Source organism: Macrotis lagotis, chromosome 3 (assembly GCF_037893015.1).
Source record: "Macrotis lagotis isolate mMagLag1 chromosome 3, bilby.v1.9.chrom.fasta, whole genome shotgun sequence".
Lineage (NCBI taxonomy): Eukaryota > Metazoa > Chordata > Mammalia > Peramelemorphia > Peramelidae > Macrotis > Macrotis lagotis.
In genome coordinates, this window is record NC_133660.1 from 61,342,283 (window position 1) to 61,486,461 (window position 144,179).

The following is a 144,179-nucleotide window of genomic DNA, read 5'->3' on the forward strand; positions in this document are numbered from 1 at the left end:
TGGAACATTTTTTTTGTTTGTTTTTGTTTTTGTTTTTTTTAGGTTTTAGCCAAGGCATATGGGATTAAAGTGGTTTGCCCAAGGCCACACAGCTATGTAATTATTAAGTGTCTGAGGCCAGATTTAAACTCAGGTACTCCTGACTCCAGGGCTGGTGCTCTATCCACTGTGCCACCTAGCCGCCCCCGATTTGGAACATTTTTATATGACTATAAACATCTTTTATTACTTCATCTGAAAGCTACCTATTCAAATCCTTTGATCATTTACCAACTAGGGAATGACTTGTAATCTTATAAATTTGATTTAGTTCTCTAGGTGTTTTAGAAATGGATCTTTTATCAGAAACACTTGCTGTGAAAATTGTTTCCTAGCTTTCTGCATTCCTTCTTTTTCTTTTTTGTAGTTGACTTTATTTATTTATTTATTTCCCAACTACATGCAAAGGTATTTTTTACAATCATTTTTTGCAAGGTTTAAAGTTTTACATTTTTTCTCCTTCCCTCCCTTAACTTCCCTCCCTGACAGAAAGTGATTCAATATAAGTTAAACATGAATGCCCATCTCCATTCCTTCTAATCTTGGCTTAAATTAGTTTTATTTTTGTAAAAACTTTCTAATATAATCAAAATCACCCATTTTGCAATTCATAATGTTTTCTACTTCTTGTTTGGTCATAAGCTTCTCTCCTTTTTCTCTTAATTAGTCTATGATATCATCCTTTTTGTCTAAATCCTGTATTTATTTCAAACTAATTTTGGTATAGGATGTGAGATATGGGTCTATGCCTAGTTTTTTCCCTACTATTCTCCAATTTTCCCATCAGTTTTTGTCAAATGATGAGTTCTCATTCCAGAAGCTTATGTTTTGGGGTTTATTAAACAGTAGTTTACTGTAGTTATTCACTATTGTTTCTTTTATATCTAATCTAGTCAACTGATCCATTACTCTATTTCTTAGTCTGTACCAGATAGTGTTGGTGACTGTTTCTTTATAATGTAGTTTTAGATCTGGTACACTTAGGCCACCTTCCTTGGTATTTTTTTCATCAATTCCTTTGATATTCTTGACTTTTTGTGCTCCAGGTCAATTTTCTTACTATTTTTTTCTAGCTCTGTAAAATATTTTCTGGTAGTTTTATTGGCATGGCACTGACTAAAGAATTTCATTTGGGTAAAATTGATATCTTTACCATACTAACCATGACCAATTGATATTTTTCCAATTGTTTAGATTAGACTTTATTTGTGTGAAAGGTATTTGGTTATTGTGTTCACATAATTTCTTGTCTTGGGAGGTAGATTCCCAATTATTTTATGTTGTCTACAAGTACTTTAAGTGGTATTTCTCTTTCTACCTCTAATTCTTGGGCTAGAGATTTATTAATTATGTATAGCTATGATTTATGTGGGTTTATTTTATATCTTGCTACCTTACTAAAGTTATTAATTGTTTCAAGTGGGTTTTTTTTAGTTGATTTTCTAGGGTTCTCTAAGTTTACCATCATATCATTTACAAAGAGTGAAAGTTTTGTTTACTCATTGCCTATTCTAATTCCTTCAATTTCTTTTTCCTTTCCTTTTCCTATTGCTAATGCTAACATTTCTGGGGTTTTTATTTTAGGGTTTTTCAAGGCAATGGGGTTAAGTGGCTGGCCCAAGGCCACACAGCTAGGTAATTATTAAGTGTCTGAGGCTGGATTTGAATTCATGTACTCCTGACTTCAGGACCAGTGCTCTATCTACTGCACCACCTAGCTGCCCCAATGCTAACATTTCTAATGCAATATTGAATAATAGTGGTGATAATGGATGTCATTGTTTCATGCCTCTTTTTACTGAAATACTGCTAGTTTATCCTCATTACATATAATGCATACTGATGTTTTAGTTAGATACCGCTTATCATTTAAAGACAAACTCCATTTACCCTTATGCTCTCTAGGGTTTTTAATAGGAATGGATATTGTATTGTGTTAAAGGTTTTTTCCAGTATCTAATTAGATAATCTTATGATTTATGTTAATTTTGTTATTGATATGGTCAGTTCTGTTGCTTATTTTCCTAATATTGAACTATGTCTGCCTACTTGATCATGGTGTAATATCCCACTAATAACTTCTTGTGATCTCTTTGCTAAAATTTTATTTAAAATTTTTGCCTCAATATTCATTTGGAGGATTGGTGTATAATTTTCTTTGTCTGTTTTGTCTCTTCCTTGTTTAGGAATCAGCCAATACTGGTATCATAAAAAGGATTTGTTAGAACTCCTTAACCCATTTTATTGAACAGTTTGCATAGAATTGGAATTCATTGTTTCTTAAATGTTTAATAGAATTCACTTATAAATCCATCTGGTCCTGGAGGTTTTTTGTAGGGATTTTATTGATGGCTTCTTCAATTTCTTTTTATGAAATGGGGTTATATAAATATTTAATTTGCTTTTCTGTTAAACTGAGTAGCTTATGTCTTTATAAATCATCCATTTCACTAAGATTGGCAAAATGTTTGGTAAATTGGTGGTGAGTCCACCCTTTTCAATTTTGATACTAGCAATTTGATTTTCTTCTTTCTTTGTTTAAAAAAATTAATTAGCTAAAGGTTTTTCCTATTTTTTTCATAAAACCAACAGTTTTATTTATTAGTTAAATGGTTTTCTTTCAGTTTTATTGATTTCTATTTTGAATTTCAGAATTTCTAATTTGGTTTTTATTTGGGAATGTATAATTTGTTTTTTTCAGTTTATTTAGTTGCATACACAATTCATTATCTCCTCTTTCTCTATTTTATTCCTGTAAACATTTAGAGATATAAAGTTTCCTCTAAAAACTGCTTTGGTAGCATCCCATAAACTATCTCAAGAGAAGTATTATTCTCAAGATTTGCAAGTATTGTCTCCCTGTGTAGGGATGTATCCAAGTTATTGTTATTGACTGGCACTTTTCTCATTTCTATTTACCTTTTCATGCCTCTTGAGTCTTGTATTTGAAGATTGAATATTCTGCTCAGTTCTGGTCTTTTTATCAGAAAATTTTGAAATTTCTCTATTTCATTGAAAGTTCTTCCCCCCCAAAAAAAGAATATGCTGAATTTTGCAGGGTGGTTAATTCTTGGTTGTAATCCAAGGTCCTTTAGCCTTTGCAATATAATATTCTAGGCCCTGCAATCCTTTAATGCTGAAGCTAATAAATCCTTTACAATCCTGACTATTTCCATGGAATTTACATTTCTTCTTTTTGGCTACTTGTGGTATTTTCTCCTTTAGCTAAAAGTCCTGAAATTTGACTATTACTATATTCCTTGGAATTTTTATTCTGGGATCTCTTTCTGGAGATGATAGGTGGATTCTTTCAAGGATTATTTTTGTCTTCTTCTTCCAAGAAGGTAATTGCCCATGATAATTTCCTGAAAGTTATTGTCCAGGCTCTTTTGTAAATTGAAGCTTTTAGATAGACCAATAATTTGCAAATTATCCCTCCTGGTTCTATTTTCCAGTCCTGTCATTTCCCCTAAGAGATACTTTAAATTTTTTTTTTTTAGGTTTTTGCAAGGCAAATGGGGTTAAGTGGCTTGCCCAAGGCCACACAGCTAGGTAATTATTAAATGTCTGAGACCGGATTTGAACCCAGTTACTCCTGACTCCAGGGCCCTTGCTTTACTCACGACACTACCTAGCCACCCCGATACTTTAAATTTTCTTCTATTTTTAAAAACATTTTGGTCTTGTTTGATGGAATCCTGGCATCTCTTAGAGTCTTTAGTTTCCATTTGTCCCATTTTAATTTTTAGGTTTTATTTTCTTCAGTTACTTTTATGTTTTCTTTTCCAGTTAACTAATTTAACTTTCAAATGAATTGAATACCTTTTCTATTTGGTTAATTCTATTTTTTCATGAGTTGCATTCCTTTTCTAGTTGGTTGATTTTACTTTTTAATGAATTACATCCTTTTTTCCAAGTTGATCTTTTTTCCTTTTTCACTTGGTCAATTTTAGTTTTAAAGGAGTTGATTTCTTCAATCAATTTTTCATAATTCTCCTGCATTGCTCTCATTTCTTTTCTCCATTTTTCTTCTTCCTCTTTTCTTTGTTTTTTTTTTAAATCCTTTTTGAGCTCTTCCATGAATTCTTTTTTGGATTTAAGACCAATTCATAAACTCCTTTGGGGCTTCATATGTAGGCATTTTGCCCCTGCTTTCCTCTTCTAAGATGACATTTTTATCATCCTTACCTATACAACAGTTTTTTATGGTTACCTCTTTTGTCTGGTTTTTTTTTTTTTTTTGCTCATTTTGATAGTTGATCTATGCTCTTGGGGTTCAGGAAGTATTATCTCAATCTTTCAATGCTGGGGCTAAAGCTGGTTCCTGGCTTAATGCTTGCCATAGTGTTGCCTAGACAGAGGTTTATTCCCTCCTTTATGCCAAGATGTTGCCTATGCAGGGATTTATTCCCTGTGTTGGGTATAATCCACCCCAGGCCCATCTTTTGCACCAGTGTTCCCAGGGTTCGAACTTCGCCTTCTAAGTTATGGTTAGGACTATCATTTTTGGCCATGCTGTTTTACTAAGCCTTGACCCTTAAATTGTGCAGTGGTTAAGAGCCACCCCTGACTTTCTAGCTCTCCCAGCCAAGTTGAGTTATTCTGGACTTTTACCCAGAAGAGATAGACCTTTCCTGAAGTTCCTTCATGATATCTTGAGTCGTGTACTTGTTTCATTCTTTCTTTTTGTAGGACCTGTACCTTTAAGGTCTGTGTAGAGGCTTCATTTAAAGTTGTGTTGAGAAAGGCTCCAGGAGAATGCTAGCTTCACATCTCCATCTTGACCCCACCCCTGGAAGCTCCTTTATCTTTTTTTTTTCTGATTCTCTGTCTCTCTGACTTTCTGTCTAGGCCTATTTTTATCTTTTTAATTTGCTTGGCTACCTATCTACCTATCTATTTGTCTATCTTCTCAATTATCTTTTTTTTAGAGTCCTTATTTTATAAGTTTGGAAATATCAGAGAGATAGAGCACCCGAGAGAGGATCTTCTCCTGTCCTCATCTTGGCTCTGCCCCCCCCCCCATTACCTTTTTACCTTGGGCATTCAGGAATATGCAGAAACGATTGGCTATTTATACTTCTGGCATAATAAGAACCTTAATTTTTTATAAGAACCATTTCCATTCTCCCAGAAAATAATACACAGTTTGAATCACACCTTGATCAAATTGTTTAGGTCACTTAAACTAGGATCATTTACCTGATTAAAAAATGGTTGTATTTCATAGGTTTCACACATAGGGGTGCTATGAAGTGAATAAGAAATTATTGGACCATGTGGTTGAATGAAAGTTTAAGAAATTAAACAGTTTGAATATTTTCTATATCCCCTTTAAAGACTGACTCCTTTTTCCTCCTCAGAGTACATAATAAGGCTGTCTTCTTGTGCAGGATTTCATACCCACCTTGGTTCCCTTCCACAAACATGTGACATGATTGCTACACTTTGGTAGATTCAGTTGTAATACCCTTTCATATTCCAAATGGAAAAGTCACTTAATGTCCTGCCATTAGTCATTAATATCAGAGATATGTTTACTTTGATACACAAGAAACAAGAAAGGAAGTTGCTTTACTAAATCTCCTGGGTTAGAAAAATATTTTCAAACCTAACACTAATGGAAAGAAATAAGTTGTCATGTTTCCTCAATGGTATTAACTCATTTATTTGTTTATGTTGTTGATGATTAGACAGATGTGTACTGGTGACTATTGTTATGTCTTTGCAGAAAATATGAATGAATTATCCAATGCTTGGCACAATTTAGGGAAAACCATGTGACTTGACTGGGGATAACCAGGAAATTATATCCAATAATTTCCTATAATTTCCAATAATTCCCCTTCAATAATCACCAGAGATGTATCATATACAACTTTCCTAATCAGGAATTTAACTTCTCAATCTTTTTGCTAGAATTATCTTGGTCCAAAAGGGGCACAATCAGGTAACTAACTACTGCATTTTTCCTTTCTTTTTCTCCACGTAAAGTGTTAACTTTTCTTCTCATCTAATGTGAATTCTCTGCTGCATTTTTTATAATGATAATATAGTTTTCTTCTTTTTTTAGTTAATAATTTGTCTATATTAGTAGTTTCAAAATAGATATATCCTAGCTTTTATTGATCAATTCAGTTTGTGTGTCTATGTGTTTGGAATTTTATCTGATTTTTCAGAATTTTGTGTTTGAATGGGACTTTTAAAGTTGTATCTTTCTGAGCTTTTAGAAGTTACATACTCGGGCGGCTAGGTGGTGCAGTGGATAGAGCACCGGCCCTGGAGTCAGGAGTACTTGGATTCAAATCCGGCCTCAGACACTTATTAATTATCCAGCTGTGTGGCCTTGGGCAAGCCATGTAACCCCATTGTCTTGCAAAAACCTAAAAACAAAATAAAAGTTACATACTCAAGTCAGGTATTTGTTTTTTTTTTTCTATTTTGTTAATAAAAGAGTTTAGAGATATACATTCCCCTAATGACTGATTTGGATGAATCATAAAAGTTCATTACTGTCATTCTTTTGATCCATTTATCTACTGTTTCAAATCAATTGACATTTATTTCTCTTTTATTCTTATTATTTAGCCTCCATTTAAATTCTGGATTGAGTCCTTTTAATATTTATTGATCATTATTTTAATTGCATTAGGTTCAGTAAGAGTTGCTTTTAAAATTTTACTTTTCTGCATTTGTTAATTAACTTTTTAATGCTTTACTCCATGTTCAATTTATACAAAGTTGCCATGTACAGCTGAGAAATATGCATACTACTTTTAATACTCTTCAATAATCACCAGAGATGTATCATATACAACTTTCCTAATCAGGAATTTAATTTCTCAATCTTTTTGCTAGAATTATGTTGGTCCAAAAGGAGCACAATCAGGTAACTAACTATTGCAATTTTCCTCTCTATTTCTCACATAATTTATTAACTTTTCCTTCAAACATTTAGATCCCATTATATTTTGTGCTTGTGACAAGTATTAAAATTATTGCATTATCTATGTTACCTTTCAGCATAATATAACTTCCTTGCTTATCTCTCTAAAACATGTCAATTTTTGCTTTTGGCTTATTTGAGATTATGATTATCAATCCTGCTTTTTGAATTTGTTAGAGGCATAAGAAATTCTCATCCAATCACTCTCATCTTAACTGTTTTAACGTTTACATTTTTGGTGTATATGTATTAAAAAATATTGTTTGATTTTGCTTTGTTCTGTTCTATTCTATCACTTTCTTCCATTTAATGGACATGTTGATCTCTTTCAAATTCACAGATGTAATTTTTTTGTTTGTTTTTTTAAATTTTTTGCAAGGCAAACGGGGTCAAGTGGCTTGCTCCCAAGGCCACACAGCTAGGTAATTATTAAGTGTCTGAGACTGGATTTGAACACAGGTACTCCTGACTCCAGGGCCAGTGCTTTATCCACCTAGCTGCCCCCAACAGATGTAATTGTTAACTGTGTTTTTCATCCATCATATTTTTGTCCTCTATTTGTTCTCTGTACACTTTCCCCCAGTCCCACTTTTAAAAAGAAAAAGAAAGTAGGGAAAAGAACAGTTATTGTGTTCTAAGCTGAAGATGAGAGGAGGCTCAGAAGAAAGGGATCAGTTAACTCCAGTTTATGAATTACTAGTGTTGATCATCTTCAGCTTAGAACACAATAAGTGATAGATATTTTTGTCCTGTTCCCTCTTTTTTAAAATTTATTTATTTTGAATTTTACAATTTTCCCCCTAATCTCACTTCCCTCCTTCCAACCCCACAGAAGGCAGTCTGTTAGTCTTTACATTGTTTCCATGGTATACATTGATCTAAGGTGAATGTGATGAGAGAGAAATTGTATCCTTAAGGAAAAAAAATAGAGTATAAGAGATAGCAAAATTACATAATAAGATAACATTTTTTAAAAATTAAAGGTAATAGTCTTTAGTCTTTGTTCAAATTCCATAATTCTTTGTCTGAATACAGATGGTATTCTCCATCACAGATACCCCCAAATTGTGCCTGATTGTTGTACTGATGAAATGAGCAAGTCCATTAAGGTTGATCATCACCCCCATGTTGCTGTTAGGGTGTACAATGTTCTTCTGGTTCTGCTCATCTCACTCGGCATCAGTTCATGCAAATCCCTCTAGGCTTCCCTGAATTCCCATCCCTCCTGGTTTCTAATAGAACAATAGTGTTCCATGACATACATATACCATAGTTTGTTAAGCCATTCCCCAAATGATGGACAATCGTTCAATTTCCAATTCTTTGCCACCACAAACAGAGCTGTTGTGAATATTTTTGTACAAGTGATGTTTTTACCCTTTTTCATAATTCTTTGAACCTGTCTTATGATCCTTTTAGTTCTTGAAAAATTGAAGTTTGTTTAACTTGACTTTTCCTTTTCAAATTCGGTCCTCTTTGCATATATATATGTATGTATATATATATATATATATATATATGTATATATTATACACACACACACACATACATTTCTTTGACTTGGTCTCTTTTTCCATTGGAGCTAATAATATATTTTTACATCTACAAGTTTTTGTATGTGTATTATTCAATCATTCTTTATCTGGTTAACATAACAATGAAGTATATGAGATAGCTATTTTCATCACTTTCTCCTCCATGTTTGTATACTCCTTCTTTCTATCTTCCATAATGTATTACTCTCTCCCCTATAAAATAAAAAAAAAATCATCCCCAAGCCATGCATTTGTCTTTCTTTACTCTTCTGTGAGCATGGAAGATTCTGAAGTGACATTTGTCTCTTTCTCCTATATTAGAATATAAGCAATTCATCATATTGATTTCCTTCCCAATGTCCAAGTGTGTTTTCCTGTCTATGGTTCTCATCTCCTATACTTTCATTTTAGAAAGTCTCCTTAATCTGGGTCTTTTTTTCATCAGGAAGGTTAGAAAACCTACTATTTTATTAATTTTTTTCCTTTTGAGGATTATATTCAGTGTTGAAAGAAAGTTATTTTTTGTTGTAAACATTTTATTTTTTCCTTTTTAACATGGTATACCAAAATTTCCTCTCTTTTATGGTATTTTTGTATGGTCCTGATTAATATTTTTATTCTTGAACACTTTCTGACCATTTTGAAACATTTATTTGTCTTTCACCTAGAAGTTCTAGGTTTTTGCCATGACATTCTTGAGTGTGTTTAATTTGTTTTTTCTTTCAGGAGGCAACTGGTCTATGTTCCACTTGCTCTCTGGTTCTCATACAGCTAGAAAAATTTCTTTGATTATTTCTTGATATATGTTATTTTTTTAAATTTTGTTTTGGTCTAATACTACACTTTAAGTTTTGATTGTTTATTTATTAGTATCAAATGGCAAGATTTAGGTGAATTATCTATAGTTAAAATGAATCTTAATGGTCTTTTACTTTTACCTCTTCATTTTACTGATAAGATAAATTAGGCTCAGAAATTTAGATGACTATCTCCAAGATGACTTGGAGCTGGGATTTGATATCAAATTCCATGATCCTTTAGGTACAACACTTATATTAATTATTCTTTTTTTTGTCTTCTATAAAAAATAGAAGGTGACCACACTATCTGATTTAAACCCAACCAATCTAGGAGTCTACTATTAACAGTAACTCTCAGGGAACTACTGTGGAATAGTCTTCCTCTTTATTTTATACCTAGATGAATGGTTCTTTCTTCTTAGCCATTTTTGACTATTTTCCAAATTCATCCAAAGTTTATTCCAAAATCTGGCTGTTTGCCCTAACTATGTTGCCTTTTGAGACTAACAAGTAGCTATATCCAGTTGTTTTTCTCTTCACTTGTCCTCAGCTGGCCTAGTTCAAATTTTCCCTGAACTTAGCATATAAGGATTGGGTGAAGAAGTTCACACCCACCCAATGCTCATCTGGTCTATGTTGCTCATTCTAATTATTTTCACTTTTTTTTTGCGTCTTGGAGATAAATTTCCATTAGTTGCAGACTCAAGAGTGCTAACCTCACATTGAAAAGCTCAATGTTTGGAAAGGTAAAAGATCATTTGGAAGCTCTCATTGGAAGCTGGTCCCAAATAAATGGATTATAAATTCTACTACCGGGTCAGTAATTTCCTTTCTGAAGTGGGAGGCATTTTTTTCAAAGTTCTTAAATAATTCCTACCTGACAATTAAAGTAATGCCACTGCCAAATTATGAGATTTTTATTATACAAAACAGCATCATTTTGGATTAAGATCTGCAGACAATCTTTTCCTTATGTCTAAATTGAATGAAATAGTAATAGTTATTAACCCATCTCAGGTTATGATTCCTTCCCTAGTTGAAAGATTGTTACTATAATTCCATTTTCTGATGCATTTGTGGCATTCCTAATCCTAGTATTTGTTTAGAATGCTTCATTTGCTCTGATAGTTTCACAGCTGAATCCATCTTTTGACTTCCTGTTTGCACAATTAGTCCACCAGTCTAGAGAAACCTGTGGTTTAAGAGCATGTGTCAACTGAACAGATCCCCAGACTAAAATCTATGTACATCCAGAAAGACCTCTGTCATAATCAGCAAGATTGCACAAGGCAAGCACCTTGGATTGTATTTTAACAGAAGAAAATTTCTCTATTCAATACAGTTTCTGGGCTTAATAAAGCAAATATTATCTTCTTTGGTCAGTGAACAGTTTCTAATTGGTCAGCTTCCAAGGTGAAATACAGTAAGGTAAATACGTTCAAGACCATCTATATTCATCAGCCAGATAGTCCTATCATACATCAACAACAGATGTTATCATGTCAACAGCAGGAAAAAAAATGTGACTCAGCCAAAGCAAAAAGGGAAGTCCCAGGTTTGGACTCTAATAAAAGGCTTTCCTATCATTAGGCTTTTCTATAACTTCCATTCACTTTTCAGAAGTGAAGCTTTCTCAGAATTTTCCTGTGTAACTTATAGAAAGAAATTTATTTATGTACTAGGGAGAAAAATGTCCAAGGATAGATAGATTTTAAAAAAAATTGAAAAGAAATACATTATGGTATTGAATAGAGCTGGCTTCAGAGTCAGTAAGACCTGGTTTCAAGTCCTCCCACTGAATATGATAGCTATGCTACCCTTGTCAAGGCAATGAACCTCTTACTGCTCTAAGCAACTGACTAATGTCAAAATTTATGAAGTCTTTCCTGGTTTTTCTTAGCTGCTAGTACCTTTTACCCAAAATCTTATATTTAATATTCATCTATTTTGCTTATTTTGTATAAGTACAATTTGTCTACCCTGATCCAATATCAGCTAATTGGTGCTGATCAGTTTTTGAAGCTAAGCATGGGACTTTCCATTTTTTCCTACTAGCTTTTAAACCTATTAAATTTCAGGACATCCTCTCCTAGGAGAAGATTCTAATCTTGTTTTTTGATACTCAAAATGATATTCTTTCTTCATATACCCACACATTTCCTCATAATTTGTCATTCAAAAATTTTATAAGCAGATTTGTCTTTGCCATTGATAAACACATTGAGTCAGTCAGTCAATTAGAATTTATTAAGCATTTATTATAGGTCAAGCACTGTGCTAAGTGCTGTACATCTAGGTCCCAATTAGCATGAATAATGAATCCCTGAAGTGGTCACATTTATTGAAATGTATGTTATTTGAAATTATAATTATACAAAATATGGTAATTGGTTCTAGTCCAGTGGAAATTGCAATATCTATTCAAATAATACAACTTCAGGGGATTCTTTATTTGCACTATTCAGAACCTAGCATAGTAGGACAGAGTTGTGTGGCATAATAGTAAATATCTTCAAGTTAAAAACAATAGTTTAATCAGCAAGGTGTGACAGAAGGAAATTAAATGAGGAGCCAGGAGATCTAGGTTCTGGATTTTGCTTTTTCCTTAACCTACGAAGTGAAAGTCAAAGTCACTTATCCTCTCTAACCCACAGTTTTCCCAACCGTAAAATGCAGAAAATGCATTGAGTTCTCTAAGATTTCTTCTCATTTCTATCGTTCTATTCTTCTCGTTTCTATCATCCAGCATAGCAGGATACTCATCGAACTCTGAATTGGACTCAAGTTCTCTTGTTTACCATATGACCCTTGTTATGCCATTTATTCTCCACATCTAAAAAGTGGGGATAATATCACTTGACTTCCTCACTTACAGAACTATTGTGAGGAAAGTACTTTGCAAACTGCAATAGAAATTTGAGTTATAATTGTGGTCAGCTTAGTGGCCCATGAAGGCAAGTTCAAATTGTGATTCTGATTTCCATTGGTTGTGTGGCCCTGAGCAGGCCTCTTCTGTGAAATATCTAACTCTCTTTAATTGCTGAGAAGGTACTAATCTGCATGGATGGTGTTCTCATCAGCAGCTCTCAAATCACAAAATTAGCAAAAAAAAAAAAATTGACTGGCTCCCATTTTTTCCTTTTGTTTTCTAGGTAGAGTATCATGAGATTCACCATTAATTGTTCAGGTATACCATGTGTGTTGTCTTTTACTTAATTACTAGTTTAGTAGCATGCCTTTGAAAAAGAAGAAATGCAGTAAGTTTAGCATGGTTTTGTTTACTGAATCCTTGATGACTCTTAGTAATTCACTGCTTCCAGGTATTCTATCACTTTAATCATTTGCACTAGAATATTGTCGAGATTGTTGACAAAGTAATTAATATCCCTTTGGAAAATTGAGAAATTCATTGGTCTATGGATGGTATCTCTCATGTTCTCAGGAAGTATATTTCAAGGACTTCATAGGAAAGACAAAAATTAGACAAAGAAAACAATTGATAGTTGAGTCATGTCTGTATTTCTTCAAGAACATCATAACAAATAGTCCTGTACTGATCCCAGAATGCATTAACAGGAAAAAATATATATTTTTCCTCTATTTGTTTGAAAGGAGCAGAAAAACTCCTTGACATACTTAAGACCATGTGTAGTCATGCCTCATTTATACAGCATTGCTAAGGAGTATCTAAAACTATACCATGGGTAAATTTCTGGGAAATATTTAAGTGTCAAAACCTTGAAAAAAGATTTAAAGGTGTTTTTTTGTTAGAAAGCTTTCAAAATACATGGACTTACTAATCTACGTGTATTAAAAGTATTTTTTCTATTATATAATTTGTATATTAAATGAATTTTAACTTTCTCTCAATGGAACAAGGTCATTATTTCAACTATATTTAAGAAGATAATGATGTAATATAGTAATGACGTATGTGACATTGTCGGACCCAAACTAAACAATGCCTACTGCTATGTTCTTTTTAACTTTTGAGTTAGCTTTTAAATTTTTTTGACTTCTTAACCATTAGCTGTTAGCTGATGGTTTAATTTCTTAGAAATGTGTGTAAGCTAAGAGTTAAGAGTTTCTACTGTTTAAAAGTCTTTTGCTCCTATTGAGTTATCACTTATATGGCTAGCTGAAGTTAGATAAATGCTTGTTGATTGGAGATTCAAACTGAAATATAGAGGTCATGGATAGAAAGTGACAACATGCAGTCTTTAGAATGTTTCAAGTGACAAGTCTAGATAAAACACTGAGTGTTTTTTAGCAGAAATGAAGCAGGCAAGTGATACTATCCTACACACACAGTTCTCAGAATCTACTGAGATTTCACTCTTAGTCCTGGTTACAAGGCTGTGAACTATATTCAGCTGACTTGGATTTTTCTCTGTTGTTTCTCTGTTGTTTTTTCTCCTTTTCCCTAACTCCTACCCCTTACCCCCCCCCCCCCACTTAATAATGTCATCTCTTCTCCTTTCTCTGTTCCTTTTTTTTTGCATTGCAGAAGTAACCAAATGACTCAATCTTAGTCACTGGGCTTTGGTGCAGGAGCAAGATAGAAATGTTATAGCAGCATAGCAAATTCAGCACATTTTTACTTTACTTTAGATACTGTAGACAACATGGTTTCAATCTTCTTCAAGTTATACAACTAGTTATCAGAGACAAATTGTCTGCTTCTTTATCTGATTTTTGTGGGTGCTGAAATAAGACCCCTATTTAGTACAGTTTTCAGCATAAAGATTATGACCATGTGAAGAGGAGGCTGGGTGAGGAATAAGGAAATCTGTGGTCTCAGTCCAACTCCACCACCGATAAACGTAGGAGGAGTTTGGTAACTCAGTTCTTTTCTCTGGATTTCAGTTTCTTCATCTGTAAAGTGAGGGATTTGAATAAGAAAATTTCTGATTCAAATTTAGAGCTTTCAGCTCTAAGATTCTCTGATTCCACTTACACAAATCTTGATGGCCAGCAATGAGGTGGGATGTCAAGAAGAGCATAGAAATATTAAATTTTTTATTTATTTAAGGCAATGGGGTTAAGTGACTTGACTAAGGTCCCAGCTAGGTCATTATTAAGTGTTTGAGGTCAAATTTGAACTCAGGTCCTGACTCCAAGGCCGGTGTTCTATTCACTGTACCACCTAACTGCCCCTGAAGCAGTTTTTTTTTTTGTTGTTGTTTGGAAGGGAGGCAGAGGTTATGTATAATAGTGGTTCTCAAACTTTTTATTTTTAGCGTCCTTTTACTTACTCTTAAAAATTATAGAAGCTTTTTAAAATTTTAGTTATACCATCAATATTATACTAGAAATCAAAACTGATAAATTTAAAAATATTTATTATAATTTAAAATAAAAATAAACAACATAAATAGCATAGCATTTTTAATGAAAAAATTCAATGTTTTATGAAACAAAACAAAAATTAGTGAGAATAATGGCATTTTAAATATATTTTTTGCCAATGTTTTATTTCTAGTTAATAGAAGACAGCTGGATCTTCATATCTGCTTCAGCATCCAATCTGTTGTGATATATTGTCTTGGTTAAAATACATAAGAAAATCCAACCCCCACAGATAATGGAGTTAGAAAAGAGAGAAGTAATTTTTACAGGCAATTAATGCATTAGTATTATTATAAAAAAAAAAAACTTTGGTTCAAGGGACGTCTGAAAGGGGGAGCCCTAGGGGTCTGAGGACTACATTTTGTGAACCTTTGGCAAAGGATCATGGAATTGGAATAAGAGAGACTTTTAGTCAAATGTTGCTCTAGGTGCTAAGTAGAAATGTTACCCTTGGCAAAGTACTGAATCCTTTGGGGCCTCAGTATCCCCACTGATAAAATAAGAATTAATAATAAATGTTATTTAATTCTTATGACAACCTCACAGTTGTATTAAATAGCAGATATCACATATAAGGTGTTTTGCAAAACTTAAAATGCCATTTTGATCAATTAGCAATCAACAAATACTTATTGAGCATTTCTTAGGTGCCAGGTACTATGGTGGATGTTGGGGACTTAGAAACAAAAATGAAATAATCTTTGTCTTCAAGTGAGCTATTATTACTTGCAGTCTAAAATTATTAAATAAAACTTTAAATGTTTCTAGGTCTTAATAGCAACTTTATCCATCTGTTTCCTCTTCTCAACTAAGAATTTCAGTGTCAGTCTAACCAGTTAGTTTTGACCTCTACCTATTTATAAATTTCATGTTGTTTCACTCTGGATTTTGATGTCAATCTACCAGTTGGTTTTGGCTTCTACTCATTTATAAATTTCCCATTATTTCACTCTGGGTTTTGATGCTTGAATACGATAGCTAATTAAATACCTCTTAAATTGGTATTGTGATCTTCACTATTAGGGTTTTAAAAACTTGATCCTTTTTTATTGGTATTAATAGTCATTTACATATATATATATGTGTGTATATATATATATATATATATATATATATATATATATATATATACACACACACACACACATAAACAGGAATGGATTGAACCGCCCCCATCCATGCTCTCAGTCTTCTCTTGAAATAAAGACAATTTAAATATTAACCTAAAAAACAGTCATGACTTTAGATCATTTTTTCTGCTGACAGTAAAAGTCTGTTAGGATTTTGGAGGGCATAGTAGCCTCTTTCTTAGAATAGTTCATTAAAGATTAAAATTTAAGGTTAGTTTCTCAATTGTGCTTTTATTTTCTTAAATCAACTTGGACCCAACTCTTGGATTAATTGCAAGCAGAGATGGGACATCAATATGGACCTCCAGTTGACCAATCTGATTCTCTATTAGATGTTTTTTTTTCCTAAAGATAAAGAATTCCTTTATCTACCCACCATGGTCAACTTTACTCAAATGAGTTAGAGTTTTGGGCCCTAAATCAGGATTGGGAGCTCTGACTGTGAATGACCTAGGAGAAGGAAAAGAATTTCATTCCCTCTACTTATTTTTTTCTCTTCTTCCTCATTTCTTCTTATGCTTCTTCCTTTCTTTTTCCCTCTGACTTTTGTTCCTACCCTTGCCCTTGTGTCTTGGTCTTGTGGGCTATGAATACATCGGAGGTGGAAAGAAGCATGTGCTGTGAAAACATTTCAAGATAGCAAAGAGGCCTGATAGATCCCGCAGAATATGGTAGTGATGAAGGAAGAAGAGGAACCAGAATAGGCCTCTTTTCTGTTGCTAGCTTTTGTCTCAAGGCCAAGCCTACAAGAGTCAGATCAATGTGTGGTATGACTGGGAGAATAAGCGAATGAACTTTCCTCACTTATGAATTCATATCTAGGAGGTTGATGCTTTTTCTCCAGTCCTAGGGGCCATTGCCATCCTTGCTTTTCTTCTTTTTTTTCTTCCTTTACTTCCTTCCTTCCTCCCTCTTCCACTCCAAGCCTATATGAACTCATTTTTATAGTGAACATCTGACTCAATCTTCTTTCTTAACAATAGCTTCCACCATCTCCAGTCCCAGCCCTGGCTTAAAAAAAAAAGCAAAACCCCAAACTGTAGTAAAATGACTGCTTTGCATTTTCTGGTTTTTTGTTCAACTTCTTTTTATCAGTACCTTGACTTATCTTTTCTGAATGAGAAGCATATGGCAGATGAGTCACTACTATAACCATTCTGACTTTCTCTGCCCACCCCCTCCTATTATCTCAGATTCCTAGCTTAGATGTTTCACTACTTCTGCTTCAGATGAGTCATCTGACTTCAGTCCTTGTATCATAATCACTATTTCTGTGCCCTAACGGATTTTAGGTGCCCTCTCTTAAATGTAGTGTAGTGTGCCTTTTGTAATGAGGAAGGGAAAGGGGGTGAGGAAATGAAGGGGGTGGGGAAGAAGGAGGAGGAGGGGAAAGAAAGGAGAGAGGAGGAGAGGAGGAAGAGGGAAAAGAAGATGGGACTTATGGAGGCAGAAAAGAGATGGTGGGAATTGGGTAGAAAGATAAAGGAGATGCACAAAGATTAGAAGGAAGGAGGAGGAAGATAAGAATAGGTAGAGATGTGACTAAGATGGGAGGGGAGAGGAGAAAGAAAGAAGATGAGAAAAAAGAGTAGTAGTAGGAGGAAAGGAGAGTGGGGTGAAATAGGCCAAAAGGAGAAAACCTATTTTTGTAACCAAACCATTTTTGGATGGACCAAATAAAACGTGCCAAAAAACATATTTTACCAGGGTATTGAATATTGAACTAAAGGTTTCAGGGATGAAAAGCATAATTATATCTTTGCTTCCCAGCTGCATTTCCTCTTAAGACCTGGGGATCTGAGAACACAGAATCTAGTCAGTATTTAACTTATTGTGTGACCATAAAAATGCTATAACTCAAGTAACCCTGAAAACTCTCTATATCTCAACTACTGTATGTGTTGAAAAGGGTGAAATTGCATTAATCACATTTGTATTTACTATATATATATATATATATATATATATATGTATATTGCTATAGGTATGATACCTCCCTCCATAAAATGTAATCTCCCCAAGGTCAGGGATTATTTTATTTTTATATCCTTAGTGCCTATCACAGTGGATGGAATGTTGTAGGCACTTTTGTTGATTAATTTATATTATGGTGATGAGTTAGAGAGTCCAATTCTCCTCTGAAGAGCAGAAGAGAATATGTCCTTCATTTGTCCACCATCTTTGTGCCTTCTGAATTCTCAGGAATTGGCTATAAAATGGGTTATATGCCCCCAAAATGGTACCTCCCCCTCAAGTTCTGCTGTATCACTGTCTTCTAATTGACTTGCAATGATAAAATGAAAAGGAACTCAAAAGAGCTGAGGTCAGATCCTGCTTCTAATATTCACTGCCTGCATGACCTTGGGGAGGTGTCTTGTTAAAATCTCTCTCTCTGTCTCTCTGTGTCTCTGTCTGTCTGTCTGTCTCTCTCTCATAGTGATTATAAATATTCAGTTATGTAAAATATGTTCATATTAGCCATTTTGTTCAAGAATAATTAAATAAAACAAAAAAGTGAAAAATAGCATGATTCAGTCTATATTCAAGCATGATTAGTTCTTTGCAGTAGAAAGTATGCTTCAAGATTAGTCCTTTAGGATTGCTTTGGATCATTGTTTTATTGAGAGTAGCTGTCTTCACGGTTCTTCCTTTATTGGGTCCCACATTCTCCTGGTTCTGTTCATTTCACTATATATCAGTTCATGTAAGTTTTTCCAGATTTTTCTGAAATCATCCTGCTTGTCATAATACATGATAATATTCCTTTCCAATCATATACCACAGCTTATTTAGCCAAACCTTAGTTGATAGGAATCCTTTTGATTTTTAATTCTTTGTCATCACAAAAAAAAGAGTTACTATAAATATTTTTGTATAAAATTAGGTCATTTTCCTTTATTTTTTTAAATGGATGCCTTTGGAATACAGATCTAGCAGTAAGCACTGTTTTATAACTTTTTGGTTATAGTTCAAATTGCCCTCCAAATTTCAGATTGTTCCACAACTTCATTGTTAATACCCCAGTTTTCCCACATCCCCTTCAGCATCTAAATGATTTTTTTATCATATTAGTCACTCTGATAGGTATAAAGTGGTAGCTCAGAATTGTTTTAATTTGAATTCCTCTTATCACTAGTGATTTAAGACATTTTTTCCATATGTCTATAGATAGCTTTGATTTCTTTGAAAACTTTCTGTTCATATTTGGCTATTTAGCAATTTTTTTGGTTTTAAAACTTTATATAATCAAAATTATGTTTCATATATTGTAATGCTCTGTATATTTTCATTGATCCTAAATTCTTCACTTATTCATAAATCTGACAGAAAAACAGTTAAAAGTTCTCTTAGTTTGCTTATGGTAATCACCCTTTATGTGTAACACATGTACCCATTTTGACCTTATCTTGGGATATGGTATGAGATGTTAATCTATACCTAGTTTCTACTGTAATGTTTTCTATTTTTCCCAGGATTTTTTGTCAAACAATGAATTTTTGTTCAAAAACTTAGATCTTTGAATTTAATGTAGATTACTATGGTCATTTATTCTAATATAATTTATACCTAATCTTTCCTATGATCCATCACTGTATTTCTACCAGTACCAGATGTTTTTGAGAATTACTTTATAATACAGTTTGAGATTTGGTATGGCTGGACCACTTTCTTTTGCATTTTTTTCATTGATTCCCTAGATATCCTTGTGCATATATTCTTCCAGGTGAATTTTGTTTTTTTCTGACTCTATGAGGGAATTCTTTGATAATTTGATTGGTATGGCACTGAATAGATTAATTTAGGCAGAATTCATATTTTTATTATATTGGCTCAGTTTGCCCATGAGCAATCAATATTTCAAATATTTATATCTGGATTTGTTTGTATAAGTAGTGTTTCATAGTTGTGTTCCTATAGTTCTGGGTTTGTCTTGGCATATAGCCTTTGAAGTATTGTATATCATCTACAATTATTTTAAATATAATTTAATATATAAATGCCAGTGATTTATATGGTCTTATTTTGCATTTTGCAACTTTGCTAAAGGTGTTAATAATTTTAAGTAATTTTTTAGTTGATACACTAGGATTTTCCCAAGACTCCTCCTCCCCTTATTTTCTCCAATTATGTTTTTTATGCTTTTCACTTTCCCCTCTCTTTCTTCCAGTGCAATTTTCTTTCTCATTCTCTTATTTTTGGGGGTATCATCTCAAAGTCATCTTATATTCACATCCTCTGCCTACATCCTAATTGCTCTTATAGTAATAAAGTTGAGTTATAAATATTTTGCTATGTAGAAATATAGACAGTTTAAAATTACTGAATTTCTTTCATTTTTTACTTTTATGTGTTTCCTCTGAGTCTTGTATTTGGAAGTCAATTTTTTAAAAATTTAATCTTTGTTCTTTCAAATATAAATGCCTGGAAATTCTCTATTTCTTCAAGTATTCATTTTTCTCCAAAAGATTTTATTCAGTTTTGCTGGGTAGGTGACTTTGGTTGAAATCTTAACTTCTTTGCCTTCTGGTATATCATACTACAAAACCTCCAGTTCTTTAATGTGCAAGCCACCATATCCTGTGTAATCACAGTTCCATTATATTTGAATTGCTTCTTTTTGGCTACTTGGAATGTCTTGAGCTCCCTAAGTCATGTTTATTTATCTTTGAAATGAAGAAATTGGACTAGATGGTGTCTGAGTTTCCTTCCAGTTCTAGATTTATAATGTTAAAACTTAGTCCACATTAAAAATATAAAGCAAACATAAAATCAAATATAAATTTATTCAAATTTTCTTCATTCTAATAACTCCTTTGCATAGAGGTAAGGGCATTCTTCATAGGATCATATGATAGGAAGTAAGAAAAGTGGCCTGCAAAACATTTACTAAACCTTTTTCATAATCCTCGAAGTTTTCCATCATCTCTGATTATTTAAATATACTAATCATTTACTCTGCCAAGACAGCAATAGGTGGGCCTTAAAATTCAATCAATCTAGGTACTTTGTAGAAATGAATTAATTAAATTAAAGCAGGTTAATTTTTAAGTTGATAATTTTGTTTGGTCCATGAATGATGTTATAAAGATCCAAATGACCCATGGCCAAAAAATGGTTCCCTACTACTAGATAATGCTAAGATGAAAGGGTGATGAAAGTCATTATTTGGCCTTAGATTGGCCATCCTCTGAAGAATGTAGTGGTCTTTGAAATGTCTATTGAACCTCTACAAAGTCACATTGGTAAGTATAGAAATCATGATACAATTAGAAGAGTGCAGATTTATTAGTCTATCTAGAAACATTTATTAAGCACACATTGCTTGGGACTGTTTTAGACATGGGGACACAAAGAATAAAATCTTACTGGAAGTGTTATAGAAGACAATGTGTACATATATAAATCCGCATAACATGAGCATTAATTAAATATCAACATATACCAAGTATTTCAAGGCAAGATAACATGGGAGGGAGGGCACAAGGAGTTAGGGGGATTGGGAAAGGCTTGAATTCATATGCCCCTTTTCATGCCACCTTCTAACCTCTCCAAACCAGTGCAACAAGGAATGCTTTTTCCTCATATGATGAAACTGTTTAGTCTCCACAGAGATACCAATTCAGCTATTTATTATAAGTTTAATTCCTTGGGAGGAGTTCAAACTCAAGATATTAGTTTAAAAATGGGAATGAGCTTCATTTCCAAAATGTTTTGCCAGAAAGGCAACACAAATAAAGATCCAGCACTTGGTGATTCTTTGAAACTGTCAGTCAGCTTACTTTCAGGTGACCTCTCCAGAGTAACCCATATCTCTTAGATGTGTTTTTGAATTTGGCATTTCATTTTGATTGACTCGTTTTTAATTCCTCTTCATCTATTTTTTTCAGTTCATTTATATCTCTATTAACTTGGAGAAACCATTCATCCTGTGAACAGAGCTTTAAATACATTTCATCTATCAGAATTAATATTGCTGAGCGTGCCACCGAATAAACACATTAAAAATAACTGTAACACTTCATTAATCAAAATATCGACTTTAGCAGATGTGACATGCATTCCCCTTTCCTCTTTCTTTTCAGTTGCTATTTCCTGGGGTGGGGGTGGGGGTTGGGGGAGGAGGGTTGTCTTTTCCTGATGGACTAAATTTTTTAAAAAGCATCATAAAAGCCTGCCATCTCTAATGGAAAATATGTGCAAAATGTGAAGGCACAATCCATTATAATTAATGCTAATTAATTATTATATGGTCAAATGAGCAAGAAATGCACATGCAAAATCTAAAAAGTTAATTATTTTAAAAAATGGTTAATCAATTGTGCATTCAAATACACATTTGTTTGAGTATGCAGGCACTTGGGACTTTTCTAAGAGATTGAACTATATCAAATCATGAAAACAAAATGTTTCTAAAATATCTACTGCATGAGGGAAAAATCAGATATATTAAAATCAAATGACCTGATGCTTAATGATTAATATTGAAAAGAAAAATTAAGCATCCTGAGAATCGAATATGAAATTCAAAATGATGTAAAAGATTTGGTGGTGATTATCATCTTTCCTTCCTGAAAGATATTCAACCTCAAAACAAGAGTGATTTTGTCATCATGGAGGAACTGGAATATTATTTCTCATTCCTGGAATGCTCTGTCAGCTAATCTCTGCCTTTTGGTTTAATTTTCATCAAAGCAAGTCGAGTGGTAAACAATACAACCTCTATATGAAGATCTCTTGTGTTGGATAATTTTCTCCTCTCAAAGTCAGTCTATTGACAACTCTAATTGCTAAGAAATGTTCCTTTAAATTAAATTTAAATATGCTCCTGTGGAACATAAATTTGGTCTAAATTCTGACTTCCATAGATCAAATAGAGCAGACCTAATGCCTTTATCTCATTATAACCTTTGAAATATGTGAAGACTGCAATCATATCACTTTTACATTTTTTCTCCAGGCTAAACATCACAATTTTATAGTGAACATGCAGAAAGCACCTTTGAGGGGAGGCAGCTAGGGAGCTTGCTTCAGTATGGGAGAATCATGATGATCTAAAATGGAAGGGAGACATGAGAGTATTCACAGACATTTAATAAATAATTTCAATTTAATAATTATTTTTAGCATTCTTTTATTTTTAAATTTTGAGTTTCAAATTCTTTCCATTCTTGCTGTCCCTCCCTCATGCACTAAGAAGGTAAATAATCGCAACATTGTTACCACTATGCAATGATCTCCTAGTTCTTCTAACTTCACTTTACATCAATTCATGTAGGTCTTACCATGTTCTTTCATTTCTTATAACTCAAAAATATTCCATGACAATCATTTATTGAAACTTGTTCAACAATTCCAAAATTGATGAATATCCCCTCAACTTCCAATTCTTTGCTACTACAAAAAATAGCTGCTATAAATATTTTTGTACATAAAGATATCATTCCTTTTCAAAAATCTTTTTGGGATTCGTACCTAGTATTGGCATTGCCCACCCAAAGGCTAGGCACAAGTTTTTGTATAGCCCTTTAAGTGTAGTTCAAAATTATTATTGAGTAGTTGGACCAATTCACTACTCCATCATTAGTTCATTAGTTATTAATTTTTCCCTCATACTTACTAGCCTTTGGAATTTCTTCTAGTTATGAGGTGATACCTCATTTGCCTTTCTGTAATCAATGCTAATTTAGAGCATTTTTTCATATGATTATATATAGCTTTGATTTTGGAATGGGAATTGGAATTGAGTCAAATTAATAGAAATAATACCCATTCCAAAATCAAAGCTATATATAGACTCAATTCTATATTCAGTGATTTAAAAAAATACTATTTTATTTCCCCCATTACACATAAAAATTTATAACATTCATCTTTTTAAAGTTTAGAGTTCCAAATTCTATTCTTCCCTCCTTTTCTTCTCCCCCCCCCCTTAATAAAAAAATTGCTACAGGTTATGCATGGGCAATTATATAAAACATTTCCATATTAGTCATTTGGTGTAAGAAGACTGGAATGAAGGAAAAATGAAGGAAAGAATGAAAGAAAAAAGAGAAAAAGAACAAAAGAAAAAGAAAGAAAGAAAGAAAGAAAGAAAGAAAAAGAAAGAGGAAAATACTATATAAAAATATATATTCTGTATTCAAGACAATATCAATTCTTGCTCTAGAGGCAGATAGCATTTTTCAACATGAGTCCTTTGGAATTGTCTTGAATCATTATCTTGCTAAAATAGTCATAGTTCATAAGACAATATTACTGTTACTGTGTGTAATGTACTCCTGGTTTTGCTCACTTCGTTTTATATCAGTTCATGTTCATCTTTTTAAGTTTTCCTGTAATCATTCTGTGCTTGTCATTTCTTACAGCACAATAATATTCCATTATAATTGTATACTACAATTTGTTCAGCCAATCCACAACTGATGAGCAGACCCTCATTTTTTAATTCTTAAGCTACCACAAAGCTATTAATATGTATGTATATGCATATATTGTATTTATATTTGTTTTTTATATATAGGCTCTTTTCCATTTGGGGGAATGGGAATCTCCTTAGGCATAGTTCCAAATTGTTTTCCAGAATGGTTAAATCAGTTCACAACTCTACCAACATTGCATGTGCCCTAGATTTCCCACATTCACTCCAACATTCATCAGATTCCTTTTTTGTCATATTATCAGCTCTGATAGATATGAGATTGTACCACAGAGTTGTTTTAATTGCATTTCTCTATTCAATAGTGATTTAGAGATTTTTTCATATGACCATAGATAGCTTTCTTCTGGGAAGTGTCTGTTTATATTCTTTGGCCATTTATCAGTTGGTGAATGACATGTATTCTTATAAATTTGATTCAGTTTTTTATATATTTGAGAAATGGTGTTTTTATCAGAGATACTAGTGGCACAATTCCCCAATCCCCAGTTTTCTGCTTTCCTTATGTTGGATGTATTAGTTTTATTGGTGACAAATCTTTTAAATTTTATATAATCAAAATGATTCATTACATTTTGTAATACAATCTCTTGTTTGGTCCTAAATTTTTCTCTTATCCGTATATATATATATATATATATATATATATATATATATGTGTGTGTGTGTGTGTATATATATATATATATATATATATACACACATATATATATATATATATATATATATATATATATATATATATATAAAACAGGCAAATGATTCCATGCTCTTTTAACTTGCTTATGGCATCACCCTTTTTTGCATAAATCATATACCCATTTTGACCTTATCTTGGGATATGGAGTGAGATGATGGTCTAGATCTTGTTTAGGCCATATTGTTTTTCCATTTTTCTTAGCAAATTTGTCCAAAAAAAAAGAATTTTTGTCCCAGTTTGGGTCTTTGGATTTATCAAATGTTAGATTATTTTTTAATTTCTCCATTTCTTAGCCCTAGTACCAGATTTTGCTGATAATGGCCAAGTTACAATATAGTTTGGGATCTGATACCATGATTAGGCCACCTCCCTTCACATTTTTTTAAAATTGGTTGCTTTGATATTCTTGACCTTTTGTTCTTTCATATGAAATTTGTTATTCTAGCTCTATAATTTTTGGTAGTTGATTGGTATGGCACTGAATAAACAGATTTAGGTAGAAATGCCATTTTTATTACACTGGTTCAACCTAATCATGAGCTTTTGCCAATTTTTTAGATCTGACTTTGTGGGAAAAGTGTTTTGTAACTGTGTTTTAAATATTTTAAGATAAAGTCTGTTTATTTCTATGCTCTGTAGTATTTTCCCTAGGAATGAGAATTGTATTTTGTCAAAAACTTTTTCTGCATCTATTGAGATAATCATCTGATTCCTGTTGGTATGCTATATTTGTCCTACTACTGAACCAGTCCTTCATTCCTGTAATAAATTTCCCCTGGACATGGTATAAGATTCTTGGGATGTATTGCTGTATTCTCTGTACTAGTATTTTATTTATAAAATTTGCATTAATATTTGGGGAAATTGGTTTATAGTTTTCTTTTTTCTGTTTTGACTTTTACTTGATTGGGTGTCAGACCATATATGTGTTATTAAATGAATTTTGCCAAAGGAATTTTCTTATTTTTCCAAATAGATTATATATTGCAATTGGTTCTTAAATGTTTGGTAAAATTCACTTTTGAATCCATCTGGCCCTGGTGACTTTTTAAGTTTATCATTCAGTTTCTTTTTCTAAGATTGGGTTAAGTATTATTTCTTTTTCTCTTAATCTGGGCAATTGATATTTTTGTAAATATTTAAATTGTCATTTATTGCCATTTAATTAGGCAAAATATCTCCCAATAACTATTTTAGTTTCCTCTTCATTTTTATTTCTTTCCTTTTTTTGAACCAAATTGACCATTGATTTATCTTGTCTTTTTCCCTCATAAAACCAGCTTCTAGTTTTATTCAATAGTTTTCTTTTGATTTTCAGGGTTTCCAATTGGTGTTTGAGGATTTTTAATTTTTTTTTTTTGCTAGTTTAATTGCATGTCCAATTCATTGATCTTTTTTTCTCTATTTTATTGCTGTAATCATTTAGAGATTAAATTTTCTCCTAAGTACTGTTGTAACTGCAGTTCCATTTTTTTTTTTTACATTTTTTGAGACTTTACAAATGGCCATTTTGACCTTCTTTTCTAAGTTTATGTCTTGATCCTCCCTGGCACCATAGTGATTTTCTATTATCAAGCTCTTTTGCTCATTTTATAACTTTGTGCTGAGGTGGACTCTGCTGTTACATTGTTCCAAACATTCTGTGTTAAGACTTGGGTCCTTGCTTCTGTCCCTAGGTTTGGAGGTCTAGCTACTGACTTGCACTAAAGAGCCCCCTTCCTGCTGGGTTATACTGTTGACCAGCATCAAGATGCTGGTCTTTTCTAGGAGCAAGGCCTCTTCTCTATCTCTGGGGGCAGGGTTTTGTTGGCTGCTTCCATTTGAGGTGGGGTCTCCCTGTGCTGCTCATCTGGGCTATCTTGCATGAACATTGTGCCTTGCTGGTGGTTTATCCTGGAGTCTTGTTATAGGTCTGAAAGTGTGTGACTTGCCACTGATGCTTGTTTACCTGTTCTCCTCCCACCACAGTGAGACAGCTCTGTGCTGCTAAGTTTATTCCTTGCTCCTAAATTGGTTCTGAGGTGTTTTTCATGGTTGTTTGGAAGGGAATTTGGGAGGGCTGTAGGAAAGTTTCTCTATTTTTTCTGTCTTGGGATAAGAAGTCTGAAAAATGAGACCTTTATCGGAGCAACTTCCTGTAAAAAATCTTTTATTATCTAAGGTAATTTTTAACATAATGTCGTTTCCCTGATTATATCTTCTAATTTGGTCTGTTTTTTATTTTATTTTGTCTGAGATCATGATTGCTATCCCTGTCTTTTTCACTTTAGCTAAAGCACAGATTCTGTTCTAGTACTTTATTTTAAATCTGTGACTGTTTCAAGTCATTTCTCTTGTAAATATACTGCGGATATTGGTTTTCTAAAACATTCAACTATCTATTTCCATTTTATGAGTTCATCCCATTCACATTCAGTTATTGTGTATTTTCCTTTATCCCATTTTCTTCTTTTTCCCTCTATCTTGTTCCTCCTGAAAAGCTTATATTTCTTCTGACTAATATAATCTCTTTTAAATTATCTCCCCTTCTCTTTCTGATCCTCCTTTCCCATATCTCCTTCCCTTCTACTTTCCCAAGGGTTAAATTACATTTCTATGCACAATTGTGTGTATTTCAATTTTTAATAACTTTTATTTAAAGTAATGTGTTCTAAATTCTATTTCACCACTCCTTCCCCCAGCACAGTAAGCACATATATACATGTGCAGTCATATAGAACATTTCCATGTGTATATATTCTTAATTCTTTGAATCAGTTTTGATATGAAGTTCAAGAATTGTCCAGACCCCTCCATTGTAAAAGCTCCCCTTCACATATCACTTTTATATGAGAATATTTTCCTCATAGGGCAGCTATTTGGTATAGAGGGTGCAAGTTCGAATCAGCCTTGAAAACTCATCCAGTTCCTGATTTGTATCTTGTTACTAGATCCAGATGGTTCTGGAGGAGAAAGTGAGGCTGGTGGCTTTGCACAGTAGCCCCTCACTCAAATCTATTTCACATACTTGTCATGGCATCACCTTCTTGATGTCATAGTCTTTGAGAATGAAGGAAACATTTATTTTCCCCCATTCTCTTTCTTCTCCTAATGCATTCCTTTTTACCAACTTCTTCCTTATTTTTGGAGTACATTTATTTAACATAATTGTAGCTATGCCCTTTGTCTGTATAAACTTCTTTTACCTGCCCTAATAATGATAAAATTCTTAGGAGTTACTTATTTTTTATATGGGAATACAAAAAATTATGAATTCTTTTTATGAATTCTTTTTCATGCTTCTCATGTTTGAGTATCAACTTTTCTATTCAGCTCAGGAATCAGAAATTCTTGAAAATCCTGTGTTTCATTAACTATTTTCCTCCCTGAAGGATTACATTTAGTTTTGTTGGATAGGTTGTTCTTGGCTGCAATCCTTTTTTCTTTCCTGAAAAATCATATTCTAAGCTCTCCCTTCCTTTAATGTGGAAGGTGTTAAATCTCATGTGATTCTATCTAGGGTTTTACAGGACTTGAAACTATTTCTGGATGCTTGAAGTGTTTTCTTGATCTAGGAGCTTTGGAATTTGAATTTTTTTCTGGGAGTTTCATTTTTGTAGGATCTCTTTCAGGAGGTGATTGGTGGAGTTTTTCAATTTCTATTTTACTTTGTGGATCTAACATATCAAAAGTTTTCTATGATAATTTCTTGGAATATATCTAGGTTCTTTATGGCTTTCTATAATCTTTTTTGGGTCAGTTCATTTTTAATGAGATAGTTTACATATTCTTTTATATTTTTGTTCTTTTCCATTTTTTTGGTTTTCTTTTTTTTTTTTTTGCATGGGCATAAGGGTAAGTGACTTGCCCAAGGTCACGTAGCTAAGTGAGTATTGTCTGAGTCTGGATTTGAACTCAGGTCCTCCTGACTCCAGGGTCGTGTTCTATCCATTGCACCAGCCAGTTGTCCCCATTTATTATTTCTTGATGTCTCATGATTTCTACTTGTCCTATATATCAATTTTTGAGAAATTATCTTTTGGTCAATTCTATTTTTAAAGGAGTTTTCAGTAGATTTTTGTGTCATTTTTTTATAATTTGGCCAAATTTTTAAGCGATTTTCTTCAACATTTTTTGTGACTCTTTTGCAAAACTATTAATTCATAATTTTCTGGCATCACTCATTTCTTTTTTCAATTTCTCCTCTACCTTTTTTATGTTTTTCTTTAAATCTTCCAGGAATTGTTGTTGGGTTGGGTTTCAATTAGCATTTTTCTTTGAGGCTTTGCATATAGCTTTAATGACATTATTATCTTCCCTGATTCTCTTAATTTTTTTTGTTGTTTGCTCACTTTATCAGTCTATTTATTGACATTGACCTTTATTTTAAAGTTGATCTCTGCCTGCCTGATGGTGGACGGCACTGCACCAAACTTCAGATTTCTTTTGTGCTACTATTTTCATAGTTACTTCTCAGGGTCTATACATTTTGGATTCTTCCAAATTGGCATGATCCTGAAAGAGGTATGATCACCACTGTGCTTTGATTTTTACTTAGGAAAGGCCCCTGGTCACCTCCATCCATAAGCACTAGTGCTGTTTGCTTTGGAAATATGATTTGGAACTATGATTTGGAACTATGTTATGACTAACCCCCAGCATTCCTCTCCACCTTGAAACCATAATCCATAACTATGAGTGGTCAATAGAATTGCCAATCAGACCTAGGTATATGCAATGCCAGCAAATGTCCCCTATAATTTCTGACCCCTTTACTGTCTCTAGACTGAGAGCTCCCAAAGCTGTTGCTGTTGCTGTTGCCACTATTGCCGCTACACTACACTGGATGGGGGCTGTAGACATGCTTCAGACCTTCTCACCTCAACCTTTTATTTGCTCTGCTGTTCCAAAATTTTATTTAAGAAATTATTTTAAACTTATTTGGAAAGGAATATTGAATGAGAATTCAAGGGGGTGACCACCCCTAAACTATTCTCTTGGCTCCACCTCCACATAGACATTTTTGTAACTGGTTATAGTTGTCTAACAGGTCATGAATTCCTATTCCATGATATACTGCAGAGGCATTCAAAGATTTAGCCAGCCATACTCTGACTATTCTCTCTTGATTTTATTATTTTTCTAATGGTCTTTCCTGGGAGATAGTGCTATAAGGGGGAAGAACCCTTGAGCCTTCTCCCCACTGAGAACAACATGTGGTCTGTAAATACAGACCTGTATTCATTACCTTCTTCAGCATTTTTGGTGAGGGAATTAAAAACAGAAACTATGCAATTCAAACTACATGATTCTGGAAACCAGAATCCATTGGTGAGCTTTGCAACCAGCCTAGCATACACCTTAAGTAGTTAGGAGTGGTCTTCAGGAGTGTCTGCAGAACTCAGCCCAATTAATCATCCAAATTAGAACTATCCAGAAGCAGTAGAGTATGAGTATGAACTTGAATGTTATTGAGAAACTGTACTATAAAAGAGAGTAATCTCTCATCAGAGGTGATATAGGGAGAGTGTTCTTACGTGGTATGTATATGGGAGCATATTTGTACTTTTATCATTGCTAAAATCTTAAAATTCCACTTTTAAAAAGCTGTCTGAAGTTAAGTGGTTTTATGGAACCAAGGCATGCATGAGTCATTATTTGGTGGCTAATAGTGGGGCCAATAGTAAAGAGAAAGCCCCAAATCCTCAAAGCATCCCTAAACTCTGAGATTGAGGTATAACATACTAACATTGGGATAGTGAACACAGATCATATTGACTACCCTAAGATTTAGAACTGTAAGAGAACTTAGGCAAATCTAGTTCAAACCCCTCATTTTACAAATGAGGGAAACAGAGTCCATGAGAGGGTATCTAGTCCAGGATCAAACAGAAAATAAACACATAATAAATGTACCTTCAATTACTCCTTGTATGGTATAGTCTTAAGTAGTCTCACCATACTAGTTGCCTTTCTCCAAATGAGTTTCTCCTTGTCACAGAATGTGACAATCAAATGTCTAGTCAGAACTTAAAAACAACTTTACAGATATAGTTTCTGAAAAACATAGCTTCTTTTCTGTGAGAACACAAACTACTTATGTCTTTAATATATTCTTGTCTGGGATTCAAACAAGTCCCTCAAGTAATTATTTCCCCAGGCTGAGAATAAAGCTGTGTCCTGAGTTCCGCATAAGGGAGGGAACATGGGTAAGTATAAAAATTAACTGGGAAAAATTTGGGTTGTCTGACTACTGAATGAAAAAGGAAATCTCTTGGCTTCAGAGAGTAGAATTAATAGCAAGTGTGCACAAATTTCAGACAAATTTAGTTTTGACTAACATAAAAATAATGCCTTCCCAAATATCTTTCCCTAATAGTTGTCCAAAAGTAGAATAGGTTGCTCTGGGAGATAATAGCTACCTATTTCTCTCTATCATGACTCAAGGTCTATAAGCAAATTCTTGGCTCATCATTTATCATGGTATGAAGAGTGCTCTGGGAGACACAAATTGGTCTAGAGGATCCGAGAGGTCCTTCCTTTCCAACTATGTGATTATGAGATCAGGGCAGAATGAGTTAGAATGATCACATAAAATTCTATGCATGCACATATATGTATATATTACACATTTGCACACATGTACACAAATATTCCTACACATATGTGTAACATATACTTCTACGATATATTCCATTGTTCTATAAATTCTATGCATCCTAAAATTTAACTTTTTTACCTTCCACAGCATGCTATTAATCCATTGAATTTTCAGTGCATTAAAACCCAGAATTTTTTAAAAATATGGACTACCATCTAATCCTTGTATTTTTTCACCATTTACATATGCAGTTGGTTTTTTGGGGTTTTTTTGCAAGGCAATGGTTAAGTGACTTGCCCAAGGTCACACAGGTAATTATTAAGTGTCTGAGGTCAGATTTGAATTCAGGTACTCCTGACTCCAGGGTTGGTACTCTATCCACTGTGCCAACTAGCTGCCCCAGAGTTGGTTTTTTTAACCAAGTACAACACAATTTATTCCTATTATATTTCATCATATCAAACTGATAGACTGTCAAGCTAGGCTGTCATCCAGTGACACAATATATTCCTTACATCTTCATGTCATTGAAAAATTTCATCAGCATAAATTCTTCATTCAAATAATTGATAAAAATGTTGAATAAAATAGGACTAAAGGCATACTAAGCCTTCCCCACAAGTTGGCATCACTCCACTCAGTACCACTATTTGAATTTTGTACTTCAAACAGTTCCAAACCCACCTAAACATATTATTGTCCAGTCCACATCCTTCCATTTTATCCAAATATAACATGAAGGATTTTTTAAAAATTGCTTTACTGAAAATCAGGCAAATTATATCTATGGCATTCCTTTGATCTACCCACCATTTAGTCATTAGAAAATTACTTCAGCATGGTATAACTTGTTATTACTGAACCAATGCTAACTTTTGCAAAGGGAAGAAATGAAACCCTGATCCTATGAATCTTACAAATCAGAAGATACAAAGATTTGAACTTCTCAGTGGTCTATTACTGAGTAGTTACATGCTACAAGCTGGCTAATGTGACTGGTAAAAGTCAATCTAACTTACTGTGAATTTAGCTTCTTCATCAATGAAATGAAAAGTGTAGTCTTGATTTCCTTTACAATTCCCAAAGTTTTGATTCTAGGAAGGAAACATACAAATGACACTCAAGTCAATGATTTTCCCCCTACATTGCTTCTTCCAAAAGACTGATAGGTGCAAAGTATTTTGGAAGCAAAACAAGCACTTCACTGAATGTGTATCATGGACTTGACACTGTGCTAATTTGGGGTATATAAATTTTTTTTAATGGATGGAAACATGGAAATAAGGAAAATGGGGATGGAAAAATGAAAACAGCTCTTGTTCTCAAGGAGTTTACATTCAATTGGTGGAGATAGTATGTATATAAGAGTGTGTGTACATTATGTAAATGCTTATATATTATATGAAGAAAATAAAAACAAGGTAAATTTTTAGGGGAAGGTTGGGTAAAGAACGAGTGACTGTTAGCTCAAGAAAGGTTACAGATAACTGATCCAGCCATTCTGGAGATCAATTTGGAACTATGTCCAAAGGGCAATAAAACTGCATACTCTCTGATCCAGAAATACCACTATTAGGTCTAAATCCCAAATAGATCATAAAAATGGGGAAAGACCCACATATTCAAAAATATTTATAGCAACTCTTTTTGCGGTGCCAAAAATCAGAAATCGAGGGGATGCCTATCAATTGGGGAACAGCTGAACAAGTTATGATATATGAATGTGATGAAATACTATTGTTCTATAAGAAATCATGAGCAGGTAGACTTCAGAAAAAGCTGGAGTGTCTTTCATAAGCTGATACTAAATGAAGTGAGAAGAACCAGGAGAACATGATGCACATTAACAGCAACATTGTGAGATGATCAACTGTAATGGTCTCAGTTGCTCTCAGTTGTTCAGTGAACAAGAACAACCCTAAGAGATGTGTGATGGAAAAGGCCATCTACATTCAGAGAAAAACCTAGGGAGTCTGAATGTAGATCAAAACATACTATTTTCACTTGTGAAACTTGTTTATGTTTTTTTCTCATGGTTTTTATCCCTTTAGTTTTAATTCTTATATAACATGACTGATATGGAATTATGTTAAACATGACTGTAAATGCACAATTTACATCAAATTGCTCACTGCCATAAGAAGGGTGGTAGAAAAATGTGGAATTCAAAAGTTTTCAAAAAGATGAATGTTGAAAACTATCTTGGGATATAATTGGAAGAAATAAAATAAAATAATATTAAATGGGGCAAAAAGAAAGGCTATGCATAGAATATGACATTAGAGTTGAATCTCAAAGGTAACTAAAGATTCTAAGAGGAAGGAGGTTAGGAGGAAGGGACAAGTATGAAGGTCAACTAAGACAAAAGCAAGGAGGAGATAAGGGCATCATGGATGAGAAAAAAAGGATCCATTTGACTAGATTTTAGAGTGGGGTAAAATGAATAATGTATAATAAAATGGGAATTGTAGGTTAATAAAACTGAAATTGTAGGTTGAGGCAATTTAAGAGAGATATGTAATTCTGAGTTCCAATTATATCATGTTACACACTTAGGTCATTTGATTTTCACAACCATGTTGTAAGGTAGGTATTCATTTATGACTACTCCCATTTTATAGATGAAGAAAATGAGGTTGGCAAAAGTTAACTGAACTGACCAATGTCATTCAGTAATTAAGTAGTAGAGCAGGATCTATTTCCTGTGCTCTTTCCATTATACCATGTTCCTTCTTAAGAGAAGGAACTAGAGAAATAAGAGAAAGAGGAAAATTCCATAGGAAAGTAAAGAATTCAAGGAATAGTTAGTCAACAAATGCTTGTTAAATATTTTCCATCTGTTTAACAATGGTGATTCAAGCACAGAAGTGGAAGTTACTCCTCAAGGAATAACACATTAATTTCAGTTATATTCTGAATTAAATGGGCCTTTTCAGACTGGTTAGAGCTCTGAATTTGGGAGACTCGAGTTCAAATTCTGCCTATGATGCTTACCAGATGTTTGACCTTGGACAAATTGTTTCACCTCACTAGAACAAAGTTTGTTCATGTAAAATGAAGAATTGGATGTTATCTAAGGGCCATTCAGGTTCTATGATTGTAAGATCTTGTGACCTAAAGTGTGGTATATGTGTATAAATGCATTCTAAATTCTAAACTTATGTCTATTTGAAATTTAAGGACTACCTGCATAATAGAAATGGTGGGGAAGGAGCTAGAAAGAAAAAAGGTCATAGTTGAGTAAGTTGAAATTGCTGCTTCAGATAAGATATATAGGGAATGGACTTAAATATATAAGGAAAAAAGTCCTTAACTGAAAAATGATCAAAGAATATGAACAGGCATTAACAGGAAGAACTAAAAGCTAACAGTAATCATATAAAAAGATGCTTTCTATCATGAATAATTGGACAGATGCAAATTAGATAAACTCTAAGGTACCATTTGGTACCCATCAGATTGGTTTAAGGAGAGAGAAAAAAGAAGGGGAAATGGGGGAACAGGTAGTGGAGTTGTGAACTGATCCAATCTTTCTGAGAAGCATTTTGGAACTATGAACAGATATGTGACCTTTGATCCAGCACTAACTGCTACCAAATCTTTATCTATAAAAGATAAGGGAAAGAAGAAAAGATCCTATCTGAACAAAAATATTATAATAGTTTTTTGCATTCTGGCAAAGAATTAGAGAATTCCCATCAACTGGAAAATATGGTAAATAAAGGTGCAATGAGAAAGGATGAAAATGATGATTTTTAGAAAAAAAAATCTGGGGAGATTTATATGAATTAACAAATTAAAATAAAAATTGAAATGAATTATGGAAAAACAATTTACACAATAACAATATTATTTAGGTAAACAACTTTGAAATATTTATGAATTATGATCAACCCAGTGACCAATGACATATTCCAAGGACTCATGAAGAAACATGCTATCCTACCTTCAGATAGAGAACTGATGGACTAGAGGACAAACTAAAGTAGATTTTTTTCCCTCTTTCTTCTTCCCTTCCCATTTCTTTCCTCTTATTTTTCCTTGTTTTTATGATTCCCCTTCCTTTCCTTCCCCTCCCTCTATTCCCCCCTTTTTCCTCTATTTTTTGAACATGGATGATGACATAATTTGTTTTGCTTGACTTTTATATATGTATATATGATATATGTATATACATATATGTATATAAATATGTAAAAATATTTATCTTTTCAATGAATGGGGGAAGGGGAGACTTGAGGGAGATTATTTCTAACACAAAATTGAACAAAAAAGGAAGTGTTGCTTCAAGCTCAGGAAAAAGAAAAAAAATAACTTTGAAAATAAAAAAAAATATGGACAAGAATTTGTTACCTGTTATGTAGTAGCCACTGTGTTAATGGCTAAGGATACCAAAAAAAGAGATGAACAAATCTCATTCGCAATGATTTCATAGTCAAATGAGGGAGACACCATATAGACAACTGCAGACAAAATATATACAGGATGAAGGAAGCAGGTCCTTTACAATGAATGAAAGAAGAGAAAGGAGAATAGAGGAGAACATTAAGGCATTTACAAGATGACGCTTACACTGCTCAATACTGATTGAACAAATGGATGTAAGAAAAAAATAGATCTATTCATATGGGAAATAAGCAGAGAGGCTCTGTCGTGATTTTTAGCTTGTTTCTCTTTTAGGCACAGAATATACTGAGATTCTATTATCTTTGAGGATGATGAACTCCAAACTGGTTTTTAGCAATTGTAGAACTAGCCATAAGTAAATGACTGGCCAGATTCACTCTTATCTGCTTATAAACACAGGTGGTTATCAAGGACTTACATACACTGGTTCAGAGGCTTGTGAACATCTCTTAATGAGCCTTGCTTCAGATTCACAGCCTTTGGTTCATGTATGGTTTTGCTCTAGACAGAGAATTAACTTAGAGGGTTTAAGTGGGATGTGGCTATGATAAACAAAGCTTGAGTGAGGGGCTTTTGACTAGAGAGGAATCATGGCATAATGAAAAGTTGGGTTTGAATTCTGACTCTGGTATGTGGGTGAACATAGACTAGTCATTTGGCATCCCTGATCCTCAGTTTCCTCATCCAGAAAACGAGAAGCAACATAGTCTACTTTATCCTCTAAGTTCTTTATTCTTCTTCTAATTTTCCTCCAGGGCTTTATTTTATTTTTATTTTTTGCTGTGCTTTCATTTCTTATAAGCATTCATGTAGTTCTTATGGGATCTATTTTCTTTTGTGTCTCTGCTTGCTGTCATCATAGTTTCTTCTTTTTATATTTTATATAGATCGATAATAATTTTATTCTAATCAGTGTCTTCTTTGGTTTACTCAACTTTCAAGTTTTAATCCCTGAATTTGGGATTCATGATAATACTTGGGTGAACATTTTCAGTGGGAGTGTCTGCCCTGCTTCTTCTCACTCTGACTCACTTTGGTTATTGCCCCGGTTTCTCCACCTCCTGGGATTCACAGTCAGATGGGGAAGACACTATGCAGAGAACTATGGATAAAAAGTTATATATTGGATGAAAGAAGCAAGATCTTTATAGTGGATGAGGGAAGAACAAAGAGGTACATTTATGTGAATCTTTGAGGTTCAGAGAGTGTTGACTCTGTAAGACCTATGAAAATCTAAGGGTGCAGTGCTGGGGACTTCTGAGCCCCTGGGTGGCTGCTATCTTGGACTGAGAGCATTGCTCTAATACTGATCCTTTATAGGGTTTCAGAAGGTCCCATTATGGGGTTCTTCTCTGGGTACTTTGGACTACCCTGGGGATTTTTGATGATCTGGGTCTTTTTTCCAGGGGAGTCCTCCATTCTTGTTGCCTCCTAAACACAGAATCTTGCATTTATATATCAATGTGACTTTCATGGATTTTTTTTCTGACATATTTATGTGGGAGTTAAATCCACATTCATTCAGGATGTGGACTTTGACCAAAAGCCTCATACAAATCTTTAAAATAGTTAGAAATAACTTGCTAGTCTGAATTAGTGGAATGGTTTAAGCAGTTAAAATAAGAGAGAATAACATTACCTGAGTATGAGATAACAGATGCATAGAAATAATTTTTTAAAAATCAGACTTGTGTTATAATTAACTGCTAAGATGGAAACTTCCTCAGCCAAGGAACCTGTTCTGTACATTTTCATTTTAGAGAGCTCTGAGCTCTGAAATATTATCTGTATCAGAGGTAGTTCTTAAACTATGATATTTCTGTCTCTGAAACTGTCTACCTACTATGTCCTTGCTCTTATCAACTTGCAAAACTTCAATGGTGATAGAAGTATCTTCTATTATCATTACTAGTGGGATAAATTCTAATAAATATCAGAAAATAAAGCCTAACCATAAAGATTAGTAAGGTAGTAGATTGGGTGTGACTGGAAAAAGAGTTAATACCAGTGCAGGTGAAAATCCATTATGCCTGAAGAACATGATGCTTTTGTGATCTAATACATAACACTTGCAACTTTTCTAGAAGGTATAATTATCTTGTAAATGAAGAAACAGGTATAAAAAGAATGTGGCTTGTCCAGTGACTCACAGTAATTCATTGACAGACCTGGACCTCAAAGATAGATTATGTAATTCCATATTTACTATTTAACAAATTGTGCTCCCACAAGCCACTTAATCCTTGCAAAAACTAAAATAAATAAATAACTGCAGAACTTACTAAAAAAACCAAAAACAAATTATGCTACCAAATGAAGATGGGTGAAATTAGAGTGGTTAAGAACAGGGAGTGTCTTATCTTTAAACATACATTTATTTGGCACCTATGAAATCAAGAACATATATGATGTATACAACCTATATCAGATTGGTAGCTGCTATGGGGAGGGGGGAAGGAGAGGAGAGTGGCAAAAAATGTGAAACTCAAAAGCTTCAGAAGGATGAATGTAATTGGAAAAAAATAAAAAATAAAGAAGTATGATAGAAAAAGAAAGTGGGCTGGTTGTGTGTCAATGGTAAGAAATGATAGGTGGACTGTTTTATTGATCCAAATAATATCCTCACATTATCAGGAGAAAGGAAGGGAGGGAAAAAGGAAGATAGAAGGGGAGGGAAGAAGAAAGAAAAGAAGAAAGGAGGGAGCAAAGGATGAAAATAAAGGAGAGAGGAAGGAAGCATTTTTAGCATACATAAAGTGTGAGGCACTGTGCTAAGCATTCTACCAATATTTCATTTGATTCTTATTTCCACCCTGGGAAACTGAGGGTATTATTATACCTGTTTTATAGTTGAGGAAACTGAGGTAGACAGAGGTTAAATGAATTGCCCAGGATTGCATAGCTAGTAAATATCTACAGCTGAATTTGAATTTAGGTCTTTCCAATTCTAGATCTAGTAATATATACATTAAATAGTCAATAAACATGTCTCTCTAGCACCTACTACATATCAGACCAAGCTAACTTGGGAAGACAAAGACAAAAAATTGTCTCTGCTTCCAAGGAGTTCACTATCTAATGTGGGAAACAAAACATAAAATGCAGCTGAAAAGTGAAGGAGGAGGGACAAAGAGAGAACAAGATGTAATCTGTCAGTTTAGTATAAAATGATAATTGCCCCTTAAAAAGAGGATCTAGAAGGAACTTTCTGATGTCAACTCACCATTCTTTCCAAACAGATGGAGCAGGGGGCTCTGCTACCCCTAGCTGCCTTTAGGAAAATTAAGAAAGGGAATGGCTAGGTGGTACAGCGGATAGAGCACTGGCCCTGGAGTCAGGAGTACCTGAGTTCAAATCCAACCTCAGGCACTTAATACTTACCTAGCTGTGTGGCCTGGGGCAAGCTAGGAAAAAGCCACTTAACCCCATTGCCTTACAAAAAAACCTAAAAAAAGAAAAAAGTAAGAAAGGTCATTGAGGGAGCCCACTTCAGGTTAGGACATAGAACACAGGAGAATCAGAGATAACAGAGGGTTATGGTTGGCATGTTCAGCGGAAATATATGAGTTCACATGCCCATTGAAGAATTTTGCTGTCTCAGGCTTTGTGCCATTTTACAGATGAGGATACTAAAGCTCAGAGAAATTAAATGACTTGCCACGGCCAAGTCTCCATGACAACCATATGAGACAGAAGTGATGGGTGTTATTTCTTTGTATGTGAGCAAACTGGGGCTTACAGAGTGTAAAATTAACTTGTCCAAAGTTCTATAACTAGTTAGTGAAAAAGCCAGGGTTATAATCCTGGTCAACTTGAAATTCAATACTTTTTTATGAACTGAGAGAAATTGTTATTTTTCAATTAATAACCAATTATAAATCAGGTTTGAGGTTTTTCCCCCTATGTCTTCATTCAGGGACCAGGCCTTACAGATCAGTCAGTCTCAGAAAGGACGGACTGAAGATGAGATTGGTCTAATTCTCCTGGGTCAATCTTGGGCAGGGCCTAGCAGAGTTTGCTTTTGATTAAAGTATAAAGAAAATCTAATCTGGGTGAATACCAGGCCTATTAGACTCATAACCTTGATCTCCTCCCTCCATGTCACCCCATTGTTCCATGAGTTGTCTGGGTAGAGATGCATCTCTCTGGAGGCAACTAAATCTCATGATCACTTCCTCAGCAGGAGCTGTTGAAGACTTTTGTCCCACCTCCTTATTAGTGAGGTAGATGGAGCATTGATCCTAGAGTCAGGATAGGAGCTCAAATCTGACTTCAGACATTGTCACTTACTAGCTGCGTGACCTTAGACAAGTCACTTCACCCTGACTGCCTCGCATCCGGGGACACCTCCAGTCATCCTTCCACTGGACCCAGATGATTCCAGAGGTGAAAAGGAGGCTGGTGACTTAGCACAGTACTCCCTCACACAAAACCAATTCACCTGCATGTTGTGGCATCATCTCCCTGATGATGTGTTTTTTTGGGGAGAATAAAGGAAAAACAAAAACAGTCCTCTCATTAATCTTTCACTATCAGGGTTGATCTCATCCGCCAGGGGCATGCCCTTTCACAAAGGTATTTAATCATCCCATAATCTCTACCGTTTTGTCTTTGGTTATAGAGACCACTGATCATCAGTGCATTGTCTCTTAGCCTAATCAATAAATTATTAATAACCCAGAGACTCTTGTCCCCTTGGGCTTTTCATTAATCACACATAATACTTACTCTTCTATCAACCAGTAGAATTTGACTTGCATTACAAAGAGCTATGTAAATGGGGGGAAGTATGGGGAGAAAATATTCATTAGATACCTACTATGTACCAAAAAATATTATTTCATTTAATTCACATAATTCCAGGAAGGTGTTATGATTATCCCCATTTAATGTTGAGGAAACTGAGGCAGAGGCTAAATAACTTACCTACTAAGCACCTGAGGCAGGATTAGAACTCAGAGCTTTGTGACTCCAGGTCCAGTGCTTTAGCTACTGTACCACTTTGCTACCTGATCAAAGAATTGGGAAATGTAAAAAAGGGCCTAGGCAGACAATTGAAAGATCAAGCCAAGAAGCCAAGGAACAAGACAATTTAGGCATGAATTTAGCAGAGACAACAGGAATTCCATATCCTGTTTTCCCCAAGGCATTTGTGAAAAGAGAAAATAATCTGATTAGCAGATGATGAAGACTGCACTGATCTAGCTCTAAGCATATTCAGAGAAAGAAAAAGTGATTTACTTTGTGAGTTTCTTCCTTTTTCAATCACTACAGCTATGAATCAGGAATGTTTCATAGAAGGAAACTGAACAGGAAAGTAAATATGCCCAGGACAGCAAACTGGAACACTGGTGGCTGATGTGTATTTGATGTTATTAGATATTTTTGGTTTTTTCCCTCTGAAACTTACCACCTTGTCCATGTCCGTCACTCTGGTCACATGGTCCAATAGCCAGATTCAGACTCCTCACCCAAACACAATGCCAGCATCTTACTCAACTGGCTAAACAAGTCAGGGGGCTTGACTAATTTTTGCCTCCACCAATCCCAACATTAAAGACCAAGTGTGCTCATAGATGGAAATAATGCAAGCAAACACAAGACACATTCTTCTCAAATAAGCCTTTGAAATTATGTTCTACATTAATCATTATTTAAGCTATCCCAGAAAGCTACCTTTGGAATTCAATGGAATCCAAACTAGAGCCACAGACCTCCTGGATGATATGTATGGGTGGGCTGCATTGGGAACTGTGTGAATTTCTTAAATGAAAAATAACTAATTAAGCTGATATCATTCCCCAATCATCCACAGAGAATAACCAATAATTGATTTGGGAGGATCTTGCTCAGGCTGCCACTGATTTAAAAAAAAAATATTGAATCTGTCCCTTGATGATTAACAGAGTAATTCCTCTAGCAATTATGGACTCTCTTATAAATGATGGTCTCATAATTTCCAGCTTGCCAGAAGCAGCATTAATTCAAATGTGTGCAATTCACTCTTCTGGCTCATTTCCATCATTTCTTCCCCACAGTATAGACTCTCTGGGATACACTAAAAGCCCTTTGCTGAGGGGGTACACTCACTATTTCTAAAATGATCACCAATGAATATATTATGTGCTATCATTTTCCTATAATTTATTCATAGGATTCCAGGATCATAGATTCAGAATTTGAAGGGGCCTTAGAGGTCATCTAGGTACACAGTGGATAGTGTGCTAGACATGGGAGTCAGGAAGACCTGAATTCAAGTCTAGTCTCAGATAATAACTAGCTGTGTGCTCCTAGGCAAGTCATTTAACCTATTTGCCTCAAATTTTCTTATCTATAAAATGGGTCTGTAAAAAAGGGGGGCAGTTAAATGGTACAATGGATAGAGTGTCAACCCTGAAGTTAGGAGGACTTAGTTCAAATCCAGCCTCTGATACTTTCTGGCTGTGAGACTTTGTGCAAGTCATTTAAACCTGTTTGTCTCCCATCCGGAGCCCTCTCTAGTCACTCTGATCCATACCTGGCCACTGGACCCAGATGACTCCAGAGGAGAAAGTGAGGCTGGAGACTTAGAACAGAATCTCTGGCACTCCAATCCAATTCACCTGCTTGTTATGGCATCACCTCCCTGATGTTATTGCCTTCTTCGAAAATGAAGGACAAATATTACTTCCTAAAGTTGTGAGGATAAAATGAAGTTTGTACAACATTTTGCAAACTTAACATGCTTATCTGAAACATTTTGTTTTATTGTTGTTGTTGTTGCTTTTCTCCTTCTCTCTAATTACATCTTACTTTCTCATTATAAATGAGGAAATGGAGCAAAGTCAGAAAGATCAAGTGATTAAATGACTTGACCAAAGCCAGTACTTTTCATGGTAAGCTTCTTGATTCCAAGTCCAATAATCACATTGCCTCTCAAAAATAGCCTCTCTGTCCTAACCTTCACAAGGAAAATGAGATCTTCCTTGGACCTGATAGTGCCTTGACTCTATTCTCTTTACTTACCTATGTTACACATCAAGAAAAAGTCTCTCATATTCTCTGCTTCCATTTTCACACTACCTACACACTCTTCTTTCCCTGCTTTTGAATAATAATAGCAGCCATCATTTGTATGGTACTTTAAGATCTGCACTGAAGGCAGATTTATACTCAGGTCTTCCTTACTCCAGGCCCAGTATACCCCTCCCTGCATCAGTTAGTTGCTTCTTTGAAAAGACTTTAAGGTAGAGATTCTTAATGTGTGTGTGTGTGTGTGTGTGTGTGTGTGTGTGTGTGTGTGTGTGCGCACGCGCGATGGATCTCCTTTAGTATACAAATCTATGGCCCTTCTCTCTGAATAATGCTTTTAAATACAGAAAATAATATTGGATTATAAAAGTAATCAACTATATTGGAGCACAATTATCAAAATTACACATGCACACACATAAGAGTTTGTGGACCCCAGTTTAAGACCCTTGCTCTATGATTATTAGTGATGTCCTTATCTATAGTAGCCTTTTATCTTCATTCTTAAGTTTTTACCTTTTCCTTGATTCCCTTTTCACCTCTGGAAATGTACTCTGTTACATGATTTTGAACATTAGTTCTTAGTTAAGGTCCTACTGCCCATTTTACCTTGGGCAAAGTTTTAACTTCAAAGGAACTCAATTTCCTAATCTATAAAACTAGAGGTTGAACTAGATGATCACTGAGGTCCCATTTGACTCTAGAATTATGATTGATCCTTACTTTGCTGTGGATTTTGGTAACTTTTCATGGACCTCTTACCCTCCCTCCTTCTTTGTCTGTCTGTGTCCTCCCAGTTCTCCAAGGCCATACTTTGACTAGACACTGGAATATCATAAATTTCTGCTTGCTGTTCTATGAAATCCCTAGTCCCCATGTCCAACAGCAATTTTTCACCTGCTCTTCTTGGCTTAGAGTCTAGGTCATAGAAATATCATTATCTGAGGTGGTACAGAAGGTAGGTGAGTGAGAGAGAGGATAGACAAAGGAATCTCTAATCTGAGACTTGACCTCAGGTCCAGTTAAGAGGAGCAACTGAAAATAAGGCTCATATTTTATGTAATATTCAATCAGATTTCCAAAGAGAATCAGAGCCACTTAATGAGCCTGACTCATTGCAAAACTCACAATCTAATGGGGGAGACAATGTACAAACAGCTATGTACAGGATAAAACTATAAACGAGAAAATAGAAAATAGGGATAATCACAAAGGGAAGGCATGAAGGGGGAGGGAGAAGTCTCTTTGCATAATGGAAGATGATTAAGCTAACAAGGGTATTTAAAAGAGTCACACCAGTTTCCATGGATTTAATTCTCATCTCTATATGGATGATTCTCCAATCTATCACCTATTTTATTTGCTTGATCCTCCCAGATGCTAGTGCCTCTATCCTCTTCTCCACTACCTTGCAAATGCTTAGATGAATAAATCCCTATTAGTTTCTCTGACCAGGGTGCAAGTGCCATGACAGACAGATTGTTTCCACATATTTTATATTTCAAGAATAGAGCAGAGTGTCTGGAACACAGTAGGTGCTTGATGAATACTACTTGATAAAGGTGTATGGAATGCTCAGGGAGGACTAGCTACTTTCAGGGCTGCTCATCCACCTTTGACTTCCACCTCTTACATGTGAGTCTTGTGCACTGACCACACCCACATTTGGACTAAACCAGGTGGAGTTTAACCAATGGGTCTCAAAGCTGTCTACCCCAAACATGTGAAGATCTCTCCAGTGGAATTAGGTAGATGTGAACAATTCATTCTGACAGGCCATGAAGGTAGTGGAAGCCGGTCCTGTGGAGCACTTGTGCCCTCAGAGTCAACTTGAAGACTCTAAGGTCATCCTGGGCCATTACCTTCATAAGACTTTTGTCTTCCTACTAGACTTCAAGGACTCTGGAAAAGAGAGTGAGGCTAATGACTGTCAGCTCTGCTTCACTTTAATTCACATACAAATCAAGATTACATTGATCCTTTTCTAAAATGAAGGACAAGCAATGAGTTGATTGTTTACATATATATATATGTAAGTGTATATGATATGCATATATAAAAGATATTAAGTGTACATGATGATAATAATGATGATGTTTTTCCTTTATTCTTGAAGAAGACCATGACATCAGAGAAGTGATGCCATGACAAGTCCGTGAATTAGATTTAATTAAGAGATGATGTGTTAAGCCACCAGCCTCACTTTCTTCTGTGAAGTCATCTGGATCCAATTATCAGACATAAAACAGGATGACTGGAGATGGCCCTGGATCAGGGTTAGGTGACTTGCCCAAGGTTACACAGCAATTAAGTGTGGGAGACTGGATTTGTTCTCCTGATTCCAAGGTCAGTGTTCTATTCAATGTGCCACCTAACTGCTTTGAAGTGAATATATAAAAACAATATAAGCATATGTTATACATGTGAATTACTTATAAGTTAGATATATTTCCTTTAATTTATATATTAAATATATATTTGTGCATGTGTTTATACATGTGTTGTGTAAATTGCATCCTCTGTTAGAATATAATATCTTTGAGGACAGGGCCCTTTCACTTTTGTCTTTATATTTCTAGTGATTAATATAGTATTTGACAAGGTGGCACAGTGGATAGAGCACTGATTTGGGGGTCAAGAGGACCCAAGTTCAAATTCGGCCTCAGACACTTAATTACCCAGCTGTGTGACCTTAGACAAGCCACTTAACCCCAGTGCCTTGCAAAAAGAAAAAGAAAAGAAGTACAGAGTTATCATACAAGTCAAAATAGACTATCTGGGCAACTATGTGGTACAGTGGATAAAGTACTGACCTTGGAGTCAGGAGGATGGGAGTTTGAATCCAGCCTCAGACCTTTGATACTTACTAGCTGTGTAGCCTTGGGCAAGTCACTTAACCTTGATTGCCATCTCCAATTGTCACAATTCATATCTGGCCAACTGTGTTTATCATAGCATCACTTCTCTGATGTCATTGTTTGAAAATTAGGTACTTAATGTTTGTTCATCAATTGATTCACAGCTTCCTAAATGGCTTATATACAGCACTAAAGACAGGATAATTTTTTTTTTTAATAAAAATCAGAGTAGCTTCTGGAAGTAACAGGCAGATTTCCATGACAATTGTTGCTCTTGATCTAGATGCAAGGCTATGCTTTTAAACAGCCCACATCTGCCTTACTGATGCTCCTTCCCATGCCCCATCACTGAACTTTGCTGGTGCTTTTAGCATCTTTGCGGATATAAGCAGTAAAGCAACAAACTTTTCAAAAAAGTACTCCTCTCTTGTCAAGGATCAAACCTGCTCACTGCTCACCTTACTTTTCATTCTGAGTAAATATTTATTTGCCAAGCACTCTGATAATTACTGGGAATACAAGGTAAAAATATTTGTCTTCAAGAAGCCCACATGGAAGACTTCTTGAGCCAGGTACATACAAGAGTAGATGGAAGGTAATTCAAGAGAAGGCATTAGGAGAGGGAGGGACTGTCAATGGCTTCCTAAAGAACAGTTTTGAGCTGAGATGAAGTTAGGTAAGCTAAAAGGCAGAGGTGAGGGGGCAGACTATATATCAGAAGTGGATAGAGTCAATAATAAGGAACTGAAATGGAAAACATAGCATTGTGTTGAAGAAATGTAAATAAACCAGAGCTGCTATGTCCTCAATAATCATATGCATCCTGGGAGGCAAAGATAAGACAATATGGAAAGGTAACTAGGGGCCAAGGTAGGAAGAACTTTAAGTACCTAATGAAGGGAGTTTGCATTTGATCCTGAAGGGAGGGACTGGAGTTCATTGAATAGAAAGATGACATAAACACAACTGCATTTTAGAAAAATCACTTTAGCAGCTGAGTAGGGGATGGATTGGAGAGAGAGAAACAGTCAAACAGACAAGATGAGATAGAGAGAGGAGAGACCAGACAGACAAAGATGAGACAGACATACAGAGGCAGAGAAACAAGACAGAGGAGACAGACAGACAAGACAGAGGAAAGCCAGCCAACCAGCCAGACAAGACAGAGAAGAGACAGACAGAAAATCTGACTAGAAAAATGGGATTGTTGTTGATAGTAATAGGCAAGCTGGTAAAAAGGAAATAAATTTAGAAGAAAATGAATTTTACTTTGGACAACTGAGATAGAAGAAACAATATAGATAATTGATGTAGGTATCATTCCCTTTGTGGAATCATATGTTAGAACTTGAAGGGCTTCTAAGAAAATTTCTTAGTAGTTTAACTTACTAGATTGCAAACTCCAGGAGAGTAGGGACCATCCATTTTCTAAATACATTATCTGCTAACCTAGACCTAGCTCAGGACTCTGGGACAAAGTTCAAAAATCTCTTAGTGCCTATTTCTTTATCTATAAAAATAGAATTAATACACTTTGCCTCCCAGTGTTTGGACAAATTTGATTTGCATGAAATATGAACTATTACAATTATTTCATAAATCTATTTTGAACTTTTTGTTGTTGTATATCCTCAATTTCCAGATGGAGTTAACGGACATCTAGGTGGTGTAATGGATAGAACATCAAGCACAGAATTAGGGGAACTGGAGTTAAAAATCAAACCCTTACTAACTCTGTGTCCCTGAGCAAGTCACTTAACCCTGTTTGCCTCAATTTCCTCATCTGTTAAATGAACTACAGAAGGAAATGACAACCAATCCAATAACTTTGTCAAGAAAACTCCAAACAGGGTCATGGAAAGTCAGACAAGACTGAAATAACTTACAAACCAACAGCAAGATTCAAGTGACTCAAGTGATGTCACCCAGCTAGCTGTGGGAGGGCTCTAACTAAACCCAGACCACACTGGTCAACTTTCTTTCCATTATATAATGTTTAGATCCAATAGCTACAATGGTTTTTGTGACCAGCTCTCCTCTATGGCTTTATGTATTTTCTTCTAAGGATCTGAGATCTGGGAACAGAAAAGCACCATACATAAAACTAACCTATTTCTCATTTTGCCTGTGACTCCTCTCCTCAGCAGTTAGACAAAGGTGAATATCATGCTGTCCCTATTAAATTCAAACTAAGTCATGCTGCCTGCCTCTGGCAGGTATTTATTGTGATTCTAATACAAACATATTGTGACCCTGATAGGATCAGAGACCCCTTCTTGGGATGTGGCGTGTCTGGACATTTCATTACAATTCAAGGGTAACAGGGGTTGCAGGGGTTAGTGGCCAGTCACACGTTTTACTAAAGGACATTTGCCCTATTTCTTTCTACCTTTCAACCAAGTCTTTTGGTATTTCCTTTGGATTTCAATCTTATTCAGAACCCAGAAGGAGGACATTGAAAAATAGAATTTTTTTCATCCTTTGCAGTTAGGAGGGAGTCTGAAGCACAGCCAGTTAATCGAAATGTTTTCTACTTATCTTCTTAGATGGTGCTGCTCACCCTCTTGGAATCCTCTGTGGCCACCTCTAGAGGATTAATCTCTCCATTCTGACAGGGCTTCTTTCCATACCCACCTCCCTGAGTGGCCCCTGCCCCCAGATGTGGCTAATATAAATCAGTTCTGAGACCCCTAGGCAGGTAATTCTTTGGAAGGGAACTTAGAGAAATGAGTGGTCTTCCTGAGTGCTATAAAGCACACTTTTTTAAAAGACTAGTAAGAGGATGAAAGTGCTCATAAATCCAGAGTCGGAAAGGGTTTAGGAAGCCATATAATCCAACTTTCTCACTTTATACATGAGAAAACTGAGGCCCAGGGTATACCTCTATAGGTATGTGAAATGACTTGTCTGGGGAACATTTTGGAAACACTGAGGTAGAATTTGAGCCTAGGATTCTAGGACCATTGCTCTTTCCCAGTGGTTTCCTTCACATGTTGTTGCTTGATTAGCTATTTTTCAGTCATGGTCAATTTTTCCTGACTCTTTTTGTGATATGAGAGTGGTTTGCCATTTCCTTTGCTAGCTCATTTTATAGATGAGTAAACTGAGGTAAACAGGCTTATAAGTAACTTACCTGCAGTTAAGTGTCGGAGGTCAAGTTTGAACTCAGATCTGATCCTAGGCTCCATCCACTGTACCACCTAATTGCAATATCTTAGTCAACACTGTTGTCAGAGAGGAAAGTACTCCCTTTTATGTCTAGCCACAGCTATTCAACAAATAGATCCCCAACTACATATAATCATTCCTTATTTATGAGAATATTTTCCCATTATTTGAGAAAAGGGATAGAAAAAAAATTCTCTTGTAAATAAAAGACAGGATTGAAAACACACACATATACATATTTATATGCATATATATATACATATATATATATATATATATACATATATATATGTATATATCACTGGGAAGAAATAGCAAAAGTTCATCTATCCCTAGTTTTATAACAAGGGATGGGGTGTTGGTGCTGCTTGGATCCAGAGAGGTAGCTTTTGTGGGTAATTAGAGTGAACTACTTATTCGACTTGTATAATAATTTGTGCATTTGTCATTAATTTGCCTGATGAATTCACAAACTAGGAAGAGAGAGATTTTTCATATAGGCTGGATTGCAAGGTTAGATTATTTTCTCCCTCTTGAACTTCTTTCTGCAAAATGAATTGATTCTTATTTTCTTAATGTGAAGAAAGGACATATTTCTGACCCTTTAGCTTGTTCCCATCTTGCTGCCCCTTTTCTCTAAAGTTTGCCTACTAGGTCCTATTATAGAAATACTAGTTTGTATGCTTTTTCTTTCATTCCTTTGCAACACAAAAGATCATTTGCCTGACCTGAGCTCTGATTCAAAGGCTAAATAACAAGGTCTGAAAGCAACTTGCAACCATTCAACAGGATGAACTTGTTCTATAGCTTCTTAAAGCACCCTGCCGATTTAATGACCTTTGGTCCCATGCCCTATGACAATATTGATTTCTGTCCACCTCCCACAAAGAGCTAAAAAAGAAGCAAAGAGAAAACCCAACCAAGGCTAGCATTTTCACACATCACCTCCTCAATCAGTCCTCCTGAAAGATTCCATCCTATCTTATGCAACTCATGGAACAATGGGTGGTGAAAGGTTGAAGGGACCTTAGTGGCTCTCTAGTTCAACCTATATGCAAGAGATGATTCTTTGTTTGAAGACTTCCAAAGATGGGACACTCTTAAGATAAGAGACTGGACATCTCTTAAGTTTTAAGAAGATTTTAATTTTGATTTTTCCTGACACCCATTCTAAAGTGACCTCTCTCTACTTCTGATCTTCTATTGATTCTGTCCCCTGGGACCAAACAGAACAATTCTGATCCCTGGCCCACTTGACAGCCATTCATATCTTTGAAGACCGCCATCATATACTCCTTGAGTCTTCTTCAGGCTAAAAATGTCCATTTCCTTCATGGACTCAAGGTTCTATTACTGTCCTCTGACATTCTCTACTTCTACCTTAACTCTGGACACACCTGGAAATTGGTTATTGTCAATGTTAGGTAACAAATGAGGGCAATACCCAAGGTATAATAGGACCTTCAAAAACAGGAACCTTACATTCAAGAAAATCCCCCAAATGTATTTACTTTTGTTGTTTTTTTGTTGTTGAGGCAATGGGGTGGCAATGTGGATAGAGTGTTGAGCCAGGAGTCAGAAGGATCCGAGTTCAAGTTTGATCTTGGACACATGCTAGTTGTGTAACTCTGGGCAAGTCATTTAACTTCTGTTTGTCTCAATTTCCTTATCTATAAACTGAAGATAATAATAGCACCTACCCCCCCCCAGGGTTATTATAAGAATTAAATTAGTTAATAATTGGGCAACTAGGTGGTGCAGTGAAGAGCACTGGTCCTGGAGTCAGGAGGACCTGAGTGCAAATCTGACCTCAGATACATAATAATTACCTAGGTGTGTGATTTTGGACAAGTCACAACCCCATTGACTTGCAAAATCAAAAACAAAATTAGCTAATAATTGTAAAGCACTTAGCATAGTTTCTGGCATATAGTAAGTACTATATTAATGTTATTAGTTTTCTTATTATTATCAACATCATTATAACATTCTCATATATAATTTCTAAATATATACTTTTGAAATACTTTAGAAAGAGGACACAATTTGTTCAAAGCAAAGTCATATAATGAAATAGTATAATAGGAAAAGTTACAATTAAAAAATTTCCCCATATATTCTTGTAGGACATTCTCCTATCAATATCCTATTAATATAGCATTGATAACTTAAAGGACTTGTTGGAAACATGCATAAAAAGATACACAAATTGGAATGTGTGGCTGAACTACTAAATTGTGGAGGACTTTGAATGTTAAACTCAGAAGCTCAAACTTTATTCAGGAGACATTATGAAAGCTCTAAAGGATTTTGAGTAAGAAAATAATAGATAGTCATGAGGGCTTTTTCTTACCAAGGCCATGGGACTGGAGATGTGAGGATGCTTCCTGAGAAATATCCAGGGGTACAATCTACAGGATTGGTAACTGATTTAATATGAAAACTGAGAGTGGAGAATTAAAAGTTAGGAAACTTAAACCCCGAGGTGTGAATTGGGATGCCTTTGACAGAAATAGGGAAATATAAAAGGTAGAATGATTTTTTTTAGGGGAAAAGAAAAGGAAAAGAATAAATTCACTTTTGAACATTTTGAGGTTCCAGAGGAACAGGTATATCCTCTAAGCAGTTTGAAACCTTAGAAGATAGTTCAGAGCTTGAAATACAGATTTGGGTACTCTCTGTGTTGCCAGGATAATTGAAATTGGGAATGGATGAGCTTGTCAAAGGAAAAAGCATAGAGAGAATGGGGTTGGGGACAAAACTTCCCAGCATCTCACATCATTGTCACTGAACTCCATTCTCTCCACTTCCATCCCCCACTGCTCTGACAAGTTTTAACATTTTCTTTTGATACAACTTCTCCTCACCTCTTTCCAGCTTCTTGTTGTTTGGTCTTTTCAGTTGTCTCTGACTCTCCACAACTTTATTTGGGGTTTTCTTGACAGAGATACTGGAGTGGTTTGTTATTTCCTTCTCCAGCTCATTTTACAGATGAGGAAACTGAGATAAATAGGATTAAAAGACACTCTAGGTGTCTCTATTCACTGTCCCACCTTGCTGCCCCATTCCTATTAGCTCTTTTAGAATGTAAGCTCCTTGAGGGCAATATCTATTTTGCTTACTTGTATTTGTATCCCCAGTTCTTAGCAGTGTTTGAAAAATTGCAGGTACTTAATGAAGGTCCAGTAAGTCTATCTCTGTTCTTTGTATCTTCATTCAAATTCATTTGGAAAGATGGAGAGGACCAGTGGAAGGTATTAAAGTGTTTAGAGAAGTAGGGTAAGAAAAATGAAGAAAATGGTACCCTGGGAACCAGAGAAAGCATAGTATTCCATGCTGAAGAGACAAAAGGCAGAGCACCAAGAATTGGATTTGTAAAGTAGGTTATTGCTGACTTCCAAAGTAACTTATCTATGATAATAGAGGAAACTAGAACAAAAAGGTTTCAAGAGTGAGTGGGTGATGAGTGGATGATGAATGGGTGAAAATTGCATCATATCCTCCAAACCCAGGCTGCAAAGTCCTTGAAATCAGAGATTTTTTCCCTTCCCTTCCCCATTCCCTCCCTCCTCCTTCCCCTTCTTTTTCCTTCCTTCACTCTCTTCTTCCCTATTTCCTTCTCATCTTTCTTCCTTTCCTTTTCTCCTTACCTTTCCCTCCTTCCCCTTGCCTCCCTTCCCTCCCTCCTTCTTCTTTCCTCTACCTGTCCCTTCCCTCCTCTCCCTTTCCTTCCTTCCTTCTTTCCTTCCCCCTTTCTCCATCCTCCCCTCCCTTCCTCCTTTCCTTCCTTCCTTCCTCCTCCTCCTTGGTATCTTCTTCAGCACCCAGAGCAATGCTTTATATGTACTATGTTACTAACAAATTGATTGAGAATGAATAAATCTATCAAATGAGAGAATTAGAATGAATTACCTCTTGAGTTGCTGCTAGTCATTCTATGATTTTATGAGTCCAGAGATCTTATTTTCCTTGAAGAAGGGGAATGAGTTAAACTTCTTCCCCCATTACTCCTCTGCCAGCTGCTTTTCTCTTCTACTTCCTTCTATACCTTTCATTCTGGGAGTTGGTTGGTCAAACTTACTCTTACCTGTAGGAAGGTGGCCAATGGAAGAGGCAGGTGGGTCTTAAATGAGTTAGATCTGGGCAATAATGCTTTCAGGTGTTGACTGAATTGGGGGTAAGAGTTTAGTCAAAGTTTTGCTATTGAGTTAAATTGGATATAAAGTAACTTGGAAGTGAGAGAAAAGTTAGAGATTTGAAGAGCTTACAGGGGAGGGAATGGAATGGAATGTAAATGTGGATAAAGTAATTTCTGAGCAGTTTCTAGCTCCTGTGACTTTTGCCTGATTTACAGAGATTTGAACCTTCCTTTGGTATTCTTTGTCTGTTCCTTTTGACTTCCATCAACATCATGGATCCTCAGAAAGGTATGACTTTATCTTCTGGTAATGTTCAGGGAAATTTTTAGCTATTGGAGCCATTTTATTCCTTTACTTCCCCCTCTACACATCCTGGGCCTTCCCCAGACCCCTCCAACCCGTATAGGAACTGAAATTGTTCCTTTACTCCTTCAGCATTGTACCCACTGTACCTATTGTACACCATCATTTTAACTCTACCTATCTTTGTTCTCAATTCTCATCCAGAATCCAAAGATACCTGGGCCTTCCTCAAAAATTGTTCTGGGGATTCTTCAGCAGCATCCAATGCATACCTTTGGAATCCCCTGTCCTGCAACTTAGGGTTGGAGGGGTTTTATACTTCTTTCTATGAGGTAAGAGGATTGATTGTGAGGGTGTTTCCCAGATCTTCTGTTGCTTAGTTACCTCCTCACCCTTCTGAGGTCCTATTATAGATATTAGCTCATTCTAGCCTTAAGGTTTGTCTCTTGACTGGAACTAAAGATTCCTCTATTGCTCATTTTTGGAGGACCTTCCCCCTGTTAGCCAAAAGGGCACCTCCTGGGATTCTCCCTTCTTTCCTAGACCATTCTACAGTTCCATAGAGACCAGCTGAACTACTACAACATGGACAAAGAAAAATTGAAGAGGGCTGGAGATTTGGATTTCCTTCGAGGTCGACAAAGTCAACTCCAGGTGAGAATGAGAAAAGGAGAACAAGGTCCTAGGTCAGTCTGTCCCTGGGTAATTGGGTGAGACCCATGCAGGTGACTTGGGACACTAAAATGGTTCAGAAAAAAAATTGAAGGTTTGCTTCTGGAGAGCACTGTCTTGGGAGCTAGTCAAATCCCTGAGTTTCATTTTCTTTCTTCATTTGGATTAGATGGCTTTTGAGGTCTTCCAAATCTACATATTAGTTTATCAGAAGGACAGGAAGGTAGATAATGTTAGTATTTTTGAAAGGGCAAGTAACTTTGCCTATATTAAAAAAGTACTATTTTTGATTTCTTTATGTAGGAATTAGATATAAAATAAATTAGAAAATTAATGCAGATGAAAACTTGTAAATTATCATGATGAGAATTGGGGAGAAGGGAATAAAGTAATGGAGAAATGTTTTAGGATTGAAAAGGATCAATTTTAGTCAAATTTTTCCCATATGACCTTGAAAATCCTAAATTCTTTACTACAAAATGAATTATGGGGCACTAATATCAAGCAGGTGGACATTATAAAGGTCAGGATGATCAAGATTAAAATCTGACCTCAGATTGAAGAACCCTAAATAAGTCACTTAATCACTGTTTCCTTTGCAAAATAGGGACAATAATGGCATCCCCCTCTCATGGTTGCTGTCATAATAAAATTTGACAATATTTATAAAGAGTTTTGCAAACCTTAAAATACTATGTAAATTACATTCCTGCTCTAACTCCTCCCTTAATTCCCTCCCTCCACTCAAATGCTATATAACTCTCTCTAGGTTTCTTCCAGGATGGCTGAAGAGCTTCCAATCTTGAAGAACTTACACAAAATAGCCCAGGGAAGGAGGAAAAACCCCAAACTTTTCTTAAAAGAATAGAAAATGGGGCAGCTAGGTGGCACAGTGGATAGAGCACCGGCCCTGGAGTCAAGAGTACCTGAGTTCAAATCTCACCTCAGACACTTAATAATTACCTAGCTGTGTGGCCTCGGGCAAGCCACTTAACCTCATTGCCTTGCAAAAACTTAAAAAATAAAATTAAATAAATAAAATAATAGAAACCACTCTCATTGAGGGCTAATTACTCTTAAGTGTGGAGAATATCTATTCTCTATTTCTGTGGGGGTCAGAGAAAAGTGGAGAGGGCTTAAGGAAAAACTGAATAGAACCTCCACTTCCCCCTCTAGCAAAAATTAACTTCCATTTAGGTGTACCAGGGATGACTAGGGGTGGAGTTCCTTTGTTCTCTGGTTTCTCAAAGATGCAGGGTCTTGCCTGTGTTGAAGAATAGGAGATTGAGGTTGTTCACCCAGGACAGAGAAGAGAAAGAACAGTCTTTTCTCTACCTGGATCCAGGCCCAGGTGGAAATATGTAAGCAGAAGATCACTGCTGTGGAGGCCAGAGAGCAGGAACTACAGGACCAAAATCAAAGACTGCAAGATGAATTGAACAAGGAACAGGAAGAGGTATGAGATCAGGACTTGATCTGAGGTTGAGGCAAGTGGAGAGAGAAGCCACCCCCTCACTCTCACCCCATTGTTTTCATCTAAACCTGGAGGGAGGAAATTGCTTTTTCTTCTTCATGCTGTGGCTTGTCATGACCTCTCCTCTCCAGGTGAAAAGGTTACAAGTGTTGTTGACCACTCGAAGAACACTGTATGACCATGAGCTGAAGAAGAAAGAACAAGAGTTCCGGAAGCTCAAGGAGAAAGTCCAGCTATCTGGAGAATGGCGCAAAAAGCCTTGTAAGTTGAGGAAGGAACAGGGATTGGACTGGAGAAGGTCCTGGCCTAGGGAAAAAAAGGGACTAAGGCTCCATGGGCACAGTTAGAGGTAAAACAGACCTTTTCCATTTACTCTAGAGAGTAATGGCTTTCTATCAACATTCAGGGGTTGGGAGGGTCTACTTGTGTGATTTCAATAAGGATCTCTCTCTCTACTTCTGGATAGCTCATGATCTTAAAGAGTTGCTTAGGGGATTTAGAAGTTATAGGACTTGACTAGGATCGCACTGCTAGTGTATGTCATTAAACTTGGGTCTCCTTAGCTTTGATGTAAATGCTTTACCTGCCTAATCAGGTGTAAGCTATAAAGTATTAACAATTCCTGATCCTCAATTGGGGGGGGGGGTTTAGAGAAGGATATCATTCACCATTCTCCCATGTTCTCTTTTTGCTTGTTACATTAGCTATTGACATTCTCAATACCTTGAGTCGGATGGATCGGAAGAGGGGCCTGTGGAGGACAGGCAAGACTGATAACAAGTAAGGGACCCAGGAAGGACTCTGAGGGAACTAGAAATAGTAAGATGATGGAGTGGGTGTCCCTTTCTCTTACAATCACTAGTGATTATCTAAAACTTGCAAAGCACTTTACTTTCATCTCATTTGATCTTCATAACAATCTACAAGGTAGATGTAGTTATTCCTCCTCCTTACCCCATTTTATAGTTCACTCTTATCCTTTCTTTCCATCTTGTAGGAAGGAAGAACTATTCCGGACTGTGGTGGCAAACCTAGAACACCAAATGGCAGACATTTCCCAGGAGAATAAAAAGCTGAAGCAGTTATTAGGTCAGCTGGATAGGGAGGTGACCAGGCTGCTGAACTTCACCCAGAGTAACCCTTCTGTGAGCATCCTTGAGGAAGGGAAGCTGAGGGTGAAGGGCAGAGATTGTTTGGGCAGCTCTCAGATTAGACACTCTTTCATGGGTATTTCTGTGTTGACATTCCTTGGTTCCTTGGCACCTAGTGATTGTTTTAGAGGACTTCTGCCAAAGGTTTCCAAAGAGACACCAGGTTGGACGTCGTTTAGGATGCAATCTGCTTTTCTTCTAGTTTCCCTCTTCCCTTTTCTACTGTTTTAGGGTGATGATGATGAAGAAGTATCTTCAGTTGATAATGGTGACATAATTTGGGAACACTGGAATTCCCTCAAGAAGGAGGTGGAAAACCTGAAGGGAAATGGTAGGGTCTTCCTGACTTGAAGGACCACATAATTATGGGGTAAAGGGTATGGTAGGTTCATTCTTTTTCTATTTATAAGATTAATCCAGAAGGGTCCTCAGGAATCATTCAGCGCAACTCCCTCACTTTATAGTTGAAGAAAATGAGGCCCAGGGAGGGGGTCCAGGGAGTGATTAGCCCAAGGTTCATGTCACAGTACATGTCAGCCCATAGTACATGTCAGAGATGCCAATGCTCCTGCCTCCAGTGTCCCAACCCTGATGATGTGATTAGTGAACTGAGAGCTTCTCTAGTGCCTCAGGGTACCTCCTTTTCCCAGCCCCAGAAGAATATCTCTGCAGGGACCCCATGAGTATCATCACAGATCAGGATAAAGAACTGGCTCAGCTGCGGGAGGAGATTCAACAGAGCCGGGACCTGATTGTGTGGCAACAACAGTGCTTCCAGGTGAGCTGAGAGAAGACTTGACAGCTGAAGCCTGTGCATATGACCAGAGGAGGCCATATCCATTCCTTTCTCTTCTTTCTGCAGGACCAGGTCAGCCAAGCAGAGGAACTTCCCCAAGACATCACAGGCTCCTATTTCTTAGAAGAGCAACTGCAGCTTCAGGAGGCCAAAGCATTGTTCACTCAACAGCAGGCTAACTTTGAGCTAGAACGGCATCGTTTTACAGAGGCTGCTATCCGTCTGGGTCATGAAGTAGGTTTATTGAGGTTTTGTCTATTTAGTTCATGGAGAAGTAGGAGGGGGTGAAGAAATCTGCCAGAGATAAATTGGGATCAAAGGGATGTCAATCTGGGCAGATGAGGAGGGCAGAATGTAAAGAACTCACCACCTCACTCCCATATTCCTTAGCGTCTCTACTTTAAGCAGCAGCAGGCTGCTTTTATGAAGAACTGTCTGCTTCACCAGCAGTCAAGACATTCCCTGGAGAGTCCACAACTCTGTCCAGATTCATCAAACCTTTGGAGTGAGTATACAAAGATGCTTCCCCTTGCCCAATCTGGGTCTGGATTATTTTAAGGGCAAGATTTTTTTTATTTGTTTTTCTTCCTTTCCCTTACTTGATTTAATTTCTGCTTTATCTTTATCCAACAAGCCCCAGAGCCAGAGCCAGATCTATGTCCAAAAAGTCCTGGGAGCACTGTCCTTTCCATAACCAACGAGATTGGACAGAAATTCTACAGGCAAAGAAGCTTACCAGGATCCCCAAGCATATAGACTCCTCGAGAAGCTTCCAGTTGGTAGGTAAGATTAGAGGATATGTTGGGAGGGTAGTCTGTGTTTGTGTGTGTGTGTGTGTGTGTGTGTGTGTGTGTTTTACAATGGATTGTAACAAAAAGATGGATGAATTTCTTTCCCAGCATACCCTGTGATCTTTTACAGATATGATGGACATGACATATAACATTCTTGATCATTTTTTGGATGGCTTTCTCCAAAAATCAATTGTCTTTATGCAAAAGGTGGATGTGAAGATACACAATGTTTTTTATTTTGGAGGGGTGGGAAGCAAGAGGGAATTTTAATCACTGTATGTCAATAAAGAAGTGAGATTCTACTTTTCTGCTGTTATGGAGAATAAACCTTGAAGTCTGACCCTTGAAAAGAGGCACTGTGGAGTAGGTGGAATAGATAATTAAGTTTCTGGGATACCTGAGAAGAATTAGAATGTCTACTAAAAAACATTAGGGATTTTTGTTAGGTTCTTTCCTACCTTTTCTCTAGCCATATTAAGCTAAAATGATACATGGATGTAAGGAAATCCCATGGTTCACAGAAGGGTAGTCGGTTCAGTTGAATTAAATAATAGTGACAAGATTCTCTAAGGCTGCTATAGCTTTGTGGATTAGGGAAGAGTTGCTGAGCAGAAAAATTCTGGATTGCTTTCAAGGATTAAATTAAGTTTTTGATTATTCTCAGGGAAGAAACGCTGATTCTTCTCCTGTGATTTCACTTTTTCTGTAGTCCAATGTTCTCCCTAGCATGCAACTTTTCGTTGCAAGAGTGTGTGCATGTTGGGGCATAGGGTATGTGATTTAAAGCCTCTACCCTATCCCCCTAGATGCACATACTCTTGTAATGAAAAATTGCATGCTAGGGAGAACACTGGAATAGAGACAGCTTTTTTTTTTTTATATTATGGGGAAAGAACCCTGAACCTCTTTTTTGTTTCTAGTCCTACCTCTACTGTCAATTATATGACCTTGGGCAAATCATTTAACTTTTTTGCATCATAGATTTCTCATGTATGAAAATAAGTTTAGATTAGAACTTTGGGATTTCTTAAAGCTTTTGAGTTCTCCTTAGATATAAATAAGAGTACTATATTATTAAGTCAGTTATTCTTTTAAATAAAAGTAAAAGTAAACAACATTGTAATGATAACTGTGAAAAACTTTGAAATTTTGATCAATACAATGAGCTAAGACAATTCCTAAGGACTCATGATGAAAAATAATCCCTACTTCCAGATGGAGAATTAACAGACTCTGAGGGCAAAATGAAACATTTTTTCTACCTCTTAATTGTTCTTGTTTTGTTTTATTTTTTGTAAGAAGACAAATGTAGAAATGTTTTGCATGATTTCATCTGTAAAATGGCATTTCTTGTCTTTTCAGTGACTAGAGGAGGGGAAGGAAGGGAAGAAGAGAATTTGAAACTAAAATAAAACTTTAAAAAAAATACATATAGCACTCACTTCCATGTGCCCTATACTGCATCTGTGAAAGATGATGACTTCTAATTGGCCAGGTGTCTGTTGAGCACAGTGCTGCTCATCTAAGTAATTCTGAAGATGCAGTTGCTTGTAATACAGGACAGAGTTGTCTATCCCATACCCACACATACCACATCTACATGGAAATGGTCATTTCATCTACCTTTTCCTATAAATGGGAAAAAATAGAGATAGAATATACTGTGAACCAGTTTACCAAATTCAGTCCCACTTCTCTCGATCTCATCAAGGTTTTCTTTTTTTTGTGGTGATAACTTTGACACTATGATGAAATCTGTGTACCCCCTTTCAGAATACTATTTAAATGATTTTAAAATTTATTTTATTAAATGTTTCTCAATTGCATATAAACATATTGTAATAACCATCAAAAATATTTTTGAGTTCCAAATTCTTTACCTTCCTTGAATCCTTCCCCTCTCTTTTGAGAAGTCAAGCAATTTGATATTGATTATACCTGTGAGATCATGCAAAACATTTTCATATCAACTGAAGAAAAAAAAATAAAATAAATTTTAAAAAGTTAAAAAAACATGTCAATCTGCATTCAAAGTTAATCAATTTTCTCTCTGAAGTTATTTAGCATCTTCCATCATGGGTCTCTTGGAATTGTCTTGGATCATTGTCTTGATCACAGTGGCTAAGTTCATCATACTTATGATATTGCTGCTACTGTGTTCAATGTTCTCTTGGTTCTGCTCACTTCACTTTGCATGAGTTCATATAAATCTTCCCATGTTTTTTAGGATACTGTTTTTAAAATCATAAAATAAAGACTGAAATGTTATCAGAACATTAAAAAAAATGTCATAGACAACAGGATAGTACCTGTCATACCAGAATCAATACAGAGTAAGTCCTAGGTCAATAGATAGGTACTCAAATCTTTGACTTTTAAGGGATTTTTGGATTAAGAGCCATTAGATTCTGAGAGAGCTAAGGAAAGCTTGCAGTGGAGAGAGAGAGATGAGCTAAATGTTTCAAGTTCTGTGACTTCTCATGTGGTAGAGTCCTATAAGAAATGGCAGGAGCACTAAATCTCAAAATGAGTTATGGTGGCTAAGGAATGCTAAGAAACACTGCAAGCAATATGAGGAGTAAGCTGCAATAAGATTTATAAAAACAATTTCTCACTGTGGAAATCTCATGGTATGAACATTAAGAATGCATTTAATTATAAAAATATAACAAATAGCTATGTATGAATGAATATTATTATTATTAACATTATAGTAGATGCTAGGGATACAACAATCATATAATTCATAGTCATAGCTAACTTTTTAACAGTACTTAAAGGTTTACAAAGCATATTACATACATTATGGCATTTGAATGAAATGAATACTATTAATATCATTCCCATTTTATAGAGGGGGACAATGAGGCTGAGAATCAAATGACTTTCCCAGGATTCTAAAGTTAAGTACCTAGCTGTGTGACCTTGGGCAAGCCACTTAACCCCAATATCTTGCAAAAACCTAAAAAAATAATAAAATTAAGTAAGATTTACAGACAAGATTTGAACTAAATTCTTCTGTCTCTATGTCCAACATTCTATTCATGGCATCACATGGATGTTTTTAAGAGGAAGGGAGTTTAAAGACCTTAGTTCCACAAAAATCCAGTACTTGGGTCCTACAAATCTAAGGTCAGTACATTTTTCACTGTGCCACAATTTCTTTTCTCAGCTGCCCTTTTAAAAATTTACATTTGGTGTGTGTGGGGGGGCAGCTAGGTGGTGCAGTAGATAGAGCACTGACCCTGGAGTCAGGAGGAACTGAATTCAAATCTGACCTCAGATGCTTGATGATTATCTAGCTGTGTGACCTTGTGCAAGTCACTTAATTCCATTGCCTTAAATAAATAAAAATTTTAAAAAATTTACATTTGACAGAGTCCACACCTTAAGGAAGTGTGATGGATATGACATATATACACAAACTATGATATGAGATAGAGCTAGCAAAAGCACTTGAACAAAGTGCTCCAGGAAAATTATCAGAGGGATGTGCTTTTGATGGACAGAATTAGGGTAGAATCCATGAAAGAAGTGACAACTGAGTTTTAAAGGAAGAGAGAGAGAGTCTGAAGAACTGAGATGAGGACAGAAACCAAACCTTAAATACAAAATATACAAAGGAGAGTGGGAAGGGTAATATGAAATGAAAATGGAACACTTCTATGGCTAATAGATACTTTTTTAAGGGAATCCAGACAGAAAGTTTTAACTGTCACATTCACTAACTTAATTCTTTACTTCAGGAATTTTGATGTGGAAACTCACAGAATCATTGACTCTTAGTCATAAGAATCTCAAAATCACCTAGTCCAGCCCTAAAACAATAACCCTTTCATAAGATACTTCATAAGTGGTTGTCCAACATTTATTTGAAAATATCCTGTAGCCTCTGAAAGGAGCTCATTTGATTTTGAGAAGGCTCAAATTGTTAGGAAGTTTTTCCTCTTTCATCAAGTCTAAAATGCTTCTCTGTCTACCCATTATGTGACCCCTAGATTCAGACACAACACTGATTTTCCCTTTTATCTGATAAAATTTTAGATAACCTAAAGACAGTTTTTATATTTCACATGTCTTCTACAGACTAAATATCACCAGTTTCTTATCTGAATCTCATATGGTATGAACTTTTCTTCATGATTCTAGTTTCTTTCTTACTGTTTAAAATTATTTAGAATTATCACTTTTTAAAATATGGTAGCCAGTGTATTAAGATAAAACACTCCAAACAAGGAATGACCAAGATAAAATTGAGTATCACTTTTATGTTTCTAGAAGCTTCACCTCTCAATATGGTTGGTTTTTTTGGTTGCCCTAGAAACACAGTTGACTTGTGGAGTCCAAGTCTCTCAAATATCTAGTTTATTTTTCAGTAGTATTTCTGTGTAATCACTCCTCTTTTATTTGGTGTTTGTGAAGTTGATTTGTGAATCCAAGAGTTAGGTATCATATTAATCCCAATTAAATTCAGTTTGGATACCAGTGTTCTAAGCCTGTCAAGTCCTTTTTAACTCTTGAATCCTCTATCATCTTAGCTATCAATTCTAGCTTTGTATTATCTCTAAACTTGGTAATATAGTTTATTAGGTTAAGCATTCTACTCTTAGAGATAGGAAGATCTTGCCTCAGCTTCTTAATAATTCTGAGACCCTGAATGAACTATTTAAATAGTTGACCCCACTTTCCCCACCTATAAAATGAGAAAAAAAACTACATATTATACATCTATATGCTTGGCATAGGGTCCCTACCTTTAAGGAGCTATATTCTATGTGCGAGTAGCATGTACTGTGCAGACACTCACACCTCTACCCACACACATATATGTAATAAATAAACAGTAATTTGTGGGGGATAAAGGCACCAGCAATTAAGATCCTGTATCAGATGTAATTTGACCTAAATTTTGAAGAAAGCTAGGGATTATAAGAGGCAAAGGTAAAGAGGAAGAACATCATAGGCATGAAGTTTGGTTTATGAATAAGCAAGGAGATAGAAGATGGAGTATCATGTGTGAGGATCAGGAAATGGGCCAATGTGACTGAACCTTGGAGCCTATGGAAGGGAGCAGTTTGGAAAAATCCCAGGAAGCTGAGAGTAATGAAATGTCTTAAATGCTAAACAAAAGGCAATAGTTCTAGAGGTAATAAGAAGCCACTGGAGTATGAATAGAAGGATGACAGATTTCAGACTTGTGTTGAAGTAATATCACTTTGGCAGAAATATGGAATATGATTTAGAGAGGAAAGAGATTGAAGGAAGGGAGACCAACTAGGAATCTATTAACAAAATCCAAGTGAATGATGATAAGACCCTGAACTTGGATGATTATTAAGTAGAGAGAGGGGAATGGAACTGAGGGATGATGTAGAGATAGAATCAACAAGATTTGGCAAATTATTGGATTTGTGGTGTGATACTACTTTAAAGGGAGTTAGCACATAAAGGGTTATTACAAAGATTCCTTTTAAAAAGTCTAAGAAAGGTGGGAGGAGGGAAGTTCACAAGACTCTCACCTTTCAAGGACCAGGAAAATGTTGGACAGACACCCCCCCCCCCCCACCCGCAAGGAAGTTCTCTGGAATTCCCAGCATAGAGGTTCCTGAAGAAGTTTCCAGTTAGTAGGTAAGGATCACTTGGGAGGATACTGGAGAAGTGTGGGGATTCATAGTAAAATGTGATGAGGTAGCAAATGATGAATTTCTTTTCTTCAGAAGACAACCTTAGGGTCTGTTGCAGGTATAATAGACATCCTTTATTTTAGACCATTTTTGGATGACTTTCTCCAATAATCAATGCTCTTTATATAAAATGTGGATGCAAAGAAGGACAATTTCTTGTTTTTATTTTTATTTTTGTCATTCATGTGGGAATAAAATTTAAATTCTAGTCACTGTAAGAATATACATGTAAAGAATTTGTAAGTTTGAATAAGTGTGGTAAGATGCTTTTTAAAGTTTAAAAAGCTATATGAATGTCAACTATTGTCATAGCTGACTTGATATATCATATAACAATAAATATATCATTTATGTATTGTTTTTATGCTTTCCAGCATGGTTGAACCAATTCAAAATTCTGTGTGCCTGTTTCCTCAAAACCCCTCCAATATACATTTTCTTTTCTTTTTGTCAGGTTTGCTAGTCTGATGGGTGTGAAGTTGAATATCAGAATTGTTTTAATTTACATTTCTTCAGTTATTAATTTGGAGCATTTTCCCATACAGCTTAGGTGTGTTCCCTTAAAAAAATGCCTCTTCATATCCATAGACAATTTATCAGTCGGAAGATATATATTATCCTAATACATATATTGGAAATATCCTAATACATAATATTCTAATACATATATTAGAAATTATATTTATAATTTGTAACTTATAGTTAATTCTTTGCTTTATAAACTCAGTTTATTGGATTTATGCAAACATTTTAAAATTTTATATAATCAAAATTATCCATTTTATCTTACATGATTCACTCTATCCCTTATTTGGCCATGAACTCTTCCCCATTCATAGATTGATGGGCAATTTTTCTTTGTTCCTCTGATTTGTTTATCAAAATGGAACTTATTTGGATATAAGGTATGAGGTGTGTTGGCTTAACCTTTTCAAACCATCTGCATCTTAAAGAGAACAAAGGGCAAAGTTCTATGTTCACAAAAATATTTATGATATTTTTTCATGTGGAGTCAAAGAATTGGAAATTAAGAGGGTGCTCACAAATTGGCAAATGGCTGAACAAATTATAGTATATGGATGTAATAAAATTCTATTGTCTCTAAAATATGAAGAATTAGTTTCAGAATCATTTGCAAACATTTCTATGAACTGATGCATAGTGAAATGAGAAGTACCAGGAAAACAATTCTACTATAAAATTAATGTTACCAAAAAGAGTAGTTCTGAAAGTCAAGAACTCTCATCACTGATGAGGAAGAACATTGAAGGAGAGATGATGGTTAAATATCCTGAATGAATATTGCATCTGGGGAAATGACTCACATGGAAATTTGTTTTGCTCAACTATTTATATATGATACAAGGCTTCTTCCTTCCCTCTTTCTCTTTTCCTCCTATTCTCACTTCCCTCCTGTCTCCCTTTCGTCTTTCCTTCTTTCTTTCCATGGATGGGGAAAGGTTGGGAGAGAAAAATATTAAATGTTTGATAATTTAAAAAATTAAAATTAACTTTAAAAAAAGATGTAATCTGTGTACAACTTTAATCAGATTGTTTGCTGCCATGGAGAGGAGGGAGGGAAAAGAGGGTGGTAGAAAAATATGAAACTCTTGTAAAAATGGATGAAAAATATGATTCTTGGGAAAAAAACTAACTTTGCATGTTACTGAAAAAAATAAAGTGAAAAGAAATGTAATTTATCTTTTAGAAAATCATTAACAAATATTGGCTATTAAGGGGAAACATAATCATGACACCTTCTCCCCTAGCCCATCAAGTCATATTGTAAACCCTTTTTAAGTTGTATTCAAGGGTTAGTGTAGCCAGCTTCGGCTCAACCTAGACTTATGAGAAGATGCCTCTTCCCACTCTTTTGTAAAGGTAAGACCATGTGTGTGTGTTTGTGTGTGTGTGTGTGTGTGTGTGTGTGTGTGTCTATGGATGTGGAAATTGCATATAATATCAGATTTTTTTAATATATTGTTTTTGTTAATCTTTGAATATATTGATTAGTTTTTTGTTAATATTTCTCTATTTTTTTTAAAAAAGAAAAATATTTTTTAAAAGGGATGATATTTTTGGGAATGTGAGAAGAAAATGGAAACAGAAAATATAGGGGATGGAAAAACAAAAGATAGCAATGGAATTTTTTTTTTCAAGTTACTCCTTCCAAAACTCAGCTCCCGTTAATGATGGGATGATGAGTCTTTCTGAGTTAAGTTTATCTTTATTCTAGAGAATCTATTTTAGGGCCTTTAGTCAAAGGTTTCTTTTAGCTAGATAGGTACTACCAGACATTTTTCTTCATTGGCATAGATCTCCAGAATTAACAATCTTTCATCTCCATACCTTAATCACTGGATTAACTCACTGGAAGAGAATTTTATTGGAGGAATTGCAAGACTAAAAGAGTTTTTATTTATTCATTTATCCTCTAGGCAATAGGGAGCCACTGAAGATTTTTGAGAAGTGATTTGTACAGATCTATATACCAGGGAAATCTATTTGGCAACTCTATGAAGGGTGGAGAAGATCTTAAGGGGGTGTTAATAGTAGGTTCTGAGGTTTTGAGATGGATGAGATTCTGAATTTGATAGGGAGTGGTAGAATGGGTAAAGAGATGAATTCAATACATGTGAGGGTTTGGCAAATGATTGAGTGATAAGTGGGGCTAGATCTCTTAAATTTAAGAACACAGATGAAAGATTGAGATAGTGAGATCTTTCAAAGAAATAAGAGAATTTTCAAAGAGGGGTGGGGAAGATGATTGAAGAGTTCTAGTTTGAGGTACTAGCCGCATATCCAGAGGGAGAAGTCCAGTGTTAAGATGTCCAATACAAATCTATTAAGATTTAATGCAGTTAATCCCTTCCACATCTTAGTGCCTCAAGGTAAGGTGCCTCTGGGTCTGGGAAATCCACATAAAAATTTTGGCCCTTCTTTAGTACCAGAGAAGTCTGATTTTTCCTCTCTTTTATGGAGTGTTTACCTTACTGTAAAATTCAATTTGTTATAGGTTCTATATCATTTGCTGGTCTTTGTGTACAATATGCAGCTTTTACAAATCTCCACCCCTAAATTCCCATTAAATTGTTTGTGCTGACCCCTAATGTGTCATAACTGTGATGAGGAAAGTCATTAAGTGGAAGAGATAACTGTAGAATAAGGCTGAATCTATCTGTAGATTCCAAAGTCATCTGAATAAGAGGTGATATCAGACAGTCAAGAAAATCTTATAGAAGAGCAGAGAATTTAGGGTGTCCTCAATGAATTTATAGGATTTAAATAAATAGGAGAGGGTTTATTCAAGATAAGTGGGACAATTTATGCAAAAGCTTGGCATTTAAGTTTAATTTGTATATATCCTACTTAATTAAAAACACATATAATTTCCCCAAATAGAAAGTGAACTTTTTTTTAAACTCACAGACTATCTCACTTTAATATTTGCATTCTTCTAAACCTGGCCCCTTAACCACTTAATAAATGCTTGCAAGTTGATTGTTTCATAGAATTTTCAGGGATAATGAGAAGAATGTCCTAGATAAAATATTTGGCCATGAGAGGGAGATAAGAGTAATCATTGCATTTGGGTTCCACCATTTTGTTAAAAATATAGAGAGAAATAGACTGTCCACATCTCCTTTGGCATGCCCTCCAGTATTTCATGCCAATCTTTCATTGACTCACAAATTGTTATCTAAGAAGAACTTAAAGAGTGAAATAATCTGAGATTTAGAAAACAAAAGGAAAAAATAACACATAACTAGAATTCATCTATATCATTGACAATCCCTTATAATTATTGGCACTCTTTTCATTGCCTCTCACATTAGGATGCAAGTTCCTTGAAGTCAGGACTGTCTAAGCTTTTGTTTAGTATTAACAGAAGATCACAATATTTGTTAATCAATCCATAAGTGTTTAATATCCACAATGCTTCAAATAGTGCTAGGCACTGAGAGTACAAAGAATGAAATAATCCTACTTCACCATTTTAATAGAATGAGTTCACATAAAAATATGTGCAGAATAAATGTAAATATAAGAAGCACATACATGTACACATGAATATAATATATAATCATTTGGGAGGGGAAGCATTAGAATTTAGGGATCAGGAAAGACTTCCAAGGAGATGATATCTGAGCTGAATTTTAAAGGTGGGAGAATTCTATGAGACAGAGACAAGTTGATTAAATATATGAACCACATGGTCAGATCTGTGCTTATAGTAAGAACTTAATAAAAGCTTTTCATTCACTTCTCTTCATTTTCTGTTAAGTAGGTATGGCCTGAATATAAGCACACCTTTCTTTGTTACATTGCAGGATTCTTTAAAGTCTTTTAAGAAAGACTTTGGCCAGAATGTGAAAGTAAGAATTAAAAACACCTACCTTTTGGTAGAGAAAAAAATAAAATTCCAAGGTAGTTTCAGTCTCGTTTTGAAATAAACAGCCTAAACTCAAGTTTTACCTCATCTCATGTTTTTGAATTGCAAATGAAAAATCTTAAAATATTCAAATTTAGCTAGTTGTAGAAAAAATCAAATGTGAATTCTAGATCTTCAGCCACATGGCAGTAGAGGTATAATTTCCTTGAGAAATTACATTTTCAGTAGGAATATTTGCATGCAAAGCATCTTATTTTTCTCTGAATGTCATACTTTTCTGCAACAACCAATCATTTCCTTCCCCTATTTTAAATCAGTATAGTTTTTCTTCATTTTTCATAAACTGGTGATAGTAATGGAAAACTTGTCTCAAAAACAGTTGTGCAGTTTGACCAGAGTTATGCGAAAATAGTGTATTTCCTGAAATTTGTAGTCTTCCTCAACTGGCCCATCATTTGCACCGAAATCAAAGAACTGTATCCCAAGCTAAAAGTCATCACATGCTCTGAGTTCATCACATAGTATCAGGAAAAATTCAAAGTGAAACTTTAATGAGGAAGGCACAAAAGGTGAGAAGGGAAGAAGATACTTTCAAACTCAAATCTTCCAGAAAAATAAGAAAAAACCACCAACATCTCCTTTCAACTCTAATAATGACTCACTGATGAGTTGTGTTTTCAACTGAAAGCAATGACCATTTAAAAAAAAGTCCTTTAGAGCAGAATTATTTTGAAGTAGGAGGCTGAAGAATATGTTCCTGAATCTCTAAAAAACAAAACAAAAAACTCCCAGAAGATTTATGCATATAGATGACAAGTGTGCAAATGATATAACTTCTGGTTTTTGGTCACCCAGTCCCTAAGTTTACATGGGTCTGAACACAAGAACTGACCTTGAAAGGATCACTTATCTTTTGGCTTATAGGCAGCTAGGTGGGTATAGATAGAGTCCCAGCCCTGGAGTCAGAGGACCTCAATTCAAATCGGCCCTCAGACACTTGATACTTAATGTGTGAGTTGAGTTGACAGAAATCAAGTTGATCTGCTCAGAGTTATACAGCTAGTAAGTACTGGAGTCTAGATTAGAACTCGGGTATTCCTGCCTCTAGGTCAGTGCAGCTCCCACCCTGGCCTATCTAGCCTCCTTTGTAGAAATAGAAGCAATATACTTTGGATATAATACATCATATCAGGCTAACCTTATTTCCATTTTTCTGGACAGAGTTACTAAACTTGAAAGACTACAGTTATATTTTACCCAGATTCCAGAAATCTTTTCTTAAAATATCACATATGATTCAAGTGGAAAGAAGAAAGAGAGAAAAGTTGCAGGAGCTGGTAAATTGCTGCCTTTGGAGCCAAATTGGGCAGTCTCTGTATCTGTACAGGCATAACATTTTATTGTATTTTAAAAATGTGAAAACCATTCTTAGCTAATGGGCCAAACAAAAACGGACTGAGGCCTAGATTGGTCCATAGATAGCTACCATACTTGCAGTCAAAAGGCTGACCAAACAAGCAAAAATGAATTGCTTGGATAAAGATGAGTAGAGGACACTTGTCATATAAGTAGATGACACAGCTGAGAAGGATACCTAATGTAGTGAATGATAGAATATCAAAAGAATTCAGCAAAAGTTTTAAGCTTGTAACCAGCCCACAAAACTCCAGAGTATAGCCTGAACTAGATTAAAATGTAATTTAGAAATGTTTAACAAAACAAGTAAAAATATAGGTTAATATTATTTTGTGGTTTTCTAAATAAATATCTGGCCTTCAGGAATCCATTTCTATTTGAGCTTGGCACAACCAAGCAGAAAGGATTGAACAAAATAAAATAAAAGAGAATATCAACTTTGCAAGTACAGGTTGGGGCAGGCATGTTGAGGCAGGAGGTTTCCTGAAAAAGATCAGAGGGTTTTAGTAACCTGCAAATTCAATGAGTCAGCCGCTATATAGCAACCAAAGACAATCTACTCATTTCTTGAGCTGCCTTAAAAAAAAAGAAATTGCTTCCAGAAAAAAGCCATGCTAAAAGTTCCCCTCCACTTTTCTCTTATTGGGCCACATTTAGAATACTGTATTTACTTTGGGTGTCTTAGTCTAAGGAGAATGTTGATAAGCTGGAGAACACCCAGGATCATGAGGTAGTTCAAGTAACTGGGGAGTTTATGTATATTGCCAAGAAAAAACTCATGGGGGACACAATAATTCTCTTCAACTATTTGAAAGACAAGTCATGTAGAAAATGAACTAGATGTGGTCTTTTTAGCTCCAGAGGGCAGAACTAGAGGTAAAATTGAGCAAAAGTTGGAAAAAAAATTAGGCTTGTTTTCAGAGGAAAACCAAAACCAAAACATCTTAATAATTAGTTGTTTAAAAGTAGAATAGCCTGTCTTAGGAGACAAGGGGTTCCTTTTCAGTGTGTGTGTGTGTGGGGGGGCGGTGGTATTCAAGCAGAAGCTGTAGGAGGAATTTTAGATAGTGGGGATGTTTTTGAGATTTGAATTGGACAAAATAGCTGTTGAGGTTCATTCCAACTCTAAAATTGGGTGTCTAGGATTTTCAAATGCGTATGCTTGTGTCTAGGTTTCTTACAAATGGGCATCAGGGTTTACAGCTTCTAGAATGACTGTATCTCAGATAGAGAATAGCCTTTATTTCACCTACAGAAAATGAAGAAGGTACAGGAGTTTATAAATAGGTAAGTGAAATTTAAAAATGAGAATTGTAAAGCACTTGGTTAAGTTTCCTTTGAATTAGGATTGTCTTTAGTGAAATACTTTGACATTCTAGTGAAATCTATACTATAGAGTTTTACATACTTCCTCCTACAATTCTTACTATTCCAATTCTACGTAGAAGCCAAACAACCCTTTCCATGGGCTTAGGAGATAGGTTGTTCACCAATTCTCCTCTCTCTTTAAGAAATTAGAAATAAAAATCTTTAAACTCTCAGTCTTTAGGCTGCCCTTCAGGAAGTCCCCCTCTCTCTACTGTCCATAGTTGGAAAGGGATAATTCTGGGATTTGCTTTGATTAGTTAAACTTGATGAGGTGGTAGAGCAATAAACATTTGTTTGGAACATTGGATAAGCATACTGAGTACATGCCCATTAACACTTTGAAAGGGAACAAAACCAATTTTGATTGATTTCTTTGACTGAACCAACTTCCAAAATCATTTGGTTGATTGATACTCCTATGGCAGAAAGACTGATAATCTGAACAGCCACCTCACTGGGTTGGTCCATAAAAAGGAATTAGCATCTTTTTTGCTTTTATCTCTTTTTCTTCATCCAGTTACTGGGGCCTATGAGGCCCCAAAAGAGAGCTCATCGACCCCAGGAATTGTTAAGGACTTCTTTAGAATGGAAGCGCTTGGAAGTTACATGTGTTTACCCACAATTTTCTTATCCATGTAATCCACGTACCTATTAGTATGGCATCCTGAACTCCTAATTCCTAGTTTGAGGGAAATTGCCTAGACAGTGTGACACAGGAATCTAGCCTTCTAGCAAAAATAGGAGACCTCTTTGAAGGCAACAGCCTTGGAATTTGCCTCAAGAGAAACCCCAAGTCTGAGAATTCAAAGATCTGACCTTCTGCAGAGAAAAAGGATTTCCTGAGCAATGTGTACCTTGAAGAAAGAAGATAATCCATTTGGCTCATGAAATTGAGAGAAGAAAACGAAAGTCATTTTTAAAATGTTTATTTTGCTTCCCACTATCACTGTGAATTAGTTATTTAAACAATGCAAATTTGATGATAAGAGACTCCCCATCTAGTAGCTCCAAGGAATGTTTGATTTAAGGGAAGAATACATATCAAAAAAATCTGGAATTATTTTGCCCCAGTGGCAGCCCTAAATTCAGTTCCTTTCTGAGAAAAGTTTATGGGTTATTACAATGATTTGTATGTTACTCAGTTTTTGTTTTTGCAAGGCAAACGGAGTTAAGTGGCTTGCCCAAAGCCTCTCTCTACTGTAATTATTAGTGTCTGAGACTGGATTTGAACCCAGGCACTCCTGACTCCAGGGCCAGTGCTTTATCCACTACACCACCTAACTGCCTCTACTACACCACCTAGCTGCCCCACTCAGTTTCTATTAGTTGTGCCTTCTGCATTTTCTATGGAAGTGAAATGAAGGAAGTCATTTACCTAATATGTATGCATTGCCTTGAGTGATTGTATAGCAGCTAGAGATTTTGTTGGCAATTTTTTGGAAACCTGGACAGGTACACATTTGGAGATTTCTTGGAGTAAACTGAGTAGGGGCAACAAAAAACTTATATTTCGGTCCATGTGTGTTTGAAGGATCCTAGGTGAGGGATTATTCTTGAGAAAAAGCCCTTGGAACTGTCAAGAAATCCCTTTCCTTTTAGTTACTCCTTTCTCTACATAGGAGGGTTTAGTTTAGGAATGACAGTGTGGTCAGGGTCTATTGAAGACTCTAGGGTTACATGAAGAGAAAGCAGTGGGCAAGTATGTGCTTCTGCCCCATGGTGGCCATTAATAGTTCCTGGTTATTGAAAACTCTCTTCTTTGGTCATCTAGGCTCAATCACAGGTACAAAGGAAAATGGAAAAGAAGGGGAAAGAGTGGCAGTAATGTTATCTCTTTTGCAATCTGGCATAGAGGGGGTGTTTTTGACAATTCCATCCTAAGAAATCCAGCTAACCAAAACAACTTGGAGTGAGCCCAAGAAACTTGAAACTAATCCAGAATTGTCTTTTTTGTCCTCTTTATAAGGTGCCAGTGGGCATATCCACACTCCTGATGAGTAGATGCTTATCGAATGTTCCAGACAATGGCTCATTGATGGTAAATTCCCCCAGAGAACTCGCTTAATTCACCCCCCCAGTAGTTAATTAAGTCAATATGAATGAATATGGGGTAATCCTAATATATTCAAACTGTTTCTGTTTTATAGGAAAAAGGAGTGCTTAGATACTGTGGTGAAAATCCCTTTTCATTTTCTCCTTTTCCACATAGGTTTCTGAATTAACCTCTATCTGAAAGTGATTTCCCTCGTTCTCTAGCTCCAGTCCCCCTCTTAATTCTACTGACCCCTTAACCTTTCTCATCTGTAAACTATTCTCATTCTTACCTTAATTTTCTCCCTCACCTACCTCTTTAATATTTCTAGTTTTCCTCTTCCACTTTTAATCAAAATCTCATCCATTCTATATTTAACTCTTTTTTTTATGACTTCACACTGAACTAGTTCACTTTTCCCCTGTCCTTCAATCAATCAAGTAATTCAAACAATTCCCTTGAGAGCTTGGTGAAACCAGATTCTTGCTTGGGATTGAAAGAAATTTGTTTTCTCCTTATCTTCTTTCAACATTGGATTTCTATTTTATGTTTGTCCCAAAGAAATAGAAGAGATTTGCAAAATTTTTTAAAATTTTTACCCAAAATATTTGACATATAATAAAATGAAGTCTTGAAGGCTCTCCTTTTAGATGGTATCTCTCAGACATAAATTAAAATTACACATGAATCTGATATGGTATGGAAATTCCTTGTGGTTCATCATCAGGTAATGATATCATGAGAGTGAGACAGAAAACAATGGCCACTGATAAGTAACCTGGGTCAGTGATGACATTTCAGAAAAACTAAAGTAGGTGAAATGGCAAGCAGGAGGGGGAGAAGATAAGGTAACAGGGACAGGATATAAAGAGAGGCTGAGATGAAAAATAGTGAAAATTAGATGGAGGAAAATCCATAAATAGTGATTATAACTTTGAATGTGAATGGGATATTTAAAGTAGCTCTCTTTGTGGTCTCAAAGAATTGTAAATTACAGTGATCCTCATCATTTGGGGAAATGGCTGAACAAAGTTGTGGAGGCATGATTGTGATGGAATTGTTCTGTGCTATAAGAATTGATGAGCTCATTGATCTTAGAATGGCATGGGAAGACTTGCATGAAATAATGAAGAGTGGAATAAGTAGAATCAAGGGAACATTGAACACAGTAGCAGCAATATTATAAGAACAGCTTTCAGTGACTAAATCATTTTGACTATTATTTACACTATGCATCAAAAGAAAGAACTGATAAATAGAAGTATGTATAGAATAATTTTACATATATACCTATTTGTGTCTAATGGTAGTCATAGGGGAGAGGAGGAAAAACAGGAGAAATTAGAAGTTTATACTTTGTTATATATTTGGAGGGAATAGCAAGTTGTATATGGTAGATTTGCAGCTTCAATGAGCAATCATTTTTTACTTTGTTTTGTTCCCTAAATAGAAAATTAAATATATATTTTTTTAAAATAAAGAAAAACTAAGCAAATGACTGGGGACAACATTGGTAGCACCCTGCACTTGTTGCCCATCATTCTTCTACAAAGGGAAAGTTTTAATATTAATCATCTAGAACCAATATTGGTCAGTGCATTTGATCTGAATTTTCTTACCTTTCAGTATAATTATCATTTGTATTTTTGTAGACACATGAGTGTGGTTTTTCTGGTTCTTTTTCTTTTTGCTTTCATCAATTCTTCACATATTTCTCTAAATGCCTAATATTCAGTAGCAGTCCTAAGGGTGCAATGATACAATTCCATCAATTCTTTTCTAATAGATGGACCCATCCTTTGTTTCAGGTTTTTGCTACTATAAAATGTGCTTCCATGAATATTTGGGTCATTATGGGACTGTTTCTTTCTCATATTGATCTTCTTGGGGCTTATACTCATTAAAAGATTACTAAGTCCAAAGGTATGAAAAATTCAATAATTTTCTCAATGTTATTTTTTTAGAGCAACTGTTCCAATTTGAAGTTTGACCAATTGTGTATTAGTATGCCTATTTTTTTGAAATTCATATCTGAGATCTAGGAAATGGAGAAAGTAGGACTATCTACCTCATTGGGTTCATTGGTTGGTTCTTGTCCTTCGTTATCAGAGAAGACCAAAATGGCGTCACTATATTTGAGACAAATTACAGTGTGTCCTACTATGACTGATCAGACCAATATGAACTTGGAATGCTCTACCATAGGTAGGGCACAAATAGTCCATGTGAAACCTGGGGTATGTAATCTAAACTTGTGAATGTCATATTTTCTTTGGGCTGCTTCAATTCTGCTTTCCTCCTATAGTGCAGCACCCTAACTAATGAGGGCATGCCATGCTGTGACAGTATCTTCCATGCTATACAATCAATTCTAAAATTCTTCGGTGAGACCTTCAGGGTGTCTTGGTATCACTTCTTCTGACCCCCTTGTGAGCATTTGCCTTGTATGAGTTCTCCATAAAATAGTTTTTTTTGGCAAGTGTAAGTCTGGCATTCTAACAATGTGTCCAGACTATCTTAGTTGCCCTCTCTGCAGTAATGTTAGAATTCTAGGCAGTTTAGCTCAAGAAAGGACCTCAGTGTCCAGTATCTTCTCCTACTAGGTGATCTTCAGAATCTTTCCAAGACAATTTAAATGGAAGTGATTCAGTTTTCTGACATGGCACTGGTAGACTATCCAGATTTCATAGGCATATAGCAATGAGGTCAATACAATGACTCTATAGACCTTCAGATATGTGGATATCAAACCTCATTTTCAATGTGTACCTTCTTGGAAAGGACACTGCCAAGGTAAGTGGGCTTGTCCACAGTACTCAAAATTTCTCCATTTACTGTAATTGATGGTTCCACATATGCCTAGTGTTTGGCTGATGGAGTACCTGTGTTTTCTTGTTAATCATTAGACTAAAATTAGCACAAGGAGCAGAGAATTGATTCATACTTTGTCGCCTCTCAGCTTCAGAGGCTGCACTGAATGAACACTCATCTGCAACAGAGCTCATGCACCAAAACTCCCTCCACTTTGGTCTTGGCTTCTAGCCTTATCAGAATAAAGAATTTGCCATCAGTGCAGTAGCTAATCTTGAGGCCATGTTTACCCTCACTGTGAAGGCATTTGATAGCATGGCTGAAGACATCATGCTAAAAATGAAGGTAGCAAGGACACATCCTTGTTTTACTTCATTGGTTATTGGGAAATCTTGAGAGCATTCTACTATCCAGAACCCAGGCATGCATGCCATCATGACTTACAATACTGATAAACTTCTCTGGGCAACCACATTTTGGCATAATTTTCCATAAACCCTCACAATTGATGATATCAAAGGCCTTGGTCAGATCTACAAATGTTGTATACAGACCTCTGTTCTGTTCCTGGCATTTTTCCTGGAGTTGTCGGGTAGCAAACACTACCATTGACTGTTATTCTATCCTTTTTGAAGCCACACTGGCTCTCAGGAAGGTGACCACCTTCCAGGTGAAGGATCCGTCTATTGAGAAGGATTCTGGCAAGAATATTACCAGCAATGACTAAAGAGAAATACCCCCTGTGATTGTCACAGGACAATCTATTTCCTTTACCTTTATAGAGATGGATGATGGAGGCAATCTTGAATTCTTGGGGGATAATCTCTTCATGCCATGTAGCCTGGAAAATTTCAGTCAGTTTTTGGATGAGTAATGAGCGATCTACCTTGTAGATCTCAACTGGAATTAGAATCAGCACCAGATGCTTTGCCACTTGAAAGGAGCCCAATGGAATTCAAAACCTCTTCTTCATTTGGAACTGCAGCTAAGGATTGATTGACTTCAATTTGAGTTAAGTGGTCAATGGCTTCTTCATTGATTGATGGTGGCCTGTTAAGAACACTATGGACGGGTTTAGCCCACCTCTCTAGGATCATGAACCTATCATTAATCATCGTGGATCCATCAGCACTGAGTAGTTGAAATGCACATATATCTTTGGCTCATAAATAGCCATTAGGGCATCATAAAAGCATTTTGGTTTGTTATTGTCTGCATAAAATTGAATTTCACTGGCTTTCTTGCTGATCTAAGAGTCCTGCATCTCTTTAAGCTTTGCCTGGACTTTTGATGGAATGAAATGCTGCCTTCTTAGAAATAGATGAATTGTCCTGCTGGTAAACCCTGTGGAGTTCTTGTTTTTCATTTAGCAACTTCTGAATTTCCCCATCATTTTTATCAAACCGGTACTGCTGCTTGTGAGTGTTCTGGCATGGACAAGCAAATGCAGTGATGTGCACCAGATTTCTGAAAACTGCCTGCTCCTTTTCTGCTCCACTGTTGCCAACTGTGTGTTGGCTCAGTTTTCTCTCCAAATTAAAAAAACAACTGCTCTTGCTCAGAGAGTTACCCTAATCTCTTGACATTAATTCTTCTAGTATTCATTTTGCCTTGGGGCCACTGCTTTGGTTGAATATGAATATTTAGCTTAGAGAGGATGAGTCTGTGATCAGTCCAGCACTCTGTACCACACATTGCCTTTGTCACTATCACAGCCTATCTGTCGCTTATCACATAGTCTAATAGATGCCAGTGTTTGCTACAAGGGTGCATCCAGGAAGTTTTATTGCATTTAGGTGAGCAGAAGACAGTGTTTGTGATGAGAAGGTCATGAGATGCACAAGACTTCAGGAAGATGACCATTGCTGTTGCTGTTTCCAACTCCATTCCTTCTAAGGACTCACTGCCATGTCTGATAATCTGAGCCTACTCCAGCATTAAAATCACCCAAAATTATGAGCTTATCCTCTTTTAGTACATTGTTGATGAAGATGATATCATCTTCATAAAATTTTTATCATCATATTATCATTTTATCTTCATAAAATTTTTCTTTAACTTTTATCAATGTTCATTATGGTGAGAACATAGACAACTGATGATGGTAGCATGATGTTTTTCTGAAAGTGGCAATCTCATTGTCATGAGCCTGTCATTTATTTTCTTTTGGTAGGCATTCAAGAATGTTGAATTGATTAGTTTTGATTGCAAAACCCATCCCAGCTTCATGGTGGCATCTCTTTCACTGAAACCACTCCAGAAAAAAATGTCTATACAGCTTCAACTTCAGTAAGCTGACTTCATTTGACAGCCTTGTGTTACTCAGGACCACTATTTGGATACCATATCTGTTGCGTTCTCTTGCAGCAAGAACTGTTCGTCTTTCAGGTGTATTGGATCTTGTGTTGTCTATGAGGGTGTGCACATTACTTGTACCAATGGTGAGTGGGATCTTCTTTGAAGAAGTTTTTGTAGATTTTTTTGTGTTTCCAGCATACTGTGGGATTCCCAGCCTGCTGCAATAATCAAGCCAGAGTTGGATAAGAAGACAATTTTCAGGCTATACCTTTTCTAGTCCCTTCCTCACATCACGAGGTGAGCAGTGTGATCCTTAAGAGGGTTGCTCAGTCACTCAAGGGGCTGCCTAATGCCACTCCTGCTTTTAGTAGGGAAATGACCCTATGGCCTAGGTTGCCTGTGTGCAGGGTTGTGACTAAAGTTCCATGTGTATCTTCACCTGCTGCTTCATCACTTGCCTTTCACCACATAACTATTAAGGAATGGTCATGCGTGATGCTTTTTGTTGGGTGCATAAATTGGGTTTAAGTGAGGTAGGGCTACATGTAATCAACCACCTCACTCTCTCTTCCAAAGCCATCATGATCCAGCATAGCAAGACAGAGTCAAGACAACTGGTAATGACTCTAGTCGCAGTATATGACCTTGGTATCTTCAATGTCTAACCAAGCTCTAAGCACTCCACAGCACCTGCTTCAGCTGGTTTCATGGCCAGTGGAACAGATTGTTTTCCTCTGCCCATTCTTCCAGGGGAAACCTTAACATGCTTGGAGGAGATATCCTCCACTACTCACTAATGAATTTGAGACTCCCTCAGTTACCCTCAACCTCAGCCTGCCTGTTGAAACAGTTTACTGGGGTGTATCCACTGTGTATGCCAGTTTCTTGGAGTCACAGATGGAAAGTAGGTGGCTCAGCTGGACATCAAAGGTGGAAAGCAGCCCTGAAGAGGGCTCAGAAGTACTTACACCAAGGTACTAGTCTTCCTTGTACACACCCTATATCCTTACCTCATTGGTTAATTGAACTAAGGAAAGTGGAACATCCATGGAAGGGAGTTGCTGCTTCAGTCATCCTCCCTCCCCCTGAGAACAAGAAGCTAGTGATTGCCCTCTTAGGGAACACATCTTACCTTCTCAATTTGACCCCTCCCTTCTTTGTAGAGGGTAAGCAGTGAAATGATCTTTTGAGCCCTCTGAGAATAAAAGGAAACAGAGTTCTGTGATCAGAGTGGATTTTCCTTCTTCAGGGCATTTAAATTAATCTCATTCTTGTTTGTTTCTTCTGGTCTCTGGAGATTCTTATGCTTTATTTTTTTCAGTACTAATAATTTATATTTAAGGTTTATGAGGTGGTTTTGGAAATTCCACAAAGAATTTTGGAATAAAGGAAGGAAAGGACAGGAAGTAAGTTGCATTTTTTTAAATGTGCCAGTTACTGTGTTAAGTGCTTTACAAATATTCTTTCACTTGATTCTCACAACAACTTTGAGACATAGGTGCTATCATGATCTCCATTTTACAAGATGGAAAACTTAGGGAAAGAAAGGTTAAGTGACTTGCTCTGATTAGTGACTGAGGTGAAATTTGAATTCTGGTCTTTCTGTCCTAATCCTAGAGCTCTCTATCCCCTTGGGCCATCTAACTGCCTAGTATTGCTGAGAAGGGGAAGTGGTCAAGAGGGAATGAAATCAAGTCTTTCTATTCCCAGTCTAATTCTTTCAAGTCTCCACCTTGCTAAGCTGCCAGTCTAGTGTAATGTATCTTCCCCCAAACCCTCTTTTCCCAAATTTCCTAACTTCTGTTGATGGCATCACCATCTTCGCTGTGTTTCAGATTGATAATCTCAGCAGTATCCTTGATGTCTAATCTAAACACACATTTATTCAGCTGCCAACTCTTGCATTCTTAACTTCATAACACCTCTCTCATCTTAGTCTTTCTTTCCACTCACAAAGTTACTACTGCCTTAGTCCATGCCTTTGTCATTTCTCACCTTTTTGTGTTGTTGTTGAGTTGTTTCAGTTGTTTCTGACTCTCCAAGACACCCCTTGGGGTTTTCTTGGCAGAAATGCTATGGTAATTTGTCATTTTCCTCTCAGCTCACTTACAGATGAAAAACAGGAAAACGAGGTTGGGTGACTTGCCCAGAATCACACAGTTAGTACCTACCTGAAGGTCAAATTTGAATTCAGGTTCTCCTAACTACAGGGCTGGCACTCTATCCACTGTACCAACTAGCTCCCTCATTAAAAAAAAAAAACTCCTAAATTGTCTCTTTGCCTCAAGTCTCTTTCTACTCCAATCCATCCCCTACACTGTTGCTAAAGTAATTTTTCTTAAGCACAGATCTGACCATGTATCTGACCCTATACAACAAACTCAGACTATCTTTCAGTTTCATTAGCCACTACTTCCCCTTCACTCTTCAATCCAGCCAAACCCAACTTCTCACTAGTGTTCAATCAGGACACTCCATTTTATTTCTGTACCTTTGAATTAACCCTTCCCCCATTAGCTCCCTCTTGCTGTTTGCCTCACAAAATCTTGTCTCTTCTTTTTAAGTTAAAACTTGGCTACTTACCCATGATCACCCCCAACTTTTAATTCTTTTCCTCCCAAACTTCCTTGTATTTCAGGGTTTTTTTTGCATATAATCATCTTTATAATGATTACAAATATGTTATTCTATGGACTTAACCTCCGCTATTTGTGTTTCATTTTTTGTACTTGTAAGTCCAAGTGTCTAGAACATTACCTGGAACAATAATCCCCAGTCAATTATTTCCTTAAACTAGTAAATGAGGTTAATATTATGACTAGAATTTACTTAGATTCTAGAAAATTTTTTGATAATCTTATATTCTTCTTGTAGAGAAAATGAAAATATATTATTACTAAACTATTAATTCAGTTAGTTTGATTCTGACCTGGTTGTAAGTTTGCACACAAAGAATATCTGTTGGTTCAGAGTCTAGGGATTTGTGCATAGTTGTTTATTCTTTAGCATTTTTATCAATGGTTTGGATAAAGGCACAGATGACTCACCAAATTTGTAGAAAATGCAAAGTTGGAAGAGATGACCAGCACACTGGATGACAGCTCTGCAAAGACATTGACATACTTAAGTATTAACTAGAATCTAACAAGATGAAATTTAAGAAAGAAAGATGTAAAGTTTTGTCTTTTGGTATAAAATCAATATAATACATGCAAGATGGAGAGGTGTGATTTAATGATTTCTCTGAAAAAGATTTGGGGATATTAGTGGACTGAAAGTTCCATATGAGTCAGCATATGCTAACCTGATCTTGGACTTTATTTACAGGGACATGGTTTACAGTCATAGTAGGTGGTGGAATGATTGACCTATACCTTCATCAGGCTTCATCTGGAGTAATATGTCTAGTTTGGGGTGTCACTGTTTAAGAAGAACTATGGCAATCAGGACAGTGTCCAGAGGAAGGCAACCAGTTTGATGAAGAATCTTGAGACTAGGATGGCTAAGTGGCACAGGAGATAGAGCACCAGCCCTAGAGTCAGGAGTACCTGAGTTCAAACCCAGCCTCAGACATTTAATAATCACCCAGCTGTGTGGCCTTGGGCAAGCTACTTAACCCCATTGCCTTGCAAAAACCTAAAAAAAAACATCTTGAGACTATGTTGTCTTCTTGAGCTTGTAGAAGATACAATTTGAGGGGACATGATAGTTGTCTTCAGTACTTTAAAGGGCTATTATTTAGAGAAGGAAATTGATTTGTTTTAGTTGACCTCAGTGGATAAAACAAGGAGCAATGGACTGGAAGTCAGAAAGAGGGCAAATATAAGTTTGATGTCAGGAAAATCTTCCTACTAATGAGAGCTGTGCAAGGATGGAATGGCCTTAAGAGATGAGGGTATTTGTAGGTCATCAAACAGAAACTGGAAAACTGATTCTTCCTATTATGTTAAAATGGAGATACCTTTCATGTGTGGATTGCCCTGGCTGACTGTGAAGGTCAGGTTCTTCTTCTAGCTTCAAGTTCTATGATTCTATGGAATTCTGTGAACTTTGGGGTTTTTTGTAAATAAAAAAAGGACCAGTCCTTTTTTCCTGTTAGTAAAATAGCTTATATGTCTCTGTAGCCCTTTAACACTTAGAAAACACCATCCTTCTAATAAGGGAAGTAGTGTAAGAATTATACTAACCCTCATTTTATAAATGGGACCAGACAGAGACACTAAGTAGCTTTCCCATGACTCACTCAACTATTTATAGTTATAGCTGAGTTTCAAAAATCTGTCTCCTGTTTGCATTTGAGAAAGGGCACATGTCAACCACTCTTGACTCTCCAAATTTTTTCATCTTTTTATGTGATAACTTTCCCCATTAAAATATAAACTCCTTGAGGATAGGGGCTGTCTTTCTTTTTGTTAATATTTGTATTACCAGTACCTAGCTTACTTCTTGCCAGATATTAAGCTTGAATGTTTTATCTCTATAGAGTTGATGTTCTTTCCACTCTACTCCTTTGTGGCATGTGTGCCAATGGTATCCTCTATCCTCTCTATCTCCCCTGATCCCATTACTTTCTAAGGCCCCCCCCCTCTCCTCTCCATCAGTTTATCCCAACTTTACCTCCATAGAATACAGAACAGGAAAACAATGGAAATGCTAGTTGGTAGGCAGTCATGGAAATAATATCAAGAGAAGAGCCATACAGGACTGGGAGCATTCGGGAGCATCTTCTTAATCTCAGAGGGAAAGAGTTCACCTTCTGCTCTTCTCTACCCTTCCCCTTTCTCATTCCTTTCTTCTCAGAATTATCCTTGGCTAGGGAGCTTCTGGAAGCAGCCTTCATGCTCTACCAAAGCTATGGCCATAGCTTTTACATTTCATAGGTACTTGAAAAACCCAGAAGATAAATAAAAGAATTTCCATTTCTGTCAGTCAGTCATTGAATGACTAGTTAATAAACACTGCAATGTAGAATGTCAAATTAGAATTATTTTAAATGAAGAGAAACCTAAAAGAAACATTCCAGAAACAACTCATTGGAGATGCAAAAGTATGAAATATGATTGTTGACTCAGTACAGAATAAGCAGTCCCACTATGTGCTGACTGCCATACTATTTCACTCTCCAAAGTTGTGTTCTGATTTATGACCAAGGCGTTTGGTATAGGTACTGAGTATCAGTTTTGGACCAGAGAGATTTGTGTTCAAATCATAGAGCTAATGACAATTACAGGCTATATGACCATGGTCAAGTCACTTCAACTTGCCTTAGTTTCCTTAGCTGTAAAATGAGGATAAGAACAGCACTTACCTCTAAGGGTGTTGTGAGGAACAAATAGGGTAATTTTATAAAGTGTTTGAAATAGTGCCTAGTACACAGTAGGAGCTAAACAATGTTGTTGTTGTTGTTACTGAATGATAGATACCAGCTCTGGAGTCAGAAGGACCTGAATTCAAATACATCCTCAGACATTACAAGCTGTGTGACCCTAAGTAAGTCACTTAACCCTGATTGTCTCGCATCCAGGACCATCTCCAGTCATCCTGACTCATATATGGCCACTGTACCCACATGGCTCTGGAGGAGAAAGTGAGGCTGGTAACTTAACACAGCACCACCTCAGTCAAATCCAATTCACTTGCATGTCATGATATCACTTCTCTGATGTCATGGTCTTCTTTGAGAACCAAGGACAAACAACATCATCATCATTACTGAATGATACTTAGAGTCCTTATCTTCAGGGGTTGGTAGTAAGAAAAATAAATGCTTTGCAAGTTTCCAAGATTCATGTCAATGTGAATTGTTATTATTATCTCCTGGTAGGCCTCAAATCATTCCTTCCTTAGTGTTAAGAATTTATATCTTGGGTAGGCCTTGCTGTCATCAGAATGTCTGTACTTCTTGAATACAGGGATGATTTCTCTCCCTTCATAAGAGTATTTTTAGCATCCTTAAGACATCAAGCAAACTATTGGTGTAGAACTGGGAAAGTTACTGCTTATTTACTATTCAGCAAGCAATTATATTTTATACTAAAAAAAAATCTTCAATGAGTTGTTTCTGGAATATTTTCCCCTGATGCTCCATATAATGTTCTACATTCTACATTCTGATTTCAGACATTTACTAGCTGTGTGACCCTGGTCAAGTCACTTAACAAAATGGGTATTATAATGTCACCTACCTTTTAGGGATGTTGTAGCAAATGAAATCATGCATATAAAGCTCTTTGAAAATCATGAAGAATTATATAAATGGTAACTACATATCCCAGTAAAATAAAAATTCCTTGAGAGTAGGCAGTGTTTTGTTTTGGGGTTTTTACATCTAATACCCAATATAGTGAAATATAGAATGAACTCTTTTAAAATTGTTTTTAGGTTTGAATTATTTGTCACTAATATTTATTGTGTATCCTAGCAAAAATTATACCTTTAAGTTAAATTTTTTCAAATATCAAACATTTATTTTTTTTCCATGTGGCCTCCTAGTCTCTCTAATCCCACTGGAAAAAAAAGAAAGAAAAATAAAACCTTTTAATAAATAAATTCCTATGGAAAAATGACTTCTTATATTGATCATGTCATATCTCATTCTGCATGCTTGTTTATTCCTTCTATGACAGATTGTAGATAATATTCTTCAGAATAGGACATTTTTATATGGGGAATTCTTCACTGAATCATGGACACATTAAGGTATGTCTACCCCTACTATTGACTTGGCCATTTTGCACCAAATTGTTTTTCTTCTCACTAAGAGAACAGTTTTTGGACTGAATTATACATGCCCCCTCCCATGCTCCAAAGGTGTGTATATGGAGAGAGGGGAGATCACCCTCTTTTATACCGGCTTATTGAATATTTTTTGCTTGTTAAACAGGTAAGTAAATTTTCTTTTGTGAACTGTTGAATGATCCATGAGTACCCCGTGTACAAGATGGGTATGCCACCCGTTTCATCTGAGGCTCAAAATTAGGACCCCTGAGTAATAAATGGGTTTGCAGACTGGGTTAGTCTTTTTTATTGATTTATTAATATTATTAATAATATTAATACATAGTCTTGGAAGGGAACAATAGTTTAATATTTGCTGAGGACCTTGAGAAAGAAAATCAGATATTAATTTAACTGCTTTATACTTGGTTTCCATATAAAAGAGCTCAGTCAAAAAACTGGAAACCTAACAGGAGTAGCAAGATGAGGCATACAACTAAAGAAGACTCTGCAAAAGGTTTCTTAACTAGGAATTGTCTTTTAATTGGATTTGTATTTCAGATAGTTTTATGCTATAGAGAACCCTTCATCAGTCACAGTACTTTATTGATCTATGATGGAATCCACTTCTACTTCTTTATTATGAGGGGAACATTATAAACCAGGGTACTCATCTCCATAGGTTAGGTTATTTTTCCCCTGAAAGATGATCAAACTGTCCTTTTATGTAGCTTCCTGGTAACTTCTAACCATATTGATGTAGCTTCCTGGTCACTTAAGAGCATAAAGAGTCTTATATGGAGTCAGGATTCTTCAGATATCCTAAGATTGTACAAGTCAGCATACTCTTCCCTGCTGACCTGATACATTTCCATATGGAGGGAAGGGAGATCAACCCTCTGCTATACCAGCTAAGTAACCTTATTGAGTATTTTTTGCTTGTTAAGGTAAATAAACTTTCTTTTGTAAACTGTTGAATGATCCAGGAGTACCTCATTTCATTGCATCAAATGTAAACTAGATTGGAATCAGTCTGAAACAGACCTCACCATACACTCATGCTGCTGTAGAGGCATTTAAAAACAAACAAACAAACAAACAAACAAACAAGCAAAAAACTGCATAAGAAAAGAGCAAACTCCTTTATTGTATGACTGCATTCCAAGAAGCAAGTAGTTAGGTTCAGAGAAACCTACCAAAGGGGGGCGTTTATTTAACTTTTCATTTTTTTTGCTGTACCAAAGTTTAAGGGATGAAGATATCCCTTGGGGAAGACAGTACTACAATAGAAATAATCATGGTTCTTTCAAAGTAGTAAATCAGCACTAAATTACATTTGCTTAGGACTTTTATATAATCCAAATATTTGCCCATATTTTATCATTTTATACTCATCTTTTTGTTGTTGGAAAAAGCTAACTTCTGTGGAACAGAAAATGTTTAGGTACTACACTGGAATTCCAGATAAGAAAACTCATTGTACCAATGTAGATTTCTACTACTTATATAGTCTTGGGAAGTTGCCTAGAGATTTCCTACTATTATAACATAGATATCTTGTATGTATGTAGGTTTTTGTCTCCCTGCTCCTTGAAGGCAGAAATCATACTTTTGTCTTTCTTTGAATCCTCATTATTTAGCACAGTTTGTCACATAGCATAGTATAGTGTTACATTGTAACACTTAATAAATGTTTATTGATAGTCATAACAGAGAATTGATAGAGTAAATTCCTCAGAATCACATGGTCACATAGGATTTAAGAATGGGGTTGGGAAGAGTAGTTTATTAGCTATGGAATGTTTAAGAAAGACAAGAGGACAGTTCTGAGACTGAAACTTTGTTTTTTTTCTCCTCCTCATAATAACTTGTTTGCCTTTGTTCTGGATTGGAAATGTGTGTTCCTGGAATTCTTCCTTCTCCACACCCAAGCAACCTAGTATGAAATCAATACTTCAAGTATAAAAATATTTTTCTTTAGCCACCTTCTTGGCAGTCTTCCTTGAAATTAGGTCACCTAGAGCTTTTAATCTTTTAGTTATCAAATTATAAAAGATGGAATATAAGACATCAGTTGATGTATAAAAGATAACTCAGGGGAAAATTCTTAGGATTTTAAAAGGTAATATGGTAAAGTGAGAACTGGGAGTCAGGGGGCCAAGAATTTTGATTATAAGAATAAAAATCTGAGAGTAATTTGATATAAATCCCAGATTTTGGGAAAATAGATTTCACAGGGTTCAGAAAAAAGATGGATAAAATTCTATGCTAGAACTCTGTCCAGGAGAGATGGGGAGCTCTAAAGAATGAAACCTTGATGATACAAGGGAAACAATTCACCCCTGTTTATTGAGACTTTCCACATCATGGCTTTAGTATGTTGTTATGTTGTTTTGGGAAATTAAATGAAAATTTTTTGTGGAAGGCTCAGATGACATGTGAAAGCCAGCAGACAATAAAGAAAAAAGTTTAGAAACTTAGAAATGCATAAAATAATGTAGAGTAATATAAAATTTCAATCTAATTTTTACAATAAGATACTGTAAACATCCTACAATAGAAAAAGAAAAAAAAATCAGACTTCTTTTGAAGGGAGGGTCAGAAAACGTTTTTTTCCAGATGGTGGGAGTGCTGCACTCCTATGCTGCACAGTTCTCTAAGAATATTTTCAGTAATGCTAATGCTTGGGATGAGTTGAAGCTATGGAGGGAAGCTAAGGCAACCAAAAAGCTATGTGAGGTTGGGGAAAAGGATCAAAAAGGCAGCCCAGATGGATGATGATAACTGATAGCAGAGACAATGTAGAGCTCTTCATTTGGTTTCTGTTTTCTTTAACATAGAGAATTATGCTTGTTCTAGACAAGAAGAAAAATAGCTTGGAGGGAGTTAAATGTGACATGCTTACTCTTAATGAAGTCAAGTCATTTGTCCTGGATATACTACATACCTAGACATGGAACAATTGGCAGACATGACTTCAGAATTACTGTCAATGATATTTGAAGGAATGAGTCAGGATAGATAATCCAAGACTGGAGAAAGTCAAAGGTCCTGGTCATCAAAAATGGAACATGGGGCAGCTAGGTGGTGCAGTCAGGAGTACTTGAGTTCAAATCCGGCCTCAGACACTTAATAATTACCTAGTTGTGTGGTCTTGGGCAAGCCACTTAACCCCATTGCCTTGCAAAAAAACTTTAAAAAAAAGGAACATAAAGTCTGCAGATTATAGGGCAGTTCCTTAGAAAATCCTAGAAAGGGTCTTTGAGAACTGTGGAGTTTGAACAAAGTTCCAGGACTATTCCCTTTAGGGGAAAAAAAAAACTGCTATCTGATCTTGTTATCTCTTATACTTTGTTTCTTCTTTAAGGATATGATTTCTCTCTCATGACTCTCAATTTGGATCAATGTACAACATGGAAACCATGTAAAGACTGACAAATTGCTTTCTGTGGGGGGTGGGGGGAGGGAAGTAAGATTGGGGGAAAATTGTAAAACTCAAAATAAATAAAATCTTTAAAAAAAGAACAACAGCAAAAAAAAAAGGTCTTTAAGTAGTAATTTAAAAAGCCACTATATCTCAGTCAAGCTATGTCATCATCATGCCAGACAAACCTAAAGCTAAGAAGAAAGGCATACAAAGAAAGGGAAAAAAAATGTGCTGGTTCTCATGGAGCTCACAATCTAATGGATTATGCATATTCAGTGGGAAATATTTCTTTCTTTCTCTTTCTTTTTCCATTCATTCATTTATTTAATTTATGGAAGAAAGCAAACATTTCCAGAATAGCATAATAAAAAGATGAATGCACATAAAATTGTAAATCTATTATGTACACCTTGCTATGCCTTTTAAATATATAAAAAAGTTATTATATAAGTTTCTTCTTCCCTTTCCCCCATAGATGACTGCCATTAGACACAAATATGTGTATATGTCTGTGTGTGTGTGTGTGTGCGTGCGTGCGTGTGTGTGTATGTAAACTTCTCTATATATTATTAGTTCTTTCTCTGGATGCATTTAGTGTCTTTCTTCATATGTCCTTTATAGTCAATTTTTTGACACTGAATTCTTTGATCTATAGTTCTAGTTCATTAAAGGAGCCTCACTTTCATAGGACTTTTCATCTTGGATCTCATTTTTGGAAATATTCTTTACTGTTTGGGGAATCTAAGGAGGATAAGCCACATGTTCTCATCTGTAATTATTTTCTTCCATGCTTTCATCTTGATGGAATCCTGATTTTTTTTAAAAGGATTATTTTTACTAGTTTTACCAGCTGCTGGATTCCTTAAGAATTGGCCAAAGAGTTGAACAGATTCTGCAGTGAAAGACATCTTCTGAGCCCCTTAAATAAAATTAGAATCTACAAATTATAGAAATCATTGGATCATAGCTTTAGAGCTAGAAGAGATGTTAGAAACCTTTTGAGTTTAACCTCAATTTGCAGATGAGAAAGCTTGAAGCAATGACTTGGCAAGGATCACAAAACTTGCATATTTCTAAGTGATTGTTTGAACCTAGATCTTCTTAACTCCAGTTACTGAATTAAGTAAGGAGGAACTTCTTTAGTTACAAAAAAGGTTTATTTTGTTAGGGTAACAAAGTAAAGGGATTAAACAGGGATTAGCAGTTAGAATAGTTGGATGATCAGCAGTAGCAGCAGCCCCCAGGGAATAAGTAGCAGAAAGAGAGTAGCATAAAGAAGAAAAATTAGGGACAATTACAAGGGAAAGGCAACTGGACTATTAACAAGTAGAAACCTTTAAATACCCTGTAAATTTCTGTCTTTCTGTCTGTTTATTTGTCTGTCCCTCTGTCTCTTTCTTCCTTTGCTTCCCTTCCTAAGTGAGCTTAGACTGAGGTCTACGAAGTATATTGATTAGTCAAAATTTCTCAGACTATGAGATATTGCTACTATATTAAATTGCCTTTTTTGCTGCTCCTACAAAGAAGTGCAAGATTATCACTTCTTTTGAGAATTTTATAAATTTTAGCCCATCCTTCCTTTTCCTCCCATATTTTATACATGAGTTGGGGATAAACCAGTTCTGGTGCTCTTGCTCAATCTGTCCATCATTTTCCTATCATCCACATGGGTACTTTTTAAAGAAAGGCAACACTATCAAACAATCACATATTAAAATCAGATTTTCTTCTCTATCATTCTCAAAACAATAAAGGTAAATTTATAATTATGGAAAACATCTGGAAAAGAAATCCTCTGTTCCTCTATGACCAGAGCTCACATCCCTCTTCTTTCTAAGATTGATAGGTTTCCTCAAATTTATACCCATGAATGTCATCAGCACAAAGCTGATTAACTTTATCCCCATCAGTATCTGGAGTATGTATTTTCTGTTTGCTTGTTTTTGCAAGGCTATAAGGTTAGTGACTTGCCCAAGGTCATAAAGGTAATTATCAAACCTGAAACCAGATTTGAATTGAGGTACTCCTGACTCTAGGGCTGGTGCTCTATCCACTGAACCACCTAGCTACTATGTATGTATTTTTTTTAATGCCCCCACAGCACTTTGTATTTTTACAATGATTTACAGTGATCTAGTGAGCTCAGTAGTCTAGCTGATCTAATAATTAATATTCATATTTAAGGTCTGAAGCTGCAACCCTGTACCTTTATTTTGCCACTTCTACTGGAGAAGCCCTAGGGCAAAACTGATTTAAAAGACAAAAGAAAGAAACCATTAACAACTACCAGCACCACAAAGAAATCTTGAGAAAAATGAATACCTTTGAAGTTCTAATCTTGGCTTTAGATGTCTGGACTTTAATGAATGAAATGAATTAGGGAACATTGTGATGTTGATCCCTTGAATCAATGGGGTCATTTTGTCCAATTTGGAGTTGAAATTGTAATCCCCTCTCACAACTTTAAAGGGGTACTATACTTTTGCTGCAGAAGGTACTTTCTCCTTTTTGCTTTTCTTAGTGCAAAGAGTTTTTACAGATAGGAATGCCTCCCTTTAACCAACTTTTCTTCCTTCCTACCTATTGGAATATGTAAGAACATTGAAACAGTAGGAGGGGAATACATTAATGAAAAACCTAGAATGCCAAAATAGAGCAATAGGAAGTCACTGGAGTTTATTCAATTGAGGGGAGGGAATGGACCTCAGCTAAACTTGAGTGATAGGAGGTGAGGAAGAGGTGAGAGAAGAGAGTTCATGGTGAAATACTTCATTTTTTTTTTTTTATAAAATATGAAGCAAGTTTCTTATCTGAGAGAGAAGAGAGAGGGGGGAACTGGGATGATTTGAATAGGAATAAAAGGTTTGGAAAAGACACTGTGGAGAGTTGTATAGTGATAAATTACTGCTAGTGAAAGTCTAGTTGAGGTTATGTAACATTAAATTTGTAGTGGACCTACTCATAACAGTTGTGTGGTTTTCTCTATTGTACTTTACCTGCATGTGCTTAGGTAAAGAATGGTGAGAATGATCCAAGGCTAAGGCTTACTTGGTCATAATAGGTGATATGACAGTAGGCCTAGGGATTCAAGAGAAGAGGCCAGTGTAAAGCTGAATTGGTTTACTAGAGTCAAATAGTATATACATCCAAGGAAGGTTGCTGAATGATGGAGAAATAGGGAGTACCAGAAAGCGGCAAAGGGGAAAAGGAGTATTATAATTTTTTTTTTTTGCCTCAATCAGTAAGCTGAATAGAATGAGAGAGAGGATGGGAATGATAGAGGGGATGATAATCTTTTTTCTGTTCTTTTTAATGAACACTTTTGGTTTTTGTTCTGTCCAAAATCAATATTGCTACCCCTGATAGTTTTACTTCTATACAATATATCTTTGTTCTAGCCTTTTCCTTTACTCTGTGTATATATCTTTGCTTCAAATGTGTTTCTTGTAAACAACATACTATAAGCTTCTGGTTTTTAATTCATTCTGCTATCTGCTTCCATTTTTTGGAATAGGTCACCTCAACACATTTACAGTTAAGATTACTAATTCTTTAATTCCTTCCGTGCTATCTTTCCCCATTTATACTTTTCTTTTTCCTTTCCCCTTATCCCTTCTCACTGAAGTTTTGCTCCCTTTCCCCTTTAATTCTTCTAATTTCAACTCTAACTTTTTCTTTTTCTTTTGCCTTTCCTTTTATCAGTCTCTCCTTACCTTTTTCCCCCCTTCCCACTCACTTCCCTATAGGGTAGGATTGATTTTTAAACCCCATGGAGAATATATATATTATTTCCTCTTTGGGTCAAGTCTGTGGAGAGTAGAATTTACTGAGTGCTCACACCCTCTCTTATTTCCTTCTATTGTAAGAGGTCTTTGAACCTCTTCATGTGGTGTTATTTATCCTCTAGTGCCTAGTCTTCTCTTAATATAATCCTTCTTTTCATGTCTTTGCTGCTTTAACCCAACTTTTACTTACAACTACTGTCAACATATACTCTTTTTATCTGTCCTCATAGAAGCACATTTTTCAAGGTTAATTGATTGAATGATTGAAAAACAACATTGCTTCACAGTCACTGTCCAAGTATCTTCCCTTCTTCTGTCCCATTAGAAATACACTTCTCAAGAGTCATAAATTACATCAAATTATAATCAATTTTTACCACATCCTCTTTTCATGTGCCTTCTATAGATACACAATCCTCATGACCTAAAGTATCAGGAAATAAAATCATTTCCTGAATCTTATATACCCTCCCTCTCTACGTATACTCCCTCTAATTGTAGCTTAAGTATGAAGTAAATCAAAATAACTTCATGATCAATTTATGTCCAGTTCCTCTAAGTACACTCTCTACCTCTGCCCCATAGTGCTACAACTATAACATTACAACCTCTTGTTTTCATTTAAATTATCTTAGGAAGATCACTTGGCAAGAGAAGACATCAGATACTGAGGTCCTTTCTTGAGCAAAGTTACCTAACATTCCAACATTACTACAGAGAGTGCAGGTTCAATGGGCTGGTCATGTTGTTAGAATGCCAGAAGTATGCCTACCAAAAATATTACTTTATGGAGAACTCACAAGGACAAGTGTTCATAAGGTGAATCAGAAGTTGCAATACTTGGACATCCTGAAGGTCTCTCTTAATAACTTTAGAATTGATTACATGGCATGGGAAGACACTGACACAGGACCTCCCAGCATGATGTACCTCATCAGTGAGGGGGCTGCACTCTATGAAGAAGGAAGAATGGAAGCAACTCAAAGGAAATGTGACATATATAATTTTATAGTACCCACTTCAAGTGTTCACCTGGATTATTGTACCCAACCTGTGGTAGAGCATTCTGAGCTCATATTGGCCTGATCATTCATAGTCAGACATAGTGTTATTTGTCTCAAACATAGTGATGTCATTTTGGTCATCTTCAATTATAAGGGACAAAAACTACAACCTTTGTTAACTAAAGCAGAATTGTCCAACCTTACTTTTAAAAGTTTTTATTGAAACAATAGAGAATATATTTAGATTTGCCATTTTAGTGAGAGCTCTGCAGTAGCTCAGTTTCATTTAGTAAACCCATAAGGGACCATGTAAAATCACACTATGGGTTGCATTTTGGAGAGCCCTAAACTAAAGTATGAAAATTATGCAATATCCTTTCATGATCTCTTTATGTTCAGCCCTTCTCAGTACCCTCTTTCAGTCCCCATTGTATTACAATCCTTGTTACCTCAAGGATCTAGTAAAGTAGGATCACTTCATGATTTAATTATGTACTGACCCTCTAAGTACTCTCTCTCCCTCTGCTCTTTTTCTTTTAATTTTTTTTTTTTTTTTAGTTTTTGCAAGGGAATGGGGTTAAGTGATTTTGCCCAAAATCATACCGCTAGGTCATTATCAAGTGTCTGAGGCTGGATTTGAACTCAGGTCCTCCTGATTCCAGGACTGGTGCTCTGCTCACTGCACCACCTAGCCCCCCCCCCACACTGTTCTAATAGAGATACAACCCTTGTAATCAGTGTTCCTCATGACTCTTTTATACCCATATCCTCTAAATACAGTCACTCCAACTATATATTTAGTCTTCATTAGGCACAACACTTTTGTGGTCATCCTAAACTTATACCCTCTCTCTTATGTTTTTTTTAATTATCCTATGAGGAAAAACAATTCTCAAGACTTACAAGTAATATCTCCCCTTGTAGGGCTGTATATAGTTTAATGTTCTTCATTAGCAATTTTTCTCCTTTCCATGTATCATTTTATACTTCTTTTGAGTCTTGTATTTGAAGATCAAATTTTCTGTTCATTCATTCTGGTCTTCTTATAAAAAAATTTTGAAAGTCCTCTATTTGATTGAAAATTCATCTTTTTGGGGCAGCTAGGTGGCACATTGGATAGAGCACCATCCCTGGAGTCAGGAAGTCCTAAGTTCAAATCTGGCCTCAGACACTTAATAATTGCCTAGCTGTGTGACCTTGGGAAAGTCACTTAATGCCATTGCCTTAAATAAATAAAAAAATTAAAAAGAAAGAAAATTCATTTTTTTCACCTGAAAGAATATGTTTAATTTTGCAGGAAAATTATTTATTAGTTGCAAGCCAAGGTCCTTTGTTGTGGTACTTTTGGTATTCAAATTCCTTCTTTTTGGCAGCTTGAAGTATTTTCTCCTTTAGTTGAGAATTCTGGAATTTGGCTACAATATTCCTTGGAGTTTTTATTCTGATGTCTCATTCTGGAAGTGATCTGTGAATTCTTTCAAGGACTATCTTCTTGTTCCAGGATATTAGAATAGTTTTCCATGATGATTCCCTGAAATATATTTTTCCAGGCTATTTTTTTGATTGAGACTTTTGGGTAGACCTATAATTTGTACATTATCTCTCTTGGATCTATTTTCTAGGTTGTTTGTTTATCTTAAAAGATACTTTACATTTTCTTCTTTTTTTCACTCTTTTGGTTTTGTTTGATGGAATCTTGGTATATGCTAGAGTCATTTAGTTTTATCTGTCTAATTCTAATTTTTTAGAATTTTATTTTCTTCAGTTAGCTTTTGTAGTTTCCTTTTCAATTTGGTTAACTATAGTTTTAAATGAATTGCATTCCTTTTCCAGTTGGTTAATTTTGTTTTTTGATGAGTTACAGTCTTTTCCCAGTTGGTTGTTTTTTACTTTTAAGGGATTTAATTTTTCAAGCAATTTTTCATAGTTCTCTTGTTTGGTTCTCATTTTTTTCCCCCCATTTTCCTTCCTCTCTTCTTTGTTTTTTAAAATCCTTCTTGAGCTCTTCCATGAGGTTTTTGATTTGAGGTCAATTCATAAACTACTTTGAGGCTTCACATGTAGGCAATTTGTCATTGTTTTCTTCTTCTGAAATGGCATTTTTATAGTCTCTATCTGAATAGCAGCTTTCTATGGTTAGTATTCTGTTTTTTTTTTTTTGTTTGTTTGATAGTTGAGCTCCACTCTTGGGGTACAGGGGGTAGAATCACAAGCTTTTTTATGCTGAGACCAGGAACCAGTCCCTGGCTTATCATTTGCCAAGTTGTTACTTCTGCAGCCTAGACATTGCCTATGCAAAGGTTTGTTCTCAACCAAATCCCTATCTGTTGCCCTAGTGTTCCCAGAGGGTTGGGACTGGCCCTGCTAACCTGCTATCTAGATAGCCAAAATGTTGAGCCAAGACCTAAGCTGCACTGTGACCAAGAGTCTCCCTTTGGCTTTCCTACTCTCTTGACTCTGTTTGGCTTTATTTACCCTTAACCCCTGAAGAGAAAGACCTTTATTAAAGCTTTTCCACAATACCTTGAATCGACAAGTTTTTTCACTCCTTTTTTGGTGGGATTTGTAGCTTTAAGGTCTGTGAAGAGAATTCATTTAAAGTTGTATTGGGAAAAGTCCTGGGAGCATGCTAGCTTTTTGTCCCCATCTTGACTGTGCCCCAGAAGTCATCTTTCTCATTTTTGAGGTTATTTTGCAAACAATTTACATTTATTATTTTAAAAGAATAGCAAGTAGTTCTTGAATGAGTGACTCTTTTTTATTTTTTTGAATATTCTGGGATGCAAATTTCCAATGCCCCTGGACTTAAAAATGCCTTTGTCATTTGAAATGGCAAGATCTTTAGAATAGACTTGACATATTAAATCCTGTAAATGCTTGTGGTCATGCACTAATCTAATTCCTCCATTATTTTTAGAATGTTTTATGGGTTAGCTCAATGTTCAAGAGTCTTTTAAAATAGTTTTTCATCTTTCATATGTGCCTTGTTATTTTGGAAACCCTTGTTGCCCTGATTCTTATCCTAGCATCAAATGAAAGCAATTATAATACTTTCTCCTGTAGTTAGTATAAGGAAGAACACATAAAGTATTTTTATAAATTGCAAGGCCTGCAAAATACTCTTTGTCTCAGTCAGGTGTCTTGGTACCATGAACATTTAACAATCTTCTCCCATCTTTGTATTAATTAGATAATCAACATACTTAAAATTAAATTCTCTGGATTTTATCTACCAGATTTCATCTATCTAAACTGGATTCCCATTATAACAAACAAAATAGGGAAGAAAAATATAAAGTGTTGAATTTATTTTTTTTTCTGCTTACCAGTTTAATTTCTTCTGAGATTGAATTCTAGGTTTGCTCCCATTGCTGTGAAAACATTGTAAGAGCTAAAATCTTTATAGTTCTGCATTTTAACAACTTTAATACTTTCCTGAGTCATAAATTTCCAGAATCAGTTTGCTTTCGATTAGCATCGACTGTGATTTCTTTTCAACTTAGTGGATAGATGCTTCGAATATTAATTGCTTTGGAGACAACTTAGTGATAAATTACTTCAAATTTAGGTAAACTAATTGACCCTAATAGACACCTAATCCTTTTTTTGTCTTTTAATCTTTATTATGTTATGAATTTAATAAAAAACAAATATTTCAATGCACAAAGGAAAACAGGAAAAAATATAAATGAAACTTATTTATCTCATACAATTTATTTTTGAGTGTTTATTGAATTTAATACCATAATAATAAAATTATACTCTTTTTCTCCTCTCTTCTGAATATTAATTTATTTTTTATTTTTTAGGTTTTTTGCAAGCACTAGGTTTAAGTGGCTTGCCCAAGGCCACACAGCTAGGTAATTATTAAGTGTCTGAGGCCATTTTTGAATTCAGGTACTCTTGACTCCAGGGCCAGTGCCACTGTGCTACCTAGCTGTTCCTCTTCTGCATATTTAAAAATTATTTATTGTTCCCTTTTTTCTTCTCTCAATTCTTCCCTCCCCTCCCCTCCTCTCCCCTCCCCTCCCCTCCCCTTCCCTTCCCTTCTAGCATGATGGTAGGATTCTTCATTTCCTTGATCTTTCCTCTACTGCAAGTTGACTTTATCTCCTGGTGGGACTCTGAGACTTTTGCAAATATTCTCTTCCCAATAGAAACTTCATTCTCTATCACCAATCATCCTGCTTCTCTTGCTTCAACTCTCCTACACCTTTTTGTCACCCTTATTGAAACCTTCAGAAAACTGTGGTCACTGGAATCAAGGGATGAATAAAGAGTTATTGGGTCATAAATGTCCTTCAGCAACAGAGCAGAGTACAAATCTACATGGAAAGAGACTGTGGCATATTCCTAACTCAATGAGAAATGGGTTCATCCACCCATTATCCACATACAGCAACAATAATAACACTCACCTTTATTCTAGAACTAAAATGGACATTAAAAAATTTACAGTACTACATGAATTCCTAAAATAGAATAACATCTTCAAAGAAGAATCAATATTTTCTAATCCAAAACATATCCAAAATCAAGCTTATTCATGACCATGACAAATAACCTAAACCCACAATATTGTCCCTGATTAAAGATGAGGCTTTTTACCACCTTAATAATGTATTGATCCAAAAAGAGCCAGATGCAGGAAAAAGAATGGGAAAGTCTATAGTTTCCTATGAGAAAATCTGTAGTCATGTCATGAAAGATCTGACACTCAGCTTTACTTAATATGTCATAATTCAGTTATCATTACTTAGAAAACCTAATGAAATAAAAAAATGAAAAAAATTTTTTCTTAATCTTCATAGAAATAGTCCAATAGAATTATGTTGAATACATCTCCAAATTACTCATATGGAAAACTTTATTTTCCATTTAGTCTATGGATAGTGTGGATTGCTTTGTCAAGTCCTTGTGTTGTCCTATCGTGTCCAGCATGTGATGGTGATGAACTTCTTCTAGTATCCTAAGTATCACTTAATCAGTTTTTAAAGGGTCTCTCAATGGGTCTTCAATTTTATATAGAGTTCCTTATAGTTGCTCAAATTTAAGGTTTTTGGTCCATTAAGTTTTAGCTGACTTACTTTCTTGCATCTGTCCTGTAATTTCCACTCCTGAACCATGTTGGAAAGTTACATGGCTATGGCAAATTTATGAATTAGAGCATGAGTTGTTTTTTTCATGAAGAATTTTTCTTTTTTAGAAAAAAAGGATTGATTGGCAAGTATTATCATGCCATTTCATTTTTTCTTTTGTTTTTTGTTTGCTTTACTGATACTCAATGTAGACATATTTTATACATATACATATTTAAATTATACCTGTACGTATATACAGATATTAAATATGTATTCATACATACACACATATATATACTGGTGGATTTCATATTAAATGTTTTCCTGAGAGAATAAGTATTGCCATTTAGACTCCATCATCTCTAAATCTAATAAGGATGATGAGGCTGTAATGATGGTCTTTTGTTTAATTTAATATTCTTGGTAATGATAGCACTGCTTGTTTCTGTAATTTTAGGGGGTTGAAAGATCTTGAAAATTGATCCCCAATTGTTTTTAAAATTGTTTCACCTCCAAAAAAATCAAACAAATAAAACATTGTTTCACCTCTACCAAGGATCTCTTCTCTATGTATGTGCTTGGCTTTGAGATCTCTTCCTGAGTTAAATTTCTCATATGCCATTGCTGCCTTCTCCATAGTATACTGGGTTCTGGGGATGAAGTGCACTCATTTAACTGATGTGGCTGAGTAGATTGCCATAGAAATACAATTATGTCCCGTTGTATTTCTGCAATTTTCATTTAGAAGTATTCACAAAATAGTTCGATCTAATTCCGTCATCAAAATCTTTGCACATTATTTTGACTTTTTTTAAAATCAGTTTTGTACTATTTTGGAAATAATACTTTTAATCATTCATCTTCCTCTTTGGGGATGTCTTACTGATAAATTTATACCCTAAACTAGATTTGACCTTTCCTATTATAAAATCATAAGTTTAGTATGAGATAGGACTTCAGAAATCTTAACTCCCTCATCTTACAGAGGAAGAAAGCAAGTTCCAAAGAGGCTAAGAGGTTTACCTACTGAGACAAGTATGAAATAACAGAGACAATATTAAAAATTGCTACACTTGGCATATGCTGACTGAAGTCATTTCTGGGTTTTTGTAGCCTCTTTATTGTAGGAGCTGTTTTGAATTAGTTAATACTCACCAAGAAATTAAAATAAAGATCATGTCTCTCTTTTATCTATTCCGATGAAATGTTCAAACAGATTAGGTTGGAGATGCCATTTTCATAAACAGTCTTTATCATTTTTATCATTTGCATGGATTTTGACCTTTGTTTCAATCAGCAGATGATATGACTCAATGCAGACAGACAATATTGAAATGACTTCCATATTACTAACCAGTTGTTTCCTGTCTATGAAGATACTATTAATTTCTTTTTTGGGGGGGTATTTGATGCTGTTTGGTGCTTTCCACAATCGCACATTTTAAACTCTTTTTAAAGAAAGCATTCACAATATGTAGATTCTCAAGAGTCTGAAAATGCATAGTTTAAAAAAAATCTTGATCACAAATTATACTTTCTAGAATAGTTTTCATGACTTCTCCTTAACTCGACATAACTTTGAAATCATCACATATCAAGGTAATAGTAATTTAGATTGGGAGAATATTGTTAAATGTTTCAATGAATTTCTCTAATTTTCTCATCCTCTGAAACAGATATTAGTACACAGATTGCAGTTATCTACAGGGTATGGATTTACTTTATTCTCATTTTGTGAATTGCAAAAGGGAATGACCACTATCCTATTCAAATGATGTTCTTGTTATCTTTAAGGAAACAAGGGAACCCATGTCTTCAACTCTTGCATACTTTTCCCTGAAAAAGATACTATGTTCTGCCCTCCTGTTTACTTGGAACTTCCTTAGGAATATGATTCCATTTTTCTCAAACATTTCTTTATTGATCATTGAACAAGATTACACATTAAGAATGCTTTTGTTTACATCAATGTTTGCAGATGACCTCAAATGTATATGATTCTTTGCATCCTTTTCTTTCTTCTTTTTTTTAACCACTGTAATTGCAAAAGTGGCAGAGAATCACATATGCTGAGGGCTGTTTGGTATTTTGATCTGTGGGGAGAGGTCATTGAGATACAAAATTCTTCTCATTCAAAGGGATGTTTCTGATGATAATTCTCTCTGATTGTAGTTTGGTTGTTTAATTGATAATCACTTCAGACTTTATTGTTGGTTTTTTGTTTGTTTTTGCTGAACCTCTCCTTGAAGCCTTGGGAGCTTAGTAGAACCTGCTATAACTTTTGCTTTAAAGACACAAAGTCTTCAAAAGTATAGAGTTATTTCCATACCATGATAAAGCAATTGAAGTAAAACTCTTGGAGGATGCTGAAATGAGATTTCAAAAATGGTGAAAGATTAAATGTAAATAGATGAAAAATAAAACGCATATATATGTAAAGGCTTGCATTCAGGTTTTAGTTATTTTTCAGTTGATTACATTTTACTTTTTTCAGTTACTAAACACATTAGTTCTTCTTTAATGACTTTTTCCTTACTGAAAAAAAAAAAAGCTTTTATGCCCTGAACCCATCACTTCTCTGTCAGGAGGTGGGTAGCATGTTTCATCACGGGTCCTTTTGAATTGTGGTTAGTAATTGCAGTGATAGAGTTATTAAGTCTTTCAAAGTTGCTTGTCATTACAATGTTGTTATTATATAAATTGTTTTTCTGGTTCTGTTTAATTTATTTTGTATTAATTTAACAAATCTTTTACGATTTCTCTAGAACCATGTCTTTCATCATTATAGATTTTACATAATAACTTGTAATAAAGAACAACAATATTCCATTACATTCATATGCTGTTGTTGTCATTCCTCATTTAATGGGTATTTACATAGGTTTCAGTTTTATGATATTAGAAAAATAGCTGCTAAAAGTTGTTTTTTTTTTTAAATACAGATCCTTTACCTTCTTTTTTGATATCTCTGAAGTAGAGGTCTAGGAAAGCTATCTCTTGGTTGAAAGATGTAGACACTTTGGATCGAAGGGAATTTCTGATACCAAATTGCTTTACATAATGGTTGAACCAATTTACTTGCTCATTTCCTTTTAAACCTTGCGAATTTGTCACTTTTCTCAACCTTCTTATTCTGATGGATATGATACAGAGCTTTGCAGTTGTTTTAATCCATATTTCTCCAATTTTTTAGTGATTTGGAACAATTTAATGAGGCCATTGATGATTTGAATTTCTTTCCTTGAGCCATACCTCAATTATTAAGAGAATATTAATATCATTTTAAAATAATTATACATTTATAAAATAAGAGATTGTCAGACAACAACTGATTGATCATGAACACAACAAGAGTTAAGAACTACTAAATCAAATGAAATCTCAGGTAACAGCAAAAGAATTATGGTGTTTAATTCTGGAGAACTTTAGATTAGTACAGTTTTGTATTGGTCAAAATACCAAGTGATGGTATGGGAATGTAATAGACTACTACTGTGTTCTAAGAAGTAATGAAAATGGGCTGGAGCCAAGATGGCAACAGGAGAAGAGCCTCTCTGAGGTTCTCTCTCTATATAATATTTCAAAACTTATAAAATAAGGACTCTAACTAAATTTTTGAGAGACAGAACCCACAGAGGGATCCAGTGAGGTAATTCTCCAGCCCAAGGTAACCTGGAAAATAGCAGAAAGGCTCCACTCCACAGGTTTAGAGGGGTGTCCACCAAAGCAAAGGAACTTCAGCTTCCTGGAGGCAGCAACAGGGCACCTGGGAGCTGTGGCTCATGGCAGCTGGGGCAGTTTCCTGAGCTATACCCTGGGGAGCACTGGGCACAACTTGGGAGATCAGCGGGGTGGGGGGACCTCTGCCAGAGTGAATGTGTAAAGCTCAGCCCTTAGGGCAGCCCAGATCCAGGAAACAGAAGCAGGTGGAGCTGGTGAGCAGGAGCCACCAGGCAGCTGAGCCTTGAGTGCTCAGCATGCTTAGGTTTCAGGAGTGGAGAGAGACTTCCAAGGTTTGTCCTCTGTACCTGGAACAGGACTCTGGGGTTCTGACCACATTCAGATCCTGATCACAGTCTAGGCCCCCCCATAGAACAGCAGGGTCCCCCCACCTCAGCCCCATGGCAGAGGGGTGCACTTGTCATTCACAGATCAGGAGGGAAGACAGAGCCTCACACAGAGATCCTTGTGGGAAGGGGTGTCCCAATAATATTTGAAAGCTCAGGCAACACCCCAAAACCAGGTGGAGGCTGGAGAAATGAGTAAACAGAGAAAAATGAGGAACACCATTGAGAAATACATTGTCTATGAATCTGAAGATGAAGTACAAGCTTCTGCATCTAAAGACTGCAAAAAACCCAGAAATTGGGTTGGGGGGGGGGGTTTAGGTTTTTGCAAGGCAAATGGGGTTAAGTGGCTTGCCCAAGGCCACAGAGCTAGGTAATTATTAAGTGTCTGAGACAGGATTTGAACCCAGGCACTCCTGACTCCAGGGCCGGTGCTTTATCCACTACGCCACCTAGCCGCCCCAAATATATTTTTTTTTAGTTTTTTTGCAAGGGAAACGGGGTTAAGTGGCTTGCTATGTTTACTCTTAAACAAGATTATTTTAGTAATGATTAACCAGGAGGGACAGGAATTCAGGGAAGCTGGGAAGAATTGCCATGAACTGATTTTGAGCGAGATGAGCAGAACCAGAAAAACATTGTACACTCTAAAAGCAACATGGGGCTGGTAATCAACCTTTGATGGACTTGCCCATTCCATCAGTGCAACAGTCAGGGATAATTAGGGGCAGTCTGCAATGGAGAATACCATCTGTATGCAGAAAAAGAACTGTGGAGTTTGAACAACGATGAAAGACTATTACCTTTAATTTAGGAGGAAAAAACTTGATATCTTATTTTCTAATCTTTCTATCTCTTATACTTTATGTTTCTTCCTTAAGGATATGATTTTTCATTCAGGGGCGGCTAGGTGGCGCAGTGGATAAAGCACCGGCCCTGGAGTCAGGAGTGCCTGGGTTCAAATCTGGTCTCAGACACTTAATAATTACCTAGCTATGTGGCCTTGGGCAAGCCACTTAAGCCCATTATATAGTAAGCATCAAGAACAGGACTTTCAGATACTGAGCAATTTTTAAATATGTAAAAAAGTGGTTGAAGGAACTGAAAGTATTTAATTTGAAGAAGAGAAGCCTAGGGTCATATGATAGCTATCTTCAAATATTTTTAAGGGCTAACTTGTGGGAGTCATTATTCTGAGTTGCTCCATAGAGGACTAGAAATAAAAGGCCAAATCTAATTCACTTCTACAAATATTTATTAAATACCTCTAAGGCACAAGAGATATGAAGATGAAATAGCATAAAACCTTTCCCTTCAAGTAGCTGGAAATATGAAACCATGTATCCTTGTGAATATAGTACCTTTGGCCCTCAAAATCCCACAAAAGTCAATTTGATCTTTTAAGTGGGGGAACTCATTGTGATTTTCTGTTTTCACACTTCTTACCATCTCTCTCTCTCTCTCTCTCTCTCACACACACACACACACATACACAAACAAACACATCTCTGTCTATTTCTACACATTTCTATATCTATCTTATCTGCTCTATTTCTATATTTAATCTATATCTGAATCTGTATCTATTTGGTTTTTATTTCTTTTGTTACCCATTTCTCTATATTTATTCACACATGTATATAGATTCAACTGCATGTGACAAAATCAAGTAATTAGATACGAATTTAGAGATCCTTTAGTCCACTCTTCTTATTTGCAATTAAGGAAGCCAAGACCCAGAGAGATAAAATGATTTTCTCAGTTTACCCAGATAATGAGTACCAGTATAAATGTTTTAGCCCATGTCCTCTGTTACTAGTCCTTTTTTTAAAAAAAAATTTTAACTTAAAAATTTATTTTCTTTTTCTTTTTGTTTCTAGTCCTTTTTCTATTTCACCATACAAGTATGAAAACCTATCAAAAAAGTATAAACAATGTAAAGTAGATAATTTAATGATATGATCATTTGAATGTGAATCAATTAATTAGAATTTATTGATCACCTATTTAACATAATAGCAAATATTAAATAGCTAATTGAGATATTTTTCTTTCTAATTAATAATACTTCAAATTAGTCATAATTTAATAACTACTCAGTCTTCTTTCTCACCTAATTTTCCTCTTCTCCTTTAATTATCTACATAATATATGTAGGCACATGCAAATTTTTTGTCTTGAATTATATGTAGTCAGATAGATCTTTAGGAAACAATTTCTAAATATTCTATGAAATTTGGTTTACTATAGTACATACTCCACATACTTACACAGGTACACTCTTTCTAAATGTTCTGGGTTTCGGGATGTCACATGACCTCAAGCCTTGCCATTGTGTTGCATGAATAACAGAGAAAGAGGAAAGCTAGAAAAAAAAACAAAATAAGAAAAATAGTTCTTTGCTCTGACTTTCATCTACTTTCATCTACTATTTTCTGTGATATTTGTTTTTTTATACATGGTTTCTTGAACCTTATATGTTCCTATGAAATAAAAACCCCTTCCTAATACATTTTTACTTGATATTAAAGGATAGTGGTATCTAGATATTCTATAAAGACTTATCTCATGACCTGGTCTCCCTTACTTCATAGGCCTATGGCTTGTTAATGTTATGATGCACAGAGGAGCCTACTTTCAGTTACATGTCAATTAAATGAAATAGAGTGATTTTCTTTTTTTTAGTTCAGAGGTATTTCCTTAACTTTTCTTTTTTTTATATGTACTTCCAGTTTATGATTGGATCCAGGAGTTTAAATTATGGAAAAGTTGGCTCTCAAGTTTGTCTGAAACTGTCCTCAATGAAGGACTGGGAAGTGATAGTAAATCTATTTAGAATTTTACTTAGAATAAAAGAACCCAAGTACTAAGTTTGCATTAGACTATGAGAGATCGTAACATGATGGATGGTGGAAGACTAAAGAAGGAATGGAACACAGTAGAGGATACAGTAAGTCCATGTGGAAGTCTTCCATTCCATTGACAAATACCCATTTGATGAAAGATTAATTAAGTAATTTTGAAGAGTTACTGTATTGACTATAGAGAAGGGAGAGAGTCTGGATATATATCATCTCTAACCTTATGACTGTAGGATTTGAAGTTAAAGAGAACATTAAGGATCATCTTGTTTCCCATCTTCCATTCTCATTTTGTATGTATGGAAAAAGTTCTAGAGAGGTCAAGTGACTAGTACAAAAATCACATGGGAGTCCTGTTGTCTCTAGGATAAAATAAAAACTCCATTGGCAGATTATGACTTCAGCCTACTTTCTAACACGCTCTGTTCAGAACAAATTGGTCCATTTGTTCCTTGTACATATTTCATTTCTAACCCCCATACTTTTGAACAGACTTGAATCTCATACTTAAAATTCTCTCCTTCCTTCCTTCTTTTTCACCTCATAGAGGCTCTAGTTTTCTTTGATCTCACCACAAATTCTGACTCTTAGAGCTCAGGTAAGCTGGGGTTCACAGACTCCTTTAAGTTGGTCTGTAAACTTGGATGGAAAAATAATTTATATTTTTATATTCACTAATCTTTGATTTTATTTTGCATACTATTTATTTTATTTTATGCATTTACATATTTAAAATAAATAAAAATATTTAAATCTTTTAAAAAAATTAAGAACTATATAGAAAAGAGACAGAAAGAGACAGAAACAAAAATAGAGACAGAGAGAGACAGAAACAGAAAGAGAATATGGTAATGAGATCATTCTGTCAGAGGAGATAGACATGGGGAAAAAGAGTACATTTTGGCAGATCTGCTTTAGTAAGGAGAAACGTATTGCATATTAAAATGAAGGAGGAAGCAATAAGATGATGTCATAGAGATATGAGATGATAGAGTGAGGAGAGAGCAATTTTGTGAAATCAATTTTGTTAGCAGTGTATGAAGTGAGGTACTCAGCAGAAAGAATTCAGGGAGATGTGCTCATATTTGGGGGAAGTTCTAGAAAAAATAAGAAACTTTGGAATAGCCAGAATGTAAAGTAGAATAGTGAATCATTTAGGAAGAAGTAGAAGGATTTGCTTTGCTTAATTGAGGAACAATTAATAATGAATTAGCAAAAATTTGTCATAGATCCAATCAATATAGCTTCATAAGTTCATTTAGCATGTCAATAGGAAGAAGATAGTAGGAATAATCCACAGTTTGAGTTTTGCAAGACAGGGTAAGTGATATAATAAATGGGTAAGTGATGTGAGAATGGAGTTGAACTTGCTCATGATGACCTGGAAAAAAAAAGTCAAGTAAAGAAGATAATGGAGGTCATGGTAAGAATGGAGATCATTTACTTTCAGAAATTGGTTAAAGTGCTTAGGGCTGGATTTTCTCTCATAGAGAAGTTTTTACAATGATTTTGCTATTTTCTTTATTAGAATTACTAAGATTTCAGTGACATGATAGACCTTACTTCAATCTGTATAGACATCACTTTATTTCTTTGCTTAAAAACTTTATGCTTTGTTCAAAAGTATTTTTAAATAATATTCTAATATTGGATTATATTTAGAATGTCTTGTTAGAACAGTTTGATTCAGAAACAAATTGTAACATTTGCAAGAAAATTACTGCTCTGCAGCATGGAATTATCTTAAGACTAATCCTATGCATGATATGAAAGTAGCTAGCAAATGTCTTATGGATATGGGAAACTCTTAATTTTAGAGGTATTAACCAATTGGACAAATAATGGCCAAGGAGTTTTGACACAGACCAATATAATCAGGCTTCTGTGTTACAATTTTTTTTACTGCAGTGAGAAGAATCAAAAGGATGAGAAAAGAGAATTTGGAATTAAAAAAAAGATTTTATCTATTATGATTTGAAGTTGGAAAGTTAGAATTCTGTTGTTAGGACAATGAAAGCCCATTGTAGACAACAATCTTCAAGAAATTCATAATATAAGATGTGTCAGAGCTAATTTGGTGGATTTGTTCCAGAGAGTTTTAAATGAGACATAAAAGTGAAGGGTCAACTTCAAAAATGTACTCAAGGCTTAGAATTCGAGCAAAGAGAGAATCAAAATTATATTTAGTAGTATTGTTAGTAGAAAGGCTGATATATGCAGCAAGAAACCAAATGACTGTCAATTTGGACAAATCTTTTGACCTCTCTAAATCTGTTTTCTCATCTATAAAGTGAGGAGTATAGACTTAATGACATCCAGGGTGTCTTTTTTTATGAATAAAATTACATTTTTGAGAGTTATCAGCAAAATTATCTAACTATATACAAGTAGTTTTTAAAAAAAAATTCTTTGAAATATTTTTGTTAAGCAATATAATTTTTCTCAAGTGTTTGTGTCTAGTTATTTTAATAAAAAATTTTTAAACAAAAGCAAAATTAAATGAGAAAGTGTGCTATAATCTATGTCTTCTAATTATCTAAGGCCCATGGCAAATGCAAATGTTTGGACCACAAGCCCACAATCAAGTACCACAATGGCAGATTGTTCTAATTCTAGTTTAAACAATTAAGAGAAATAAATAGCTTTTTGAATTCTAACCTTGCAAATATATCTATTAATTGATGGTTAATTTTATATTATTTTGCAACTTTGCTATTTAAGTGCCAGGCAAATGTTTTAACATTTGTCTGTTGTTCAATATTTGCATTGGTATAATCATTACTGTCATCCTTGTCATTCAACATCATCATCTTTGTCATCATAATCACTCATTTATGCAACATTTTAAGATTTACAAAGTACTTTCCTTTTTTATTTTTTTATTGCTTTAAAAGATTTAATATAACTAGACAATATAAGGTTGGAATATATCTGTGATATAGGAAAGATGAGTTGGTTCAATTAGAAAATATGGAAAGATCCACCTTTAGAGAAACAGTAGAAAACTGGAAATCATAATAGTATGGTCTTACATATATAGACATAAATTCTTCTTTGTATATATGTGTATAATTATAGATATCTGTGATTATGATTGTATATATACATATGCAGGGATGTATATGCATTTATATGTATATATGATACATACACAGATTAGTTGGTTGTTCATTCTCTTTTTTTGCTAATTTTTTTATTATATAATTTTTTTCATTTCCCAGTTATATACAATAGTAGTTTCTACCTTTCATTTTTTGGTAAGGTTTTGAATTTTACACTTTTTTTCCCTCCCCTCCCTTCCCTCCCCCCTCTGTAGAAGGCAAACTGATAATCTTTAATTTCATTTTTGCAAGGCAGTGGGGTTAAATGACTTGCCCAAAGTCACATAGCTAGGTAATTATTAAGCATCTGAGGTTGGATTTGAACTCAGGTCCTCCTGACTCTAGGGTCAATGATCTACCCTTTCTTCAGAAATAAGATTTTCATGTCATATGAGCTTTTGACCTTAGGTCAGACGGCCAACTTTTAACAGAGAATCCAAAGAGAAGTGTAGTCCTGCTCCTGAGAAGTCTACAACCTACTCTTTTTTCATATTCTAACAGTTAAAAAAGACCTTTCCCACCAATTTCTACTTATCTCTCCATCTGTGCTTAGCATCTGTCTCTGGGACTTTCCTCGTAGCCTAGCCAGCCTCTTAACAGTTAGCAGTCCTTGTAAAGCTTCTGCTTCTCATTGACTTCGTCTTTGTTGTCTCTACTTTATCCAGGAGTCTAATATATTTTATGATCTAGTAGGTCTTCATATCCATAGAAGCAATTAGACTTATTCCTGGTTCACCTACCTGAGAACTACAAATACTTGCTTCAACTGTGACAGTGTGGCTACTCTGCTAACTTAATGAAGGGGACCCAGAACACATCAAGAAGGAACATTTACCTCTATTTTGGTTTCTTCAGGATAGTATTCTGTGAAGATATTTGGCTTTAAGTTTACTTAGCTATACTTTTATCTGGGCACACAACAGCCTAAGAAAGGTTTTTTTTTTTTTAAAGCCATGTCTATAGGAATTAGAGGTCTAAACAAAAAAATATTTTCCTCAGTGAAATTAGAAGTAAAATTGAATTATATGCTCTCCTTGTTTTATACATATATATATATATATATATATATCTATCTATATATATATATGATGAGAAAACAAAAAAGTGATAAGGTTAAACCTTCTGAAAACAAAAGATTAATGAGACTAAAACTTCATTTCCAATATAGTCTAGAGATGAATCCTGGGTTAAATTCAGGGCACAGAACTTCAGCACTAATCTCAAGATGTTTCTTTTTATCTCATATAATTCTATAAAAAAGATCAATTCATTATTGATAATCCTGAGGTTTTTTATTTTTGATTTAATTAATGTAGAGAGTATTCTCCATGTATACCAATCAATATCTTTGCCATAATGTATATTATTAGAGAGTTTCTTGGGGGACTGAAAGATTAAATGACTTTTTCGAAGTCATATAGCTAAGCTATTCCAAAAGCAGAATTTGAACCCAGGTTTTTCCAGTCTGGGAAACAGAACTTCATCCACTACAGTGTTATTCTTCTCAATCCTTACTGCTATTCAGACATTTTTAATCACGCCCTACTCTTTGTTGCGTTTTTCATTTAAGGTTTTCTTGGCAGAGATCCTAAAGTGGTTTACCATTTCTTTCTTCAGGTCATTTTACAGATAAGGAAATTGAAATAAATAGAGTTAAATGACTTGCTCAAGTCACATTGATCCAAGGTCATATTTAACTCTGGTTCTCCTGACTCCAGAGCCAATATCCTAGCCATGATGCTACTTAGCTGTTTTTTTCTAAATCTAAATCCGCACCCCCCCCCCCGAAAAGAGTTTTAAAATTGCAGTATCCATAAATAACTAAATGTACCATTTCTAAAAATAAATGACTTGGTACTTTTTTTCTGTTTGAGAACATCATCAGCCTTGCTGATGACTTATTTATTCCCTTTAAGTCCAAGTTGATGCTAACAACAAGCCATCATTTGGCAGGCACCTCATAGGTAATATGTACTTCAACCCTCTAATTTTATAGAAAAGAAAGCTAATGCCAAAGAAAGCTAAATGAAGGTCATCCAGATAGCAAATGATAATTCTGGGTTATGAATTCAGGCCTTCTGACTTCAGAGCTAGTATCTTTTTCATGAGACACATAGTAAGTGGCAAAGTTGGTATGTAAATCTAGATCTTCAGATTCATATTTCAATTCTCTTTTATCCAGCAACACATTGAGGGAATAAGTTGGAGGGGGAAATTGTCAAGAACAGAAGGAAAGGATCTTAGTAGGTAAAGAGTATGATTTTATTCATGATCCAAGTGACTAAACAGGATTCTGTATCAGGTCAGAAGATATGCTGATTCACTCACCAGGAGGGAGGCAGGAAAGCTGGAAGTTTTATTGCCAGATTGATAAGTCTGGAGTCTTAAAGATGCTGTGAATAGGAGCAATAAGTGATAATTTATCTTTGGCTAGGGATGGGATCCATGATCCCCTTTTTCTGCTCCTGGCAAATATAAAGTGAGAATTACTTCCATCAGCTAGTATTGATGTTTAGAGTATGGTAGGCTGTATTGTTGTTGTTGAGTTATTTCAGATTTCCCATATCTCCATTTGGGGTTTTCTTAGCAAAGCTACCGAAGTGGTTTGAAACTTCCTTCTATAGTTCATTGGGCAGATACAGATGGGGTTAAGTAATTTGCTTAGGGTAAGTTTCTGAGGTCAGATTTGAACTCAGGTCTACCTAACTTTAGGGCTAGTGCCACAGGATCACCTGACTGCCCCATGGTAGGCTTAATTACATGATTTGCATAGACATCAACCCCAAAAGGATAGAAGCATATATCTGGCAGATATTAGAACTACTTTGAAAGATGATAAAGGATTTACTCAGTGAAGAACAGTGAAGGTAACTATCATATATTTTTTTAAAATTTTACAGGGATGGGTAGAATGGTAGTGTTCTATGAATAGTGGCAGACTGGAATGTAGGCTCTTTGAGAGCAAGTCAAGATTTGTTGTTATCTATGTGTCCCCGGAACCTAGCAGTGTCTGTCCCATAGGAGGCACTTAATAACTTTTATATTAGACTGAATTAATTGGGGTAGTCCTCTTAGTGACTGGATCTTGAGGGAATAGCCTCATCTTTCCTTGTTGACATCTTCCATACTTATCAGCATATGAAACTAGTTCTTTCCTTCTCAGAGACTTAGGGTACTTTATATTGGGGTACACAAAGCCATTGTCCTACCACAAAATATGCTATTTCTTATGTTCCCTATCCCTGAATCATGACAGCTACTCACCCTAGGGTTCTTTCTGTTATATTAATAAATAGTCAAATACTTCCCAAACCATTACAACTGTGTAGGAGTTTCGACAGTCACATTACTATTCCACAGAGACACCAAATGCATGTATAATAAATGCTACAATTATTCAGTCCATATATTTGCATTAAAGATGAACCTATCTTTTAAAATCATGTTGACTGAAACGTAATTTGACCTCTTTTAGGCATTTTCTAGCTTTTCACTTATACATTAACATAATTAAATATTTCCAACAAGCCTATTTAATGCTCTAGGATGTGTGACAAATGTCCAATGAAGCATAAAAACAGTAAGTCTCCTTTTATTGTTGTTATTATTTATTGTTGAGACACACTTCATTAACCAGTCCCTGTCTCGTTACTGAGACAACTTGATATGGTTTTGCACAAATAATGGTTTACATCAGCATTCATCCTGAATTGTTTGTAGCCTGAGAAATGGAGCTGGTTCTCTGAGCATAGCTGTCCCTGTTATGATGGGGAATACTATTAGGGAGAAGGTAATGGTAAACCTTAGGAAAAAAATTAATATAAACCAATAAAGAAAATGTCGACTCTTGCAAATTATGTGACAATTATGATGCACCATCTATGAACTAATCTTTAGTTGGTTAGTTTTTTATGTGATCAACAACTAATAAAAAGAATATTTAAATTTAAATTATTAGAAAATAAACTAGAAAAAGTCATCTCTTTAATTATATATACATATATATGATGTGTTTTAGTTAATATCAATTATCCTATTTTACTCCACAAAATACCATGGTAAATATTCTATCTCTACCAATAAAAGACATTTCACATTTCACAAAGCAAAAATAATGACTTCATTAGGAGGCAGTGAGGCATGGGCTAGCACACTAAACTGGGAATTAGAGACTTGGATTCTTGTCCTTTTCTGCTACAAACTAGTTGCATGACCTTGGGCAAGTCACTGATCTACTCTTCATTTTCTTCACTGTAATAAATAAGGGTGTTGTATTAGATGATTACAAGGGTTCTTTTCATCATTAAATTGATTCTTTTTTTTTTTTTTTAGGTTTTTGCAAGGCAAATGGGGTTAAGTGGTTTGCCCAAGGCCACACAGCTATGTAATTATTAAGTGTCTGAGACCGGATTTGAACTCAGGTACTCCTGACTCCAAGGCCGGTGCTTTACCCACTACGCCACCTAGCTGCCCCCATTAAATTGATTCTATGAATTAAGGAATAAATATATGATATACTCATTCTGTGATATCCAAATGATCTTTTCTTCTATGTTTAATGCTTTCAGGATCTGAGTAGAATATTATGGAACTAGAAAGTACATCTGAATGACTATGAAGTCCTCCCTCACCTACACACATCAATTTTGCAAATAAAAAAATGACTCTAGATTGATGTTAAGAAAATTCATATAGTCCAACGTATGAGGGAAGAGTCTTAGAGTGTGTGTGGGGGAGACCATAAAGATTATTTCATCCCTCTCTCATTATTTTGAATTAGGAAAATAATATGGCTAATTAGTGGAAGAGTTACAGGCTCAAAACCAGACATATTATTTTCTTCTACTGTAATGTGGATAAAACTAAAAAATGGCTAAATTATTTCTACTCTGAAGACACTAAAAATTTTGATACCAAATCAATTTATTGTATCGCTTTTTGATAAGACAATACATTCTTTAAGTACTATTTCTATTCTTTTAAGAAGTATATTTTTTGAGATAAATAGAAAGGAATCACAAAGCATTAGAAATTAAAGGAATGAGGCTTTCATTGATGGGTAACATTATAGAAACTATTGAAGTCATGTGTCCATTCGACTATCAAAACTTTGTGACTGTTTTTAATGGAAATATTTGTGGTTCTGTTTTCTCTTTTTTTCAAGCAACATTGTATAAGACCCTCACACGATACAGATATTTGCAAACAGCATTGTTTAATTATCCATCCTTCAAAATGTATTCTCTTTTTAATCTAGAGTCAGAGAAAGTTTGAGAATGGAGAGATGATTGGGCTTGTCTACATGGTCCAGAGAGTCAACTTGAGGAACTGTGCAATTCCTTGGCTTGTAACTATAATAACATAACATTTTTCAGTATATTAAAAGGGTGATTATGGATTTAAAGAACTGGTCAGTGTTTATCAACTTGAGTGTAAAAGAGAAGTAGATTTGTTCAGAAAGAGAGCAAAGAAGACCAGAAGGTGAACAGCTAGTAATTACTTTTGCATTGTTCAGATTTTTCTAGAGACGGATCACATTAAAATCTGCAGCTTGGTGCTCCAAATATATGCATTTTATCCACTTTTGTTCTTCTCAAGTGGATTTCTGTGTGTTTTGCTATTGTTTAGTCATTCAGTCACATCTGACTCTTTGTCATCCTGTTTGTTATTTTCTAGGCAAAAGATTTCTTAGTGTTTTTAAGCTTTTTTATTTATTTAAGGCAATGGGGTTAAGTGACTTACCCAAGGTCACACAGCTAGGCAATTATTAAGTGTCTGAGGCCGCATTTGAACTCAGGTCCTCTTGACTCCAGGGTTGGTGCACCATCTAGCTGCCCCATAGTGTTTTTCCATTCCCTTTTCTAGTTCATTTTATAGATGAGGTATTGAGACCAACAAGGTTAAGTTACTTGCCCAAGTCACGCAACTACTAGGTATCTGAGAACAGATTTGAACTCAGGAACATAAGTCTTATTGACTTTATGCCAGCATTCTATAATCCTGCATCATCTAGCTTTTCCTAACTATATCTATGTTTCTATATCTCTATGACTCTATTAATATATCTATTATCTACCTATTTATCTTCTATCCATCCATCTATCTATCTTAGGGTTGCAGAAATTTTTTTTAAACAACCAATATGTAGAATCAAGAAATTTTTAGAGTTCTCAGGGAGAAGCACACCATTATTTCAATATTAAACTAAGAATATAATGCCAAAAGTGCTGATTTTATACAAAATCAAGTATATATGATACTTAAAAAGAGAATAGCAACCATATGAGTAAACAACCTATATTATTCACTCAGATTAAATGTCCATTTTGTCAAAAAGTTCTCTTATTCAAATCAGCACTTATTTATTTTATATCTTGTCTTATACATCTGAGTCATATATATATAGAAACATATCTGATTTAACATCAAACAAGTTAAAATTCCATGCAAAATCTTTGTGACTTAATAAAAAGCAAATCAGGTATGGGAATAAAAGTGTAAATCCAGATTTTTCAAAGAAAACTTGGGCTGTTTGGCTCAAAAACAAACAGATTGAGATACTTTCTTTGAAAGGAATGTGTGATAGAAAAAGACAAGACAGTCAGAAGTGGAAGACTAATGTCACCCTTGATGAGTCATAACTGAAAAACAAAGCGTTCAACAGTTGCATGAGTCAATATGCTACTATAATGTTACATTTAAAGCCCTATTAAACCTCACTGCAGAGGTTGTGAGAATACTTACTAGGCTGAATTTGCTATTCTTTTTTCACTAAATATTCATTAAATATTATTTCAAATGTTTCTATTCTTTAAAAAAGATTCATGATGCTTTAGATGTGTTCTATGAAAAAAGACTATCTCTCTAACTTCTGTGACAGAATTGATTGTGAAGATATTGTAGGGTCAGCAACAAAGGACAGATAAATGAATAGGTAAAGCAAAAAAAGAGAAGGATTGTTCTTTAAGAAAACCTTGAAAAGACACACAGAGGTGATTTCAAGCAAAATGCAGTTGATGAATAATAGTTCTTTGGGAACCCAGAGGTTTGACAAATGCCCATGGGGACATATCAGATCTTTTGACTCATCATCCTAGACTATGCTTCTTAAGTGAATAATTTCATGAATGTGACTTTTTTTCTTTTAATAATAGCTCTTGTAATTCTGAGATGTTCCCACATATTGCAATAGGTTCACAGGTGATTAAAACAAAACCATCTTTGTCACTTATCTCTTCTCTATAATTTTAGAACTTCAGCTTAATTGAAACTCCTGAAATCTATTTTCCCTCTTGGTATTGGTTTTTCCACTTTAAAGATGTCTGTTCCTCTCTACAAGAAATGGGGGGGAGGGGGGAAAACAGCTGCAGGCAGCAATAAATGCTTTTAAGAAGCTATTTATTCTAGAAAGGAAGGGACCAAATTCCTCTGTTACTGGGTCACATAAACACATTATTAAAAAACACACCTTCTGTTAAGGAGCTTGTGCTCATTGGACAAACTGACTGGAAAACTGTAATGTAGGGCATTACTCAACATTCACGGAGTTTTTATTATAAAATCTCACGCACTTCAAAAAGAGATGAAAAAAGTTGTAACATGGGCAGAGTTTAAGTGATACCTCCATCATTCTCATTGTCAGTATATAACTTTGATTGAGTGGTAATTTTGTGTTTAGTCACTATATAGAACAGAAAGAGAAAGAACTAGTTCCTGATCTCATGGACTCCTGGTGTTTTTGTTAATAATAATAATAATAATAATAATAATAGCTGGTTTTTATATGGTGCTCTTCAAATGAAGAAATTGATGCGGACAAGTTACTTGTCATTTGTCCAGGTTTGCACAACTAATAAGCACTTGAAGCTGGATTTGAATAATAACCAACATTCATATAGTGCTTAGTGTGTGCTAAGCATTGGGCTGAACATTTTACAATTATTATTTCATTAGATTCTCACAGTAACATTGGGAGGTAAATGGTAATATCAGCTTCATTTTACGGATGAGGAAACTGAGGCAAACAAAGGTTAAATGACTTGCCCAGGTCCACACAGCTACAGCTAATAAATATCTGAGTTCAAATTTGAAGTCAGATCTTCACGAATGTAGTATAATGGTCTATTCATTGCACCACCCAGCTGCACCAATGAAAATCTTAAATAAATATCAAATGTTTTTCCTTGTCTTATTTATTGCAGAGCCTAATCCAAGATCTTGAAAGGTGGCCACTAAGCTCATATATTTATGAAAAAAGAAAGATAAGGAAGAATGGGCAAGGTGGCTTGAAAAAATTATAGTCTTGGTGAAACTGTTCAAAATTCAATTGTATTTGACTCATGTTCTCTTTTCTTTTCTTATGAGAGATAGGTGAGGTTCTTAGAAATCATCTAGTCTACCTATCCATTTTATAAGGAAATTGAGGCTCAGAGAACAGCAGTAAGTAGCAGAAGAATTCAAACATAAATATTTTGGCTTCTAATTTAGCACAGTTCATTACATGATCCTGTCTCTATAGGCCAAGGAAATATTGATTAATTAATTAATTCTTTAGTTTGCTTACTTCTTGAACCTACAATTATTTGAACTCAGAAAAGTTTATTTTCTGACTGTTTTGACTGGATTATTTTCTTCATGGTTAAATGAACTTTGAATTTAGACTCAGAAGACCTATATCCTTCCCATACCTACTAGCTGTGAATGATTCAGTTCACTTCTCTCTGATCCCTAATTTCTAGAACTGGAAAAAAGAATTAACAATATTTATTCTACCCACCTCACTGGATTATTGTGAGGAAAACATTCTCTTTTATTTATGGTTACACTTTATGCTCAAAAAATAGTTAAAAACAGTATTCAATATATTAATTTAGGCATCAATTGAAATATAAAGTTCTCAAAGAGTTTATGAATTTGTAGGGATATATTACATAATGTAACATATTATATCATATTATGGAATTATGTTGTAAGGTGCTATATTATTTTATATTCTATTACATGATATCACATTACATTTTATTATGCTATTTTGGTATGTTTTAATATAATGTTATTTCATTTTGGAAAAAGTTATATGGAAAAAGTTATATGAAAAAGTTATCATATTATATCATATGTATGTGATTATCAGCTAAAGAGCATGTGATTTGTGCCAGAAAAGGTATATGAACAAAGTGGTTTAGGAGAGAGTTAAATTTTACTTTTGATCAGGTCTTCCAAGAGAAGGCCTCTTGGAGAAAATGTATTTGAACTAAGTTTTAAAGGATGCCTAGGATTGTGTATGATAAGAGTAGGAATTTGTCTGGAAGACTTACGTTTGGAGCCAGATCATTATAGACCTTGGATATGAAATTCAGGAAATTATGCATTTTTGAAGAGTTAATCCATTTGAAGTCACTCGGGGAGATTTGTTTCTTATACTGGGAATGTTGTCCATGATTGGGAGCCGTTCACATCTGAAATTCTTTCAGAAAAACAGGGCAAATTTAAGACTGCATGCCAGTTCTTAAAAGGGTATGCTTATCCAATTAAGTCTATGAATTCTACTCTAGCTCAAACATGTTTGAACATGTGTTCTCACAAAACTCCCTCTTCCTAACTTTGGATGTTGCTTTTCCAATTGCCCTCTCAGTCTTGTCACTGTCTAGTTCCATAAATCCAATACTTCTTACATGTGTGGTTCCCTATGAAAAGAATACATCTGGGAGCACTGGTTGCAAAAACTTTCAAGGTTCTACCATCATTTGGTTTAGAAAAATAAATTACCATCTTATAAGTATCTTGAAAGGTGATAATATAAATTTGGCTAAAGTAATCAGAATGTCAGGGTAGAAAGAGACCAATAATAATGATCAGCCCTCAATCCCCAGAGGTTAAATTTCTAGAGGTTAAGGTACATGTGACTGTATAAATGGAACACTATATTTGCCCAGAGTTTTCACTTTGTAGGTTGCTTGGAAAGCAGTCAATAAATACTTATTGAGCTCTTTGTTTAGGCCATACTGCCCACTAAAATATCACAATCATTTTGGGATATACTTCAGTCTTTTATCACCAATAATTGTACAGTTGTACTTGTCCAATCCCTAATTTTCACATGGTGTTTAAAGTGTTAAGTTTATGACATTTCCTTTCCTATCATTGTTATTGAATCAAATAGATTTAGTTTAGAATTGAAATCTATTCAAATAGGTTTAGATATCCTGAAAATGTTATTCCAGTTAAATTCAAACAACATTAAGCACCCACTATATGCAGGCACTGGGACAAAAAAGACAAAAAAAAACAAAGCAAAACAAATACTGCCTTAAAGAAACATATGATCCACTGGAAATAACAGGAAAGTCAAGTTAGCAAGCAGTTATTAAGCACTTATTATGTATTAGGCAATGTGCTAAGTCTTTAAAAAAATCTTTTAAATCTTTTAAGATAATGATGACGGGGAATTGGTGGTGCTGTCATAAAGATGAGAGTTCTTAGAAGTTAAAAACTCATGACTAGTCCTGAAATTGTAAAGCTCAGGATTTTTATTTTACAAGTTTACAAAGTTCGCAGAAACAACATAGACCTAGGAAAGAGTTTAGTTACAAATCCGGAAATAACATAGGAAAGAACTTAGAGGAGAGAAGAGAGAAGGGAATGGCAGGGAGCCCAGGAGAGGAGAGAGGAAAAGCTTAGATCAACATAAATCTGGCTACATAGAGCTGAGACCACATTGCTCGAGAAACATAGGCTGAGAGCACATGGTTCTAGGTTAGAGGGAGAAAGGGGTCATCCTGCAAAGAAGAAAAGAGAGAAAGAAGAGAGCTCCACTCTAGAAGACCTTGCTTAAATCCATTATCATAATAGGTGGGACAAAAGTGGTGCTTGGGGAATGGTTTAATACCTGGCTCCAGGTATTCTTCAATACATATGCCACAGGGATGCCTCCTCAAGAAGTGACTAGACAGTATTTATTGCACATGGATGTCATTCTTATCTGTCTTTTCTGTCACAAAGGGCATGACCTTCAAGTTCAACATGGTCATTTCCCTGTGTCCTGCTTTTCAGTAGTAAAAAATAAAATCACCATCAATAATATTCAAATACCAAGTTTCTTATGAGCAGGGGCCAGTGAGGATACAGGCAGATCTATTTTATTGCCCTTTGTAGATATTGTGCTTTTGCATGTTGAAGATTTGTTTCAAGCAAGTTGTGCCATTTTTTCCAAAAGCACGTTCTCACATTATGTCCCTATGTCACATTTTTCATTATTATTATATCTGTTACGGTGATCTGTGATCACTGATCTTTGATATTAATATTGCAATTGTTTTGGAGCACATCTGAGCTGTGTTTTCAAAGATAGCAAATTTAATTGATAAATTCTGTGTGTGTTCTTACTGCTCCACCCATAAGCCTTTCCTGTTTCTCTTCCTCTCCTAGGACCTCCCTATTTCCTGGCACACAACAATAACAAGATGAGATCAATCAATAACTCTACAATGTTCTCTAAATGTTTAAGTGAAAGGAAGAGTCAACTGATGTGGCAAACTTCATTGTTGTCTTATTTTTAGAAATTGCCACAACCACCCCAAGATTCAGCAACTGCTCAGTTAGCAGCCATCAATATTTAGGCAAGACCCTCCCACCAGCAAGATTATGATTAGTTGAAGACTCAGATGATGGTTAGCAATTTTTTAGCAGTATTTTTTTAGGTTTTTTTTTTTGTTTTTGTTTTTGCAAGGCAAACGGGTTTAAGTGGCTTGCCCAAGGCCACACAGCTAGGTAATTATTAAGTGTATGAGACTTGATTTGAACTCAGGTACTCCTGACTCCAGGGCCGGTGCTTTATCCACTGTGCCACCTAGCCGCCCCAGCAGTATTTTTTAAATTGAGGTGATGCTTATTGTTTTTTTTAGATGTAATTCTATTATACACTTAATAGACTGCAGTAAAGCGTAAACAGAATTTTTATGTGCACTGTGAAACTGAAAAATTCATGTGACTCACTTTATTGTAATATTTGCTTTGTTGTGATAATCTGTCATTGAATCATTTTCCAAGGTAAAGGATGTGGACTTGAATCCAACCTAAGACAATGATTGTTTGACCTTGTACCAATCATTTTGCCTTTCTCAATTGCAATTTTCTCTTTAGTAAAAATGGAATTATGATGGTTGTTTTGCCAATTCCCAAGACAGCTCTAATTATGAAATGAAATAATTGCAGTTGTACAAACTTTCAGGTTAGTTCTCTCTCTTCTCTCTTTCTGGTATTATATACATATATATGTATATATATACACACATATAAATGTGTGTGTGTGTATATATATATATATATGTACACACACACACAGACACACACATATGTATAAAATACCAGTGGTAGATTTTTAGTTAGGTATCTAGGAAAAGTAAGCATTGGTGGCCCAGTGGACAAAATATAGGACTCAGAGTTAAGAAGATATGGGTTCAAATCTAATCCCAGACATTAATTATCTGTGTGACCCTGGACAAGTCAATTAAACTACCTACCTTGGTCTCCTCATCTGCAAAATGAGAATTATAATAGCAATTTCCTTAAGTTGTTGTGAAGATTAAATGAAATAATTGCAAAGTGCTTTGCAAACCTTAAAACATATTAAATGCTAGTTATTATTGTTGCTGTTTTTACTCAAATTAGATCTGACACAAGTTTCTTATATCTTTATTATAATGTTATTCATTGATTACACGAATTTAGTTAATTTTGAGATTTTTAGTTCTATTGACTTAATATTTGGTCTTGTTCCATGTTTGGGAAAAATGTCATAACATTCAGATGCCTAATCTAAAGATTTTTTTAAAAAGTATATATTTTTTAAATGAATGGTGTTTTTATGTAAGGAGTATATTCTGAAGCAGGTTCAGGGAGAAGGGAATTCTCATTATGCAATTGCTATTCCTTTCCTACTCTAGTCTTTGCTTATGGGAAACTGTAAAAAAAAAATACAGTGATTCATTAAGACATGTTAACCAGAAAGCAGAACCCCTCGTGGCCATTTCATATCTAGAAGCAAAATTGTATAATGTTACTGAGACAGATTTAATCAACAAGAACTAAGCTGGAGGTCATGACAGATAAACAGAGAAATAAGTCCTGGAGACACTGTAATTAAAAACATCTGGGTGATTTCAGCTTACCTCGAAAGCCTTCTTAAGACCTTTTATCAAGATTGCCAAACTGTCATTGACACATAGGGAATGTCAACAGTACTCAGTGAGTTCTGCCACTGCATACCTTTCCAGTGGGTAGAAGGAATGTTTCCACAACTTCTTTGAGAAAACAAACTAACCAATCAGACTAGCAAGTCAGGACAATTTAAAATCTACTTTTTTTTCCCTGGGAACTGATGGTTATCTATGGTTGATTAACAATTACCACAGCATGAAGACTTGTTGATTCATAAAACCAATCTAGTTGGAAGGGATGTGTAGAGGTCATCTCATAAAATCATCATGTTTTACAGAAGAAAAATAAAAGACAAGCCAAGAGCTTTGTGTTACTCTCCAATTCCAATAATATAGGAGTGGTTGGGCAGTGTGGGTTGGGCACCTGGGTCGAAACCTATGTTTTCTTGCAAGTAAATTCCTAGAAAATGGAAAATATGCAGTAATTAGGTTTGAAAAGTGCTATACATATATATGACACACAATATATGTATATAATCATATATATTTAAATATATATCAAACTCATTTGATCTTTACAAAAATACTATGAGACAAGAAATATTATTATCTCCATTTTACTTATGAAGAAATTGAGACTGAGAAAGTTTATGTGACTTTCCTAGAGTCACACAATTAGTGCCTGAATAAGTATTTAAATTCTATCAACTACACCACGTAGAGGAAGGATCCAGTCATTATAGTGGTTGTGGATAAAATCCTGAAGAAAGAAACACCTTTTTAACTTGAATAGCATCCTAGAAAACATTAGAGATATTATAGTCATTGGGGATGAAGTGCAAGTATGAGTTTCTTCTCCATCTCTAGTGAGTTTTTAGTTCTACCTTTTATAATTCTTTCTCCTATCATTTGCTATCCGAGATATGAGTGTATATGTGTATGTATATATTATATATATATATTATATATATATTATTTTACATACTGATATTGGTGGTCTTGGCTAGAGCATGACTATATAAAAATTATAGGTTTTAGAACCTGAACAGATAGTAATACTTTATGTTACATATTAGGAAACTGAGGTTATTAGGTGAGTAGTAAATCATGTTTTGAGTCCCAATCCTCCAAATCCATGGCTACTTTCCCAGTCACATACCAATATAGTTGTGACCTATGTGTGACCTATGTGTCTTAGGGTGGCTTTCTAATAATAATGAATTTGTTTACATCATTTTCCTGAAGTTCAGATGGTGAGAAAATTTGATAATATTGAAGAACATTATTTATGGATGGCCTTCAATTTTATACTGGGTTTTACTAGAGCTAGGTGGAGACTTCCATTTTGCCTTAAGAAAAAGAGATCATTTCTTGAAGTTTCTTTGCATAGTTTCCATCAAGCCCAAAGTGATACAATCCTTAATTATTGCATATTGTTTTTAAGAGAGGTCTATCTAACTTCTCTGGTAATTTTAATGTTTAAATACCTAATGAAAGCTGGCTTCTTTCCATTGTACTTTTTCTATTCTGCCATTTGCCATGGTTATTCGTTTTGCCTCTCTTCTGCTCCTTCCCTTCTTTTATAAAATTGTAAGTTCCTTGAGGGCTGGGGCTATGCTTTAATTTATTTTGTATCTTCAGCATCAAGCACAATATTTTGAACACAGTAGACATCTAATAAATGGTGAATTTAAATTTCTCGAATAATACAGTTGCTTTGGCATCATAGGACAATAGATTCTTGAGAGATCACTTGATCCAAACTCATTTATTAAAGTAGGTAAAAGCTTATACCCCTCTCAGAAAATTCGTAACATGTGGAAGACAAAACTGGACCCCTTTCCTAATTTATGTCACAGAAGTATATCAAACATTAAAGTTGTGCTTTTCTGCAAAATGTGTCAGTCAACAAGTAAAAGTTGAAGTGTCTATTATGTTCCAAGAAACACTCTGAGTTCATTAAGCTACAGAGCAGGCTGAGCTGGCTAGGTAGAGAGAGTTCTCCATATCAAGAAAATTGCTGATCTGGGTCTTATACTTTCAGTCCCATTCTGTTTCAAAGACCACCAAGGTCTGTGCATCATAGAGATTGTTCTGAATTGGAAGAGTTACAGGGATCATAGATTTAGAGATGAAAGTGACCTTAGAAATCCCTTTCCTCATTTCAGATGACAAAACTGAAGTTCAGAGATGCTGAGTGATTTCCATTGGGTCACACAGTCAACAAGTATTTGAAATGGGATTTGAACTGTTCATCCTGACTTCCAAGGTCAATGCTGAACCATGTTGCCTTCATTTTTGTAGTGATATTTTACAAGTTACAGGAAGAGGCTGAACAACTTTGAAGCTGAAACATAAACTCATATGATAAAATGAATAGTGGAAAATTGTATCAGTTCTAGAATACTCGACTTGCTAAGCATGCTTGAATTTATGGTTTTAGGCTTTGTGTTAGCTATATAATAAGGCTAAATCTAAATGATGGGTCTTGAAGTGTAAATTTTCACCATTTATTCATGTGTTTCTAGATCTATTTTTCCTCATTTGATACAATTAAAAATTTAAAAGTATGTCAGTCTTCTCAGTGGAGACAGGGCATGAACCCCAAGCTGATATATCATAGGGGAACTGAGTTGGATTTTCAAGAGCAGCCAGGTACAAAAAGGAAAAAAGAAAGCAAACCTAGAGTGGTTCTCTTGAAATTTTTATCTGAAAGCAATTCTGGGGACAAACTGATCGTTGAAGAAGTTGAAACAAATGTATTCTTACTTTATTGGGTTAATTGAATCTTTTTAAAGAGATCAACGATTTCCTATTTATCAAGTTTCTTTAAGATTTTTTTTTCCATTACTACTCAAAAGGCCTTAACTATTATTCTCCTATGTGTCAACATGCTTTTCTGGGATCTTACCTCCTGAATTTTGTGAGGACTGTCTTCAACTTTAATCCAATCCCCTATAGGCATAAAAAATTGTTGATGTGGGTAATTACAGACATTCCTGTTATAATTTATAAAATTATGGGAAATTTAATTTTCCTTAGTTGTGGCTTTTAATCATATAAAGTTTCCTGGCTGAGCCAAAAGCTGTCCTCAGAAATCTGTTGTAAATTCATTTCTTTGGCATTGACTCAAAGCTCTATTGTTTATCAGCCAACTTTACAATGAGAGAGGATCAGAGAGGCTGATATGAGTCTGAGCAGAGGGATGCAAGGGCCTTTTGCTGCATTTGGTTCTGTTTTTGTTTCAGCAACTTTATGAAGCATATATTTTGGTTTAATGGCACTTGTCATCATAAGCTTCTTTGGAGTTCAGTAGTTCTATTAAGATATAAAAGAAACTACAGAAATACCCATTAATCCCATGAAGTACTAGACCATTTCCCCCCCCCCCCAGAGGGTTAGTTGCTTATAAAACTAAAAACAAAATAGCTTGTGGTCATCCACAAATAAGGAATAGATATCTGGATAATGAAATAAAGCATGAATTTTAACCATGGATTGCTCCCCTAGTGAGCACTGTTGACTCATTATAGCATGGAAGTGACTGAATTCTTGAAGCTATAATGATGGAAAATAAGCTGTGATGGGGTCCCATCAAGCTGTGTTTGGCAACCGAGTTGATTGCAGGGTGATGATTGATTTATTTAACCACAGCACATCTTCACAAAGGCTTTTTGGTTTTTGCAAGGCATTGGGGTTAAATGACTTGCCCAAGTTCACATGGCTAGGTGATTATTAAGTGTCTGAGGTCACATTTGAACTCAGGTCCTCCTGACTCCAAGGCTGGTGTTCTATCCACTGTGCCACCTAGATTCCCCAACACAAAGGCTTTTCAGTTGCAGTTACAATCTGTATTGGTAGAAAAAAGGTCAGCTGTGTTAGCATAGAGGCCTGAGTGGCACATTCAAAGTCAGGAAGACCTGAGTTTGAATTTTCCTTAGAAATTAGGGTCTCCAAGCAAGTTTATTTTTTTAGATTGTTCATCTGTAAAATGGGGATAATCATAAATACTTCATAGAATTGTTGGAGACTAAATGGCCTATGCAAAGTACTTTGCAAACCTGAATATTACACATAAATGCTATTATTTTTATTTTAAAATTGACACTCTCACAGGTCTCCAGAGACAAGGTTTTCATTTTGCATTCAAAGCATCTTATTCTTGATCTTATTCCTAATAAAATATCTTTTATGTTTTCTTTGTGGGAGAGGTGAAATAAAGGTTATAGGATACAAAATGATGACATTTGCTATGACCTGGTTCACTTGGATCATTCTTTGACAATTCATTCTTTTAGTATCATTGACTTTGTTTTAACTGGAACCAATAGCAATAATTAAAAAAAATCAAAACAACAACAAAAAATCATGGCCTGACCTACCCAGAACTAATCTGGCTAAAGCTACAGAGTACTCTTTCTTAATTCTCTAAATTTGCTTTGGCACAAAATAGAATTAGGAGTGTCTCCATGATGGTCTGAGGAATGAAATGAACTATTCCCCTTAGTTCTTTAAAGGATAGGGCTTCCAAGAACACCCAAATAGTACTTCAATGTGACAAAAGAGAAGTGTAAAAGAATATGTTCTCTGATCATTCTTCTGAGAGAAATTATGTAGGAGGGGTTAGGCCATAATTCTCAGAACATTATGAGTCCTTCCACCCATTTCTCTCCTGGAACAGCCCTTTTCCCATGTCCACCCCTCCCTAAAGGGAGTCAATACATTTAACTTTGGACTTCAGCCACAGGGAGGAGCTGTCTTGATTGATGAGTGAGTAAATAAGCGTGTAACAGGCACTGTGCTAGGTACTAATAATCCAAACAGAAGTTAAAGACTGTCTCTAGAGAATAGGGGAGACAACATTCAAACAATCAAGTAGAAGATGTATATGCACAGTTATCACACATATGCATATATATATATGTATAATATATTCATATATGATGGGCGCTAGTTTGCACAGTAGGTAGAGTGGTGGTCCTGAAGTCAGGAAGATTCATCTCTCTGAAGACAAATCTGGTGGCAGAAATGTGCTAGTTGTGGAACTCTGGGTAAGTCCGTTAACCTTGCTTGCCTCAGTTTCCTCATTTGTAAATTGAACTAGAAAAGGTTAAAAAAACCACTCTAGTATCTTTGCCAAGTAAACCTCAAAAGGAATTTTTTAAAAAGGCTGAAACCAATTCAAAATTAGTAAACAACAGCAATAACAGTGATATATATGATGAATATGCTAAATTATTAAATTTATCATATATGATGATAATAACAATTATCAGAGTGAAAATACTAGAATTAAGAGGGATTGGGAAAGATACCCTACAGAGAAAATATGTGCAAACTTGGCCTGTGGACTTCATGTAGTCCTTGAAGCCCATTCATATGGCATTATTACCTTTTATTATTATACTCATTGATAATATGGATTACATTTCAGTCACAAATATTAAATTCTATATGTGGCCCTTGGCAAGTTTTTGGTGGATGACAGCCTGGAAGAGTTAGCTAAAATGCTGGATACCCATGCTATAGAAGGTAGGATTTAAATAGGTACCCAAAGGAAGTACAAGAGCAAGTACCAATTCACCAACAAATCCATTTTATCTAGTTAGCACAAGACCATGCTTCACAACCCATTCAGTTATCCCCTGGGGACATCTCTGTTCCCTGATATCTATACTTTATTTTGGAGACTGAAATGAAATTTATGCTTCTATTGCTTGTAGAAAGGGTATTCTGATCAATTGCCTTATGACTTCATTCACCACCCCCATCAATCAGTCATTAAACATTTATTAAGTGTCTACTATGTGGTAGAGACTATGCTGAAATAGGACGAAAGGCAAAAGATAGTCCCTATTTCAAGGAGCTCTCATTCATTGGCAGAGACAACATGCAAATAATTATATCCAAGAAAAACTGGAAAGAATGGACAGAGGAAAAAGTACTAGAATTAAAGGGAAGTTAGAAGTTTTCTGTAGGATTTTTGATTGGATTTTAGCTTGGACTTTAAAGAAGTCAGGCAGAGACAAGGAGGGAGAGCATTCCAGGCATGGGGGACAATAAATGAAAATGCTCAGTGGAAAGATGGAGTCTTGTTCAAGGAACACCAAGGAGTCAATTGCCACTGAATCACAGTATAGTGGGGAAGGAGGTATAAGAAAACTGAAGAGGTGGGAAGGGACAGATTATAAAGGACTTTGATTGTCCAACAATCATTCTTGTGACTTTCCAGATTAAAATTCCCTTCAATGGCTACCATTCCCCTGGTGTTGTCACCCCACCCAACTTGCCCTTTGCGAATAAAAACATATTAGATATTATCTTATTTTTGTATTTGTATCCCCAGAGATTACCACAATGAAGGCACAAGAAAGGTGCTTAATAATTTTGTATTCATTTGTTCCTTGGGACATCTTTATTCTCCTGGATTTCTCCCCATCTGCCATTCCTCAATATTCTATATGAATATTTAAAGGGATGCATGGTGGCAGGGATGGAGAATGAGTAGGGAGTGCACCTAGTGCAATCTAATAAAAATTTATTAAGCCCCTACTTATTAAGGCACTGCTGAGCACTGGGGTGTGGGGGGCACAATTAATAAAAAGAAAGATAGCCCCTATCCTCATGGAGCTTACATGCTAATGAGGCATGAGGTGGGAGAAGACAAAGCAGAAAAGGAGGCAGGAAAACTTAATCTGGAAGAGGCATCTTATCCCATGGAGTTGAAACCAGGCAAGTAGAGTTCATTCAATTCAATCCAATCCAATATTCATTTATTAATTTCTTGTGAAGGTTCTGAATGTAAATACCTTGACAGGAAATGCTAAATAGTCGATCACTTATGGCATTAAATAACTAATATAGAAGGCAGAGAGTCAGCATGATTTATTAGCAAACTGCCCTCAAAGCCAGGAAGACATGGCTTCATTTCCTGCCTATGAAACATACTATTTGTATGATTTTCCATAAGTCATTTAATCTCTCCATACCCTAGACAAATCTCTAAGACTACAAGTTTCAGAGAAATTGCTCTCCTGCATTCATCAGTAGAGTTTTTTTATCCCATAGTTCCTTGCATAAAAAAAATCACAGGGATTCCTACGACAATCCCTGTGATTTTTGAACTTCATCTATTTCTTAACTTCATCTCTTCTTCTGCCTTCATTTAACAGAGAAAGAAACTGAAGAAAGCAACTGAAGAAAGATGTTAGCTTCTGAAAGATCAGCTCATTTAATTGGCAGCCTAATGAACCTTCCCTCATCTAGGCTATCCTTCAATATATGGGAGTCTTGTGAAATCAATAAGCCTGGGCACTTGCTAGGGGGACTAATTTTAATAAGTCAGCACCCTAGTATAATTTGGTGGAAGGGAGCAGTTTTCTTGACTGTATCCTAAACTCTGATCAAGTAAGCATAAGACCAGTAAGTTTTGCTTCTAAAGGAGGAAAATATTCTAGTGACCAAATTATTTAGCACATTGGCCCATGTTTCCACACAATAAAGTGTCTTAACTTGGGCAATGTTTCAACTCATAAACAGTGCAATTAAATCACTTGTGATTGCTGATGAATTTTTCTAAGAGATTACTTTCCCTTTAGAGAAAGAGAGCACAAAGGGGGGAAAGGAATAGAAAGTAAAGCATTTTGATCCTCGAGGGTTTGTTTCATAATGCACAGTAAGTTTGCAACAGTTCAATAACTTGAGAAACCCTAGACTGACACAAAGCAAATTCTCTGTCTAGAACCCATTGCTATGCTTTTCCTCAGAAGCCACTTGGGTAATTTCACAACTAGAAATTTGGTAAGATTAAATACACATATCAGTCATTTAAGCTTCTTTTACCTTTTTTTCTGGTAGCTCATTCATTTGCTTTTTTCTGAATAGGCAGATAGCCTACTTAAATAGAGCAAGTCCTTCACTTTAAGGAAAATAATCTTTTTGAATTCTGGAACAAAAATGGCAATCTTTGCTTGGGATCTATGACTTGGATATCATCATCAACAAATGCTGCTCTTTTTTCAGTGGTTTTCAAGGGTTATATACGTGAATGGATGAAAGAAGAAATGGTATTTGTGTCTAGGATATCCAGTATTGATTAATAACATTATTAGCACTATATGAATCTCTTAAAATCAAACCTACCCAAAACCAGTCCTGGAGAATGACCTCCTTCTGCTGTCCCACCCATAATCTTTGAAAGTTACCTGAATTCTCTTGGCAGTTACATTCAGCTTTTCTTAGTCTGCCTTTGAACTAAGACCTATAATAAAAATTTTTTCCTAAAGAGTATATTTTCTGAATTTTGGGAAATGTAAAACTAGGTATTACTTGATGTTTAAATGAAATTGTAAAATAATATCAGCTCCTTTAAGAACATATATTATATGTAGTATAATTTAGATCTGCATAAACAGAGATTATTTGACATTTGGCACATCGCACTGAAGGGTCAGAGATTCTTGTTATCTGTCCTGTTGAAATTAATCTCTTAATTTTATTCCTTATGTTCTTATGCATGTTAAACCCTAGAATATATTTTCTTTCACAATGCATGGGTACAGAGAGTTGAGAGGGATGGGAACTGCAAGTTCTTATTTAATGAGATATACATGACCAGTTCAGAACTGAGAGGAGATTAGGATTTAGTACAGTGCTCAAGCTAAGTACAGTTTGCTTAAGGAAATTTTGGAACAAGGACAGATAGCAAAAGAAAGTGACCAGGTCAAAAGAAATGGGGAAAGGAGGACTTACTTGCAAGAAGAATTTAAAAGGATTTGAGTGAGTGATAAAGATACAGATCATGTTGTTGAAGGATGGAGAGGGAATGGGGAAGGAGATCAAAACAGTTAGGGATCACAGTGAACAGAAACATCTGGATAGCAGTGTGTGAATCAGGACACAGAGAGTAGGATTAAAACTGACAAAATTACTGCAAGCAAGACTGGGCTCACTTAGCCTCCTTTGGAAGGCAGTGATGGTTCCCCAAATGGGCAAAAGGAAGGAATAGTATATATGATGATTCCCATTTTCTATTTCTTCGAACAGAAGTGTGAAAAAATTAATCAACTTGGTCCCCAAACAAATAAGAAGTTGTGAATGGAATTAAAAAGACACCATGTAAATTTATTCATTTTCTGCTTAGTGAGACTCATGTGGGTATATTTTCATAATGGCTTAAAGCACATCAGTTTAGTGCTATGGTTTAGAAGATTAGTGTTTTATCTTTCCATAACAAAGTGTGGCCATTTATTGGGGTATATGGGGTATTCAAGGATGACATATCTATGGTGTAAGGGCTGCTTATCCACCTTTGCCTTGGTGTTCAGTTTTCTATCTAATCTTACCCATGGCTCCAAGAAACTTTAACATGTAAGGTGATCACACCCTGGTAAAACTACCCCTTCAAAAACAAAGGATTAAGAGCAACAGTTTTGACTGATGAGAATATTTTTAACAGCTGTCATGACTTTTCTATCTGACAAAGTGTGTTGTTACCCCATAAGATTATTAGTTCCATTTAAAAAAATTGAACCCCCTCAATAAAAGACCCCAAAACCCACAGAACATGTTAAAACCTTCCCAGGAAGAACAATGGCTGAGAGAGGCAGGTAGTTATCTTCTTGATTGATAAGATAGTGGCTACAGCTGTAAACCTTTTGCTATAATAATTGAGATTTCTTAATTGAAATTTGCAAGATCCTTCTCGCTGCTGTGGTTTGTTAACCTAAATAATGCATTGACTGGGGAATGAAAAAAAATCCTTTTCTCCTATGAAGATAATTCTGAAGCCACCCAGGCTCCTAATTCAGGAAGGAGTTAACTTGTTTGTCCATGTCCTATTATCTTTGAAAAAGACATACCTGATGGAACAAGGGGAAATGTTCACAGAAATATTGGCTCAGACATACTTGAACTTGTGGCTTTTAATTCAACATTGACTGTTGCTCATCACTGCAACATTACTGTTACAGGTGTTCTCCCAGGATCACAGCCAACCCACCAATGTGGCTACAGACATTCCAGACATTCTAAAGGGACATGACATGGGCATACCTTGATGATGAAGGGAGGATTCCCCAAGAAGCACACACACAATAACAGTCACATTGTAAAGACAACAAATTTGAAACACACAAGGGAAATAACCTCTGAGGATGATAGAAGCCAAGAAGTCCCCACAAGACAATTCTGACATTACTCCTTGCTTGTCCTTTTGTATTCACTTGGTCTGAGTGTAAGAGTAATACCAATAAGCAGAATGAATAATACTTTCACATGCACACACACACATACACAAACACACACAAATGAAGAATCAAAGAACCCCAGGTGAAAAACCTAAGACCTCAGAAGCATAACTAGTCCTTTTATTATCACTTGTAGGTATTGCTCACATGTGATCACATTGATTTCACTTGTACTCCAAACACTAATGCCCCTTTTTCTCCCTGGGTATTCTTTCTTTTCTTATAGAGACTCTAGCAAACTCGGAAAAGGGTTGTTTTGCAAATAAAAATGTAAATCAAATCAATCCTGTCAAAACTTCTATGACTATGCCACTGAAGTTTATCAGTTTTCCTTCTCCCCCTTGTCCAGTCTGCTCCATGTTTGCCTGTCCACTGATTGCCTTTGCCTGCTGTCTGTTCTGCACAGCTCTGCTAACTACAAGTAAGCATGCTCTAACTGTTCCACATTGTGAAAGCATGGTCTGCCCCCTAGCCTGGAAAGTTATAGGGGCCCAGAACAAAGCCAGCATCATGCCAAGTCTAAGACTTACATAAATATCACCAACTACAAAGATGTGTAACTACTTCCTAAATAAAGACTTAATGTTGGACCTTATCTCCTAATATGGGTCTCTTCTAGTCAGACTAGACCACTGTCATTAAAGGAGATTCATATTCCAATTCCAGCCAAATGGTTTACCTTGCAGAGTTCTTTGAAATCTTCCTGGATTTTTAGGCTGTGGTTCAAAATATATTAATTGTCCAGAAAAAGAGGCCTGGAAAGAACATATTTGTCTCCTGAAGACTTGTGAATCCGATTAAGAGGGCTTTAACATGATAGTGATGAGAAAACAAAAGAAAGAGTTGTAAAGACAATTAAATCTGATGGAAGAAAATGAATAAATCTAGAAAAAGAGCTAACAGTAAAGTGAAGGAAATATGGTTAAAAAAAAAACACCTCAAAGAAAGGTGTCAATGATATGATATTCTACATTCTCCCAGGAATGACAATAGAACACTTCCAAGAGCTGTCTTTTTCAATTTAATTTAATTTTTCAGTTGACAAAATTTATATTTTATCTTTCCCACCATCTTTTCAATTGATGGAAGAAAGAAAAAAGACCCAAAGTAGATATTAATAGTCAAACAAAACCAAATTCCTACATATACATATGTATCTATACATACATACATATATATATTTGCACATACCTATATATTCATGTTTACATATATACACTCATACAAATATATAAATACAAAATATATGCATACATACATACATTCTGAAGATCTCACCTTCTATCAGGAGATGAGTAGTATTCACTAGTATTAGTTCTTGGGAATAGTGATTAAGTCTTTCAAAATTGTTGTCTTTGCAATGCTGCTGTTATTGTAGAAATTGTTCTAATTTTGTTTGTTTCAGTCCACATCAATTCATGCATCTTCCTAGGTTTCTCTGAAACTTTGTCTATCAACATTTTTACAACACAATAACATTTCATTATATTTATTACTCAGTTTTCCAGCCACTCTCAATTGTTCAGAACTCTTTTAGCTTCCAGTTTCTTGCCACAGCTCCAAGAATTTTCCAGAATGGTTTGGTATAGCATTATAAGAAATGAGGAAAGGGAAAGAAAATTACAGAAATTAAATTTTTTTAAAAGAAAAATCAGACAATATAACAAGAAAATAGATCATTTAGAACAATGACAGACATTATCCAAATTAATAGATTCTCTTTTTTAAAAAAGGACTAAATTTAAATGCAAGGACACAGAGGCAAAAAGCAAATTAATTGAACAAAATTAATGTTATTCTGGAGGAATGATCTTTAGCACTATGACTGTAAGCTATACGATAAAACCATCAGAAGGGTGATTTCTAGAGAGAGTCAGAATAGTTGTAGATATTGGAGTTTTAGAACTTGAGTCATGTTACTTGAATTAAAATCCCTTCCCAGGTACTTAGTAGGTATATTATTATGTACAAAGCAATAAATTTTTCAGAATTTTGTTTTTTTATCTATAAAATGGGGAAAATAATACTTGCTTTATCTACTTCACATGTATTTTTAATTTTTTTTGGTGTTGGGGAGCTCAATGGGGTTAAGTGACTTGCCCAAGGTCACACAGCTATTAAATATTACATATCTGAGGATGGACTTGAACTCAGGTTCTCCTGACTCCAGGAGAGGTGCTCTATTTATATAGAACATTAAAGTTCCATATAACTGTGAGCTATTATTATTAACAGAATGCCATGTGAGTAGTGTAATAACCTTAATTGCTTTCCTATCCCTAGAAATGAAGAAGGCTGAGAAAATCTCAGAGTAAGACCAACAGCAATATTTTTCCTAAAATTTTCCCACCAAGAGTTTTAATAGCAACCAATTGACAGTTCCCTAGAGGTCTTTCCTCTTGCTATATAATATGAATTATGAAAAAACAGTTTCCAGGTGCAGGTTCCTTATTCCCTTGTCCAATGCCTAGTACTAATAGACCTTTAAGAACTCTAAAAACAATCAAATTTTTACTAGCTGAGGAGAGAATGACACATTTTCTCTAGGACTTCAGCTGTTTCCATCTGTTTCCATCATTTTCCCTTATAGACCCTTTATTTTGTGAGAATCTCCCCTTAATTAAACTGTCTTGTGAGCTCCATGTTTCTTTGAATGAATCTTTGTTATTTCATACTTTCATTTGTTGTTGGTATTCATTCATCTTCCATAGTATACAGGCCCCTTATCCTCCACTATCTCTCATAAGTCCCGGTTAAGTCAACCACATTTTGTCCAGAGCTTTTACCAGTCAGGGTAAAGTTGGCATGCTCATCAAATTCATAGTTGGCTTAAACTTGGGAGAGGCAGTTAAAATAGAACAGAATCTGTATCCAAAATAACTTAATGGGCCAGTACAGTCAAGTTAGCAAGTATTTGTTAAGTGGCTATTAGGTGCCAGCTACTGTAGTCAGTGCTGGAGAAGAACAATAATCAAAAGAAAAGAATGTATTCAATTAAATAGATAGCAATGAAAAGTACTTTATAAATCAAATGACAGGATCAGATAATAGGTGATGTGGGAAAAAACTATGCAAATGAAGGAATTTTAGTGAATTTTAAGCACAATATGAATCAACCATGCAACCTGGAAGCCAAAATAAATAAACCACAGGATACTTTCTCAGACTCCATTAGTCTGAGAATAGAAGCATGTTACCCAGAAACATGGAGTAGAATAGAAGCATGTTACCCAGAAGAAGAGATGTGAGAGAAAACTCTAGTCATTGCCCTGATGAGACTTTGAGCAAGTTGATTAATTCTGATTGCCTTCCATCTAGGGCTATCTCCAAACATTCTGATTCATATATGGCCACTGGACTCAGATGGCTCTGGAAGAGAAAGTGAGGTTGGTGACTGAGGCTGAGTCCTCACTCAGATTCAATTCACAAGCTTATCATGGCATTACTTCCCTGTTGTGGTCTTCTTTGAAAATGAAGGACAGGGGCAGCTAGGTGGCGCAGTGGATAAAGCACCGGCCCTGGAGTCAGGAGTACCTGGGTTCAAATCTGGTCTCAGACACTTAATAATTACCTAGCTGTGTGGCCTTGGGCAAGCCACTTAACCCCATTTGCCTGGCAAAACCCTAAAAAAAATGAAGGACAAACAATAATAACAACATCTGAAGAGTTAGGTTCAGTTCTCAGGATTCTTATATAAAATAGCAAATCATAGCAATGAAATATTAAGATTATTTTTTAAAATAACCATCAATGGGATGGGTATATTTCTTTTTTAAGTGAAAGCTCATGTTTGTTAAAAATATTATTGAGAGTTAGAGTGGGTACAACATGTGCCATTTCTAAACATCAACTTGTGATACTTCAGTAGAACCTACTTCATTACTTATGCTTCAAAAAAGTTTTAGCACTGCCAAAAATAAATAGAGCTTTCAATTATATTTTAAAACATCACATTTTAGAAAGGCTATTGACAGCTCACAACTTGAATAGAGAGGAATGGACAAAATAGTAAGTTCAAAACCTAAGGCTTGCTTAAAGGCAATGGGAATATTTAGCTTTAGGGGGTATGTGACAATTGTCTCAAATATTTGGCAGGCACATAGAAATTACATTGAAGCAATTTTGAATTGAATAAAGGGGGGAAAAAGGAAAAATACTTTCTGACTTTTATATTTCAAAAAATGGTTTGGGATGTTAGAAGACTCTTTACTATTGGAGGTCTTCAGATGGGGGATGAATGATCATTTCTCAGGGATGCTACAAGGACAGAGGTATGTGGGATTGTGGCTTTCTTTGCTATAGAAATCTCCCAGGTGAGGAATCTCTTTGAACCAATGCAAGTCAACATATTTTTTCCAATTATAGTATTATGAGTTGCCTGGGTGTCAAACTCAGGTAGAAACTTATCCCTATTAGACTTAGAAAACCACAAATTAACAACCATGTTGTGTTGTTTTTTCATTATCTGTTAAATATTTTAAAAATATATTTTAATCTGGTTTATCTATACTTTGGAGTTTGTGGGAGCTTTGGACACCAGTTTGACACCTTTGTTTTAGAGAACTGGGAGGTAACTGACTTGCTCAATGACACATAGTTAGCACGTATCAGAAGTGGGACTTGAGCCTTCATAGAGATTCTCATGCCAATAACGATGTACATCATTGGAGTTTATATGGATGTGGATGTTGCCAGTCCCTATTTTATGTGGCCTGGCAATTTTCAATAATTTTATTGAGGTTTAAGACAAAGTGAAATCCATGCCTTAATAACTCCAGATGGATTTTGTAGTGATATTTGGTTTTAAAAGTCCATGTTCAATAAACTACCCCCACCCCCACCCCCAGTTTTAAAAATGGGATCATAGAAGTGGAAAGGATCAATGAGGAAATTTAGTCCATGTTGAATTGGTTTGGGAAGAATGACTGCAGACAAATGACCTAGCAGAGTTTTCATCTGGCTTCCACTTGAAGTCCTGAAACAAAGAGGAAACTCATCCTTTTGGTACAACCCTTTCCACTTTTGATCAAACTCAATTAGAGGGCGGCTAGGTGGCGCAGTGGATAGAGCACTGGCCTTGGAGTCAAGGGTACTTGAGTTCAAATCTGGCCTCAGACACTTAATAATTACCTAGCTGTGTGGCCTTGGGCAAGCCACTTTAACCCCATTGCCTTGCAAAATCTAAAAAAAAAAAAAAAAAAAAAACTCAATTAGGAAGAAATTCTTCCTTAAGTCAATACCAAAACTGCTTTTTTGAAACTTTATTCTGTTGTTCCTAGGTCTGTCCTTTAGCACAGAATGGGGGGTAATATTTTTAATAGTTCTTTAAATATTTGAAGATAGGTAACTAGTTAGCATAGTGGAAAGGGTGAAGGATCTGACTTTAGGGAGACCTGAGTTCAAATTCATCCTAAGACATTTATGAGCTGCTTGAAGCTCAGTTACTTAATCTTTATTTGCCTCAGTGTCCTCATCTATAAAAATGAATATAATAATAGTATCTATCTTACAGGATTGTGTGATAAAGTAAGATATTATTTGCAAAGCACTTTGTACACTTCAAAGAGCCATATAGAGGTTGGCTATTTGAAATATGACTGCATTTCATGTAATTATATATTCCTAAATCTTTTTCCTTCTTCATTCTTTATCTGATTTTTGTAAAGCATATTTTCCCCATATCTTTTTAATATTGATTTCCTCCTTTTTCCTCTACCTTCTCAACATAATTTGTAAGAATGATGAATATTTCCAGGCAGAATAACAAAAACAAGGGAACTTAAAGGTTTGCAGAGCAGTTTTATATATCCTATCTAGATCAATTCTCAAAAAGAGAATGCTAAAGCTGTCACTTTCCTCATTCTGGAGAAATCTGCAGACCATGTATCTATTAAATGATCCTAACATATAATTAGATTTTGTGGCCATCATACTATACTGCTGGCTCATTTTGAGTTTAGTGTGCATTAGTATCTCCAGGGATCTCTCTGCCACTACTTATCCAAACATGCCTCTCATCCTGCTCTTAGAGTAGCCAATTTCTGGAACCCATGAAAAGAACTTTAAAATAGCTGACCATTACATTTTATATTATTTTATTCAACCTATAATCCTAGTCTAGTAAGATCCCTTGTGTTCTTGATTCCTTGTGTTCTTGATTCTCTTTTCTAGTGGTTGAATTATTTCTCTCAGGTTTAGGTCATCTGCAAATTTGGTAAGCATTCTATCTTGGCCTTAATATAAACTGTAGATAAAAGAAAAAAGGTCAAACAGAACAGGCCCAAAATTATATACAAGGACACTCTAGTAGAAACCTCTTTCTCGGGTATCATTAATTCATTAATCACTGTTCAGTTATTTTCCTAGTATTGAATTCATCAAATTGTGCTGTAACCTTGAATGCATCTCTCTGTCTTGTCCAAAAGGATATCACTAGAGACACTGCCAAAATAGCTTTCTATAGTCTAGCATACAGTATCTATTGCATTGTTCTTATCCAACAGTTACGTATTGTAAAGGAAGGAAATGGGATTAATGTGACACAATCTGTTTGGGATAAATTTATCCTGACTCTTAAGGTTTCCTTTTCTCAGTGCTCAGTCTCTCCAATAATGTATTCTCAGTAGAAGCAGAACAAAGATGGAAAAGTGTCAGAAAGAACTCCCCAGTGTAATTCCTTTGACTAGGACTAGAAAATTCAATCAGAAAATTCTAGGTAAAGAAGAACATTGTATACATTAACAGCAATATTGTATGATGATCAACTATGATAGACTCAGCAGTACAATGATCAAAGACAATTCTAAAGGACTTGTGATGGAAAATACCGTCCACATCTTGAGAAGGAACTATTAAATTACTCGCTTTCTAGGGGAGGTTAGGGAGAGGAGGGAGAGAGAAAAATGTGGAACTCAAAATCTTATAAAAAATGATTGATGAAAACTATCTTTACATGTAGTTAGAAAAATATATAAAAAAGAAAATTCTAGGTTAAAAAAACACATAGCAAATCATATTTCCAGCCAAGACAGCATAGAGAGACAGAAAGATCTAAAAACCTTGGAAAAGAATTCTGAGCAGCGCTATGACATACTGAGCTTTCCAGTATTGGGATAAAAATAAGGTTGAGGCTTTTACTAGGAAAAAAGGAATCTCAGACATATACAGAAGGGATCCAACCTTGTCCAAATGGACAGTTGGCAACTCTATCATTCAGTACCCAGGTGTAGGTCACAGATTCAGACTGAGAAAAAGAGTTGCACCTAGGAATGGAATTCCAGAGGAAGGATTAGATATAATTTCTATTCTGTGTGAGGAAGTTTAGATAAAAACAGTAGTTGTGTGGATCTGAATACATGAGAAGAATGGCTCTCAATTTCAGCCTTCAGTTCAGTCTGAAGCCTGAAATGGAATAAATAGGGCAAGAATAACAAGTCAAAAAGGAATCTGTAATTCTCTCATACTAAAACAGCAATTTGCCAAGAGGGTGCTCAACTGACTCTAGTAGAAGTCTATCAGAAGTACAACCAAAGGCAAGAATGCAAGTGTTGTTCACACTAAAATCCAGATCAGTAACTTGCAGAACTCATATCAGGAATGGAGTGATTAGGCATTTCACTGGATCAGACAACTGTGGGAGACCTGAAAGCTTGCAATCCTCAGCCTAAGTGGTCCTCAACATCCTGGAATAGAACAAGACTCAATTTTCTCCAAAAGGAACAAAAGGGCACAAGGATGATCTCAGCTTAGACATTCCCACTAAGTTTATAGAGGTTGACCCTACCATAAACCCTGAAGTCAGGGAGTAGTCTGGGAGAATGAGGAAAAAAAAGTGCCCTCATAAAGCACTATTTTGTTGATTCTCAAGACAAGTTCAGAAGAGAAAGATTCTAAAACAAGAACAAACATTCTTAAGGGAAAAACATAGCTTGGGCACTAGAATTCCTGAAAGTGATGAAGAGTTAGAAAAAGGAGAGAGATAAAAAATATTCTTCAAATGAAATGAGAGTGCTAGAGGAAAAAAAGGAAAATAAATGAGAGTTATAGAAAAAAGAATTGGAAAAGAAATTAGAATCTTGAAACAAGAGATGACCCAAGAAACAAATCATCTCAAATTTAGAATGGATCAAATAGAAGCAAATGACTACATGAGACAACAAGAAATATTAAACAAAATCAAGACAGGAAATAAAAGAAAATAGATTATCTCATAAAAAAACTGACCTAGAAATACAATAGAAAAATGTTTTTAGAATAACCAATCTACCTAAAAGATATGACTAAAAAGAGTCTTCCTATCAATTTTCAAGCAATTAAAAAAAGAAAACTTCTCAGGTCTCTTAAAAATAGAGGGTAAAGCAGAAATATAAAGAACCCACCTCTCCTAAAATAAAGCCTAAAATGAAAACCCCCAAGGAAGCTAGAACTTTCATGTTAAAAAAATACATATATTTTGGAAAAAGTCAAAAGAAAAAAATCAAGTGCTAAATTCAAAGAGGATTTTGTAATTCTATCACATTAAAATGCCAAAGTTTTTCAAATGGGTGATAAGCTGACTCCAGCAGAAGTCTATCAGAATTCCAGCCAGGGGGAAGGCCAGAGACTAAAATGCAGATCAGTAACTTGCAGAACTCATATCAATAATGGAATGAGGAGACATTTCACTGGATCATACAACTGCAGGATAGGCTTGCAGGACTACAAAAGCTTTAGCAACTACCACATAAATGAATACAATATTTCAGAAAGCAAATGATATAGGCCTGTAACCAAACATAATTTGCCCAGGGGAGGGGGAAAACTGAATTTAGTTCCCCCCCCCTAAATTTTTATGATGAAGTAGAGAACTTTTAAACATGAGTAATGTATATACCAGAACTGTATAAAACTTTTGCAATACAAGCATAGGAGAGATGAGTAATTATAAAAAGTTAACATGACCAAGTTATTATAAGAGTAATTTTAAGTGATTAAACAAGAAAAAACTATACATTCTAATGTGGGGAATTGGCACATGGATGCCTCAGAACTTTATCATCCATAGTTGTAGTTGTGCAGTCATGTCCAACTCTTTGCCACCCCATGTCATGGCCACACTATTCTAACCTACTCTTACAATCTATCCAAGTTAATATTCATTGTTTCCATATTACTATCTATCCAACTCATCCTTTGCCATCCCCCTTCCTTTTGCCTTCAATCTTTCTCAACATCAGGATCTTTGACAGCAAGTTCTATCTTTTTATTATGTAATCAGAATATTTAAGTTTTAGCTTCATTATTTGATCTTCCAGGAAATAGCCTGAATTAATTGACTGAGTGATTTAATCTCCTTGCTCTGTTCAAATGACTCGCAAAAGTCTTCACCAGCACCACAATTTGAAAGCACCAGTTTTGCAGTGCTCCCCTTTATGGTCCAACTCTCACTAGAATACAATGCTACTGAAACAACAGCAAATATCATAATTAACTATATGGGTATTAGTCAACAAGGTGACATCTCTACTTATCAGTATGCTGTTTAGATTTGTCATATCTTACCTTTTTGAAGGAAATGTGTCATTTAATTTCATGGCTGCAGTTGCTATCTGCAGTTATTTTTGAACCCAAGAATATAAATCTGATGCTACTTCCATTTCTTCTCCCTCTGTTTGCCAGGAAGTGATGGGACCATTTCCCAAGATTTTAATTTTAATTTTTGATGTAAAACATCAAGGTAGTTTTTAGATTCTACTCTTTTCCCTCATCTAGAGGTTTCTTAATTCCTCTTCATTTTCTTCCATCAAAATTGATTTCTGCATTTCTGAGATTGTTGGTATTTCTTCTGGCAACCTTAATTCCAATTATTGATTCACCCAGCTCTGTATTTCACATTAGCTAATCCGCATATAAGTTAAACAAGTAAGGTGACACAAAGTTACTTTTTTGTACTGTTTTTCCAATCTTAGACTAATTAATTGTACCTTGTTTGGTTTAAACTGTTAATTCTCAGTCTACATTCAGGTTCCTCAGGAGAAAAGTAAAATAATCTGATACTCCCATTTCCTTAAGGATTTACCACTTTTTATTGTAACCCACAAAGTTAAAGGCCTTAGTGTAGTCAATGTAGCAGAAATAGATGTTTTGCTAGAAGTCCCTTGATTTCTCCATAGTCCAGTGGATGATCTAGATTTGGTCTCTAGTTCTTATACTGTTTTAAAAATCAGCCTCTTTTTCTGGTAATTCTTGATACACATACTTCTGAAGTCCAACTTGCAGAATCTTAGACATAACTTCGTTGACTTGTGAAATGAGAACAATTTTCTGGTAATTTGAATATTCTTTGGAATTGCCCTTCTTTAGTATTGGGATGTAAAATGATCTTTCCCAATTCTACTGATGTGTTTTCCAAATTTGTTAGTATATTGAATGCAATACTTGAACAGCACCATAATTTAGGGTTTTAAAAGCTCAGCTGGAATTCAAACACCTCCACTATCCTAATTGTTAGTAGTGTTTCAGGAGCACTTGACTTCATACTCCAGCCATGTCTAGCTCTAGCTTAGAACACACCCTCATGGTTTTGGGTGATGTTAAATTCTGTGTATTTTTGCTACCTCTTTTTAATTCCTTTTGATTTGTTAAATCCTTAGCATTTTTGTCTTTTATCATGCTCATTTGTGCATGAAACTTGCTCTTGATATTTCTAATTTTCTTGAAGAGATCTCCTATTCTTCCCATTCTGTTGTTTTCTTATATTTCTTTACATTGCTTCTTTAAGAAGACATTCTTATCTGGAAATATTTATTCCCTGAAATTCTGCATTCAGTTGGGCATACTTTTCCTTTCTCTTCTTTTCCTTTTGCTTTCCTCCCTTCCTTACCTATTTTTAAAGTCTAATCATACAGACATTTTGCATTTTTGCTCTTCTTTTTCTTTGGACGGATTTGTTATTTTTATTGTTGTTACTACCTCCTATAAAATAAAATATTGCAAACCTTTGTCCATAGTTCTTCTGACATACTAGCTACCAAATTTAACCCTTCAAATCTATTCATTGCCTCTTCATATTCATAAAGGGTCATAAAGGCAGTCCAATTAGTCAGAGGTTTTAGTTATATTATATTTGAATAATTTTTTTTTAGTTTTTGCAAGGCAATGGGGTTAAGTGGCTTGCCCAAGACCACACAGCTAGGTAATTATTAAGTGTCTGAGGCCAGATTTGAATTCAGGTACTCCTGACTCCAGGGTTGGTGCTGTGTCCACTGTGCCACCTAGCCACCCCATATTTGAATAATCTTAAAAGAGGAATGAGAAGGGATGAAAGAGGAGTTCAAAAGGAACTTAAATCTCACAATCATGTGAACTCATTCAAGGAGGAAAAATATATACAAAGTTCGGTAAAGAAAAAATAAACAATAAATTTCATTGAATGGGGGAAAAGGAAATAAAGGACAGAGGCAATGGGGTGGGGAAAAGAGTAAAGACAGATTAAGAGAAGAAATGGTTTTAAGCAAGACACACTTTAACAAGGAAAGGTGAATTTTCAAGATGAATTTAAAGACAAGAACAAAAAAGATAAAAATCTGTTATTGGACTATGTATGAAGAAAGAAAAAAGAGTTGGGGAACAGAATCAGAACTCTGGTCTGAGTTCATTCCTTTTTCTCTCTCTGCCTTCTTCATCTTTATAAATCAAGGACATAAAACAAAAAGAATGAAAAGAAAAAGAAAACAGAATGAAGGAAGTATATGATTACTAATCATTACCATGAATGTGCATGGGATAAACTCACCCATAAAATAGAAGGGGATAGCAGAATGGGTCAGAAAACAGCACCCAACAATGTGTTCAGAATGAGATCTGAAACAAAACAATATATTATGCTTCAGTGAGAAAGTCAATAAATAGGAGTAGCAAATTTGATGAACTAGCTGTAATATATTTTATAATAATTAATTTAATACTTCTTATAAATAATACTAAACCAATATTAACTTGATTTTAAAAATAAAGTTTAATTTTCAATATCAAAAGTTAGAAAAGGTAGATTTAAAGCAAAATGAAATAAAATCAATTATTAGGAACAATTTTGCCCAATTATATACTAATAAAACTGATGGTCTAAATGAAATTTTGAATATTTGCAGTATAATAAAAAATAATAAAGAAATAATTGTATCTGTGTGTGGTTGTCCTTTGTTCTTAAAGACCAAAATGATATCACTAATGTTAGCATCAATTTACAGTGTGTTAACTGTTGTTGATCATACCAATATTAAGCTCAGAATGTTTTACCACAAATCAGACACTAATAATCTATATGAACATTGGAAGTGCATTTTCTAAATTTGTGCATCTCCCATTTCCTTTACACTACTTCAATTTTTCTTTGCTCATAGGCACATAACCTTCTCTGCTGAGGGCATGCCATGCTGGGCAATCCTGTGCCAGTGTCTCCCA

General features: G+C 35.3%; 1 protein-coding gene and 1 long non-coding RNA gene across 7 annotated transcripts; one reads left to right on the top strand and one right to left on the bottom strand.

Annotated features, from left to right (window-relative positions):
• Window positions 1–21,136: 21,136 nt before the first annotated feature.
• On the bottom strand, window positions 21,137–53,698 carry LOC141516101 (uncharacterized). Of its 2 annotated transcripts, XR_012476613.1 has the most exons (6): window positions 53,620–53,698; window positions 52,873–53,047; window positions 35,870–36,017; window positions 32,536–32,610; window positions 22,798–22,851; window positions 21,137–21,738 (listed from the first exon to the last, which is right to left on the bottom strand). It is a non-coding gene; the product is annotated as an uncharacterized LOC141516101 (long non-coding RNA). The 2 variants fall into 2 exon arrangements; XR_012476612.1 differs by lacking the exon at window positions 35,870–36,017.
• A 98-nt stretch (window positions 53,699–53,796) lies between these two features.
• Window positions 53,797–113,695, top strand: LOC141516102 (afadin- and alpha-actinin-binding protein-like). 5 transcript variants are annotated; one of them, XM_074227402.1, is made up of 11 exons: window positions 53,797–54,056; window positions 55,420–55,530; window positions 55,680–55,809; window positions 56,253–56,328; window positions 56,546–56,693; window positions 56,931–57,030; window positions 57,350–57,477; window positions 57,562–57,729; window positions 57,886–58,000; window positions 58,130–58,274; window positions 113,592–113,695. In XM_074227402.1, exons 1-10 carry the CDS (start codon window positions 53,988–53,990, stop codon window positions 58,249–58,251), a joined length of 1,167 nt encoding a protein of 388 aa, XP_074083503.1. In that variant the 5' UTR covers window positions 53,797–53,987; the 3' UTR covers window positions 58,252–58,274; window positions 113,592–113,695. The 5 variants fall into 5 exon arrangements, with proteins under 5 accessions (XP_074083503.1, XP_074083499.1, XP_074083500.1 ...); XM_074227398.1 differs by lacking the exon at window positions 113,592–113,695 and adding an exon at window positions 58,395–58,591 and having other exon boundaries at window positions 58,130–58,278; XM_074227399.1 differs by lacking the exon at window positions 113,592–113,695 and adding an exon at window positions 58,417–58,591 and having other exon boundaries at window positions 58,130–58,278.
• Window positions 113,696–144,179: the final 30,484 nt, after the last annotated feature.

Excerpts from the sequence above, each read along its gene's own strand:
- LOC141516102 (XM_074227402.1), top strand. The coding sequence starts at position 53,988 with ATGGACAAAGAAAAATTGAAGAGGGCTGGAGATTTGGATTTCCTTCGA. Across the intron at positions 56,329-56,545 it reads ACAGGCAAGACTGATAACAA|GAAGGAAGAACTATTCCGGA; the intron begins GTAAGGGACCCA and ends TCCATCTTGTAG. Across the intron at positions 57,478-57,561 it reads GGCAACAACAGTGCTTCCAG|GACCAGGTCAGCCAAGCAGA; the intron begins GTGAGCTGAGAG and ends TTCTTTCTGCAG.